The 141,622-nt window shown below is 42.1% G+C and overlaps 7 protein-coding genes and 1 non-coding gene across 8 annotated transcripts in view; 4 read left to right on the top strand and 4 right to left on the bottom strand.

Annotated features, from left to right (window-relative positions):
• The window catches only part of LOC134499914 (histone-lysine N-methyltransferase MECOM-like), a 241,852-nt gene extending 236,332 nt beyond the window's left edge, over nucleotides 1-5,520 (bottom strand). Inside the window, exon 1 of the mRNA XM_063306807.1 lies at nucleotides 5,281-5,520. Coding sequence (XP_063162877.1) covers nucleotides 5,281-5,317 — 37 coding nt within the window. The 5' untranslated portion in view covers nucleotides 5,318-5,520. The remainder of the gene's footprint in view (nucleotides 1-5,280) is intronic.
• Nucleotides 5,521-44,091: 38,571 nt separating this feature from the next.
• ACTRT3 (actin related protein T3) lies at nucleotides 44,092-46,081 on the bottom strand. The gene is made up of 2 exons (XM_063306463.1): nucleotides 45,879-46,081; nucleotides 44,092-45,010 (listed from the first exon to the last, which is right to left on the bottom strand). The coding sequence occupies exons 1-2, from the start codon at nucleotides 46,079-46,081 to the stop codon at nucleotides 44,092-44,094; spliced, it is 1,122 nt and encodes a 373-aa protein (XP_063162533.1).
• A 4,084-nt stretch (nucleotides 46,082-50,165) lies between these two features.
• Nucleotides 50,166-50,238, top strand: TRNAV-AAC (transfer RNA valine (anticodon AAC)). The gene has a single exon. It is a non-coding gene; the product is annotated as a tRNA-Val (tRNA).
• Nucleotides 50,239-50,851: 613 nt separating this feature from the next.
• Nucleotides 50,852-68,883, top strand: MYNN (myoneurin). Its single transcript, XM_063306462.1, has 8 exons — nucleotides 50,852-50,973; nucleotides 52,260-52,559; nucleotides 54,002-54,804; nucleotides 57,516-57,675; nucleotides 57,769-57,947; nucleotides 59,095-59,178; nucleotides 59,345-59,431; nucleotides 67,364-68,883. The coding sequence occupies exons 2-8, from the start codon at nucleotides 52,294-52,296 to the stop codon at nucleotides 67,624-67,626; spliced, it is 1,842 nt and encodes a 613-aa protein (XP_063162532.1). The 5' UTR covers nucleotides 50,852-50,973; nucleotides 52,260-52,293; the 3' UTR covers nucleotides 67,627-68,883.
• A 3,750-nt stretch (nucleotides 68,884-72,633) lies between these two features.
• Nucleotides 72,634-88,467, bottom strand: LRRC34 (leucine rich repeat containing 34). The gene is made up of 13 exons (XM_063306800.1): nucleotides 88,415-88,467; nucleotides 86,091-86,104; nucleotides 85,611-85,639; nucleotides 84,162-84,283; nucleotides 82,676-82,797; nucleotides 82,260-82,324; nucleotides 81,463-81,546; nucleotides 80,004-80,132; nucleotides 79,726-79,821; nucleotides 79,271-79,425; nucleotides 77,300-77,455; nucleotides 75,746-75,872; nucleotides 72,634-73,329 (listed from the first exon to the last, which is right to left on the bottom strand). The coding sequence occupies exons 1-13, from the start codon at nucleotides 88,465-88,467 to the stop codon at nucleotides 73,126-73,128; spliced, it is 1,356 nt and encodes a 451-aa protein (XP_063162870.1). The 3' UTR covers nucleotides 72,634-73,125.
• LRRIQ4 (leucine rich repeats and IQ motif containing 4) lies at nucleotides 88,466-95,917 on the top strand. The gene is made up of 6 exons (XM_063306799.1): nucleotides 88,466-88,490; nucleotides 90,454-91,520; nucleotides 92,577-92,750; nucleotides 93,807-93,945; nucleotides 94,043-94,239; nucleotides 95,762-95,917. The coding sequence occupies exons 1-6, from the start codon at nucleotides 88,466-88,468 to the stop codon at nucleotides 95,915-95,917; spliced, it is 1,758 nt and encodes a 585-aa protein (XP_063162869.1).
• LRRC31 (leucine rich repeat containing 31) lies at nucleotides 95,624-120,904 on the bottom strand. The gene is made up of 10 exons (XM_063306798.1): nucleotides 120,813-120,904; nucleotides 113,433-113,536; nucleotides 110,163-110,282; nucleotides 108,644-108,811; nucleotides 106,076-106,243; nucleotides 104,635-104,802; nucleotides 103,487-103,654; nucleotides 102,406-102,573; nucleotides 99,450-99,617; nucleotides 95,624-96,569 (listed from the first exon to the last, which is right to left on the bottom strand). The coding sequence occupies exons 1-10, from the start codon at nucleotides 120,902-120,904 to the stop codon at nucleotides 96,271-96,273; spliced, it is 1,623 nt and encodes a 540-aa protein (XP_063162868.1). The 3' UTR covers nucleotides 95,624-96,270.
• A 4,962-nt stretch (nucleotides 120,905-125,866) lies between these two features.
• SAMD7 (sterile alpha motif domain containing 7) lies at nucleotides 125,867-137,550 on the top strand. Its single transcript, XM_063306797.1, has 10 exons — nucleotides 125,867-125,969; nucleotides 127,399-127,519; nucleotides 128,799-128,935; nucleotides 131,417-131,495; nucleotides 132,434-133,128; nucleotides 134,027-134,148; nucleotides 135,056-135,166; nucleotides 136,166-136,354; nucleotides 136,837-136,983; nucleotides 137,530-137,550. Exons 1-10 carry the CDS (start codon nucleotides 125,867-125,869, stop codon nucleotides 137,548-137,550), a joined length of 1,725 nt encoding a protein of 574 aa, XP_063162867.1.
• Nucleotides 137,551-141,622: the final 4,072 nt, after the last annotated feature.

Below are 141,622 nucleotides of genomic sequence, written 5' to 3'. Positions count from 1 at the left end.
AGGGGTGTTTGCAGGGTGTGGTCAAAAACGTCAAGATGGGAACCACAACGGTGCTACCAAAGCTCTGTGAGACACATCAAAAATGGGTAGGATTGGATTGCATCAGTGTGGCTGCCCTCTTGACTCTTTGATTGCACCCTGTGGATACCCCTGCTCTCCTTTAACCTCTTTTCATTAAAAATAAAAGAAAAAGGGTGTCTAACATAAGAAAGACAGTATCAAATGATCTGAAATATGCTCCCCACTGCACTGATTCCCCCCTGAAATTTGTGTGATATGCCCTCCTATCTCTCTTCTGTTCTTTCCTTAAGTATTAGAAATCATTCAGGATAAGAGTCATTATGAAAGGTAGACCGGCATTAAGCAAAAAAAAAAATTTGAAATACAAGACTCTGCCCCAAACATCTTTCAGTGACAGAGGAAAGAAATGAAGACTTCAGCCAAGCTGAAGGTGGGAAGGGCCCTGTTAAGCATCGTTTGGGACTAAATTCGTCTATGGAGTAAACTGAGAAGGCTGCCTGGGGAAGATGGGTCTGAGAGCAGAAAAAGGCAGCCAAGATCTCCCCTGGAAGGAACTGCAGGTGTTCTGGGCAGCAAGGGAGAAAAGGCAACGCCAGTCGGAATGGCCTCGCCAGCCACCGCCTTCCCCCTTAAGCCCGGGTGAAAGGAGGTAGACAGTCTTCCAAGAACAGGAATTAAGGCGTCGGGAGTAAATCAGTATTTGCTGTTCTGGGGACTTCCAGAAATGTTGGATGTCAATTCCCATAATCCCCAGCCAGCATGACTAGGGATTTAGGAGAGTCCACGTCCAACACTTCTGGAAGGCACCAGATTCGGGGTCCCGCTGCTGCGTTTAAAATCTGGGTTTCCCAGCAGTTTAAACTGTGCAGAAAGCGAAGAAGTGAGTGTCAAGTCCGGAAGTCGCTACTTAGTACGCCAGCTAACAAGACAACATTTCCTCCGCGCTGCTAAGCCAGGGCCCGAAGTCCTGTGAGAGGCTTGTTCTCTCCCCCCACCCCCACCCCGCAACACACACACAGACACACACCTTTCACCCATGGGTTTTGCCCGTCTTCCTTCCAAACCCTGTTTCCAAAGAGAGGTTTTCTTAAGCTTCATTTTAATGTTGGTTTGCTGCTGAGCCCCTTCTCTGAAAGGCATCTCTTTGCTCTCTGAAGGCGATAAAAGAAATGCTGTTTGTCCTCCTTGGACATCTGGTCTCATTCTGGGATTCAGACGAGCAAATAAAAGACCCAATTTGGGGCAAGATTGGGGGTTAGGGTTAGGGAGCAAAAACTCCCCGATCGTTCGCTAACAAGCGGGTGAACCAGCGTCCGGCTCCGCTCTCCTCGGACTTCCAGTGAAACGGATTTCTTTCTCTCGCTCACCCCACAAAGGGGAGGGGAGACAGCTCACCCGCAGAAGCATATCAGAGGCGTAGGACAAGCCTGTTGAAACTTGGGGAAGTGTTAGTTTACTTGTCAAATATTTGGAGAGGCTGGATCCATCGCGGCTTAGGCCAAGCTCCTGTTTTTAGAGGTCTTTATGGGTTTTCAGAACTGGGGGGGAGGGGGGCGGGCAGGGAGTAATACTGATAAAGTGTAAAAATAACTCATCACTCCTTATTCTTGGATGTTTCTATCAGCTACCAGCGCTGTTCTCTCTATCCTGGCTAGAACCCTAAGAAGTGTCACCTTCCCTGAGAAAAGCCTAAGGCCCAGGATATCCAACCTAGAGGGAACTAGCCGACACGAAATCCCCATCAAGTCCTACTGATTTCCATGGGACAGATTTGCGCGCGCTTAATTAACTCTCTCGTCGAAATCCCCAGGACCTTCCTCCCCTCTCCCACTTTGTGCAGCGGCTTTGTTCTTTAGGAAGAGTGCGCGAGGATGCACCTTGCAGTTGGCAGAAATTAAGCCTATTTGCTTGAGAGTAAACCCCCCTGCACCCGGAGAAAGCTCTTTCTCCCGGGGGCGTGTGTCCTTAAAACGCGCTGATATTCCCTTGGATCGCGACCAGAAAAACTATAAACCTCACAGCCAAACTTGCGTCAGGAGGGCTTCAGGATTTGTCTTCCATTAACGCGCCTGTGTCTGCCTGCTGCCCTCTGAGCGAACCCAAAGTTTTGCTTCTTTGCGTTTACTTGTTTTGCAAAGCAAAACAAAACCAGGTCCGAGCGCGTGCCTCCCGCGAGCAGCATGGCTGCTGTTCAATTCAGATCGGCTCCGCTTGGACTCCCCTTCTTCCCTCCAAAAAACCGGCCCGCGCCGCACCGGGTTCTCTTCCTTTAGCCGCGGGGCAAAACCGGCCCACTTAGGCCACTAAATGTTCAATTCGGGAAGAAGTGGTCAAAAGTGCCAGCCTAAAAGTCACCTTTGGGGACGAAATAAATCAAGTTTCATCCCATTATATTTATTCCTCAAATTAGACTATATAGATAAAAAACCGATTAGCAAATTTCATGGGCGAGGGAGAACCACCAAATTTAAAAGGTGAACATTGAAATATTGTCATTTTTATTTTCTTGTTTAACCTTCAGCGATTTAATACTAGCACTGTCACGGAGCGAGCGAGACCTGGCAATCGATGTGAAAGTAAAAGGCGTTTGCAATATGTGCGACGTATAAATAGAGCACTTCGGGGCTTCCATTCCCACGTTTTCGCCCGGGACAGAGGCCGGGCGACTTCCTAAAGCGTCTTTTTCACTGCTTGCCCCGCTTAAGATGGGCCAGGGAGTTGTGAAAATGTTACCTCCGCCCAGCACAGCAGCGGGCAGGAGGCGGCCGGTCAGCACAAAGAATCAAAGCACGGCGATTTTGCTACCGAACTTCACCTCTGGATTTTCGATCAGGAACCTGAAAGCCTGCAAGCGACGCATCTGTCACTCGCTTTTTCTTTTCCTTTCGTTTTCTTAATGAATAACGGACCTGTTTTCAAATTGTATCGACTGGGTACATCTGCTTTAGGGGAAAGCAAAGGAAAAAAAACAGCTAATCAAACGCAGGCGAGGAGGAAGAAGAGGGTGGTCTGTTTCACAGAAAATTAGACAGTAATCCAATGAGGTCGTGCGCTTTCCTCTTCTCTCCCTCCTTCCTCCCCCCCATTTTTCGCCCAAACAAGCAAATAATCGTGCATTTAAAAAACATGTCACGCAAGTTATGCCACATTTTCTCCGCAGCCTCCCCCCCCCCCACTTTCTCTTTTTTCTTTTTTTTTAATTCCAGCAATTGAAAAAGTCAGGATCTCTGAAGGGATCCAAACTAATATAAGGATTTAGTTGGGTGATCAACCGGATAACAAGTCCGTCCTTTGGAAAAGGGGACATGAAAACCTGCTCCTTTTGTAGCCTTCATACCCAATGTTAAACAGCCATTTATCCGAGAATAGAAAGAGAGGAACCTGAAATAAATGTAGGGCTTGCTAGAAAGTCAGTCCCGCCACATTCAGCGGGACCAGAAGCTCCGGAGAAAGTACGTTTTGCGCGCAAGGTTTCACGGCGAGTCAAGGAAATCACGTTCGAAGAATCGGTGTAGGCTCTGGAAAATCCGCGCGCGCGCAGACACACACACACAGCATTAGGATCTGAGCGCTATGACAGGCAGACCTCTGACGAGCGGGGGCCCGTCAGAACTCGCAAGCAGCACGCGTGAAACTGACACGACCAAAGTGCGAGTCCGCCTTGGCGGAGCCTTAAGCAGCCGTGCCCCGATTCGAGGCACGCGTCCCAGCGCCGCGGCTTTTCCAGCAGACCCCGTTCGCCTGAAGGAGCTAACGGGGAAGTTGACCAGGGCCAGCTGCCGGCCGTCAGGAGCCTCGCGCTCTTTTATTTTAATGGTGTCAAACAAACAAAACAAGGCGCTGTTTCTAGAGGAGAAGCTCGCTGAGTTCACAGCCAGGCCAAATGACAGCCATTTGGCCACGGTCGAGCTGTACCTATCGAGGTGAAGACGCCGAAAGCAACAAGCGAAGGAAACTTTGCCATTTTCTCTCCAGGTTCAATAGGGAAACCGTGTTTGGGGGCCTTTTTTAAGTGTACCATGGGGTGGGGGGGAAGAGAGAATGACTTCTAAGGGATTCGGAATGGCTGTTGTTTCCATCCCCCCCCCCCCCAGCATTTCCACGGCGGCTGCCGCTTTCTACAAGAAAACAGATTAGGGAGGAGAAGTTTACCGAACTGGGCGAGGGGGGACCTGCGGCACTGTTGCAAACACGGCAAGGGGACCGGCGACAGGCTTAGGGCGCGCCGAGGTTTGTTCTGCACGCGCCACCGTAAACGGCAGACAAGCGTGCCCGGGTCGGAAGGCACGGGGAGGGGTGGGGAAAACGGGCGCCCACGTTTTTCAGGCTCCTCGGAGGGGAAGGAGGGAGCGATCAGCTTGTTGCGTCTCGGCGCTTCGAACAAAGAAGGCCCCTCAAATGCGTGGAGCCCCAGACCGGCTGGCTCTCGCTTTGCAGGGCGCGCCCGCCTTAAACTGACCAGCCCTAAGGAGACAACTGCGACGGAGGTGGCCTCCCGTTTCTCTGCGGTTTCCCGCCGCCGGGGTTAACTGCATGCAAACCGACTTTCCTCCTGGTCCTCCTGCTCCCCCGCCCCTCCGCCGGTCGTCTCTTCCCTGCCCAACCTGCCCTAGCAAATCACGGGGTCCGCTCGCTCCTGCAGGTCGTCTCCGCCGCGGCTCTCTCCCCCGGCAACCTCGCGCTTTTTCCCCCCGCCCGCGCGCTGTTTTTAAAGGGCCGACAGCGCCCACTTCGGCCGCGCCGCGTCTCTGCGCCTCTCCTCCCGCTCCTCCCTCCAGCCCGGGCGAAACTAGCGGCGCTCTCCGGCACTGAACTTTTGCTCAACTCTTTCGCCGCCTCGGCTGAAGTTCACCAGCAAGCCTCTCCCCACCCCCTCCCCGCCGCCGCCGCTGCCGCCGCCGTCACCCCGGCAGACAAACAAACAAACAAACATCGCAGGGCACAGCCAAAGCCCAGCCAAGCCGGGAACTTCCCTCCGCTGCAAACCGGCGCTGGAAAAAATCCGACGAGTTGCTCCGCGGCTCTCCCCCGCCAGCGCCCTCTCGACTTCGCGGCCGCGAGTGGATGGGCAGCACCGGCCCGGCTCCGGCAGAGACCCGCCTCGAGGCGAGGGCAGGACGGGGTTCGGGGGCTCCCCTCCGGCCCGAGCGGGGAGACTCCCCCTCCCGACGCCTCCCCCCCAGACCCGGACGCTTCCGCCGCCTGAAAGCCTCGTGGCAGAGAAGGGAGAGCAGCAAGCGAAAGAGCGCGGACACCTACTTGTGGCCAGCTTTCTGGCTCTGCCTTTGGATCGCATGGGTGCCAAGTCCTGCGGACGCTGCTTTGATGGTGTTGGGGGGAGAGAGATCTGGGAGGGGGGAACCAGTGGACGGGCTTTTTTTCCCTCGTTTCCCTCCTTTTATTTGTGTTTCCTCCCCCCTCTTGTCTTTCTCTCTCTCTCCCTCTTTCTCACCCAGACTCTTTCTCTCAACCCAAAGCTCGCTATCTCTCCAGCATTGTCAGTTTGGACACCTTCGCACATGCGCACGGGCGGCTTCTCTCCCCCCCTTCTCCCTCTCCTCTCCCCCCCCTTCAACATCTCCCGGTCGCCGCTGCCAAAAAGAAAAAAGTTTGGAGCGATCTTTCACTTTGGGATGTGGGGATCTGATCAGCAGAGCGCAGAAGAGCCCCTTTTCGCCTCGCCTCGCCTGCGGGGCGACCCTTTAAAAAGGGGAGAGGAAGCAAACGGGCCAGGACTGGACGGCATGTGCGGATTTACCCCGGGATTAGATGCCCCGCATTAAACGCCTTATTATTGACGGATGCTTGGCGCTTCCTCCCCCCTCCCGTCACCCCCCGGTATCCTTCCACGCCCCGCCCTTCCCAATAGCAGGGAATTCCGCCGCGCTCCTCTCCTGGCACGTTTACTCGGAAGCAAGCCTCGCTGGCTTTCTGGGAGCCGCTCAGCTCTCGCTCCCCTGCCCGCCTTTAGCTAAGCTCCGCAGCCCTGCCTGCGGAGATGGACGGCGCCCCGCGTCTCCTCCAGGGGCAGCGGATGCGGAGACTCCCCCGCCTCGCAGACGGAGAAGGGCGGGGAGGGGGGGGTTGAAGAAGGGGATCGCCAGAAGGAGGGCGCCCAGCTTTCGAGGACAGCAGAGTCGCCTCCTTTCCCACCTCGAGGTGGGGAGGGCGGGGAGGACATAAATCTCATGCCTCGTCCCTGCTCGTCCCTCGGGGCCTCCCCATGGCGGGCAACGCGCTTTTGTCGTTCCTCAGATGTTGGCCCGCTCGCTTTAGCATAAGCAGTTGCGGATAAAGAAAGGAAACCAGAGATTGACTCCAGAGAAAGCCAGCCGATTTCTTTTTCTCTCTCTCCCCCCCGCCAAAAAAAATCGAGGAGGCAGAACCCGTTCAGGTCCTCAGATTTCTGCAGCCTATTTGGGGGGTAGGATCCCGCAGCCTCTCTTTACTCGAGAGGAGCCGCTGTTGCCCTTGCTCGCGGCGGCGAAGTCTCTGGCCCTGCGCTTAGAGGCGGAAGGCCCTCGCTGCCAATTCAGAGCTCAGCACCCGGACGCCCCGATCCTAAACTCGTTTACTCGAAAGTAAGCTGCGTGGCTTTCTACTGCGGTTACAGGGAAGGCGGCCTCTGTTGCCCAAGGAACTAGGGGGTGACCCCCAGCTTCTTGCAGCCCTCTGCACGTCTATTCAGGAAATCAGGGGTGTAGGATTTGCTCCCGAGTAAGTTAGCCCTGAACAGCAGCCTAGACAACCCTGCTTAGGGTCCTACAGATTTATTTATTTAAAGATGTATTTGTTTGTGTATTTAATCTTCGGACCCATCCCGAAAGAAAGGGAGCTGTTACTAACAATCTGGTAGAAACCTTCAAACCAACGCTTCAGTGTCAAGCCTGGTTAAGAAGTAAATCTTTTTTCAGTAGGACTTACTCCTTAGTAAACATATTTAGGATCTGCCTGCATATCTGTAATCCGATATGCCCTTACACGAGAGTAAGTCCCTCTGAATTCCTAGAGAAAGGCTTCCAAACAGCCTGAATAAGACCGGGCTGGAATGTAATAACAACGCCACCCAATCAATTTGCAACTCCAAGAAATAACCATTCATTCAAGTCAACTGGATTTGCTTCGAGGTCATATATCTAGGATTTGAGACAATTAGGCAAGCCTTCGAAAGATCCTTTCCCTTCGGGTCTCCTCACTTCTCTCCTCTTCCTTTTGATGTAACGAAATTATGAGGACCTTAATTAATCCTAATTACTTCATTCGCTTGAATAGCAGGCGATAGCTGAGCATTTCCTCGAAGCCAGGATCTCGCTTTTAAGAATTGGGCCCCTGTTGGAGGTATGAATCAATTCGAGCTGCAATAATGGGTTCTTTCTTTTTATTTTTAATTTTCTTCCGGAACAATCTCTTTGTACTAAATAGCTTTGTTCAATACCTCTTCGGCACTATTTATGTGCCCATTAATATCTGTTGCAAAATTCTGCTAGACACCTAAAATAAAATTATGTTCTTTCAGACCGGAGACTGAGCTAGTTCGCCGCTTGCTTTGGCGTTTCAAATTTTCTCCATCTTTCTCCTTCATCACCTATTCAGGGCCGTTGCCTGGATCTAAGAAGCAGATGCGCCAGATCCTACACACAATTATGGTGGTCACAATCCAGCTCAGATTTAGGCGTGCATAAACTGCAGTAATTTCCACTGTATTCCGAGATACCTGTGGAAATTCTATCGCAATGCATCCCCAAAATCCGGGAGCAAATGTTTTGGGGCTGTAGAGTAACAGCAGCTATTCCAGACGCGGCCCCATTGGGATTAATAGAATTTGTTTCCGAGCAAAACCTGCTCCGAATCGGGCAATAAAAACAGCAGAGACCAGGAGTGGGGAGGCACTTTCTCTTAATAACACCCTGTTTTTTATAAAGAGGCACACAAAAACAGAAGTCGAATTTTACTAAAATAAAGGGTAGCCTATTTCAATCCTGATGTGACATTGGCTATGCAACAGGCGGGAATCTGCTTCCGCTCTCGAAAAGTGAACGTGTGTACGGTATTAAACATAAAATAAAACCGTTCTTTCTTCCGTTTTCAAACTGAGCACACGCCAGCTTCCCGGGGAGACTAGGGAGTTTCTCAAACGTTTCCCCTTCCAGGGAACGCATGTATTGATTCCCAGTATGTGTTCGGAAAAAAATCTGGCGAGAGAAAAAAGATCGTCTTTACGTGAAGTGAAGCAAGTTTAGTGTGCCAGAGGTCAATTAAGGGCTGTTAGTTCTGCGCGCTGAATGAAACCCACATGTACAGAAGCAGTATATCTGCAAACACAAAGCAACAGAAGGGCAGTTCTCCACGCGTTTCTCAAGGAGAGCCCTTGATCCTGCATTAGTACCAGGGGAATCCGCTCTCTTATGGATCGGGACAGAAGAGCCAGAAATCCTATTTGCAAAGGAAGCTGCTCCCAGGAGCAGCTGCTCTGGGTGTCCGAGAGGCTCGGGGAACCTCAGCCCCGAGAGTATTTAGGAAGAAAGGCCATTCCTGGGGTTGGGGGAGATCGGATGCGTCAATGCTCACCTGGTGATGCTACCCGTCCCGAGTCCCAGAGCAGGCCAAGTATTAAACAAGAAATGAAATCCAGCCCAGAGGCGTCTGGGCAGAAGGGCGGGGGGTTAACAAGGAAGAGCTGCAGCTGAAATGGCCCTCCCGGTGGTTGGGGGCGGGGGGAGAAGGGGATCCGCGGACCCCAGGGCGGAGGAGAGCGTCCCTTCCCGGGTATCCCAATGCACTATTGCTGTCGCCTGGGTTCTCGTCCACCGTTGGAGAGGCCTTCTTTTACAAGCCCCGAGCGAGACTCCCGTGCCCTTAAGAGCCCTGGGGAAGGTGGAGAAGTCCAACAGGTGAAGAATGGCTCTCTCTCTCTTCACCCCAGATGGAGGGAAGGCTCGAGCGGGGGGATGCGCTACTCTTAAAGGCACAGCAGGAAGGAAGCGTGCTAGGGCGAATGGTCTTGGTTCTTTCGCTCCGGCCGCACCTGTTGGCCTCTCCGTTTTCTAGCTGGCAGGGTCAGATGCCTCGGATTTTCGCCCCTTTGGCTCGCCAGACATACTCCTCTCCCGGTGATCCTTGGGCCTTGCGGACGAGCCGCGAACAAGCTCACACGACAAAGGAGGCCCGGTGGAGAGCTGGAGATGTCCCACCTGGGAGAAAACGCTAAGTGAGATTTAATGGGAGTTCACGCGTGGCGCTAAGCCATCGTGTGCTTGCTCGTCTGGGTTAGGCGGTGTGCAAACCTCGGCGCTGAGGTTTGTAAACCAGAACTTAGGGTTAGCCTGTTGTATGAATCCAGTTGGGGCTCATACAACAAGCCATAGTTAAAGACACCACAGCTTGATGCCCCGTGTGAACTCATCTCAATAGCGTGTAGCGATTAGAGGACCAGGGTGGGAACCAGGAGACCCGCCCTCAAATCCTCATTTGAATCAACCGCTGTAGAGTTCAACGACTTGTCTATCTCACAGGGGAAAAAGGAAAGTGAAGAAACCCCCCCAGGCTGCTTTTGGCTTGGAGGAAAAGCGGAAGATAAATGTAATAATTGCACCGACTCCCCCCAACCTCTCCATGAGCAGTCTCAGCCTAAAGGGTTTACAGGGTTCCGTTTCGGTGGTGAAATAAAAACTGAAACCCCAACTTCGGAAAGGCTTCCGCCCAAGCAGAACTATAGAATTACAACGCTGTGCAAATATCCGACCCGACGTATTTTGCAAGGGAGGAAGACCGACTGAAAGCAACGAAGACCTACGCCTGAGTAAACGTGCGTGGGGGGTGAGCCCGGTTTGTACCCGTTGCGTTCATCGGGCTTTATGAATGAATCTTAATTCTGCTAAGGCTTCCTTGCGTCTTTAGCGTCCCCCTGACTACTAACATGAGTATAAATACATATGAATGGTCAGTAAGACTTTAAGGAACTCTCGCTCGCCTTTGGTGTCTTCTTCTAAATGCTCTTCCTGGAGGCAAGTCTGGCCACAAATGTTGTCTTTTCGTAAGACTACGTCTGTGTCCCGGGTGAGGGCTGGCCAGCTTTACCGCCTTCCCGTTCAGACAGTTATGCAGCCCCATCTTCTACGCTCTCCTTAGAAAGTCCGCTACTCAGAAGCAAAGAGGACAGCAGGTTTACAGCGCGATCGTTACCAGGTTTATTCAGAAAGGAGTTCTACTTAAAGCAATGGAAGTTAAGGCGTCAAAAACTAAGCCACGGTCTGCTTTAACCATGGTTTGTTAATCAAGACACAGCTGAGTTTATCAGGAAAAAAGAAACCAAGAAAGGCTCGTTAGGACCTATCCGGGTGTGTAAACTCGGTTCCCCACACCTGCTACCTCGGGGCTGGGGTGGGGGGACAGAGACAGTACAGAATCCTTCTCTGTTAATATGCTGGGCAGACTTTTAAAAAAAAACAGAATTCATCCTGAAACTTCTTTCGTTGATAAATCACTGATTACACATGTGTCCAGGTTGTGGTTCAGTTGTTTGCTGATTTCAACGATCTCCCATTTAAATCTTTGCTCACACTCTTTCCCCCAAATGTGTTGGTAGGATTGTTAGCCTCAACGTTTTGTCCACCGGCCTGTACCCATTAAGCTTCTCAACCCTCCTGGATAGGTCAGTAAGGCTTAGATTGACATTCCCATTTTACAGATGGGAAAACTGAGGCTGACAGCTAGTGGCTGTATTCACACAACAGAGCCATGGTTTCCTTAAGAATAGCTCATGAAACAAACCACATTAGCCACACTCATGCCAAATGTTAAATCATCAATCCTGGTTTACAGACTCACCATGGTTGCTTTCATATAACATTTCATGCCCAAACAAACCACTTAGTGCCTTAGCCTGTTTTGTTTCTCTAGCCAACCAGTGACATGCTAGAGGCTTTCAGTGAGTTCATGGTAGGCCTTGCAGAAGGTGGAAATAATCATAATAATCATAATAATAATAATAATAATAATAATAATAATAATAATAATAATAATAATAATAATATAAATCAAAGATTGGTAAAATAGAATAGTCATCCAGTTAAGTTCAACTTCGGGTGAAGGCATCAATGTAGTTTTCTTAGCAACAAGCAGAAGTGATGTGTCTTTTTCAAGTCTCCAGCACCCTGGGATTTTCTCGTGGTCTCCCATCCACAGATAACTGGGTCCTCCTTTGACCTTGCTTAGCTTTTCAGCTCACCCAAGGTCGGCCGGATGCTGCCCAGAAGCCAATGAGAGCTTAAACCCTAACTCTGGGCTGCCACCTGGTCGTCCTCCGGATTTCTGCAGCCCCCATCTGGAGACCTAACGAAGCCTCGACCTCCCCCGTCTCCGAGAAGCAAAAGCCGGTCTGCCTCAATTTTCGTCTCCTGGAGAGCCCTGGGCTGCGAAGTAGGAAGGGAAAGGAAAGGAAGCGGTTTTCCAGGTGGGGGCGCCAGGTGTTCAGGTTAGCGCCGGCACTTCCACGCCGAGACCCGGTCAACTTCGGGTGCCAGATCTCTCTCTCTCCCTCCCTCCTTCCCTCCCTCTCTCTCTTCCCCGCTCCCCCCCTCACGCAGTGCCAGCGTCGGTCAGCCAGCTCCCGGCCCACTATCCCGGGCGAAAGAAGAGGAGAGGGAACAAACCCGGCTTTCCTCGCCAAGTTTCCTGTTGCGCTGGCCAAGCTGCGTGTTTAGAAGCCCGGTTCTGACGTTCCCTCGGTGTCCTCGACGACTAGGGAGACCCGCGGCGCTCTTTCCCCTGCAGGCCCTTTGTAAAAACAAAAAGGCTCCTTTTCTGTCTGAGGGTTCCACCCTCTTTCCGACCTCTTCTCGTGCCATCCCTCCCCGCTATGCCGGTATAAACGAAATGAAGACAGCCTTTATAGCGCCACAGCCCAAGAGTACGTGGGGAGAAGGGCGCCTTACGAGCTGTCTTGTAACGGCACGGATCTTGGCCATATATTTGGGCACCCAGGGGCGAAGAAGATAATCCAGAAAGCCCCATATTTCGATACCCCTCCCCCTCCCCACTTTTCCCACCGCCCAGCCTTTGAACAGGGGCCGCAGCTCGTTTGGAAAGAAAGTTAGAGATAGATGTCCCCCCTCCCATAACACCCCGGCCTCGCTTTCTCCTCCTTGATCTCGGCATTTGTTGCGCATTGTCTTTGTGCAGTGAACTCTGGTGGGTGTTAGTCAGCCTCGGCCCTTATATGGATTCTCTTGGCTACCAACGCAGGAAGATTAGTTCAATCATTGTGGTGCAATTATTGTTTACCGAGAGGCAGCGCGTGATGTCAGGTTTCGCTATCAAGAAATTAAAACTCTCACTGGCTGAACAAAGCTGCTATGAATCCTTGCTTAGTCCGAGTGAAAACTATTATTATATTATTATTATTATCGATGATGGTGATGGTGGTGATGACGACGATCAGGATTCTCAGAACTCAACGGTGGGGCTAATTAGTCTAAATCAACCCCTTTCTGGTGAGAGCTCTTCAGATCGCTTTCCAAAGACACCCTTTTATTTTGACCCGCTGACCTCGGGGTCGTGAAGTGGCGTAGCTCGGAAAAGCGGGGAGAGGCAGCTGGGATGGGAAGGAACGCTCCCCCAAGCCCCCTTGGGCTATAATTATTAGAAATTAATTGGGTTCAGGACCCTGGGTAGGACTGGGTAAATTAATAGCGTGTCTGGTTGCTTACAGTTGAACGTTTAGACCACAGGAGAGAAGAAGCCCAGAGAGAAACGCTCCATTCAGACAACACTTAGCCCCTCTTCTCCTTCCCAAGAGTTGGATGTGAAATTTTATTTTTAAACAAGCAAACTTTTTAAAAAATCCCTTTTTGTTTTTCTCCCAAGAGGCCAGCTTTTTTTCTGATTACAAGACCCACCTCCATTGTTTAATCTTGGCGGGATATCTCTCCGTCCTGGGCCGCTGCTGCTTTTGAGTTCTTCGGATTTATTCGCCCCGCGCTACGGTTCTTCTACCCAGCCTTCCTCTGCCATTCCTCTCCTCCGACTCCCCTCCTCTTCCTCCTCCGGGGGCTACTTAGGGGTTAAAATCAAAGCGAAGCCCCCTCCCCCCCGCCGCCCGTACACTTGGAACTGTCGCGCTCAGAGTCAAAGTGGGAAAGGAAGCCTCGGGCAAAAGGAAATTACTGCGAGCTTTCGTGACCTTTCCGAGAGGTAATCAATCAAGTGATCAACAGGGATATTTATCATTTCTCGATGGGGGCTACTTTACAAATGCACGAAGAAGGGGTAGGAGAAAGCGAGGGAAGGGGAGGAGACACGCGCGCGCCCGTAAGTTCGACTAAATCCCCGAAGCCTGAAGAATGTAGCATTCCCCAACGAGGCGCCCTTCAGAAGGGCTGGTCTACCCATTCTCATCACCTCGGCACCCATGGGAGCTACACTCCAACCCGTCCCAGGGCGTCAGGTTGGCAAGGAGAACGGTACCTTCCTCCGAGCCGCACTTACTCACCAAGCCTCGGGTTCCTAGAAAGAGTACATCTTAATAAAATATACAGTACTCGACTATATTATCTGGAGCAGCTTCCGTAGGTTGAAGCCGAGTCTATGGGAAGTCCTGCTCTTTCTCCCTCCCGCTCCCAAACGGGCCTCGTTAAACGGTCGCCGCGGGCGGGCGCTTTCAGGTTCGGCTCTTAAGAACCGAGGGACGGGGAAAGGTACCATCAACCGAGCTGAGCTACAAGGTGAACGGGGGGAGGGTCGGCCTGAAGCCCGTGGCTTTTCTCCAGCGCCCATCCAAGCCGCGGAGCTTGACGGAGCGCAACCTAGGCACACTTCCGCAGGAAAGCCCCTCCGCTGGGGGAGCGGGGAGCACTTATTCCCGAGCGCACGGACCCGGGACTGCGCTAGCCCAGAAGGAGGTCTAACGTTGGCCCAGATGAGGTGGAGCGGAGGCTAGTTTGGCTGCAGGAGGCGCGAGGAACGCACCCCCCTGGCGGGGAAATGGGGGTTCCGGGTTGCTAGAACCCTGCCGTTGCTTTCCTCCGACCCTGCTTCGAGGAGGAGCTCCTTTCTCAGAAAAGCAGCTCTCTCGAGCCAGGCAGTTAGGGCCGCCCCATCCCCACCGGTCTTTGCGTAATGAGCGCTTCCATTCCTCCCTCCCTCTTCATCAGAGAGTCTCCTAACCTCGCGGCGCAGGTAGGGAAAGCTGCGCGCGCAGAAAGGCGAGCAGTTCGCGAAAAAAGAGTCCTTTTCTTCCCCTCAGCTGTCAGCCAGCTGATGAGTTGGATTACAACGCCCATCCCACTCCAGGCAGCTTGCTGTCAGATGATGCTTCCTTAGTCCGGCGGCTCTAGGGGGGAAGTCTAGAGTTTCTCTTGAATTAATTTCCAGGATCACATATCTTTTACTTCTTCTTTTAGCCCAGCTTATCCTTAGAGAAGTGTTTTTCAAACTTTTCAAAGACCATACACCTGGCTTCCAGGAAGCATCTGCCAGCGTAATGCCTGACAATGCCTGCTTGTCCAAACTTCTGGAGGCTCCGTTTAAACACAGGTTTAGCTCTCTTTTGAAACTGCGCTAGACCTGTCTTTACCAAACAAGCTCAGCACTGTCCCGAGGTCTATTTAAACCTGGAAATAGAGCCAGGTTCTGGCAGCTGTGTGTGGCTGGCTCTGTCACCTTGGGCGTATTAGGGCTTATTACCAGTTTTCTGCTATGTCCAGGGCTTTGGCATGGCTGTACTTTCTAGAGTTTGTATGACTTGGGGGGGGGGGGGAGAACGACCGTGGGGTCCTTCTGGGTACTGCCGGCCACCAGGACAGAGCTGGACTCAGTGCCAGCCCTGTCGCTATCTTGCAGCACTGGTCGAGCACTGAGCTTATTCATGATTAATGGCTTCCTCCCCGCCCCACTTCCATACCTGTGAGCATCCTGACAGGTGGCAAAAAACCCACTTCCCCTTGCCCAAGCTCCCCCCCCCCCCCCCAGTAGGCAAAGGCGGTGGTTTTCCTGCTGGCAGGTGACGCTTGGGGGGAGGAAGAGCAATGCTGGCGCCTCCACCAATCAGCGCTTTCCTTGACTGGCCCCGCAGTAAGGACAGCACCACTTGTCGGCCTCACTGCTGTGACCAAATAGGGCCTCCCGATCGGGGCAGCAAAGGTGACGCGGCCAGCACCCTTTTACTACGGCTCCGGGGCGGAGAGCATTCCACGCAACCGCCCGGCTGCGCTCCCGGCCTCCCAAGCCATTTCCACGGCTTTTCCCCGCTGCTGAGTTAGCGCCCCCCACCAGCCCTTGAACTGACAAAAACCCAAAGCGGTGTGAGATTTGCAGTCCTGGGCGCCATCCTGCCTCTCTCATCTCCGCGGGCAGACATTGCAGGGAATGGGTGGCAAAGCCTAGCCGGTTTGGCACACCTGGAGGCTGCTTTCGGATGGTGTCAGAATAAAGGGGGGAAATGCTACTCCACTCACACACACACAAACACGAGGATTGGAACCTGTCTCACTCCTCAGCCAAGGATGAAATGAAAACAATGTCACGGAGACCCAGCAAGAAAAGGATGTCCGAAGGGCATGTTTATAGCATGTTTACTGCAACACCCCCTACACACACAGACACAGCCATCTTTGCAGCGATCCAAAGCCCGTCTTCATTACTGATATCCCGGTACAAAAATGGTTGGATGTCGCTGTAAGAAGCTATAATAAATCACTGGTGAGGAACGGCCGTGGCTAACCACTCACCTCTTCAGAGCTGGCTTTTTAAAAATAAATACCTGAATGATGCCCGAGAACCTAAGCCTAGCTCAGAAGCGAGTCTCAGATAAGGTTCCGAGAAAAGCGAGAAGAGAGAGGGGAGCCGGAGAGGGCGGCTGCGTGGATGCGGCGCAAGTCGAGGGGCTTCAATCAATCCCTCTGTCTTGCTGCGCTTACATTTATTTTTAAAACCGTTAATTGGATTTTTCTGAAGAGCCTCGCTCCCCACCCTTTATCTTGGGGGCCAGCAGTTTTATAGTAAATCTCTTCATCGAGCAAAAGATCCCACCCCCCAGTTATTCTGGGGAAGCTGCGCGGGGCTCTCTGGCTCCAGAATTCCAGTCCCGGCCCTCCATTCAGAACCCCTCAGATTTTGCTGCCGAGCGCGAGATCCTTTTCAGACGTTCTTTAGAACAAGCTTAGATCTTCTCCCCCAAACCTTGGCATGCGCGGAAGCCAAGGTTTTAGGAAGGAAGACGTGTGCGCGAGCCAAGACAAGAAGAGGAGACCGCGGCGTGATCCAGAAGCCAGTCCGGATCTGGTGCCCACCGCGCGGGCATAAAAGGAGTTTGCGGGGGTGGGGGGGATCTGGTGCGCAGATGCGAAGAAACTCGCGGCTCGCTAAGGCATCCCGCACCTGAGCTGCCAGAAGCTGGGCGAGCAGCGCGGGCAATTAAAACTCTCTTCTGCCCTCTAGTGGTCGAGCGGATTTTGGCAGCCCAGAGACAACAGCCTTAGCCAAGCGTACCTCAATAAAATAATATTTGCAACAGTTTTACTCATCATAATCGGCCTTGCATTTCCAGGGAGCTAGAGAAGATCCTCCCTAAGACTGTGGGAATGAAGCCGCATTGTCAAAACCTGCAACGGGTCACAGAGGCGTCCGCGTCGCCTCCTCCCCCCCCCCTCCCCTTTCCCTTTTCCGCAGCACCCTGAACAGCCTCGGCTTCCCACGCTGCCCATAAGCGCCAACCGATTGTCCTGCGCTGCCCCCTCGCGGCCGCAACCGAGAATGTCGGGGCGAAGAGGGGCGCCACTTCTGGAGGGCGGTTTTAGAAAGGGGTGCTTTCTCTCTCCTGCTCTAGCGGTTTTGCCTGCCAATTAATTTCTAAATCGGAGCCTGAATGGATTAGAAGACAAGCAAAGCTCACAGAATCCCCTAGATGGCAGGAGCCATCTTCAGTCCAGTCCTCTCTGTGTAGTGCAGGACTCCAGGTTGTCATCCTGATGGATGGCTGTCCAGCCTCTACTCCATGGACAAATTCTTACTGTTAGGAAGTATTCCTTAACATTTAACTGGAATCGGCTCTCCTTTAAATTCAGTCTGTTATATTGTGGCTGCACCATCAGTCAATCCAAGCTCCTGGAAAAAGGCTGAGTGTACCTCTATCTCATCATCACCATCATCACCATCATCATCATCATCATCATCCTAGGTCCCATTTCGTAAGACATAAATATTGTGCATTGCCTGATGCTTTCATATTCCTGCACTTCCATTTAGTGCAGGGGGAAAAACTGCTTCTGACAGCCACACTCCCAAAAGTAGGAACCAGGAGAGAGACTAAATGTCATTTCATGCATACCCGCTTTTCATTTAATAGGATTGCTAGGCCTGGAGAGACCTTAATGCCATCGAAGCCACCCAATGGGACCTCAAGTCGTTTTGCATTGCTCCACCTCCCTCCACTACAGTGTTTCTCAACCTTGGCAACTTTAACTTGGCTGGGGAATTCTGGGAGTTGAAGTCCACATATCTTAAAGTTGCCAAGGTTGAGAAACACTAGTCTATTGAGTTAGTCCAGTAGCCAGAAGACGCTCCTCCATACTGGAGGAAGCAGTTGGGAAGCCCCACTGGGTCATACGGCTTTGCAAAGAAGCTTGGAAGGAGTGCTTGGCTCAGAGCGTTGTCAGAGCAAAGCATCCCTTTGAAACTTCGTTCGCAGTGGCCTTACCCTCCAGCAGTTACTGGCTAAGGATTTCCCTCCTTCCACTTTCACAATTCCACTTAGCAAAAACTTTGAGGAAATCCTGGGGCTGCACTCACACATACTAGGGACCTTGCATGGTGCAAGGGGATATCCGTTTCAGGGTAGATTTACTAAAGCGGTACAAAGCTTTGATTCAGCGGCCCAGTCGGAAGGCAGTTCAGCTGAATTGCCCTTTGATGGTCAAATCAATTCAGTGGGTCAAACTGAACTGACTTTTCGAAAAGATTTGACAATCCTGTGATCAGCCCAGCTCAGGTTTTCAAACTGAGTTGCAAAAGCAATTCTTTTTCCCTTGAATCAAATTGTGGAACGGGGACAAGTTTGACTGGATATTTTGCATCTCAAATCTGAACAAAACATTTTATCCCTTTATTTATTTATTTTATCCAGAGCTACAAGCTGCTTCGGTGGTGAAACACAACCTTGATTTGTTTCCACGACTTGAAGAAAATCACAGGTCTGGACTGGAACGAGGATGATTTGCCCAAATGCAGTTTTATGTCTGTCCCAGTGCAAAAGGTATAGAGCTATATTCACAAGATAACATTCTGAAGTGTTTCCTCAGTTCCTCTCCCTCATATGCACATACGCACACACACTCTGTGCACTGAAGTCCACTGGCATTTACAGTATAGGCTGCTTTTCAAGGCTTCATGTCAGAAGCCTTTAGAGGACAATAAATCGCATCTCTCTTCTGATGAAAGCACACACAAGCAATTGGAGAACCAGCCGGCCCCCTGCCTTGTCTTCTGCACATAATGGGGCATAAGGCATTCCTGTCAACCAATCTGCAATACTATTTTCTCTCCACCCAGCCCACATAATAGATCATGATGGAGTTTCCTCTTATGGCACGTTTTTAAATCCATGCTGTCAGTCATACTCTCTTCGCAGGTTTCCCCAGCTTCAGCTCTCTGAAATGCTTGTTTCCTTCTTTTGTTCAGGTGCCTTGGGTCTCTAAAATGTTTTTTTCAGTGCTTGGCAAGGGCTCAGGGCAGCCAACCGATACACCCTTTTTATCTATCTCAGAAAAATCTGTTGCATATGTCCAATAGCCTATGTGGGCCACCATCTTGTTTTCCATGTTGGCCAATCACTTGCCCCCACAAAGTCCTGGAGGAGCAGATGAACTGAATGACGCATCTCTGTTATACAGTATATTTCCAGCATCTATGTCAGTCACATACTGCCTCTGAAAAATGGAGGCTCCATAGGGCTGATCACAGGATTGTCAAATCTTTTCGAAAAGTCATTGATTCCTGTAGCCAACACTATATCTTGCCCCATGGAATCCCTATGTGATGGATGCTTTGCCTACAAAATATTTACCCTTTTGGGGTTAAACAATGGACCTTATGCCTGCAATCTTCTACTAAGCTATATTCTTTCCCCATTAGAGATCCAAAGTAGGCTTCAAAAGGTTCTTGTTCTGGACCTCAAAACAGGTTTGCAGGACCATCAGACATCTTGCAAGGTGTGGAGGTTGCACTGTTGTTGATGACGAACCATTCAGGCTTAATACAGCTTCACCCTTGCCTGCATGCCCAAGGTTGCCCACAAACAGAATTTCACTACAATTTTAGTGTGGATCACCCAGGTAATGGCTGAGCTGCACCCCAGGAAAAGAATAAATTGTAGGGTTCTCTCAGGTTCCAATTCAAATAATTTCAGTTGAATTATCCCTTTGAACCCTTTGACTGGATGCCATCTAATCAGTTCTACATTAGAGTTTCTTGTCTGGGCATCAAATCAATTCAGATCATATCAATGGTTCAAATCAAATTGATTCATCTCTTGAAATCAAACTGACAATTCAGTCCAAATCAATATTTCAAATTGGATCTTGGAAGATTTGCATCTCTGTAATAGGTTACACTCTCAAATCAGGGAGGCATAAATCTTTGGGGGCCAAAAGTTACTCTTGACCACTCATGACATGTTGGGGACCAAGCTCCAGAAAGTGGAGAGGGCCTGGCAAAAACTACATTTCATTACCCCCTTCTATTTAAATTCAATTAAAGCGAAATGAAATTAATGAAGAGTGAATGGGATTCATTGCAATTTAATTCAATAACTTGCCATTAAATCATTTCTCATTGCTTGGGCTACAGTTTCTGCCCCTTATTTTGTTCTTTAATACACAATATATAATCGATAGTACTGCATAAATGATATGGTATTCATAAGCAAGGTGCATTAACCAATATATAGTTTAATTCTTACTATTCAGCTGTGTAGAAACAAATCAAGTGTCTTCATTGACCACTATCCCTTTGTTTTTCAGTAATGGTTGAGATCACTCAGCACCTCCTAAGAAAACATCAGCACCTAACAGATCAGGAAGATGCAATTTACCCTGGATGGTGGTGGGAACATGCTGTTTTATTTTCCCTTCCTTTTTTCATAAAAGTAGACTCAACCCCATTTTGGGAGAGGTCAAATTCACATATGTGACCTTGGGTGACCTTTGGCACTTTATGATGACAACATCTACAAGAAATAGCTTGAACTCTTGGTCCCTTGACAGTCCACAAGACATCTATCGGGTGCAGGAAAACCTTGCAATTAATACAAATGCATGTACTTCATGAGATGGATGACGATGGTGATTAAAAGAGTCTTTCCACTGGTGGCACCATTAGCCCAGCAACAGCAAAGAGTGATTGGTAGACTACATATTACAGATTGTCAAGTCTATTTCTTGTGACACTAACACATTCTGGAAATTTATACCAAACAAGGGTAAATACTTAGGAACACATTCCAGATGGGATAGATTGTGGCTTCTCTTTTGTAATATTTAATTATTGAGGTACTCTTTGTTTTCCTCTAAATTTTCACTTTTGCAGAAATTTGGTACTCAACTCCTCCTATTCAGAGATGTAATTTTACTTCCCAAACTAGGCTGAGAGGCATACAGTGGCTAAAGGATATTGATTGGTAAGACTCAAATTCAAAACTGGGGGCCACCATGCTAATTGACCCTAGGCAAGTCATTTTGCCTCATCAACCTCCCAGGATCACTGGGATGCTCTAATGTTTACTTCCAGCAATGAGGATGCACCAGAAGCCAGGTAAAAATATCAGGGACCACACAAAGTAGCTCCAGGATCACATGGGCCCTCCTCAAGTCTTGACCTATTGGTTAATGCATCTTGCTTATCAATACAATATCAATTGTGTAGTACTATCAGTTATACATTGTGGTCTCCAGAATTCTTCCAAAGCTTGTTGTACAATTGTCATTTATAAAGTAGCAGTGGGGAGTAATCATTCAGTTTCAGCAGATGGTTGCACTTAGCTGACCTTAGCTGATCTCAGAAACTAAGCAGGGTCCCCCTGGTTAGTACTTGAAGTAGAAACTGCTTGGGAATCCCTGAATAGTTGGCCAGATTGAGAAGTTAAAATCAAAATACAGATTGAGCACGAGAAGGTGGCAATGTCAAACCACTTCCATAACCAGAAGGTGTCAGGAAGACTGCACGGATGCTATCCCAAGGAATCAAACTCAACTCAAGAATTTGTTTTTTAAATCAGTTTGACACTAATTACTATAAATGAAAAGAATTTAGACTTTCATTCACATTTTTTTTAATGTTCTAACTTTTCTTTCTTTCTTCCTTTTGTACTTTTTGGAATGTGGCCTGGGACACATCCATCAAAGGCCAAGTCCAAGTCATCTACCTAAAAAATGTTGCAAAACCCATATATTAAAAAAAAAAACTTAAGCTGTGCAAGGTGTTTAATCTTATTAATCTAAGCACAAACACAAGACCAAGATGAATCCTGTGCTTTGTAGTCCTGACCCACACCCAAGAAACTAAAATTAACCAAGCTGTTTGCTTCAGTCATCAGAGATCCATGCTCCAGCTGCTATTCTGTAGACCTTGAAAACAATAGCACTTTGTTTTAGATCACTTTCTGTAAACTCAAGATGCTTTTTTTCATCTTCATTTTCTGCTTCAAAGATTACATTTCAGTCTTGCATAATGTTCATTACCGGAAAAACACACATGCACTAAATAGTTGCTTTATGCTTGAAATTGTGTGTCCATGGTTGATTTAACAAGGAGGCTATTTTTCAGATGAAATAAGTGGTTGTAATTAATTGGATATCCTTTAGTGCCTTGGTGTTACTTATACCCCTAAATCCATTGAGGCTAATTTGAAGCCATACATTTCCCTGTCACTTTGGAAAGTATGTGTATGGGGGGGGGGATGTTGCCATGTTTTATTAAATACAGATTTGTATCTATAGGCTATGCATTTTATTATCACTTACAGTTGATTTGACATTTGTATCCCAAAGACAGTTATCATACTTGGAAGTAGATCCTATTGATTTAGTGGAATTTATTTAAGCAACTTTAGGTGAGTCACCTTATCTTACCATGTCTTACCTAAACCAAAGATGGAATAGTATTGTCCTGCAATGGAAGCTTCTGGAAAAATGCAAACAGCAGCAGCCTTGTTTACTAAATGTAAAGCAGGGTCCTAGACAAATAGCTATTCCCCTTTCTTTGCTTACAAAGAAAGCAAGTAAGGGTATAATCAACCCACCAGAGATTAAACTAAATGCTAAGCATACCCAGTCTTGAATAGTTCTAAATTAAGTCCATCTAGGAGGCTACAGTGTGCAATTACCAAAATGCAGCTCATTGTCCTGTTTTGCTTATCTAGTCCTCCAGGAAAAAGAGCTAGAGAGCATCAGCAGGTGCTACAGTAAGCCCATCCATTATAGAACCTTCAGGCATCTTCCCATCTCTGATGGAATGCAACAGTCAAGCCATACCTCCTGATGCCTGGCTGGCCAATGGGGAAAAAGCTAATGTCATTCAGCCTTGCCAGTACTATCTGAGGATTCACAGGGTACCACTCATTTCTTGGAGAAAAGGGGGAAGGTGTGGGGGAAATCTTTATTTCTACAATGGCAGCTTTTGATTCAGGTAGCGTGACTGTACTGACACCAATACAGTCACAACACCTGGATAAAGTCCCCACCTGGGACTTCAGCTAAAACAATTTCAGCATCATTGTTTTAATGGGACTTAGTTATGACTTAAGTAAACTGGACTAGAATTTACATAATATGCCATAATGCAAGTTGTTTTGATTTGGACTTAGCATATTGCATGAATTTTGTGAATCATAGCATAGGACTTCAAATTGCAGGGAGCCATGCAAATAAGCTTGGAGAAGGCAGCCATAACCTGTTAGAAGAGCACAGATGCAAAAGAAGCATGCATGAAGGTGGGGTGGAGGGAGTATGAGAAAGAGACTCAGCTTGACTCCCCCCTGACTTATGGGGTGTAAGAGGGTGGGAAGGGAAACCACAGGGAGACTTGCAAAATTCTGTTACTATAGCCCATTTCAATAGAGTTGAGTTCAAATATTCCTGTGGTCTCCTAATCCAGTGTACCTTGTAGGGCTGGCACATATATTGTATGTATGGACCCAACCACTCATGGCTTATTCTGTAAATCCTGGTTAAATAGGACTACCAAATCTTGGCTGCAAAAATCCAGACGACTAATAGATGGCATCTAAGTGATGCAGAAAACTCTAATTCTTTTTTGCCATCTAGTGAACACAGGCATTTTCACAGCTCAGATCTAATAGCCCTAGATTAAGGAAACCATGACTTAGCGTGACATGTGAATCCAGCTGGAGATAGTCTGGTATTTCAGGCAAGAAGGATCAGTTAATCACTTGAACAGTATTTATAAATAACTGACCAAAAAGACTAAACCCTGTTCTGCCTATCTCAACTGCTCTGCAATCAAAGTATTTATGGAATATGTCTATATTTCAGAATAGTTGGAAGAAGCTAGAAGCAGAAACACTTTGCTTTTAGACATAAGGTGTCATGCTGATGGGTGTTTCCAAATGCTTTTCCTTGATGTCTTTATCAGATGCAGCTTTATTACTTAGATTCTTTTGATAAAGTTCTATTTTAATACTACATACAAGCTGGTTTGCAAGCTGACATGTAATCTGTAATTACGCTAGTAGTTTCAGAGTTGGTTGACACCTTATGGTCAATGGAAAGCTATATGATGTAGCAGTTGGTGTACAAGAACATCCTTAGGTTGATATGAGTGTTCTATGAAATTTTGCCCTTGAAACGTGCCTTAAGGAACACATGAATCCTTTCCTATCAATCATTACAAATCTGTGAACAGATTTAAGAGCTATACCTTGATAATGATGGTGGAACATGTCCAAGACAAATTTTTAATTAACAGCAGGAGGTAACACCTGATTGACCTTGGTTATGCTCAGAAGCTAAAAGACTGTTCAGTATTCAGATGGAAACCTCCAAGGAATACCAGGGCTATTATCTCTACAGCAGTGTTTCTCAACCTTGGCCACTTTTAAGATGTGTGGACTTCAACTCCCAGAATTGCTGGCTGGGGAATTCTGGGAGTTGAAGTCCACACATCTTAAAGTGGCCAAGGTTGAGAAACACTGCTCTACAGTGGCAGAATACAAGAGTAAATAAAAAAGGGGGAACACAAGAAATTGACCAAAAAAAATCATGATTGCTTTTGCTGATCTGTATGAATGACTTTGGCTTATTTAACAAACCATGGTTAAACAATGGTTTAGGGGAGTCGTGAATAGTGAGCCACATTTTTGCAGCCCCTGAAGTGTGCCTGGAGCACAATGTCAACATTTGCTTGCATTTTTTTTGCGTATTTATCCTATTTTCAGGTGCAAAATAGGTATAAAGCTTTTAAACCTACCTGTTTTGTATCTTAACTCCTACCCTTAATTGCCACACTCTGCTGCCCTGGAGGTCAAATAAAGAAAAAGTGCAGCTTTTAACCACAATAAAGCTGACCCCCTCTGGCTTTGGGTAAACAGAAGTACTTTGGTAAGAACTCAGACACAGGTTAATAATTGACAAATCCCACATTCTCATTTTAAAAGTTAATCAAGTTAAATATTTAAATGTTTAACAAATTTAATCACTCTATGCATAGGAAATCACCATCTTTTGATTTCTGACTCTTCATGAATCACCATATTTCTAGCTACAGACCAGAACCATCGTAAGTCTCTCTCCTACAAGGTATAACTTGAAGCATTGATGGTATCTGAGAAGCACTGGATGACATCATTTCTTGCCAAGTTAAAAAAAAAGAAGTTTAAAACCATTTCTAAAGGTACAAGTACCAGGAATCAAACCTTGGTACATTCAAAGCATTTGACCACAGCATACAAGCAGCTGCAACAGAACAAAGTGCCAAACCCAAGCAGGAAAGTTGTGTTCTTAGGATTATATGCTGAATGAATCCTGTCTTGCTTTGTAGGCCTTAGGATGAGAGACTCTTTCAAAATATTCAGTGTCATCAGTTGTCTCCATATGGAATTAAAGCACCGCTAGGGGCCTTTTAGGCCACCAAGTCCAAACCATTGGTCAGTGCAGGAATCCAAACTGAGGCATAGCTTTACGTGGCTATCCAACCTTTGCATAACACGTCCAGCGAAGGGAGCCCACTGTCTCCCTGGATAATTGTTTCCACTGTGGAATTGCTCTTACCACTGGATCGGTTTTTTCCCTAACATTCAGTTGGAATCTGCTTTCCTGTAACTTAAATCCATTATTCCAGGTCCTGCACTCTGGAATGAGCCTGAAGCGACATGATGTATGATTTATATCAGCCCCAAACTGTACCTTTAATATTAGAGCTGCCCAATTTGAGTTGCAAAAATCCAGATGACCACTAGATAAGCAGCAAACTATCAGAGTCCTTTTTATCTCTCTGCTGCTGTCTAGTGGTGGTCATCTGGATTTCTGCAGCCCAGATCCAGTGCCAACTCTCACATACAAGGAAGAATTGACTCCCCTGTCTGATGAAGCAGCATTAAAGACTCTTACTTTTCTACACACACCTTACACAACTTGTCACAGAATGGAAGTTTCAGGAAGACACCTGTGTTTAAACTGCTTGTAAGCTAAGAGTTCATTAGAACAGCAGTCAGTCTCAAACCTTCTATTTTGAGCCCAGATTTGATGCAATGCCAAGACATTACACCTGTAAGGAAAGGGTAGCAAATGTTTACACAATGCTCTGTTTAACCTCTAGCTAATAGTTATTTGCCTCGAAAGCAACAAGCTTCTATCCTTGAAGGAGCCATTTGATGGTATTTGCTGAAAAATGTATCTGGTTCTGCTTCTCAGTTGCATTGCATTATTTTCTTCAGGAGCTACAACAGCTCCAAGAAAAGACCCATAAAAATAATGACATGGAGTTGCCAGTTAACAGTATCAAGATCAGACATGCCCAAGACAGAAATATTGCTTTTTTATTTCCAAGAGAAGTATACCAAAATCGAAGTAACTGCAGGAGTGAGAAACTTCTGCTCAACACTCAGCACCAGAGTTGTATCCAGTTATCTGTTAAAATTTCAGCTATGATCCCTTTCATTTACTGCAACAGGATCAAAAGGCTACCCTGAAAGAGCCCAGGAAAATAATGTATTTCAGAGTAGTGGAAATATCGGGATTAAGCAATTTTCTGGTAGGTTGTTTCAAAGTAGCACATTAAAAAATATTCAACAGTTTTATTACTTGAACATTGTCTTTTAAAAATGTAGATAAATATCTAGGGGATTTAGGAAACAAAAAAGATAGAAATCAAATTTTGCAGATTTTATTCCTCTTATTCCTATGTTCTGCTTCTTTAAATATACTCACAAAAGCATAACAGAACAGCAGTCAGCTTGTAATCCAGTGCAGAACTGTGAATAATCTAGAAACATATGAAGCTAGAAAAGGCCAGTATATTTAGCTTATACATTGTGACTCAAACTGTTTCCTGCAGTGAAAATATGCATCTTTTAGCTATATTGTAAGAAAATATGGTGAATCCCAATACAGTGGTTGGGGGAAAACATGAATAAAGCAACATCATTCATGATTAGATTGGGGCACAGTATGCTGTCTTTCACATAGTTCATACATATCCCAGTGTAACACATATTCCACCATTCCTCAAGATGACATATGGGTTATTTGACAACCGATGAAAATCAAGGCCTAGGTTATCAACTCAACATAGTTTACGTGATCAAATTAGGCTCACTGTATTTTCCAGTTTGATCTGTGATGCTGCTGAGCAGTGGTCACCAGTGTCACTGAATAGTTAATATCCACCATTCATGAAAAAAAATTTACTAGCACAATCATAGCTAAATTACTACCCTGACCCTGCCAATTAAGCACCTCAACTCTGTAATAAATTGCTTTATAAATAAAAAAATTAACTTAATTTCCATTTAAATTTAATTGAAGCAAAATATAGTTAATATGATTTTCCTGTCAAATAATAATTTTCCTCATTTGTCACCTTGAAAAATTACAATTCAGAATAAATCTCTGGGGGCAGCACCCATGGCTTTGAAAGATACATGCAGTTCCAAGGCCTCATGTGGGGCACCTCTACTATAGAGCAATAGTTGCTAGTTTGTTAAAAGTATAGGAAATATTGACATGTAAATGTTCTGCTCTCTATGTATTTAAGATACAAAGTGCAATATCCTGTTGTTGTAATGTTGGGGGGCAGGGGAGTTTGATGTGTCCATACAATCGGAGCTCAGCTACTCTTCTTGCACAGCATTTCACTCTGGTAATTACCAGAAATTCCCAGCAATGGCCATGCTGGCTGGGGAATTCTGGGTGATGGTTCATACAACAGGAAGGCACCCATATTGGGAAGCGCTGTTCTAGCAGTATTAAGAATAGTTACATTTGCACCAGTACAGCTGCCAATCATAGGGTTAACAGTCCTCCATGCCATTGTTCTTGCATCATTAAATCCATAGACCAGTAGAATCATAAGTGGATCGTACAGACTTGACGTTGTCAAGATCGTTAGAGGTTCTAATGCAACCCTTACTCAAGAAACAAGCAGAACTGGAAAGCTGGTTTACAGAAGGGACTTTTGAGACCAGCAGGCCAGAAATTCCCCATTTCTGATATAGATCATGAAAAGCTCTCCTGTAACCCAAGTGTGTAATGTATCACAGACTACACTCTAACTGTAAAACAGAAGCAATTTAAATAATGCTTGCTTCCACAAAGATAGCAGTCATTCGCATACTTATAGCAAGGTTATCCTGCTTCCTTGCCATATTTTTATACATCACCTGAACTTTAGTTTTGCATCCCCAAATTAGACAAAGCATTACCATGCAAATCCAATTATTTCTTTACCTTTCCCCAGCTTTGGCTGGTATGCCAATTGCAGCTCTATCGGGGGCAAGAGGATCTTGCTATAGTAACTTGCTACCTAGAGTACTGTTCTATATGGGGCTCTGCCTTTGAAGACATTATTGTGGGTCACCCAGTCACATACTTGAGATGGACAGCCATACAAATCAAACAAAACAAATAGTATCACTCAGAAGCTGCAGTTGAGTGAGCACAGTAATCTATATGCTGACATTCACTGGAGCCCATTGTATCTGCAGTGGTTGCCAAAAGGCTTCCAGGTGCAATTTAAAGTGCTGATACTAACCTGAAAGGCCCTTCATGGCTTGAGGCCCAGTTACCTGCAGAACTCTATTCTCTTGTTGGAATTGACCCAGCCAGCCTCATTTTTCCAACCAGAAACCATTAGTAGTGCCCCACTTTGGGAGGGTGGCAGGAGACAAGGCTTGATAGTACCGCTTTTCAATGGCCACACTGGTCCCTTGAAACAACCTCCCAGTGGATATGCAATCCGGAAACCATTTGGGCCCTGATTCCATCAGTTTTATTCTACATTTTTATTACTTTATGGACCTTTTATGTGTATACTTTTATCGTGTATTGTTTCTTGTAAACTTCTGGGAGCCCTTAGGATATGGCATTCTGTAAATGCAAATAATAAGCAGCTACAATCTTCATACAACTGAAAATGGGGGTTGGAGGAGTAAGTAATACCCACCTTAATCCTATTGCATTCAATGAGTTTAGGAACATAGTACTTGGAGCATCTTCTAATCTAGTATGTCTGCATCCTGAAATTCAGCAAGAATGTATGCTTTGAAATATTTGTCCACTTCACAGGTCAGAAGTAGAGCTGCACAGCAATGTACAGTATTTCTGTAATTTAACTTTTCTAAACAGACATAATAATTTTAGATACTGTAAAGAAAAAAAAATTCTGAGCTCTCCGTAGGTTGTAGTTACAAATACCTAAAGGATTAAACGTCAAATTAATAACAAAACTGGGTTTAAGAATTAAATCTACTTCAGTCCTATACATGTTTCTATTTTCAATCTTACAAGCAAATTCTGTGATGTCATTTTTTGCTGATATGAATATGTTGCCATCTACTGTTAGGAAACTGATATATCATTTTCACCATAACTTTTAACCCATTCAAAATACATTGTTTCAAATGTGTGGTCCATATTATCCTGTGATAGTGCTTTATACTGGATCAAGTCCATCCAACTTAGCATTCTTAAGTTTTGTAGCGATGGATGGCACTTGGATTCAAGGAGAAATTTTAGATATAGGTTAGCCCAGGATTTCTCAATGAGGTTCTCCGTGGAACCCTAGGGTTCCACGAGAGGTCACTGGGGGCTCCCAGGGAGATCACAATTTATTTAAAAAATTATTTCAAATTCAGGCAACTTCACAGTAAAGAGGTAAGTTTCATTCTTTTAGTTTAAGAACACTGTTAATGCATATATACAGGCCTACACATTAAATGAATATAATAATTGTGCAACTTCTGGCCTATATTTGAGCCTGAATGGGCAGGGGTTCCCCAAGGCCTGAAAAATATTTCAAGGCTTCCTCCAGGGTCAAAAGCTTAAGAAAGGCTAGGTTAGCCAGTAAATGACGGTCTGAAATTTCTTTACCCAGTATTTTGAAGAAAAAAACTGAGACATGAAGACACTGAACTAAGAGCTATGTAAACATGGGTTCTGCATGTGTGTGCATCCAGTGTCCATTATAGTGGACTGCACAAGATATTCTTAGACTGCTGAGTAATTTTTCAACCCACAGCAGTATAGCAATGTTACTTATCAGGGGCTAACTTTGCTGGATAACTGCTAACATGCATGGTGTAACAGTCACTAAAGCTTTACCACATATTCTAGTACCTTTCTATAAAACCCACCTGCAACTATAGACCTTACCTTCCACCAGGCTTAGTTCTGGTCCCCAACATGAAATTCTATGGCTAGTTGGCACCGTTGAGAGAAAAAGCATCCCTCCAATCTAGCTATCAACACAGCTTTGACTATGAGGTTTTCTTATATAGTTCTATTATCAAATCAATTTCATGTTAGTTAACTTAGATAAAATTTAATTACAAAATTTAAGAGAAGCTTAAATCACTCAAAAGTTCTACCATAAATAACTGAAAAGGGCATTGTCAATCGCACTTGCTGCTTTCCCTCACTACAGTTTTGTCAAGGTGACAGATTTCAGTTCCATTATTTGCTGCTGCATCTTATTCAGTTGTATATAGCACACAAGTCTACTAATCCATGCTTTTGTAAAAATAGAAAGGACTATTTTGGAAAACTGTTTTTAAAAAAGCAAAGTCAATTTTAGGTAAGAAATATTAGATAGCGGAAAGAACTTCTCACTTGTCTTCCTTTACACCCAGATCTAAATGATAATGAAATAATGAGTGGTGGCTAATAGCAGAATATGCTTGCTGACAATTAGAAAACATCAGTTTGCTAGGTTTCTCAACTCTGAAATACCACTAGATGGCAATAATTATCAAACTGAAGACTACATTTTGTTTGCCATAAACTGTACCTGCACATCATAAAGGACCTATATTATAAATTCAGATGCACTAAATTTATATTCATTTAGAAATATTGCATCTTTAAGGAACTATCATGACAATGTACAAAACAAAGTGACAAAAGTTACATGAAAATGCATCTTGATGCCCTGTCTCAAAGGCAGAGGGAATTAATCTGAACTTGAAAGCATATATAGAATTTTCTGGTAACCTGTAGCCTTTTCTTACTCTGTTTAAGTTTGCAATTCAAACTTAACCATGTTTGAATAAACCACCAGTGACCCTTGTATTTTTTTGTCACAAGACACATTTACAGTCAAGTGAAAAAGTACACCCCATGCAAAGTTTTTTCTGACTGTATAAACCAGACAGATTGGATACACACATCACACTAGGCCAAAACCAAACTATCACATCATAGTGTCACACTTTATGTGGACCCAGTTTCCGCAAACAAGGCACACAACGTAGACACCAATCCTATTTAACAGTAGTATCACTAAGATAGCTATGATTATCTCCTGATTTTCTTAATTAGTTGCCTGTCAGCATAATTTTGTTTTATTGTACTAAGACAAATAACAAACCAAACCTAACCAAAAATAACCTTTTCCCCAGAGGAAAAGACTGAAGCTCAGTTCTAAAAATCCCTTCCCTCTTCAGTAAAAAAACAAATAAACACCTCAATCCTGGAAATACTAGCCTGGGTAATTTCATTTTGTAGTGGTGATATTGGTAAAGCCAGAGCAGTCCTGTATTAACTCTGAAACTGCCCTTTGAATGTGTTTGTATCAAAAACCAGGGCAACTACTTCCAGAAAAGAAAATACTGGATTACAGTTAGTTTCTTTTCTGATATAATCCATAACCAGCTATACAGTTTTTCAAAAAATCACAAATGTAGAATAAGTTGCATCAGAAATTTTTCAACATTAGAAAATAATCAAAAGCCCTAGAGAATGATCTGTCAGCATATTTATACTTTGATCATTAACACAGATAATTTTTGAAAAGTTTATCACAATACACAAGCATTTGATTTGAAATATTCCAGAAAAAAATTAAAAGCAGCTCCGCTCTTTAAATAATGTCACTGTAAACCTTTCCAGAAAAGCACATAAAATTAAAAACTACTGATATATGTTTTCATCTAATATAGATGCCTTACCCAAGGATTATTTATGCATTTATTCACATGCCCCCATTCATACACATGGATTATGACCCTTTAGATAAAATGGAAGTGAGCCTTGTGTGGCGCAGAGTGGTAGGTGGCAGTATTGCAACTGAAACTCTCCCCATGACCCGAGTTCCATCCCAGAGGAAGCTGGATTCTCTCTCAGGTAGCTGGCTCAGGTCGACTCAGCCTTCCATCCTCCTGAGATCAGTAAAATGAGCACCCAGCTTGCTGGGGAAGGTGACTGGGGAAGGCAATGGCAAACCATCCCAATAGAGTCTGCCAAGAAATGTCACAGAAGCAGCGTCCCCCCAAAGGGTCAGACAATGTTGGTTGGTGGGGACCAGGAGATGTGCCTTTTCTGCTATGATGCCTGCCCTCTGGAACATCCTTCCTCCCGAGATTAGGATGGCCCCAACCCTTTTGACTTTCCGGAAGGCTTTGAAGACCTGGCTTTGTGCCCAGGCCTGGGGCCCCAAGTGTGCAAAGGGCCCGATTTCATGATTGTACTAACACCAAGTTTTTAAGATCTCAGCTGTATTTATATTTATATTTAATTTTTGTATCATTTTTGTCTGTTTTTATTATTGTAAGCCACCCAGAGTCACTGTCTGAGATGGGTGGCTATATAAATTGAATTATTTAATTATTACTGAGCACAAGGCATAAGGCATGGTTTACAAATCGCACTGTGGAGTTTAAAAGATAAAATTCTTTAAAAGTTTTTCTTAGTTAAGACTTGGATTTTATGCTCAAATCATGGCTCCTATGCCAGTACAAAATTCCACAGAACTAAGACTGGTTGGGATTCATGATGCCATTTGATATTGCAACTTAAAGTGATCCTGAAGAACAGAACAGAAGGCAGATAACAATGCACAAACTTAAATTTTGGGAGAAGTATGGAAAAAGGTCACCCTATCATAAAATAGAAAGGAACGTATATCAGGATTGATGAATTAGGGCACCAGCCTCAAGGCTAAGTCTAGTTGACTACCTTACTCCTGATAGAGATGGGCGCTTTTCCTATGTAATATATTCATGACTGTTGATGCACCTTTTCTATCTCCTATACAATCCTTTGCCAATCTGTTGTCTGGGCCCTGGGTCAGTTTGGCTGGAAGCCCAGTGATCAGTTACACATTACAGTATTTTAATAAACTTAATTTCCATTGCTTTGGTTCATGTTACAGAAGATCACTTATTTTTTATCATGGTAATACTAACATGCTATATGCCAGCAAATTTGGAAAACACAAGAATGGCCATCAGACTGGAAAAAATCAACTTATATCCCCATACCAAACAAGGGAAACACTAAAGAATGTTCAAACTATCTAACAGTGGTACTCATTTCACATGCCAGTAAGGCAATGCTCAAGATCCTGCAAGGTAGACTTCAACAATTCATGGAGCGAGAATTGCCAGATGTACAAGCTGGGTTTAGAAAAGAGAGAGGAACTAGGGACCAAATTGCCAATATCCCATGGATAATGGAAAAAGCCAGGGAGTTTCAGAAAAACATCTATTTCTGTTTGATTGACTATTCTAAAGCATTTGACTGTGTGGACCATAACAAATTATGGCAAGTTCTTAGTGGTATGGGGATACCAAGTCATCTTGTCTGCCTCCTGAAGAATCTGTATAACGACCAAGTAGCAACAGTAAGAACAGACCACGGAACAACGGACTGGTTTAAGATTGGGAAAGGAGTACGGCAGGGCTGTATACTCCCACCCTACCTATTCAACTTGTACGCAGAACACATCATGCAACATGCTGGGCTTGAGGAATCCAAGGCTGGAGTTAAAATCGCTGGAGGAAACATTAACTATCTCAGATATGCAGATGATACCACTTAGATGGCTGAAAGCGAAGAGGAACTGAGGAGCCTTATGATGAAGGTGAAAGAAGAAACTGCAAAAGCTGGCTTGCAGCTAAACCTCAAAAAAACCAAGATTATGGCAACCAGCTTGATTGATAACTGGCAAATAGAGGGAGAAAATGTAGAAGCAGTGAAAGACTTTGTATTCCTAGGTGCAAAGATTACTGCAGATGCTGACTGCACTTAGGAAATCAGAAGACGCTTAATCCTTGGGAGAAGAGCAATGACAAATCTCAATAAAATAGTTAAGAGCAGAGACATCACACTGACAACAAAGGTCCGCATAGTTAAAGCAATGGTGTTCCCCGTAGTAACATATGGCTGCGAGAACTGGACCATAAGGAAGGCTGAGAGAAGGAAGATCGATGCTTTTGAACTGTGGTGTTGGAGGAAAATTCTGAGAGTGCCCTGGACTGCAAGATCAAACCAGTCCATCCTCCAGGAAATAAAGCCAGACTGCTCACTTGAGGGAATGATATTAAAGGCAAAACTGAAATACTTTGGCCACATAATGAGAAGACAGGACACCCTGGAGAAGATGCTGATGCTAGGGAGAGTGGAAGGCAAAAGGAAGAGGGGCCGACCAAGGGCAAGGTGGATGGATGATATTCTAGAGGTGACGGACTCGTCCCTGGAGGAGCTGGGGGTGTTGTCGACCGACAGGAAGCTCTGGCATGGGCTGGTCCATGAAGTCACGAAGAGTCAGAAGCAACTAAACGAATAAACAATACTAACAGGGTTCCCAGAACATGATAATGGTGCTATCCATTCAATGTCTGATTCTCGGCAATTCTATGGACCAGCTCAATCCACATTTTCCAATCTCCCAGAACATACTCAACCATAAACAAGCCACTTTTTGGCATAATGTATTGTACGAGCCTAACCAATATAGAACGCAGCAAGTTAATTCAGGAGAAAGTTGATGGGTGTTTTAGTGTTCCATCATTGCAAAAGAACACCAAACACAAATTTAAGATAATGCAAAGGAAGTTTTAGGTAATCATTTTTGTTTTGTATCCTTTAATACTTAAGAAAAAAATCTAGGCTAGAAGCCTCAGAGCATATATTTATTGAGTGTATGACTTACGGCTCTGCAGCACTTTGGATATAAAGGGGAAAAAGTGATTCAGAGCATACAGGGGGACTCACATTGCACCTGTAGGCAACTCCTTAAAGATATATTTAAGGAAACACTGACAGGTGAGATACTGCACCCCAAATCACCTTTACCTTTGAGTCCAGATCACTGCACAGTCCTTTATGGACTTACATCAATCAAAGTCAGTGCAAGTAACCATGTATTTTACCAGGACTGAAGCTACTCCTGCAGTATTTACCACAAGTACACCATTCAAATACATCTCCAGAGCTAGCATTTGATCTAAGTAGATTTGTAAAGCATTAGAAACTGGACACTATACTTCAGTTAAAGATCCTTTTGGGAAGAGAGCCTTTCAAAATATTCGGGGCACTAAACATGTATTCCATTTTTAACTGGAAAAAGTGGGGAGAAAAGTTGAGAATGAGGGAAAAGGCAAATAGGCCAGTTCCCCCGCCTCCCTGCCATTGGTCTCTCCCACCTATCATGGAACCAGTCTCAGAATTCCCTGTGCTTTTGCCAGAAAAGCAGCCAAGAATCCACCCCTTTTTTTTACTAGCCTGTTGCAGAATATTGCTACTTCTACATCTCCTTACCCCCCAAAACATATCTAGAAATATCACAACGATACAGAAAAGTCCAAGATGAGCCTTGAGTGCACCTGCAGAGATCATCCATTCATCTAGAAAGGAAGCAGGGGGCAGAGATGAGCAAATAATAATATTCTATCACCTAGACAGGAAGCAGGGGGAAGAGATAAGCAGACAATAATTTACTAAATTTGCCACTCTATTCTCAAACTCTGGGAGGCTCCCAACAATAAAAAAAACTACAATAAAACATTAAAAAACAAAGATGGGGGGGGGGGGGTTCCACAATGTTTCTCCAGTCCTGATAAAGTTGTCCCAGGTGAGATAAAGAACGCTATGGAGGGAGAAATTAAAAAACCAACCAGCTATTAACATCACATCAAGGACACATGTACTGAACATCCCCCGGGATGTGGGGCACTACCAAGGACAACTTTTGCCCCCCCTCGGGCTACCCTCAAGGAGGCCACATTCCCCACCTAATGAACGACCGCGGAGGGCGGGGCGGATACAGAAGCAGCTGCCGTTTTTGCCAAGCAATGGCGGAGCCGGGCAAAGCTGTCCTCGCCACGCTGGAAAGCCAGAATTGCTCAGCCCGGAAGGGAAAGGGCATTCCCCACAGTTCATACTCGTCAGAAACGCAGAGCCCCCCCGTATCCCCGCTCCGAGGAGCCCGAATTTTGCGTGTCCGGTCGACGCCCGCCGCGCGCCCCACCACTCGATGGCGCGCGGGAGTGGAGGCGCCGCCCGCGTTTGCTCTCGCGCCCGGACCTGCGGGCAGCTCCCCCTTCCCCCGCCCTTCAGCGGGCCCCGCCGTCCCCGAGGCAGACAGGGCCGAACCCTTCGCGGCAGCAGCGGCTCGGGCCAGGCTGACCGCGGCCTTGAAGGGGACGGCGGCGGCGGCGCCTCAGACTCCGAGCACGCGCAAAGGGGGCCGGCGCGCGGCCGGGCAGCGGAGGAGGTTTCCCCAAAGCGGTGACGTTTTTTGGACGTTTCAGTTCGCTGAAAGTCAACGAGTAAAACAGCGAACGTGGCCAACCGCCAACAGTGGCGACTTTAGGGTTAGACAATGAGGAAAACCTCCCAACCGCCGCCCAGGGACTCCCGCCTCCCGGAGTTTAAATAGCCTCCCTCCGCGGCGTTCCATTGGGCAACGAGCGAGGCCGCGCTAATTCTCATTGGTGCGATGTGGATGACGACATCGGGGGGTCTCTCCCATGTGCCTTCTTTGTAATGAAACGTGTCTTGCTGGGTGGTCCGAGCCTCCTCAATAGCCTCGTACTTTAAATCGCAGGAGAGGCGTGTTAGTCTGTGATAACAACAAATCACCTTTTCTGACTAACACATTTTATTAAACGGCATAAGCTTTGTGCCTTTTTGTTTGTTTCAAATGCCTTTTTTCTAATTAGATTGTGGGGGGGGGGGGTTGTTTCCATCCAGAGTTCCTTCTGATAGATTCCATCCAGAGTTCCTTCTGATAGATGGGTGGCTCTATATGTTTGTTAAATAGATATATAAATACTGTGGCTAGCATCTGATGAAGTGAGTTGAAGATCAGGAAAGATGATGCCTTTTAATAAAATGTGTTAGTCAGAAAAAGTGCTACTGGACTCCTGTTTCATTTTTTGTGGATTGGTTTTGCTTTTCCTTGGTGTCTGGGTGTAATGGAACTAACTTCCTGAATTCCCAGTCTCTCTGGTTGGGTATTCTGGAAGTTGGAAATCCAACAGATTTCTAGAGTGCTAAAATAGGGAAATGAGAGCCAGTTTGGTGTAGTGGTTAAAGCATCAGGCTAAAACCTGGAAGTTCTAGTCCTGCCTTAGGCACAAAGCTAGCTGGGTGACCTTGGGCCAGCCACTCTCTCAGCCCAAGGAAGGACGCAATGGCAAACCACTTCTGAAAAACCTTGCTAAGAAAACTGCAGGGACTTATTTGGGCAGTCTCCAAGAATTGGACACAATTAAAGAGATTTTTTTAAAAAATAGGAAAGGCTAATCTATGGTAATTGCAATAATCCAGGCTCCTATGTAGATATGCTGGATTACAATTTTCATAATTCCCTCCTGTCTTTTGGAGGGAAATGAGAGCCAGGTTGGTCTAGTGGTTAAGGTGCTGGGCTAGAAACCAGGAGGCTATGAGTTCTAGTCCCTCCTGAGGCCTGAAAGCTGGCTGGTTACCTTGGGCCAGTCACTCTCTCAGCCCAACTCACCTCACAGGGTTGTTGTTGTGGGGAAAATAGGAGGAAGGAGTAATAGGTATGTTCCCCACCTTGAGTTATTTCTAAAAATAATAAAGGCAGGATAAAAAATAAAATAAATAATAACAAGTCCATATTCAGGTGAGTTCAGCTATTGACCCAGGCAGATGTTAAAGCATGCAGTTTGTTAAAAAAGCAGCGTGCTTGCAGCACAGGGCACAGAACTGGCACAGTGAAGGGTATAACTTCAGAAGATGTATTTCTCAAACATGCCAACTTTCAGATGTATAGATTTCAACTCCCAAAATTCTCAGCAATGGCTGTGCTGGCTGAGGAATTCTGAGTACTAAAAGCCAGACATCAGGAATTTGCCAAGGCTGGGAAACACTGGTGGGGGTATGGAGTTGTCATCTCTCTCTTGTGAAACATGTGGCAAGAACAGGAAGTTCAGGCAAAGGTTATCTGAGTTTGGGAATACAGGATGAAAAGCTATTGAGTTTCCTGCAATCATACAGCAGTTGCAGGCCCAGGAACACTCAGATAATGGTTTTACAATCTCAACTTCCTTTTGCAATCCTGTTGTGTAAGGATGGGACCACCTGTAGCTCCAGACTATATAAGCTCCTTAAGTCACCTTTTATGGCCCTCCCAAGCCCATTCTGATCAGTAATGGATGAAAACTAAAGGCAATTTCTTGTCATTTTGAGTTTAAGGCCTAAAATCAACATCACAGTTTATAAAACAGACACAACCTAGAACTTACTTTCAAGCCTAGTCCTACCCTGATGTGTGATGTGTCTCTCTCCCCACCTTGCAGTCCTCAGCCCCCCTCCCCCCCAAAATTTGGTCAGGCCCTTAGTCAAAGATTGCCTATTCCTGCTTAAATCAATCCTGAGAGTGGTTACAGCCCTGAAGGGGCTCTCATGAATTAAATGAATTTAAATTAAGAACTTTAAATATCTCCTCCTTGGATTTTATATTTTATTTAATTATTTAATTATTTTTCAAATTTCTATCACTGCCCATCTCTCCTGAAAAGTAGACTCTGGATGGTTATATTTATATTTTATTTTAAAAATACTGTTTTTATTGTATTTTAATCTGTATTTATCTTAGTTTTACTGTAAAGCTCCCAAAGTCACTCTTGGAGTGAGATGGGCAATGATGAAATTTGAAATACAAATAAAATAAAATAAAATAAATGCTTTTCCAACACTTCCATCTTCTTACTTACAAAGAAATCTCAGCCAGCAGATAACTCCTAGATGGCTTACTTCCCTCTAACAACTTTTTCCCACAGTTAACTTCTAACACTATCCACCCATTCTTGAGTGAGTAGAAAACTAGATTGGCATGAAATTTGTTGCCCCCATCATGCCTCTATTGAGTCTGTTTTGATTCACTGCCAAATGGTAGTGTCCTGATTCTATGTGTGCAGAATATGGTAGCTAAAGTGATTGCTTGAATCCTTAAGCTTTGTTGTTCTCCATCAGCAGGTCACCTGCAGGTGGAAACAGGCCCCCAACTAGGGTCTGTGTCACCTGGGGCAAACATGGATTCCGCGCCCATTTTGCTCCCCCCCCCAGTGCTTATTTTGGTGCCCCCCAGCGCTGTGCCCGGGGCATATGCCCCACTTGCCCCCCCCCAGTTGGGGCCCTGGGTGGAAAAATATTTGTCAGTCATGGGACTCCTGCAGGAACAGAGCCTCTAAGCACCTTCCTGTGTCTCACCAGCACCAGTCCAATCTGTTGTGAATAATTTGAATAAAGTTAAAACAAAACAGATTGAAACATGGAGAGAGCTGTGCCACAAACAGGGTTTGTTATCCTTTCCTTTTTTTATGTAGACAACAAATGCTAACTTCTACATTCCTCTGTGCCTTGTTTGGGAGGCAGTGGGGGCAGGATTGGTCCCACCATTTCAGCTTTTTACACTAATTCTCTGTTACATCATTTCAGCCTTGGGCTAAACTAGCAAGGGCAATAGAGTTTCAGCACTTTAGAGTATTGCTTCAGAGTATTGCTACCTGTGAATAACTATTGTGTTATTCTGACTGGCCCAGGGCCGTTCTGCCCATCTCTTTGGGGAGACAACAGTAGGATTGTGGCAGATGAAGCTAATGGAGACTGGAGGGAAAGAAGTGTGCCCTCATCACCCTGAAAAGACCAGTAAATTATTCTCTAATCCCACCTACCAGTACACCTCCAACATAATGAAAGATAACAGATTTTATGTTCCTTTATGTTGTTGGATGCTGTAAGCTTAAAGGAGGAAAACTACTTTAACATGGATATAGCTAAGGATAATTCATAGGTTCATAGCCATAATAAAATTCATAGCCATAATAAAAGTGCAAATGTTGTAATATATGAATACTAAATATAAAATATATTTGTACGTAAGTTCTATCTATGTAAAATCTTCTATCAATGTCATCACGCAAATGGCTTTCCCAACTTCCAAATTTACATCAGATATCAGGACAGAAGTGGCAGCATTTGTATATGCTGCCATGTGTATGTCATTTTGGCATCATCACAGTTTGCTGTAAATGCCACTGAGCAATTGGATTTACAATGGGGACAGCGAAATCTGTCAGTTTCATTTTCTTCTGGGTTACTAAGGGGAGGAAAGCACTTGAATTAAACTTCAAGGAAAAGCTCTCTGCTTCAAAAAAAAAAGTCTTAAAATTCTCCTTCGGCTCTGATGTTCCAAAGAAAAACCAGTAATAGCAAGCAGGCTGTTTTTCAGAAAAGCTTGTACCTGATCCTCTAACTGAGGAACCTCATCAGCTTCCAAGAAAGTTACAATTCCTGGACAGTTTGAAAAGTCTTCCATAAAGGAATGAGGGCTTAAGAAAATCAGGACCTCCTCTTGCCCAAGTTTTTTTGTGTTGTATTGCTTTTACAGTAGTATTTTAATATGTCCTTAATACAAATGGGAAACTGTGTTTGGTTCTTGGAAAGACTGTGGTAATATGTATAACTTGAAGAGGAGGAGATGGATAGAGGAGGCCACCCAGGCCCAGCTGAGAAGTCATTTCCCCTTTGGATGTCCAGATAGCCTATAAACATTTCTCAAAGTCTTCAGATGCTGAGAAATTCCAGAGAAATTTCTCACTTGGTTGCCCTTGGAAGGAGATCAGGGAAGGAGAACCAAGAAAGGGGAATCAAGTGGCCTGACGAGCTAAGAGGCTGCAGCTGGAGATTTCCTGTGGCAAGCAACTGTGGAACTGCTAAAAATCCTCTGACTCCAGAGAAGACCCATCAGATCCATGCTCTGGACCCACAAAGATCCCAAGCATGTGCCTGTCTCTCTGCTGCTAAAGGATAGCAGTTTTGCTGGGATGGAACAGGAAAAAACAAGGGGAAGAAGCGGAGACCTCCAGTGACAGGAGAAAATCCATCAGCTGCCTACCTAGGGCTCAGAAAATCAGGCTAGTGGAAGAAGGGAGAGCTGAAGAGATTCTGGCCAGCAGAGATGTGGAGGCTGCAGAGGTGCAGAGTTTCCAGCTGGCAGAGGCGGCAGAGGCCACAGAGATCATGGTAGTGACCTCAGAAGCCTGGAAGATCATGGTGGTGGCATTGGGGCTTGTGGTGGCCTTGGGGCTTGTAAAGACTGTAGTAGCCTGGGATGCACCACATGGAAGCTCAAAGCAGCAGAGCTTTCACTCCTCCAGACATTCAACTTGTGGAGGTGTGGCTGACCTGGGCCCCCTGGATATTGTTGGGTGGGGTGGCGGTCCATGGGTGCTGACCCTGTTTTTAACTTAGGGGGTGATTTGCCCCACTACTAGGGTGGGGGAGGTAAGCAGAACTAGGGTGTTTTCTCCTTTCGTTTCTTCTTCCCCGCAGGGGCTTGTTCCCACTAAGGCTGCTGAGTGCTTGGGCAGTTGAGTTCCCTGAGTGTTGGGTGGGATGGGCTGCCAGGGCTTTGGGTTTAATTTTGGGTGCTATGGTTAGCTGAGACTGGTTATATGTCCTTGGGCCTGGGAGGAGGATGCAAGAGTCAGAAAGGACTGGGGGTTGCTAAGGGGTCGGGCTGGACCATCAGTGATGGGCAGAGGAAGATATGGTAGGAATCTGAGGACAGTCCGCACTTGGGGACACCAGGTCTGCTGTTTGAAAGTGGTCCTGCTGTCCAGCTCTTGGCTTCTACCCTCTGTGCCAGGCAACTGGATCCTTGGTGGCCCTGGACTTCGGCTGCTGCTTTTGAATGCCAGGCCAGTATGTAACAAGGCTGCCCATATCCATGATCTTATCTTGAAGAAGGGTGCTGACCTGGCATGTTTTACAGAGACCTGGTTGGGCCTGGGGGTGGGGGGTTCTCTCTTGGAAATGTGTCCACCTGGGTTTTGGGTTTTGCACCAGTCGAGAGCCCAGGGGAGGGGAAGAGGAGTGACTGTTGTCATCCAGGAGTCATTACAAGCTTTCAGGGCTCTGCTCTGCAGATAACCGGATATGAGATGCTCTGGCTGAAGTTGGGCTCAAGGGAACAGTTGGGATTGCTGCTGGTGTACTGCCTTCCCTGCTGCCCAGCGGCTTCCTGCCTAAGCTGCTGGATTCTGTTGCTGGACTGGCAATAGAGTCCCTACAGCTGTTGGTTCTTGGAGATTTCAATTCACCACCCAGTTATATTGACTCCAGGGCAGCTCAGGAGTCTGTGGCCTCCATGGCAACCATGGACCTGTCCCAAGTCATCAATGGCCCAACGCATACCAGAGGCCAAACGTTAGATCTGGTTTTTGTCTCAGGATGGTTGAAATGTGATCTGGCAGTGGAGGACATTAATATTAGTTCAGTGCCATGCACAGATGTCTCCCTTGTTGTCTTTCGGCTCACTGGTGTTACCCTCCTGGTAGGGAGACAGGGCTGGGCCCATTTGATCGGCCCACCCCAGGCGATTGGTAGACCCAGTGAAATTCCAGGGAGAGCCTGGGTTTTCCCTGAGGATCTGGTGAGCAGTTCAGCTGAGGCTCTAGTTGCCGTCTGGAATGTGCAGGTGGCTGGGACATTGGATCTCATCACTCCTATGCAGCCTCTCCCTGCATGCCTGTCCCAGGATGCACCTTGGTTTACCAGGCTGGGGTATCTATTCTCTCTCCTGTCCTTTTCAACATCTACATGAAACTGCTGGGTGAGGTCATCCGCCAGTTTGGAGTTTGTTTTCATCAATACGTTGATGATAACCAATTATATCTTTTGACTCCAGGCAAGCCAAGTGAGTCTGTCGAGGTTCTGGCCCAGTGCCTGGAGGGTGGGCAGATTTGGATGGGGAGGAATTGTCTTTGACTCAATCCTACTAAGTCCAAGTGGCTGTGTGTGTTTAGACCACCCAGATCTGGGGATATTCCAACTTTAACCTTGGATGGGGTTACACTTCCCCATTCAAGGATGATGCACAATTTGGGGGACTTCCTGGACTCATAGTTCTTGCTCATTGAGCAGATGGCAGCTGTGGCCAGGAAGGCTTTTGCCCAGCTTCATCTGATTTGCCAATTGTGTCCTTTCCTAGATCAGGGGGCCCTTCAGACTAGGGGCTCACTCATTCCGTGGTCACCTCACAGCTTGACTACTACAACATGCTCTACATGGGGCTGCCCTTGAAGACCACCCAGAAGCTTCAGCTGGTCCAGAATACAGCAGCGCAGGCAGTAATGGGCATGCCTCAATATGCCCACCTAACACTTCTGCTTCATGAGCTGCACTGGTTGCTGGTTTGGCTCCAGGTACAGTTCAAGATGCTGGTCACTACCATAAAGCCCTACATGGCACAGGGCCTGGTTACCTGAGGGACTGCCTTTATCCCATAGTATCTGCCTGACCGGTTCAATCTGGCAGGGTTGGCATATTGCAGGTTCCATCAATTAAACAGAACCACCTATCAGGACCCCGGGAGTGCGCCTTCTCTGTAGCAGCACCTGTCCTCTGGAGTGAGGTTCCCCCTAGAATTCGAATGACTCCCACCCTACTGGGATTTCAAAGGGCCTTAAAAACCTGGCTGTTTGCCCAGGCCTTTGGAGAGTACAATTGATACCGCTTTCTGTTCTCCTCTGCCATTGTTGTCTCTTTGTCTTGTGTTGTTTTTACATTTTCCGTATTGTTCTTTGTTTTGTAAATGTTTTAACTATTGTAAACTGCCCAGAGTCGCTGGGAATCGGCCAGCATATAAATTTACTATATTATTATTGTTGTTGTTATTATTTGTGTTGAATTGTGGAACACATTTACTGGACTACAAGCGTGTTTTGCCAGGGTTCACACAGTATGCTAGACTAAGCTTAAAGGGATTGGTTAATTTGTAGTTCAGTGTGTTGTGCAAACATGTGGCGTAAACAAGGCCATCATGTTAAGCCATAATATGGTTTATTTGTAGGAGCACAACGTATTTGTTAACCTGAGTTTAGTGTGTTGTATGAACCCAGCCTATATATACATGGGAAATACATTTGAAGCAGTCCTTGTGTTACAGGATATTTGTAGAACTATAGCCTAAGGAAGCATGTATGGAATTGTTACCTTTATTCATCTTTCAGAAAGGTGAGGCAATAAACCTCACCAAGTGTTTCACGAGGTTCTTCCCACAGCTTTTTAAATAGAAACCTTTCAATACAACAGGAATCTAGAAACACTTCCTGTGTACTATATTAGGCCCAACTTCAGCATATTCTTCCTTGGAAATCCACATCTCCTGAAAGGCTGAGAGGGAAGCAAGAATGGATCCTCCCATCCACACAGAGATCTTCCTGTCAGGAGGTGCTTGGACCAGGACTTCGGTGTCTTTGGGAGCCATGCGAATCAACTCCTTCGTCAGGCGTTCTGAAATCCCAGGAAAGAGACTGGAACCACCAGAAAGAAGGACATTGGCGTACAAAGTGGTCCTTAAGTCAATGTCACATTTCATGATGGTATTGAATAGGAGTTTATCGATTCCCGGTGCTTCCATGCCAATGTTAGATGGGCGAAAGAGGGTCTCTGGGCAGCGGAACAATTGATTGTGGATTTTAATAATCTGTCCATCAGGCAATTTCCATGTTTTCTCTATCGCAGTAGGTTTTTTAGCCATTTCTTCTTCAGGGTTCAAGCACACATAACACAAGGCCTCTTTGATGATTCTCACAATTTCCCTTTCAGCTGTGCTCACTAAGGCAATGCCACTTTCTCTTAGGATTCTCATTAAATAATCTGTAAGATCCCGGCCCGCCAGGTCAAGTCGGAGAACAGCATGAGGCAAGCAGTAGCCCTCAAAGATTGGGACAGTATGAGTGACACCATCCCCAGAATCCATCACACAACCTGTAGTGAGACCTGCAGCATAGAGGGCCAACACAGCCTGAATGGCCACATAAAGGGCGGGTACTTCAAATTTTTCAAAGAGCAGCCTTGTCATTTGTTCACGATTGGATAATGGGTTGAGTGGTGCCTCGGTTATCAGTGCGGGTCTTGTGCTGGAGTTTAATTTCAGTTCATTCTCATAAGTATGCTTCCATATTTTCTCCATGTCTGGCCAGGAAGTGACAATGCCATGTTCTACTGGATATCTGTTGGATATAAATGAGAATAAAAGAAGCTGAAGACATTATCTTACCATATATTATAATATGTAAAGCCTTTAAAAGGGGCAATCTAATTCAACTTTTATTCTTAATGAAAGCATCTATGGAACTTTTTGGATTGTTTTATTATCAGCATAGCTTGCGCTATCTACATACAAACATGCACACACACATTTAAAAACATCATGAACTGGAGGTGGAGTCAGAGTTCTAAAAATTCACGAAAGACATGTTTCCATGTCAACTCTTTTCAGTTTCAAATATCTTTTGTTTTCATGGGTCCCAGCTTATAAACTTAGAATTCTTCTTCTGCGGGAGACTTGATAGTTGTTTAACGTTATTCAACTTTGTGAGATGTTGGGCTAAGAGATACTGATTTTCTTTTATGCATTGCAACAGAGGTGAATAGTTCTGTGTGAAATCAAGTGCTCTAGATCAGAAATGGGCAATATGTGCCCATCTAGTTATTACTGAATTTTGATACCCAGCATGGCCAATGATGAAGAAAGGTGGGAGATTCAGCCCAGCAATATTTGGAGGACCTATTGCACCTAAATTTTGCAGGCAAAATCATCTATTTGGGTTTTTTTCCCCTTGACTATGGACATTTTGGCTTTAGCTTTGAATCTTCTGCAAACTGGGCCATTTAAAGAAATGAATTGATTTAGGAATTATTCATACCATATATTTTTGAGGATTATATTTTCTAATTAGTAGAGTTAAACCATGGTTATGCTTAATTATGCACACAGCAAATATACCCCCACCCCTAAGTAAACATTTTAACATGATTTTTAGACCAGCTTTTTTACTTATCCCTTATGGTTTACATTCCCCAGTGTCTGCTAAGCACCTGAGGGAGAGGATCCCTCTCTTGGCTTGTGCTTCATCTCCAATGTAGTAGTCCTTCTGGCCAGCACCGAGCATTACAGACTTGGCCTTAGCACGGCCTATCAAGTTCGTAAATATGACGCGTGGTTCCTTATCCCCAGCAACACCAGCCTTGAGCAGGCCTGAGCCATTGTCTAACACTATAGCTGGTGGCAGCTCACCCATCCCTTGTTGATGGTTCCTGTTCCTGCACAGAGCATGTGACCCTCAGTGGGCCTGTCTTATATTGGGGAAAGAGTAAGGCTAACAATCTCCCCAGACAGGTACTGCTTGGGCTATTGTGACCTCCATGTTGCTATGATACCTTCTGAGCAAAGCTTTGTAAGGTCTTGAACATATGTGTGGATAAGATATGATGAAGGTATACAGTAATTCTGTTTTCTCTTCATTCTGCAATGCAGTCTATTTCATGTTTCAAGAACTGTCCAATTGTGGTTGGTCTTTTCTCTTGGGGGAAAAGTAATTTAATGGGAAAAGTGTTTGAATTTGACCAAAGGCACAGACACATAACACAAGCTGACACTTCCCATTCTAGGACCTCCAACGTTGCACTAGGGTGACTTGAATGTGAACTACCAGGGCAGGTAATTTTTTAATGGGGAGATGCCCTCCCTTTACCCAGAATGTGGTTGGGGCAGAACAGGATATCCCTCTTCCCCAGGACTAAGGTTTTTGATAAATAGCTCCAGTTTCCCCTTTGAAACAAGGTTACCAAGTCCAAGAGACTGTGGAGTGTGTGGGGCTGATGCAAACCTAATATTGGAGTAACAAAGAATAAAGGATTTTTACCTTAATAATTGAAACAAGACAAGTGCGTGGGGAAGAACAAATCTAGGAAGTTTATATCTACATACAGAAATTAGCCAACATTAATCTGTAAACAGATCAACCAACCAACCAAGATAATGGGACAGAAAAAGGAAATTTACTTAAATGAGCCAACCTGCATTGAGAAGAAATAAAATGTGTAGATACTGCTACCTTCACTGGGAGTGTCATTAGGTTGTGGTAAAAAAAGCTAAGATGGCCGCAATGGTGCTATGGATGTTCTGCCTGCTTTTAAAGTACATTGCATATAAAAACAGACATAGCTTTAATCATACGGTCACAGCCACCATCTTGACTTTTTTGGACATATCTGGCCTTCCTCTGACTGGTTCCAATTCTCCTAGGCTTTTGGCAGAGGATCTGGATCCTAAGCCCAGTTGGGAAACTGCCCTCACAGAATTGCTACTTTCAGGATCTGCAGCCCAAGCATGCTAAGGAAAAAGAAAAGTTGAGCACCTTCTTTGAGCCTAGATCCCACCCACCACTTGCTTCTCATTGGAAGAGGATTCTGTATTTAATAAAATACTTGGTTGACAACTGGGCTGCAGGCCCCTAGGTCTGTGGTACCTTCTTTAGAACCTTTTTGTTTTTCTGGGAAGAAGGTATTTTACAGTATCCCAATAACCATCTCCCCAATAGTTTGGGAAGAAATAAATCTGCTTCTCCTAGCCTGGAATACTTCAGTTTTGCATTGGGATGACTATTCCCAGCCAGTATGGCCAACTACCAGTTGTTATGGGTTCCAGGGTTTGGTCAAAAAGACTTCAAAGTACAGCTTTCTCGATCTACAATCTTGATTCAAAGATTTCTGTGCCTTGAAACAAACACCTCTTAAGACCTGATAAAGAGGGAATTATCCAATTTGACTGCATTTCAACGGTCAAAGAAGGGAGCTGATATAATGCATCAACAAAACAATTCAGGCGGGGTGTTCACTTGGCTTTGGGGGAAGACATTGGCCAGGGAGTGACAGGGGTGGATGTGTTTAAGAAGCATATAGTTTGAGCAGGGATTGGGGAGGTGCAAAAGGTACCTTTTCTTCCTGGAAAAAGGACTGTGATGATCTGGTCTATCCCCAGAGGCTTAGAGCAGCAATATGTTAATGCAGTGGATTCCTCATCCTATAATTAGTCTATAGGCCCATATAAACACATTACAGAAGTGTCATCGCTCAAGCAATCTTCTTCTCATTTGAAAGACAAAGAATTGTAAGCAAGCACTAAAATGCCTGAAACATTTCACCAGGTAAAAGTGGGGTAATAAATATGTAAACAATACTCTGTTTTCCCACTTGGGACCCATCAGTCCCTTAGCAATGACTGAATGGTCTTCACTGCAATCCTTTATATTACATTAGGAAACGGGAATCTGTAACTTTCCAAATTTGTGGAACTATACCTGTGTCTATCTCAGCCAATATAGTCAATAGTGAGGGATGCTGGAAGTTCTGCAATTTCTAGAACTCATCAGCTCCCTGTCCTGAATTTAATCAGAAGCAAACCCCGCTGAGGCCAGCGGGATTTACTCCCAAGTAAGTGACTACAGATTTGCAGTTGTAGCCATATGTCCTTGTAGCTAGTTTATAGTTCAGTATGCCATGTGCACCAAGAAAACTGAATTAATTGCAAACTTGACAAAATAAATTGACAACAGATAAGCATGTCATGTGAATAATCGCAATTAATATTGTGTAAGTATCATCTTTACGTCTCAGTTCAGCTGGGAATTGTAACATCTTTCAAGTCGGCACAACAATTTTTTTTTTTCTTCCTAATGCTGATCTAGGAGACAATCCATGAATTTTAATGGCAGATTGCGGCTATGCTTTCTGCCAAATGTGGCACGAGGTTTCCATTCTCACAAGTTTGAAGACAGGGAGGAACGCCTGCCACAAAGTTGTGTTGTGTGAATGGTGCTATTTCCTCTGATGGAATAGGTACTTTGTGTTAGTTATGAATAATTGAAGTATTCTATTTATTAGGAAATAAGGAGAAATGGCTGAAAGCAAAGAGGAACTGAGGAGCCTTATGATGAAGGTGAAAGAAGAAAGTGCAAAAGCTGGCTTGAAACTAAACCTCAAAAAAACCAAGATTATGGCAACCAGCTTGATCGATAACTGGCAAATAGAGGGAGAAAATGTAGAAGCAGTGAAAGACTTTGTATTCCTAGGTGCAAAGATTACTGCAGATGCTGACTGCAGTCAGGAAATCAGAAGACGCTTAATCCTTGGGAGAAGAGCAATGACAAATCTCGATACAATAGTTAAGAGCAGAGACATCACACTGACAATAAACGTCCGCATAGTTAAAGCAATGGTGTTCCCCGTAGTAACATATGGCTGCGAGAGCTGGACCATAAGGAAGGCTGAGAGAAGGAAGATCGATGCTTTTGAACTGTGGTGTTGGAGGAAAATTCTGAGAGTGCCTTGGACTGCCAGAAGATCAAACCAGTCCATCCTCCAGGAAATAAAGCCAGACTGCTCACTTGAGGGAATGATATTAAAGGCAAAACTGAAATACTTTGGCCACACAATGAGAAGACAGGACATCCTGGAGAAGATGCTGATGCTAGGAAGAGTGGAGGGCAAAAGGAAGAGGGGCCGACCAAGGGCAAGGTGGATGGATGATATTCTAGAGGTGACGGACTCGTCCCTGGGGGAGCTGGGGGTGTTGACGACCGACAGGAAGCTCTGGCGTGGGCTGGTCCATGAAGTCACGAAGAGTCGGAAGCGACTGAATGAATAAACAACAACAAAGGAGAAATTAAACTAGCTGCACTTAGGAGAGGGAAAATCTGTGCAAGTTTTTATGGTGTAGATGTTATCTCAACACATAAAAGATCTCAGCTGGAAATCCAGTGGAAATAAGGATGAGACAGTAATTTTATTCCTTCCTTGAAATAAAGGATAGCATGGAAGAAACTTATATTTATTCATCCATCCAATCCAGTCTTTGTAACTTCCTCACCCCTGAAATCCCAACTGTGTTCAACTTGGTATTCACTCCCACCTAGTTGTGTTTGTAAGGAAGACTTGACCGTCCTCTTCTGAAATTAATTTATATTCTCTAAAACCCTACCAACTTTAGTTTATTTTTATATTGTTTTAATTCTCAACAATTGCCTCAATGAGTGAAAGAAAAGCAGTTAACCCCTTCTTTTTATCAAGTCATGGGTTTTTAAGAAAAAATAATGATAATCCAATGATTATTTTTGTAATTATCAACATTGTTTGTTTTACAGATCTGTAGCAGCAAGAACTTATAGAGGAAGTCTTCATTTGGTGGTGCAGTATCTATATTTTAGTTAGGATATATTGGGAATAAACATTTGGTCTTAATCACAGTTTTTTTCTGCTGTATTCAAATTCTGCTTGAGGATACACAGGTATAAGGGAAATCATTTTATACTATCGCATATGGTAGTTTCCGTAGTGTAGTGGTTATCACGTTCGCCTAACACGCGAAAGGTCCCCGGTTCGAAACCGGGCGGAAACATATTTTGGATCTCCAAAGCTCCCTGGTCTAGATTACAAATCTGAGTTTTGTTTAAATTAATTTACTTATTCAAAGTTCTTTTAAATGTACTTTATTGCCTAAAGACAGGCTGTTTCCCGCAAATAAATAACACGTTGCAATAAATTTACTTTCAGTATTTACTACATACACATAACGGTTAGGAAGGATAACTTTTTTAAAAAGAGTAACTTTAAAAAAGTATTTCGTGCACCTCAACGTTTTAATATTGCCACTGCGCAGCTTTGAAATAATTTTTTGTTACATTTCTTTCCGACTTGGCGACGCAAACGTAATAGTAATGGTTTTATGTAGCTGTGGCTAATGAGCGTCCCCCTTTCTAGGGTGTACAATAGATATTTCAAGGAATCCGAATATATTGCACTTAATTTCCACCTTGTCCACAAATACACTTCCGATCGTCTTTTTCTAGAAACAAAGTCATCCACACCACCTAAAGCTATAATAGTTTGTGGCGCTATATATCATGGGAAATGTAGTTTATGCAGGTAGGAACGCCCCTTCCCACGAGTACGTAATTAAGCTCCACCCCGATTTCAACCGCAGCCATCGCCACTCTTTCGTGGTCGGAATTGTTCTGGGAGCGGAAGTGAGCCTTCAGCCGCCACCAAGCGAGGAAGTGGCGTGGGTCGCGTCATCACAAAATGGCGCCCTAAGTCGAAGAGGCTTCCGTTCTCGTTTTGCCACCCCTACCAGGTGTGTTTGCCCAGTAATTCTGAAGGGAGGAGGAAGGAAGCGGGGTAGGACGGAACCATTTGGGACTGATGGTGGGGGAAGAAGGAAGGAGAAGAGATGCCCGGGCTTGCTGGAGAGGATTCCGAAGGGCTGAGGAGAGGAAGTGGGTGGGAGCCAGCCCAGCCGGCGGGCGTGTGTGACAGCGAGCCGGCAGTTGTGGAGGTCAGATCGGCGACCAGAGGAGCTCCTCTCCCTCAGCCAAATCCTCAGCCAAAGGCAAAGGATTAAAAGATGCTGGTGCCAGTGTGTGTTCTGCTCTTGCAGAGTAGCTTTCCCCAAGCAGATGCCTTCCGCAGCGTGGCCCTAAAACTCCCGTCACCCCCAGTGTATTTGTTCGTTATTGGGAGAGGCATCCCACCTCGCCGCCGGGAGCTCCAGGCAGTTTGCACAGGGGGTATCCCCTTAACAGCCCTATGGGGAAGGTTGGGCTGAGGGAGGGCAAGCGGCCCCAAATCACTCAGTAAGTTCCTGTAATGATGGGCTGGGAGGGCTTGAGTCTGGGTCTCTCCAGTCCTGGTCCAACCCTCCACACCACACAGGCTCCCTTCGTGCATCCCTGTTAGGAACACCGAAAACTAAAGGTGTCTTGGGAGATTGCAGATGGTCCCTGTGCTTGCTGGCCCTCCAAATCACATCTTGCTCTTTGAATCCAGATCTCTATTCTATAAGAGCACAAAATGTAAAGGCAGTTGGTAGTAGGATATAATACACTTTGCATAAACTCCTGGGAAGACCCTCAGCTGGGTCTGCAACTGAAATATATCCTTAAATTTGGCTTCTTGAATTTATTCTGCCAAATCTGCATGCATGAGGTTGTAGGGAAAACCTGCTCTGATGATATGGAAATCTGATAGGGCCCTAATCCAATTTCAGGCTCTGGTTGGCAACCAAAGGAGAGTCCAGTTTTTAAACTCTCTCCTTATGTTCTTCATAATGTTTAACCTACTTCCTTTTTGGGGTGATTTAAATTCACTAGTTTTGGAAAAGGAATATTTATACTTTCTAGAACATCTTTCCCCAGCATATGTTTTTGTGAGATGTAGTAACTGTGGGGATGTTGTATTTCACGGGTAAAATAAAGTTTTTGTCTGAGCACTATGCTTTTCTTCACAGTAATTAAATTCTGTTGTCTAAATAATTATGGAAAATAGTAGATAGAACCAAATCTTTGAGTGAGGTTTGTGTTATTTCCCTTATTCTGTTGGAACTAGGGATCCTGATGCCTATATATTTGTTTTTCTTCTCAGGCCGAAGGGAAGAAACTGTACATCATTACACAAAATGCAGTGTTCCCATCACTGTGAGCACCTACTGGAAAGTCTGAACAGGCAGCGTGAAGTGGGCTTCCTTTGTGACTGCACCATCATTATTGGTGAATTCCAATTCAAAGCTCATCGAAATGTTCTGGCATCCTTTAGCGAGTACTTTTGGGCTTTTTACAGGGATACCTCAGAGAGTAACATATTTCTGGATCAGAATCAAGTGAAGGCTGATGGATTTCAGAAACTTTTGGAATTCATATACACAGGAGATTTAAACCTTGATAGGTATGGCTGGAGATTTATTTAATATTTAAAAGAAATACTAGACAGAGAACTAAAGAGAATGCCCTTGCTTACAGTGTAAATTGCAGCATAAATTAAGATGTCACAAAATAAAGCAGGCAGAAACAGAAGAGGAAACTAGGATGTGCAAAGTAATGTGCAGTGTCACATGGCTATTAGTTTAATCCAATTTGCAGGCTCCTTGTTTCATGGTACAAAATTTTTGACCCTCTGTTATATGAGTGGTGTACTTAAAAAATCACTATAAAGCAAGGAAATTGGGGGAAAATGTCTTTTGAGTTCAAGTGTTATAACTAGCAGCAGCATAACAGATTGTATGGCAACAGCTTGTTACAAGGAATTAGACCTGACACCTCTCATTATTTATTTATATATTAGACATACAGCCTGCCTTTCTACAGGAGCTTGAGAAGCCATAGTGCTTGCTCCTCCTATTTGTCCCCAGAAGGACCACCATTGCGGCTGCCCTAAGTCACCTAGTGACCTTCCATGATTGAGAGTAGACTAGAACCTGGATCTCCCCACTCCTAGTCCAAATATCTTAACCACTACACCACCCTGCTTCTCACTGAGGTGACAGAATAATCTGAAGAATAATTCAACTAGCATCACTTGGTGATGTATTACTATTGTAGGTTATTTTCTATTTACCACATTCTTGTAATGTAGACTAAATTGTTTTCAGTGTTTTCAGGCTTAGAACTCACGCTGTGGTCCAATTAAGCATTTGGATGCCATGTCTTAATATGTACCATATTTTTGTGTGATAGTACTTCTGTTGTCACACTATATGTGGAACACTCTTCCCCTGGAGGCAGGCCCCCTCTCTCCTGGACCTGGCTCTGCCACCTCGCTTGGGGTGAGGGGAGGAGTAGTCATTCCTGGGGATGGCTAGTGCCTTAAGGTGGTCTCATACATGCACGAACTGAATTAGAGCCTTGAACTGCCATCTTGATCCCATTTTATATTTATTATTTATATTGTATAGGCTTATATATTTATGTATTATGCTGTTTTAGGGTATTTTGACTTTATTGTAAGCTGCCCAGAGTGCCTCTTTTGGGGGAGATGGGCGGCGATGAAATTTGAGAAATAAATAAATAAATAAATCAGCTAAGGCCCAGTATCAGATTTGGTCCATCATCTGAATAACAGTAAGTCAGACTGCATAGTTTAGATGAGTTTACTGGTAGGATGGGATTATGTAGCAATGATTTAATCTTATGGATGATGCTAATTTTTGTGACTTAACAGAATTTAGCAATAGCCATTTCAGAAGAGGAAAAGGAAGCACATGATCACAAGCCTCATTTCTAATCTAATTTTTTAAAATCTTGTTTAAAAATTGTATTCATTTGCTAAATTTAATATTTATGCATTTTTAAGACCACCAGTTTTGTTCATGTGGTACATTTTTCTTGCAGTTGGAATGTTAAAGAAATACACCAGGCTGCCGACTACCTTAAAGTGGAGGAAGTAGTCACTAAATGTAAAATAAAGATGGAAGACTTTGCTTTTATTGCTAATCCTTCTTCTACAGAAACTTCTAGTATCACTGGGAATATTGCATTGAACCAACAGACTTGCCTACTAACTCTTCGTGACTACAATAACCAGGAGAAATCAGATGCCCCTTCAGTGGATATAGTTCAATCTCCAGTCTTAACGGCAGCCCTGGAAAAAAAATCGGTTCAGACCAAAAAACGAAAGAAGGCCTTCAGTTCCCCCAGGCACCCACCAAGCAAGCCAGTGCAATATCCAAGCGATGTTGCAGAAAACTCTGCCATGGAGATGTTTTTAGATGCAAATAAATTGGCCACGGAGATAACAGAACAGGCTGCCCAAGGTGGCGATAATTCTGAACTGCAGCTTACCCCTGTGGTGGAGAGTGAAACTTTTGCTGCTCAAGAGATCCTCGTGCAGACTATGGCTATGAAGCCAAAACAGGGCAAAGCGCATCAAAATTGTGCTTTGAAAGAGCACTGCTTATCTAACATCACCAGTGATAAGCACTCATATCAGTTGGAGAGCTCGGGAGAAGACCTGGATCAGAAATACTCCAAGGCCAAGCCGGTGTGTAATACATGTGGGAAAGTATTTTCTGAATCTAGTAGTCTGAGACGGCACATGCGGATACACAAAGGAGTCAAGCCGTACGTGTGCCAGCTCTGCGGCAAGGCCTTTACACAATGCAACCAGCTGAAAACGCATGTAAGAACTCACACAGGTAGGCCCTCTGCTTGGGTTTGGGAATTGCTTCTTGTCACAGTGAGCGGGAAAGTCCACCCATCTTTCAGATAAATTCCCTTCTGCCAACTTGTGGTCAGTTACAATAGCATAAGTGGAATTCAGGAAGGTTCCTCATCTTCAGATTATTTTTTTTTCCAGGGCAGCAAGTGAGGCAAGTATTCCCTACCAAATCAAACTACGTACATCAGTATTTCTTGTTTCTATAAACTGCAAGGAGATGTGGTTAGTTTTACAAAATATATTTTGTGGGCAAAAAGCTGAGTTCTGGGCATTTTCAGATAAGTTTGGAGAAGATGTATTACGTCTCCAGGTACAAGTCTACTGATACAGGTCTACTGATTTGTGAGCCATAGCCATATTTTATCCTTTGCTTAGGGTTTGTAGCCCTTGGTTCTTGCTGGAGCTACTCAAACAGAGACAGTGTAAAAGTGCTTTCAAGTGAATAAAGGAAAAGCAAAGCAAAAAATGCCCACATTGCTGGTGGCATTACAGAAAGAGCAGTTAGAGCTTCTGCCAGATCCTACTAAATGAAATGGTTTCTGGTTGATGGTGCACAAGTTCCGGTCGAAGGTGCAGACCTGCTTTGATATAAGCAGGAGGCTTGTATTTGCCATAATTATAAAAACATTAGGAAATGTCATGGTTTATATGACAAGACAGTTGAGTGAAAGCATCTGTGCTGCCCTGCAGAGTCACCCTTTACTTGTCTTGTACATAAACATTTACCTGGGCAGGTCATGTGTGAGGCAGAAAGGCTTTAAAAAGACTAATTCCAGGGGAGTTGGAGTGGCAAAGCGATGGTGTGTGTTATTGGCATATTGTGACAAGTGTTGGCATGGAGGTGGCTGAAGATTTGGTGTAGAAGAGAGCAGATAGAAGAATGCTGAAGAATACTGAGGAAGAGGTGTGGGGCTGGAAGAAAACTGGAGACTCAGATGAAGATAGGAGTGTGTACATTTTATGTTGCAGGGCTCCAGAAGGAGGAAGCAACCAGAGGCCCAAGAGAGAGGCCTGGCAGCTCAGCTTTGAAGCAGCAGCTGAGATTTACAGGGGTTGTGGTGATACGAGGAAGATGGAACCCAGAGAAGCAGGGGTCAGACTTCCAAGGAGGTTGACTGGTATGAGTGACCAGTCCTGTGCAGTCAAGGAGAGAGCCTCTTGTTCTGCTTGGTATTGGCAGCCGGGAAGCCTGCCAAGGGGGAAGGACAGTGACTAAGTGCCAGCTTCTGTTCTGGTCCAAGCAGCAGCCACAAAACCAGCCCAGCCATCAGCCAAAGCCACAGCAGCTAGCAGTAAAAGAGAGTGGTGAAAAGGGGAAAGAGAGAGCCCTTATATTGGTCCTGACAAGCATGCTCCCAAACAGTTGCCTCCCAGTAGTGATAATAACCTGCAAGGGCTGGACGAGGGAAGGGGGAGGCTAAGTGCTACAGCAGGGCGTCCCTAACAAGGGGGATAAGCCGGGAAGCGTATTCATAGGAGGGAAGAAAAAAGTCAGGAAAGGAATACAGTAGTGTCCTTCTTAGCTCTCTGGGAACTGAAAGAGAGGGAAAGAAGGGGTCATTTTTCACAGACAGTATTTTGGGAAGATATCCAAAGTCATGTTACTTGGCTGGAAAGACTTGCCAGGTGCTAAGCTGAACAGATGCCCAGAATCTAAAACTGAAAGCTGAAGACAGCTAGGAGGAAGGAGAGGTGAGGAAAGTAATTTTTCTTTGGTATCACACTGGCTGTAAACCAATAAGCTCCCAGTTCACCAGAAAAAGACTCTTGCGTAATCCTTCAGACTGATCACTGTAAAAGAAATCCCACAACAGTCCCCCTCCCCACCAACTTTTCTGGCAGGCTTTTAAAAGTGTTTGCTATGGAAGCTGTAGTATGTGGCTCCTATGTACAGTATTTAAAATCATCATAAGTAAGAATGTTGGCTTGTCACAGTTCCTTTCATTGATTTTTTGGGGAGGAATGGGTGACACTTAAGCCATATATTTCTAAACAGTTTTTTTCCCCCATGAAATCTTCCAAAACTAACGAATAACTGTTTGTGGTGGTCTGAATTGTCTTTGCAGTATACAGGGTACAGCTTGGAATGTCAAATATGGCCTGGTAAACAGTGGCTGAAATCATGAAAGGAACACACACACACACACACACACCTTGCTACTAAATGGGTATTCATTCCTTGGTCCAGTGGAGTAAACAGTGTCTGAAAGTGTGCAAGCCTTAATTAGGTAGAAAGACAGTACCTAGAACTCCTGAACATTTGCCAAGGAGTTAATTTGTGGCAAAAAGTTTCCCAGCATTATACGGGCAATTATAGCTACATTATTTTGGATAATTGGAAAAAAAAACCCTCACCATTCATCTGTTACTGGCAGTAGATATGTTTTATCAAATTGCTGTTAAGCTAGAATGTGGAGCTTTATCAGCCAAAGTGATGGATTACCTTTCTGGACATCTCTTAGGGCAGTGTTGGGGAATTCTGGGAGTTGAAGCCCACACATCATAAACTTGTAGAGGTTGAGAAACATTATCCTAGGGTCTGGATGATGTCACCAGATGGGGTTCTGTCCACTGTTTGAAACCCTGCCATATCTCCCTGTCTCTGTCCACAGTTCCTTTTTCTATGTCCAGAATTTTTTTAAAAAAATCCTTCAGAAGGCACTGCTAAAGTAACAATTCCCTTTGCAGGTGAAAAGCCATACAAATGTGAACTCTGTGACAAAGGTTTCGTCCAGAAGTGCCAGCTTGTTTTCCATAGCCGTATGCATCACGGGGAGGAGAAACCATACAAGTGCGACGCCTGTAATCTGCAATTTGCAACTTCAAGTAATCTCAAAATTCACGCCAGGTGAGTGGAAGAGCATCCCCTGAAATTTGGTTGAGAAGGTTGTTTGCTGTAGAGCAATTAGTGCACTGATGTTTTGTTTTGTTTTGCACTTAGGAAACACAGTGGAGAGAAGCCATATGTCTGTGACCGATGTGGGCAGCGATTTGCACAAGCAAGTACGCTGACATATCATGTGCGGCGACACACAGGAGAAAAGCCTTACGTCTGTGATACCTGCGGGAAAACTTTTGCAGTCTCAAGTTCACTCATCACTCACTCAAGAAAGCATACAGGTAATTCTGAAATTACTAATTTCAGTCCAGGTAATTCAGGTACAGGTAATACAGTAATACAATAATTCAGTACAGGTAATTCAGAAATTACTAATTCTGAATTAGGGAGACCTTACTGGGCTGTTGTAGCTATGAAAATGGAAGTTGAAAGAACTATCTTGAAAGGCAAAACGTGGATTCATGTGGCTTTTGCACTCAATAGGAAAATATAACAGGCTAGAAAGATTTTACTTTTCCCCCCAGTAGATAAGCTGTGTTGTTTTCTGACCAGAAAGAACCATGATCATTCATCTTACTGTTTTCAGCCATGCCAACCTGAATTCACTAGTGTCTTCATAAAATTGAAAAGATTGGACCATGATACCTTAACTGTAAATATCTGTCAGGATTTTAAGTGAAAAAGAGTTTAAAGCCTATAGCAGAACTCAATGAGGATATGTACTATTTCCATGTATAAAGTTCTAGGCCAGGGGTCCCCAAGCTCTTCAGCTCATTGACCCCTTCATGAAGTTTCAGATTGTTCATTGACCCCCAAACATTTATTATATGAAAATAATTCAATAAATACTACTTTAACTAATAGTACTACAGATAACAATAAGTTTATAAAAATAGGTAATATTTAAAATATGAAAAATAAAAGATTTAACGTACTTTTTTTACTGAAACTGTTGATATCCACCTCACCTTCAGGACTAGGGACTGGCATGGAGCTCTACAGAGACTCCAAAAGGTTAATTGACCCAAATCAACCTGCCATTATTTATTGACCACCTATTGACCCCCAGCCATTTACTGACCCCCTTTTTGACCCTCAGCCTTTTATTGAGCCCTTGGATAGTCCCATCAACCTTTGGAGGTTGATATTGACCACTTTGGGGAACCTTGTTCTAGGCAGTTCCAGTTGATAGATCATAGAACAATCAAAGCTCAGGTGCAGCTAAATAAAAAAACAAGGGAAGTTTGGGGACTGAGTCTGATTAAGACAGTTCTATGTATCATAAATAGACTATATTGTCTACATTAGAATGTAGGTGGAAGACACCATTTTCTGATAACTTATCATGTATCCATGCATTGGTGAGTTTATTTCTTTATGTACATTGTCAATCAATAGATTATGAGCTAATTGCTGTTTTCTCCACAGGGGAAAAACCTTATATATGTGGTATTTGTGGCAAAAGCTTCATTTCTTCAGGAGAACTCAACAAACACTTCCGGTCTCATACAGGTAAAATTTCAGGCATGAGACTCCAGCAAAATCCATTACATGCACAGGAAATGTTGCTTAATGCTTTAGTACTGCTCATTAGTTAATTGAAGGGGGATTTCAACCCCCTTCCTATTGAAATACCTGTTTGGAATTTGGTGAGTCTGACTAGAAATGTTGTTTTAAGGTGAAAGGCCATTTATCTGTGAGCTGTGTGGAAACTCCTATACAGATATCAAGAACCTAAAGAAACACAAATTGAAAGTTCATTCAGGTAAGCGGTTACTTTAAACAAATACGCAGTGCTTGTATAAGCCTAGCTCAAAGGCATTTATTTAGTCTCTGTTCAACGCAGAGAAATCTATACATCAGTCCTTGAAGCTAATAGGCTAAAATGATGGATCTTGTAGCAGAATCCCAGCATTCTCTATTGCTAATCTACCCCTGCATAAAATGTCTTAAGGGTGGGAGAGGTCCAGGAGCATCTCCAGTGGAATCCAGTGATGAAAAGGTGAAATATAAATTTTAAAAGTGTACTTTATTGCATTTGTACTTTGCTTTTCTTATGACAAACTCAAGGTGGTATGTCAGGTCCTCCCTTTACTCCGTTATCTTTACAAAATTGTTCTGAGATAGGTTATATGAAGAGAATAGCAACTCGCCTCAGCTCTGTCAGTGAGCTTCACAGCGCATAAGACATTTTTGGTCTGACATTACATCTCTATACTATACTTGCTCTCTTCTTTTTGTTTTTAGATTTCTTTTATCCTGCCTTTATTATTTTTATAAATAACTCAAGGCAGGAAACGTACCTAATACTCCTTCCTCCTCCTATTTTCCCCACAATAACCGTGTGATATTCATGAAAACATTGAATTAAGATAAGTTGTTCTAAAATATCTTGATAAATATAAATATTGTCTCATTGGCTTCAGACTCATCATCTTTGCCCCAAACCCATGGGAGAAGTGGAACCAGTAAGATAAATGGGCAGGGAAAGTATAGGGGAATTGCATCAGGGTGTGTTGTTGTTGTTTTTTCAGTGCTGCTTTTCCTTAGCTGAAAAGATGGATTTTTTTTCCTCTGTCCCTCTGTGTTGTTTGTTTGTTCAGGTTAATGATTGCTAGCATTTTTATGCAGGGCTCAATCTCATGTAACTTGTAGAAACCTTGTGTCTTTCCTTTATTGCTCTTACAAGAATCCATTAATCCATTTTACAAGAATCCAAGAGTCCCCCGACGGGAGGAGATGGGCGGGGATAAATTAGATAGATAGATAGATAGATAGATAGATAGATAGATAGATTTTTGTTGTTTATTCGTTTAGTCGCTTCCGACTCTTCGTGACTTCATGGACCAGCCCACGCCAGAGCTTCCTGTCGGTCGTCAACACCCCCAGCTCCCCCAGAGACAAGTCCGTCACCTCTAGAATATCATCCATCCATCTTGCCTTTGGTCGGCCCCTCTTCCGATAGATAGATAGATAGATAGATAGATAGATAGATAGATAGATAGATAGATAGTTCCAGTGCTGGGTTTTGTACTACCGTCACGTACTCCAGATAATGGATAATGCTGGTTAAAAAAGAAAACTTGGAGCCATTTTTTTTTTCAGGAAGATTTTCCTATTTTGCCCATCCAGATTTGGGGGGTGGGGGGGAGCATTTCCCCCTCAAGAACAGGTGGTGGCAGCAGCAGCAGCATAGCTGCCTGCCTTGGTGGGACTCTTTCCCCACACCCAGATCCCCAAAACTTGTTGGAGTCTGGAATGTGAGTAACAGAAGTCCATGCAGCATTTTTAACAACTGTAGCAGAGTAGAAGCATCCCAGAGAAAAGACTTGCACAGGAAAGGCTTGACTAGCCTTCAGAAAAATAAAACAGTCTTCACACATTGGTAAGTGTAAAAACCAAGTAAAGATTGCTTACATTTATTCTGTAGATCTTGGTTACAGGTAGGTTAACATCAAAGGAAGAAAGAGAACTCCGGTGCGTGCGTGCGAGGTACTTTTGGACCAGAGCCACATCGCCATGTGGCCCTGCTGCATGCACATGTGCTCAGGAGAAAGAAAAAATGGAGAACTGGCCACGAGGGACTCAGAGAGGAGGAGGAAACAGGAAGTCAGGCGACAGGCATTCCCCAGGAACACAGCAGAGATACTCTTCATGATAAAAGTCACTTTTCAAAAGAAGAGTCCCTCCCCCTTATCTCCGTGAGACCATGCAAGGTTGAATCCTGATTTTCCCAACACCCCTTCTTCAACTTTAGCATGTCTCAATGACCCACAAGGTTCAATCTCTCTCGCACTTCTTGGTAGCTGCTTCTCCGCAACAGCTTCGTGAAAATGTCCGCTGTCATTTTTCCTGTGGGACAATAGTCTAATCGAACTATCCCTTTCTCTTGCATTTCTCTCACTACATGGTGCCTAACATCAATGCGTTTGGTTCTCCCATTGATTTTCTCTGATAGAGTTTAATGCAACTCTGATTGTCCTCAAAGATCTGTATAGGGATTGGTTCTTCTATACCCATGTCTGCAAGCAATAACTTGAGCCACAGTCTCGTTGCATGTTTCTGTTGCTGCCACATATTCTGCCTCTGTGGATGACTGTGCTACTGTGCTTTGCTTATGACTTCCCCAGCTTACAGCTCCACCCCCACAGAAAAATACATATCCACTAGTGGATTTTCGGTCAGCAATATTTTCTGCCCAGTCCGCGTCTGTGTACCCCACTAGTCTGGGAGTGGCTGGTAACTTTAGTTTTAGGTATGTGGTCCCCTTCAGGTACTTTCCCACCCGCTTGACACCAGTCCAGTCTCTGTGTGGGCGCGCTGGTTTTTCTACATAGAATACCTACTGCAGCTGCTATGTCTGGCCTAGTGGTGGTGGCTAGATACAGTAGCTTACCTATGGCACTTCTATAGTCATTGTTCCCTGGCAAGAGTTCAGTAGATTCTTCTTTGTGGAAACCTGTTTCCATGGGCGTTGGCATAGGGTTAGCATGTTGCAGCCCTAGGCTCTCCAACAGTTCTAATATCTTTTGCTTCTGGCTTAGAAGAAAGCTTCCATCTTCTTCCTTCTCGATCTGTATCCCTAAATAGTAGCTGACATTGCCCAGATGCTTGACTTCTACTTCTCTGTTTAGTTGGGATACAATTTCATCAAAGTCCCCTGCCATTTCTATGTCTTGTGTATAGACGTGGGTCAGCCTTTCCTTGAACAAAGCCCTGTTCAAGAAGTATTTGGTTTAGCTGCTTGTTTCACGCTCTGGCTGCTTGCTTCAGGCCATCAATCCCCTTCTGAAGTTTGCAATAAAGATGCTTCGTATTGGGGTTGGTGAAGCCTGGAGGTTGTTACATGTACAGTTCCTCCTCTATTTCTCCATGCAAAAATGCAGTCTTGACCTCTAAGTGTTCAACATTCACGTTCCTGGAAGCTGCTAGGCTCAGGAGCATTCTAATTGTAGTGTGTTTCACAACAGGAGCAAAACATTCATCGTAGTCTAGGCCATACTTTTGTGAGTAGCCTTTTGCAACTAGTCTGGCTTTGTACCTTTGTACTTTGCCATTCTCATCTTGTTTTGCTTTGAAAACCCACTTGCAACCTATGGCTTTCTTGCCTTTCGGTAGTTTAGTCAAAGTCCAAGTTTGGTTCTTATGTAGAGCTTCTAGCGCCTCCTGTGCTGCTTTCTTCCACTTGCCAGCTTCGTCTGGTGGCATCTGCAGCACTTCGTTCCACGATGCAGGTTCATTTTGTAGCGATGACCTTGCGAGGTAGGTGAGCCTCTCAGCTGGAACTCCTTTGTCGGGCTGTGATGAGTGTCTTAGAGTAGGTTCAGGAGCGGCATTTGGTAGTTCACCCCCTTCTGCATCCACGACCTCATCCTCAGACTCTGGCAGAGTTTCTCCCTGGACTTCTATCTCCCTCTGGGTCAGTGTGGTGGTTATGTCTTCGGGCATTGGGCTGAACATCCCAGGCTGGTAACTGCTACTGCTGGTTTCTGCGCAGTCATCATCAGCAGGACTCTGGCAGCCTCTCTCCCTCTCATCAAAGTACACCACTCTGCATGTGTTCACTGTTCCCGTCTTTGGGTTCAGGATTCTATACCCCTTGCTTCCTGGAGCATATCCAATCATGATGCCTTCTTCAGCTCTGGGGTCCAGTTTGGATCTTCTTTCTTTTGGAATGTGGGCATAAGCCTTGGATCCAAACACCCTCAGATGCTTTATACTTGGTGTTACCTTGTTGGCTTTGGTTGGCAGTCTATTTTGTAAGTATATAGCTGTCATGACAGCATCTGCCCAGTATTTTTCAGGCAGATCTGCTTCTAACAGCATACACCTTACCATGTCCATCAAACACCTGTTTTTCCTCTCTGCAACTCCATTTTGTTCTGGTGTGTATGGAGTGGTCAATCTATGTTTTATGCCTAGCTGTGTTGAGTATGTTTGCATGGTCTGTGATATGTACTCACCACCTCAATCGCTCTGAAGGGCTTGAGGGGTCCTGTTGAATTTATTGGTCACCATGGCCACATACGCCTTCAGCATATCCACTGTTTGGGATTTCTCCTTCATCAGGTATGTTACGCAGTACCTGGAAATATCTATACAGCATACAATATATTTATTTCCACCTGCTGATGCTTTAAGAGGTCCACATAAGTCAGTGTGAATAAGTTCGAGTAGTTTTGTTGCCGGCTTTTCCCTTTGTTTGGGTATGGCTGGTCTTGTTGTTTTACCTTTAATGCAAACTTTGATTGACATCTCTCATGGTTACTTAGTTCAAGGTCTCTTACCATGTCTTCTGTCCTAACAGTCAGGAATCACACTGAGACGAGGAGTAGGTCTCTAGTGTTTATTACTGCTACATAAGACAGAAAATCCTAACAAACTGAAGAAGCCTGGGAAAACCCAGACAGATAAACCCCAAAAGTTAAGGCGGATCTGATCTGTGTCTCTTTGAATGGCTGCTTAATTCCTCAGTACTACGCATGCGTTTTCCCCCCTGGATAGAGGCCCCCTCCTGCTCGCCATCAGTACTCATGACACCTTCATTGTCCTAACAGCCAGGAAACACGCTGAGACAAAGAACTGGTCTCTAATGTTTATTGCTAGTACATAACAGGAATCCTAACAAACTGAAGAAGCGTGGGAAAACCCAGACATATAAACCCCAAAGGTTAAGGCGGTCCCGATCTGTGTCTCTTTGAATGGCTGACCAATTCCTCAGTGCTACGCATGCGCTTGACAGTCTGGATGGGAGCCCCCTGCTCGCCATCCTTACTCGTGACATTCATTCTTCATTCTCAAAATTGCATCAAAGTCACTGTGAGCAAAACGCCTGTGCCAGGTGGTGGCACTGTTGTCCTCCTTTTGCTGGTGACAGGCAAGGCTGACATCTGGTGGCGGCCGCTCACAGTTCACCTGGTAGACGCCATCTTTCTGGAAAGCTGTAACATAAGTCTCGCCCTCACTGGTGACTTCACACATTCCATTGGCGCTAAAGATCACATTGAAACCCTTGCTGTTCAGTGTTGGGACACTTAGCAGGTTTGCAGCCAATGCAACACATAATAAACGCCTGTTGCGATGAGATCTTTGTATCCACCTTTATCGAAAGATCTCAAAGGTATGTTCCCTCTGCCTTGGATCGAGATCGTTTTTCCATTGGCTAGAGTTATGCTTCCCTCTGACTTTTCATGTAGCTCAGAAAAATCATTCTTGTTTCCACAAAAATGTTTGCTGGCTCCTGAATCGATCACCCATCACTTGGAGAATTCATTGGTATCAGCTCCAAAAACAGTTTCAGCCTTAAAAACTGTGCGTAGAGCTGTTTTGCCTTTTGAGGTTGTCTCTTTTGAAAAATCCTTCTTGTCTCTGTTCCTGCAAATTTTGGCAAAATGCCCTGGCTTGTTGCAGGCATGACACACAAATGCCCTTTTGTCTTGATGAGCAGTTAATGGTTTTTGCTCATGTTTGCCCTTCACTGCCATGTAAACCATGTCCTTGCTAGGCTTCTTGTTGAATTGCAGATTCTTTTGTCTGCGATTCTCTGATCTGATCCCGCCCAGCAACTGTGAAAAGGTTTTCCCTTCCAGATTTTGAGTGGCAACAAAATAATGGAATCTTTCTGGTAGTGTGCTCAGCAGAAAGGACATTTATAATTTTTCACTCATAAAATTTGGAACTGTGCTGAGTTGGTCAAAAATACCTTGCAATTTTAATAGACGCTGATTAATATCTCCATTATTTTCCAAGTGGCACATATGCAGTTCCCAGAAATTACTTTTTGATCATTTTCTGAATAAAGTGTGCTCAGATTCTCAATCATTCCTTTAGGAGTAGGAATATTTTTAATCTCTGCTAACCTATGGCCTGGAAATGACCTGGCAATGAGAATCTTGGCTCGTTTGTCCTTTTTGGCCCATTCTCTACTGGCTTCCTCATTATCCTGTGGATTTGGCTGAGGTGACTCCAAAACATGTAAGCATTCTTCAAAGTCCAGTTGCATTTTTAGTCTAAACAGCCACGCTGAATAATTATCTTCAGTCAGCCTGGGAATGGGGGGAACCCCTTCCCCTTTCTCCTTTATTGTTAGAGAGAGAAGAAAAAAAACTTTCTGAACTTTCCCTTTTTAATGTGCAAGAGGCTTTTCCTTTTTGGCTGTGAGGCCAAAGCCGTTTCAGAATCAGTCCTTGCTCAGTATACTGGACTCTGCTGGGTTGCACTGGGCCCATAACCCTATGTTGGAGTCTGGAATGTGAGTAACAGAAGTCCACGCAGCATTTTTAACAATTGTAGCAGAGTAGAAGCATCCCAGAGAAAAGACTTGCACAGGAAAGGCTTGACTAGCATTCAGAAAAATAAAACAGTCTTCACACATTGGTAAGTGTAAAAACCAAGTAAAGATTGCTTACATTTATTCTGTAGATCTTGGTTACAGGTAGATTAACATCAAAGGAAGAAAGAGAACTCCGGTGCGTGCGTGCGAGGTACTTTTGGACCAGAGCCACATCGCCATGTGGCCCTGCTGCATGCACATGTGCTCAGGAGAAAGAAAAAATGGAGAACTGGCCACGAGGGACTCAGAGAGGAGGAGGAAACAGGAAGTCAGGCGACAGGCATTCCCCAGGAACACAGCAGAGATACTCTTCATGATAAAAGTCACTTTTCAAAAGAAGAGTCCCTCCCCCTTATCTCCGTGAGACCATGCAAGGTTGAATCCTGATTTTCCCAACAAAACTCAGGTAGAGACAATGAGGGTGGGCATCCCAAGATGGATTTGGAAGGTTTGTGGTGATGTTTGTGTCAGACGTGCTCCTACTCCCCGCCCCCCCAGCTACAGTATGGGTGCTTGGGTATCTTTCTGGGTGTTGTGTAAAGCTGCAGAAGGCAACACAACTACGTACATTTGTGGCGTTTAGATGCAGAGATTTGAAGGCCCAATTTCTCTGTGAAGCTGTGATTACTGTTCAGATACACTGCTTTAAAATTCTTCACCTTCCTCCACCCCTTTGTAATTATTTCTTGAAACTGAGGAGGTCAGTCATCCAGTGGATAGGCTTTTATGACGTGTTGTTGGAATCCTTGAAAACAAAATGTGAATTTCAAACCCCGGTTTTATTTCAAATTAACAGTGCATTGCCCTGAATACATAAAAGCCTATAAGGGTGGGAAGTATCAATTTATTCATAGGGAAAACTTTGCTACTCTAATAGATTGTCTTTCTGATGAAGGTCTAGAAGAGCCTTTCCTAAGTAATGCCTTCTTAAAATGAGAGCCAGTGTGGAGCATTGGTTAAGGTCTTGGACTGGCACCAGAGAGCGCCAAGTTCTAGTCTGTCCTAAGCCACAGAAGCTGGGCCAGTCACTCTCTCAACCCAACCTCTCCCATGGGAATGTGGCTGTGGGGAAAAACAGAAGAAGGAGCCCTAGGGAATGCTGCCTTGAGCTCCTGAAAGGAGGATAGGATATATTTCTAACAAATAAATAATAAATACGTTGCAGTCTAATTCTCATTACTGCCAGTGGCTATGTTAGCCAAGTATTATGGGGGTTGATTGGGAAAGAAAGGGAAACAACTTTTTGAAATATTCGTATAAATCTAGAAGCTAATTGCTGGGCTCCTCAGGCCCATGTTACATGGTATATATTAAATAGGCCTTTATTTTCAAGAGTAATTCTTTAAGTTTCATTTGACTTTCCAGATTCTGAGAACCCATTGGATTCCATTGCACTTTACCCTTCCTTCAGTGAGCAAGATTCAGTTCCAAGTGAGAAAAGCCTTCTGCTGGAGTCTGTTGATGTGAAGCCTTCAGACATAGCATTACCTCTGCCTCTGGGAACAGAGGACCACCAGGTATTGCTGCCTGTCACGGATAGTCAGTCTCCCCCTTCCGACACCCTTCTCAGATCTACCATCACTGGATATTCAGAACCTCAGTTTATTTTCCTCCAACAATTGTACTGACAACTGTGTATGCTGAAAATTCTAGAAATGAAAGCATATGAGATAAAAAGGAGCTGTGGGTGAGCTAGATTTCATCTCAGTTTCTACTGGGAACTTCGGGTGATGCATCTTTGCTGTGGAATTCAGCTTTTCTCTAATATTTTGTTACTCTAGAACAAAGATTGTGTATTTTCACCTGCAAGAATGAAGATTGCATTTTCTAGGAGATAAAAAAAAATCTTTTGTTTTTCTTCAACATCTGCCTTAAGAATTCTAAATCATTTAACACTGGAAAGCTTCAGTGTTCATGCAAAAACTGATTATCTGTAGCAAGGTGTTCAGAATGAAAACATTGAACTGACATAAGAGAAGAGTCTCTTTTAACTGTAAATAACTTAGTTTTTCAAGTAAACAGATCCAACAATAATTGAAAACAACTCTGAAAATAGCCAATACAGATGCAGCAGCTGTCTGGTACGTTCCATGGTGTTACTGGTACAACCGGATACTGCTGGACAGAAGATGTGGGAGCTGTCCTATTTCCAAAATGTCAACTTTTCTGTCATGGAAAATGAGGATTTTGGGACAGAGGATGCTATCTGAGGAAAATGTCATGTCTTCAGGAGGCAGAGACATGTCCTAGTGAGTGATTAAGTCACTGGACATAGAAAGCTGCAATTATGATTGCTGTGTAGGCCACATGATGAATTTCTTGGCTAAAATGAAATTTGCAAAGTTGCCTGTATCAGCTGAATAGACTGACAGATAGTATCAGTGATTGTGCTGCACGTTGGCACCACTGATAATGGAATAATATAATTATGATGTCCTGGAAGCCAGATTTCAGGTATTAGGGATAAAATTCAAAGCTAGGATCACCCAAAGTAATTTTCTTTGACATGCTACCTGTTCTATACAGATTCAACTAGTCCAATTACCTGGTTCCATGATTTTTGTTTCCAGTTTCAGATATCCCTGGCTTGAAAAATCTGGAATGGCTTTCTTACAGATTTAAGAAAAGCTCTTCTGGTTTTATCAGTAATCTCACAAAAGTTACTAGCTTTCCAAGAATATTGTTAGTTTGTACTGTCATGTTAGTTGTAGAAAAAAGATTTTATTTCTTCCACAGCTAACAGAAAAACCAAGGGGGTGGGAGAAGAAAGACAGATAATCTATCTTTTCTCTGTCAAACAGTTTGATCACTGCTATGGATATGTGTGTGGTCACCTAGTTTAAACTTCTGAATGGTTCACACATACCAAACCACTTGTCCAAAAGCCTATAACCAGTATTTCTCAACCTTGGCAACTTGAAGATGCGTGGACTTTGACTCCCAGAATTCCCCAGCTGGCTGGGGAATTCTGGGAGTCGAAGTCCACGCATCTTCAAGTTGCCAAGGTTGAGAAACACTTGCCTGTGCATTATCCACACTGACCATTTCTATGCCACTGAGGACATATTGGGTTTTTTTTTTCCTTAAAAAGCAATTCTCTTCCAGTTGAAATTCTTAGCAAAAATTCAGTGCAAGCTGTAGAGGTGGTGGTTTTCTGTTTCCACAAAAGAGTGGAAGATGACAAATCTTTTTTAGTTCTTGAAGTCCTCATGGCAGTTACTTTTTCATTTAGTAATACCAAGTATTTCTGTGATGATGAGCCAAAGCGGCTTACTTTTTTTTTTTAATCACTCTTTGCCAAAAAATAAATGCTTTAAGGATCTCTGCATTTTAGAAGAATTAACCTGCTAGTTTCAGCCAAAGATTCAGCTTATCTAGAATTCTGTCTTTGTGTTTGACTTGGAAGATGCCCTCAAGGAATTGCTGATAAGTTCATGTTAAAAAAAATGCTGATAAGTTTGACCTTAAACACCGTTCTAAGAAACAAACAAAAAAAACTTCTTACTATTAGCAGTGCTATTTCACGAAATACAAGCCAGGAATATTGAAAGAGATGGAGAAATGTTTGAGTAGAATTCCATTCTTTTACAAATTTATGCCATGCAACAAATGCAAATTCAAACTGTATAACAGTTTTAGCACTAAAACAACTTGTACCATCTCTCTGAGGACTATAGCAAGTTCAGATTCTGATTTGGGCAAAATTAGTAGTGCCTACTCAGATAGGCTTACATAGCTGCATGGTATTGTGTGGAAAATTAAATATAATTCAGTAACTAGGAATCCAGATTCAGACAGAATGAAATAGGAATATTCCTCACTTTGCATAATTTAAAAGGAGCCAGCGTATTGTGCATTCTTCCCTGCAATTCCTGTATGCAAGAGATCTTTACAAGGTGTGCTGTCTGGTAACAGAGCTACATCCCAGTTATTGAACCTGGGAGTTTTTAGTATGCAAAGTATAAAAATTGCTATTGGATGTGAATACCATTGGGTAGATGTACGAGTAGGACCAAGAGAAAAAAAGAGTTTAAAAGGCATCTCCACACATTTTTCAGAACCAGGAGAGCTAGAGACTCAATAATTCTGATTCTAGGAGGCCATGTTCCTAGCCTGATATGCTTGCTTGGTATATCCAGCTGAATAAAATAATAATCTACTCCTGAATCTTCAAAACATAAAGTAAAAGAAAGACTTTGCCCATATTAACAGCAGTCAAACTGCTGTCCTAAAGAACTTCAGTCCAAAGCCAAATGTAATAGTGGCTTCACTACCTATTTCCCTGCGCCTGATGCGCCTGAGCACATAATTAGCATCGTTAGCCTGCACTTAGAGGTTACCTTTAGGTCCTAGTTTGGAAGAGGGAAAGGGGGGTTACCTCTGTGAAATTTGGTAACCACTTCTCACATTTGTAAGGATGGAGAAAACTTTTCTGGTCATTTCCCCAGGACAGTGTTTCCCAACCTTGGGAACTTTAAGGTGCGTGGACGTCAACTCCCAGAATTTCTCAACCAGCATGCTGGCTGGGGAATTCTGGGAGTTGAAGTCCATGCACTTTAAAGTTCCCAAGGTTGGGAAATGCTGTCCCAGTTGCTGGTTATGTTTTCTTCTGATAGGTATTTCCCTGATACATTCTAAGCAGAATTATGTGATATAATTTTGCTGAGCGCTGGTGATACTAAGCTTCTGTTAGCACAAAAAAAAATTATGTGACAAAAACATGTATGAAGATAAGTTTTGGACATATTTCTTTATAATATCATTGCAAACTACCTTCTGGGAAAACCGGTTTAATATAGATATTTCAGATAAAGATGATTTGGATCACTCTTGGACATTGTTTCAGAATTCCAAAAACCTTGATCTTGGGTTTTTATTGAACTGTATTTGACTATTTAATATTTATAAATACTTTTTCCTTTCTACAATTCATTTGTTTTTGTACATGAAGCAATTTTTTAAAAGACCATTTTTCTTACACACTACTCAGGCTCTGGGAGAGCTGAAAACTCTTGCAGCAATAAGTGAATATACAGTCCTTCTTCCCAGTCTGAAGATTTTACTGTGATGCTTGGAAATCTTGGGCTGTTGAGCTATAATGTGTATTTTTCACAAATCATGGTTTCTGCTGGTATTAAAATACAAGGATTTGTTGGATTCTGTAGGGATTGTGTCACAAAGAGGAGTATGCTACATTCTCTGTATAAAGCTTCCCCCTCAAGCTTGGGGGGGGGGTGAGCTGGAAGGAGTACCTAACTGCATTTCTGACTTAAATGACCTATCGGTTGATGACCAGTTATTTGCTGTGATTCACCAGCCATTAAACAGAGATTTTGATGCTGATGTGGAATGCTGCCTTCATGAAGAAAGGGGATGTTTAGACCTTTCCTTCATCTGTGTGTTGAGCTCTTGCTTAGAATGCTATTATTTTTGCCACATAAGAGTTGCACGATTGTTGGCATTCTGAAGAGCTTTGTGACTTAGCCTCTCCGGTTTAAATTATTTCTGAAATATTTTCTCATGTATCTACAACCCTTTTCTGTTCATGGGTATATATGTATGTGTAGCTGACTTCCTGTTTTCGTACATCCCTCTGAGGGTATATGTGCATAGGTTGCAATATTTTAATGTTAGGTTTGAATAAACTTTTTTTGTAACACTTCTGTGCTCTGCCCTTCTATTGCTGTTTGGGATACAAAGGAACACAGAAGAGGAAGAAGAGAGATTTGAAAAGGCCTCATTCCAGAATGATCAGTGACCTGAACACGAAACAGACCTTGCAAGGATTGAGTGGTTTGGGCTGTTAACAGGCTTCTTTTAACTCCATCTATAGCGTTGCCAAGAGTGGTAAATCAAATAAATACCTAATATGCTTTGAAATACTGCTCTTGTACTTTGAAGCCAAGCTATTGAGGGATATTGCCTTACTGAAAGCTTACAATTAAGGAATTGCAGCATAACTGTGTACAGGATACAGTTGGAAATTGCTCATGGGCAACTTAGTTCACCTGTAACTCCTCAAGGGATTGATCGATGGGTACAATGGCTACTCTGTTTGTGGGGTATCCATGTGCACTTGGAGTAACTGGTGGCAGCCATCTTTTGTACCTTCACTGCTAAATGGCCAGTGTCTGTCAATAGTGCTGCAGATTCAGCAGTACTGTTAGTTACATCCACGTGAAGAACAAAATCAAGCTACCATCTACAAAGGAGGAATTACAGGAACAAGGAAAATCGCAGAGCAGTTGCTCTTTTTAGTCTTAAAACCTCAACCCAATGAAGCCTTCCCCTCTCAAGCTCCTATTGTGACATTAAGACACCCAATCTGATGAATGCTTAGAGTGTACAAAAATAGTAATTTTTGAGAAAGAATTATTAGGAACACAATGCATGTATGCTCTACGCCTCACTGTTTCATATTTCAGTCAAGCTGTTATAACTCAGAAAACTGCCTTGGAATATATTTGTCAGTTCAGTGGAACAGGCCACCTTTTTCAAATTAATGTAGACTTTTTCATATATAGCTCATACTGAAACGACTGGTGGTCTTATTCAGAATACCTGAGATGTATTATTGTCAAGTAATTTTATTTTTTAGAAGTTGTGATCCAAAAAACACCCTAGTACATGAAGAAAAATTACATCCCATGTTGCTTCTCCTCTCACTTTTAATAAAATGCCTTAACTTAAAAATATGTTAAATTAATGTAATTTACATAAACAGTCCTAAAGATTTTTACATTGGATCCATATTACATATAAGCTATCAGATTGACTCAGTGGGGTTTACATCCAAGGAAACATGGCCAAAAATATTTTCAAAGTAGTTAGTGTTATGTTCGCTTGTAGATTTCAAATCATATGAAACAATATCTTTATGATAATTACAATACAGACACACACAAGCTATGGAATTAAATGGAAGAAACTCACTTCATTTTCAATGCTTTCAATGAGATTAAAGTTATAAATAGCTATTGCTGGATTGGGATCCAACTACTGGAATAAAGCAGCTTCCCAGTATGGTTTGTTGTAGTGATTATGGTACAAACAACTAAAAGAGTGCTCAAGTGCATTAAGCACAAGGCACATAAATGAAAATACTCCCAAAGGGTAGAGAATGATATTCATAAAGTTTCTGTAACAGGACTTATTGCTAAAGATGCGTTGGCATCTTTGTTATCTGGTTTTCCGTAACTTGGCGTCCAGTAGTAATGACCCTTAAGGCCATGGGAGACTTCAGCAAGGTATGTATGCCCATCCACTACATACAGCTCAACGTCCGTTCCAGTTGGCTTCAAGCGGCCACTCTGAAGTAATTCTGCAAATGCCTGAAAAACACAGAATATGAAGTTGACCATTTCCGCAATACACAGGCCCAGGAATGCTTTCAATAAGAAATGAAAATGAAGAATGCAGCATATATGGTCACAATACATGTGGCTGTAGTGGGAAGAAAGAATGACCTTGAGGGACACGAGGAAGACCTGCTACCAAGACAATAGTCAGATAAAAGAAACATGAGCCCAGGGCAGAACTGTAACTTGAAAAAACATCTCAGACTTGACCCTGCCTAGTTCTCATGAAGATAAAGGGAGGGAGGGGAGAAGCACATTCAGACTTGCAAAATTCTTTTACTATAATCTTAAAAGTACTATTGGCCTGCATGACTTTGGTTTCCTACTCTGGACTACCCTGAAGGGCATACAGACTTCCACACTTTGCCTGCCTTGTTATCTCAAATCAAGCGCATCACCCTATCCTAGGTGCTTTTCCACTCCAGGACAAGTGGACGTTGCAGGAGGCGGAGAGAATCAGTGGGAAAATGGTGCATGATGAAAAGATTATGCTCTCTTCTCTACACTGAAGCCAGATCTGCACCAAACCACCCCCACCCCCCACCATCCTGGCTGCACCTTTCCTTTAAAAAAAAATCTTATTTGCTGATTGACTAATACTGTCACATGCTGGAAATGGAATAATGGAATAAAATACACAAAGAAGAAGATAGTAGTCCCTGTTGTGGGCAGTATACAGTCCAGATTTTGACAGACTAGAGGAGGAAAAGAGGGAGCATGGGCATGAAAGGAAGATGGATGTCAGAATAATGGAGAAAATATGTCTAATTTTCATGTGCTGGGCTACTTTTTACTGTGAGAGCTCAAGAATTTGTCAAGAAAAGCTTTCATCAAGTGACCTTGGCTGATCACAGATAAGTAAATAAACAAGCACAGTTGGATCTGGTTACTACTTGGATGGAAGACTATCAGGGGAATCCAGGGGTTGCAAAGTGGAATAGGAAGCTGACAATCATTCCAGAAGAAAGAAATGAAAAAGTATTTCCCTCCATTTGTAGTACTAAGAATAGAGCTCAACCCAATCACAGGAGCCTTTAACTTTTATAAAAGGCTTCATAATTTAAAGTTCTAAAGGGGAGAAAAATAGTGCAGCGGCTATTACAAAATAGAAGACGTAGCTCTACCCTCTCTGCGCAGGATTATATAAACGGGGATAGAGTGGTAGGGTACACCCATTAAGTGATAGTTTATTATAATCCTGTTATTTAAAAATATTTGTTTTTATTATATGCAATGAGAAAAAAAGGAAAAAAAAGTCCACCATATATCTACTAAGAGAGCCAGTCTATATTTCACCATTCAGTTATTTAAATGGCATTTACTGGCTTAGCTGTTTTATTTCCCATTTTTTCATATTATTAAATAAATTGACTTAAATGGTAATGTGAGTTTATTTAATAATATGAAAAAATGGGAAATTAAACAGCTAAGCCAGCAAATGTCATTTAAAAGTTCTGAACAGTCCTTCCCAGGGAGCTGCTGGCAGTAAAATGCACACTGAGAAAGTCTCAATGGCTGGGTTCAGACAGCTCCTTCACCAAACCTAAGGAAGCACATCCTGGCTTTGTGCAGTGTGTAAACCCACTTAGCCTCCTGCCCAAACATCAGTTGCCACCAGAGAGGAAGACAAGTGTTTAGCCCTAAGGTAGGCTGACCATACGTCCTGTTTTGAACAGGACAGTCCTATTTTTTTTAACATTTCCAGACCAGACCGTTGTTTTAATATGAATGTCCATTTTGTCCCGTTTTCTTAAAAACCTTATTTAAAAATTTGAAAGTTCCCGCAAACCTGTCAGAATGCAGTCTGACTTTGAGTGGAAGGAGGGGGAGCTTAGCAGAAACGGCAGGAAAAAAGCCGCAGAGCTCAACCCGGCAGGAAACCTAAAAAGAAAAAAACAGGATCAGCTGCTAGGTGGTGATCAAAGGGCGAGCCGACTGGCTCCTGCCTTGAAATGGCGGGAAGAAAAGAACGTAGAAGCACAGCCAGAGGAGGAACGGCTTGTCGAGGACAACCGTTCTGTAGACTCTCCAGCCCAGCCTTGCCTCTTGCAAATGAAGGAATCCGAAGATTCCCAGCCCGAGAAAACTGGAGAAGTTCCTGCCTGCTGATCCAGCCCGTCACCCAGCCCTGCCCCGTTTTGCCATCCCAATGTCCCATTTTTAAACCTGTCCCATTTTGCCATCCCAATGTCCCATTTTTGTCTCAAGGAAATATGGTCAGCCTACCCTAAGGTGAATGGTAACAGGTGACGTCACCATCCTTTCTCTGCAAGGAGCTCGTAGATGGATTGTTTTACAATGGTGATGATGATGATGATGATGATGATTACTATTACAAGGGACAACTAGTTCACTACATCTGAAAGTCTCTCTGAGCAGAATGACCTACCACGCAAGCAGCTTCATCAAATTTGTTTCCCCAGATGTAGATGTATGAAAGGACAGGGTTTGTTTTCATGGCATCTGAAAGTGCCACCAATCCTACTCCACTTATATTGTTGCGCGTCACTGCTAGCCTAAGAGAAAGGATATAAAACAGAAAGCAAGGTCTTGGACCAAAGTTGGCCAGCCCTAGTCTTTTTCAAACTGCAGGGGAAAATACCTGTATACTAGTTGCAACCTATACTTTATTCTCCACCTTTAACCACATCTGCTACCATTACCCAGAGCCACAGAGCCAATCTTGCTCTCTACCCCTTTTACACCGTAACTGGATGACACAGTGTTTATATGTCCCTGGCCTACCTCCTGGTGCTAATTTCTCCTTTGCTACCAAAGGTGATGAGTAGAAACTACCTGGAAAATGTCACTTTCTATTTTGCTTAGGGCTTCTTACTTATGCTCTTGTAGCTTAGTGTTATGAATGAACCAGACCACTATGGCTTTCAGCAAACCATGGCTGTACAAATCATGGCTTAGCACGATGTGCAAACCTAGTCACTCTAAACAGACATATGAAAAGCTACATCACAGACCCAGGTAGCAGCACACTGAGGAGTGTCTACAGGCAAATGAAGTAAGCTTAGAAAGATTTTGGCACCAGGACAGATGTGCTTAAGCTGTTCTACCAGCAGTGGTCACACAGATTCAGATGGGTTCAATTTTGTTTGAAGTTAAGCTCCCAAGCATCTCATGTGATGCTCTTATGGACCCCCTTTTCATAGCCCAACAGTGGACCAATGGAGTATGTCTGATTCCAAAACTAGCCAAGTAAATACATGGAATGGTACCATGTTTAGGAGAGTTACTGAAGCAATGGATCATCTGTAGGCCAGGATCCCTTACAGCATCTCAGAAATTACTAGGGCTAAGCTCTTTAATTGCACATGACCTTTCCAGCTCAGAAAATCTCTTCTTAGGCTGCTGTGGGACTTGCCACTGTAACATTCTGATCTCCGGTATATGCTTAATTTCTTTTCTATAAAGTGTACAAAATGTTCTCATTTTAAGGTATTCCAAGTGTGGAACAACTCTGGGTGCAGAACAAACATCTTGGAGTTTTGTCTCAAGCTCAGGACAAGATAGTATTTCTTTCTATGTTCAAGCATTCTGCCACTGAGAAAAACAGAAACTTGAAACCACCCGTTTACTCTCTCACTCTAGGATCACAAAAGTAGGTGGATATGATGTCATGCAAAGTACTCACTTAAACCCAACCTTCATAAAATTGGTCATAGGCATGATTTTTAGAACATTTTAAAAAAATCCATAGCAAACAATGAAAGCAATAGTTAAATATGCTTAAACATTTTTTGATGTTCCATTTAAAACATTCCAACAGAGCATTCCAAGTGCGGCTGATGTGTTTCAAGTAACAGCCTGAACAATTTTTCCAAAGGCTCAGAATTTCTGTTTCACACATGCCTGCAGTTTTCAATACTCTGGGTTATCACATCCAAATGTCTGCTCGATATTGTAGGAATAAAAGTTTTTCTATACTAACGCTTGAAGGGTCCGATTATGCGTAGAGAGTGCATCACTCAGGTAGAGAGCACCATCGTCTTCTATCCTGTTAAAATTAAGATCCAGAATCTCGAGTGTACTGTTTAGCTTTAATAGCTGTCCTAAAAACTTGACACCATCTCGGCTAATTTTGTTACTGAAAAGAGAAAAGCATAAATATTCATTTTTGAAAGAATGTATTGCCTTTCAGAGGAGGAATTGTACTATAGTCCACAAAAGTTAATACCATAATGTACTTTTACACAGTAAGTGTGAGCAGACATTACAGAAAAATAAGCACGGTCATTTCCTAAATAAGACATGCTGGCAACTAATTCTCTTATGCCATGTTATATTGTAGAATTGCCCTTCCTTACTGTAAATTGTCCAGAATGGTTGGGAAAGCTGTCAAGTGTATGTATATTTATATACTGTATGACCATGCTAAGTTATATGATTTAAGTTCCATTGATTTCTTTGGGCCCTCTCTATGTAGGTGGGACCACACCTCAAATACTGTGCCAATTCTGGGCACCATCATTTGGGAAGAACATTGAGATACTGGAGCGTGTCCAGAGAACAACCAAGATGACAAGAGGCCTGGAACAAAGGTTTTATGAGAAGTGGTTGAAGGCACTGGGTATGTAGCCCAGAAAACAGAAGCCTACCAGGAGACATGATAACTGTTTTCAAGCATCTGATGGACTGTCATGAAGGAGATGAGGTACAATTGTTCACCACTGTTCCAGAAGCCAGCATAAGAAACAATGGGTTTAAATTACAAAGTAGAGTTCTGTTGGATATTAGGAAGAATCTCTTAAAGGTCAGAGCTGTTCAACAATGGAACTTCAGGAATTGGTGGTCCCTCCTTCATTGGAGGTGTTCAAACAGAAACTAGATGGCCATCTGCAATAGTGGTGGAGTTCTGCATTAGGAAGGCAGTTGTAACAGATCATCTAGATCTTTCCAGCCATTTCATTTTATATTTCTACTCAAAAGTGGGTCCCACTGTCATTCATTGGCTTTATTACTAGGAAATTGGATACAAGATTGCAACCTTAATCTGGATCTAAATCTGGATGTAAAGCTTGAAATGCACAATATAACTGTAAAACATTATCCAATATTAAATACAGCCTTGTGTGGCGCAGAGTGGTAGGCTGCAGTATTGCAACCGAAACTCTCCCCACGACCTGGGTTCGATCCCAGCAGAAGCTGGATTCTCAGGTAGCCAGCTCAGGTCGACTCAGCCTTCCATCCTTCCGAGGTCGGTAAAATGAGCACCCAGCTTGCTGGGGAAGGTGAGACTGCAGAAGGCAATGGCAAACCACCCCACTATAGTCTGCCAAGAAAACGTCGCGAAAGCGGTATCCCCACAAAGGGTCAGACATGTGCTTGCACAGGGACCTTTCACCTTCATTATCCAATATTATCTGCATGATTTTCTTTTTCTGGCACAATTGTTCAAAATTAACATTGTTTAAAAACAGAAACAAAGTCTTAACTGCATCCATTTCAATAGAATTTGCCATCATATCACAAACATCATACTTTTCCAAATTAATGCACCCACATGCTACTGTATATTGGAGATAGTGGAAATCCCAACATATCTGAAACCTGTTAAGTTAGGAAAGCCGGGTTTAATGCAAGAGCAATCCAGTTGTTGATCTCCACCTCCATAAAAAGGTGAGAAATCAGCAGGCTTGTGACAGGAGGATGAGGAATAAAGCAAAAGTCTTCATAATTACCACACAGTTTTAGAAAAGAAGCCCTGTTGCCAAAATACAGCCCAGTGTTAACTGACTAGGAGAAAGGAATTAGGAAAAAATGGAAAATAAGCAAGAAAACAGAATGGAATATATGGAAACCTACAGAGAAGCATTCCACACCTACAGCAAGTTGTTATGGGCCCTGGTGTTTTTATTCTAATAATAAACAAAGCAATCCATATCCTTCAAGGCTCTCTTACCAGCTGAGATCAAGATATCGGAGGGAGGTGTTTTCATACAAGGCATCACACAGACGTTCAACCCCAAAATTCTTCATTTCATGTTTACATAAGTGCAGTTCAACCAAGGTGCTGTTGACTTTCAGCATGGCAGCTATGTGGATGGTGGTTTCTTCCTGAAGTTCCATATTATTAAATTACACTTTGAACATATTGCAGGTAACAGCAGTCTTTCCCAACCTGCTGCCTTCCAAGTGTGAGGAGGGGAGATATGTTAAGATAGGTTTCAGCTGGACTTGGCTAGTGTAGACTGAAAAGGCAAGGAAACTTGACATTGCCTAGGATTTTTGTCCACATTTATAATTGTTACCATCTATTCTTCCCTGGGGATGGGGGGTGGGGGTGGAATAAACTTAAATTCAGGGGTGTCTTCATGGCCATGTCTCACTGCTACTGAAACTACCCAGCATACTCACTGCTTCACTGTACAGAATTGGCCGGTTGAGATTTAAGGCTTTCACTGATTCATTCTGATTCAAAACAGTTGCTAATGCTATCACGCTCTGTGTGCCCTGAAAATAAAAACAAATCCAGAAAAAACCAGTTAAGATCCACTGTCAACACTTAAATTAGTTTTATATTCTGTTCAAAACCATAATCCTAAATCTTTCTTGGCTGTGTACTATAAACATGGTTGAATTATGTTTTCCTTTTTGACAAGCCTCTCAAATAATTCTGCTTTAGCTTTACTTACCAGGTCACAGTCTCCAAAATCTAACTTCTGTATTGTGTTGTTCACCTGAATCATTGCTGCAAAATACATCGCTCCTTTATTCTCAATCTTGTTGCCAGTCATTCTTAAGTACCACAAAGTTTCATTCCTCTAGAAAGGAAAAGTCAGTTACTTCTTTGAAACAGTTTAATTTAGTCTTTCCCCATCCCGCACCTTCCAGAAACCCTAGCCAGCATGGCTCTTTCCCAACCCAATGGTCCCCAGATGTGCTATAACTTTAATGTTCACAATTCCCATGGGAATTCTAAACATTTTAGCCCCACCTCCTGGATGACATCAGGCTGGGTGGGACTGGTGTAATCCCTGATATTCTATATCACAGTTTCTCAACCTTGGCAACTTTAAGATGGGTGGACTTCAACTCCCAGAATTCCCCAGCCAGCATGAATCCACCCATCTTAAAGTTGCCAAGGTTGAGAAACACTGTTCTATATACAGGGAATCCTCGCTTAACAACCACAATTGGGACTGCAATTTCAATTGTTAAGTGAAGTGGTCATTAAGTGAATCCAACCTGATTTTACAACCTTTTTTGCAGCGGTCAATTAACACCATGGGTGTTAATTGAACCACATAGTCGTTAAGCGAATCGCGGAGTTCCCCATTGATTTTGCTTGCCAGAAGCAAGCCAGGAAGGTTGAAAATGGCGATCACATGACCACATGACTCTGCCACGGTCATAAATGCAAAATGGTTGCCAAGAGCCCAAATCATAATCATGTGACTGTGGGAACATTGCAATGGTTGTAAGTTTGAGGAGCGGTTGTAAGCTGGTTTTATCAGCACCGTCATAAGTCTGAACCATCACTAAACGAATGGTTGCTAAGCAAGGACGACCTGTATTTGCAAAGGCTTTTTCCTAGAAGCCATCTAACTGCTATTAAGTGGGGGGTGGGAGGCTTGCTGCAAATGTAATCCCATAGCATCCATATTTTATCATTCATCTGCTGTCCTCTTCTCACATGGGAGAGCCCATTTCATAAAGCACGTCTTCAAAGTAAGCAACAGGGTTGTGCAGTCACAAAGCATGCTTGCATGATTGAAGCAGCCTTCCTCAAAGCACTGAAACAGAAACCCCTTGGCAGGTCACGGTCCTAAGGGCATCTTGTTAACATTGTACCTGTCTGTGTCCTTACTGATAATTTTTCATTTGGATTCAGTGCTGGGTTTTTACCCTCTAGCAAAGAATTAAACAGAGTAAGAGCACTGCTCCCATCACATGCCCAGCATCTGCCATTTGAGATGATAGTCTCAGCTTGCCTAAGGGCTGGTCCTGCACAGAGGCCATAACAAGGCTGAATACAGCCCCCTCTTCTCTGATTGCCTAGTTTGAATCCATTGAGACAAAGACTTTATATCCCAATGTGTTTTGCTCCAATGTGGCTTTCTGTGCTTTTCTCCCAGGCGGATCCACACTTACATGCATTGCTTTAGCTATGAATTCTGCTCCAAGGGTACCAATGTCATTAAACATCAGATTGAGGTAGCGCAGGGTCCGATTATCCTAGAACACAAGGACATCCAGTGTGTTGCTAATGTTGTCTTCCATGGGTCCCTCTGACCCCCCTCCAAAGATTGGCTTCCTTATGATGAACGCACATTCCAGTTCAGTGGGGGGAACAACACTCTCACATGGCTGAGAGTTAGGGGCCAACAGATACAGGGATCCACACTATCTCCCACCTCAGGTGCAGATTTGTGGAGGATTTCTGCAACCTCATGAGGTCAGTTCACCCCAGATTGACTGGTGCTAAGAACAACTCTTCTCCAAACAGGAGATGGCAAGAGAAGGAGGTGTACAATTTAAGTGGGGGGAAGCAAGGACACTACGAAGAGCTCTCTGTAGGCCACTCTCCTGATTGCTCCATTTAAATCAAGCTCCATCCCACACCTCTAAATGGCATACTGTAGAAACAGGCAGCGATCGAAACAGCTCAGGGACTCGCATAAGCTGCCTAAGGCCTGCAGGCCATTTCCTGGGATTCTCCTTGAACCCAAAAGTAGTAGTATTAGATTGGTCCTATCCCATCTACAGCTCCCTGCAGCTTCAGCATAATCAAGCTCAGCCTTCCCTCCAGCTATGCTGGGCCTATAAATTCCAGGATTTCCACCCAGCAAGGAAAGACTGGGAGTTGAAATCAAAACGCACATGGGGCAAATGCAAGTCAAGCCCAAGGATTTTAAGGAACAGTGATCTCTAGTCTGCTTGATTTATACCTGAAGGAAGGCAGCAATGTGGACTGCACCAGCATCAGTTAAGAGATTGTATCTCAGGTCCAGCCCTGAAAGAACCAAGGGATGAGAAATGAACAGACCACATTTGTAATCACTTCTGTAACAATACATTAGCACTACCCATCATGTTCCCTACACCACTTGCAGCCTCTAACTGCAAAATTCATTCATGAAGCTGAGTCTTGCTTCATTCCGGTACCTAATCTGAATATCACACAGGGTGGAGAATAGGATTTAACTCAACGGCTGGGTCCCATTCCTACTCTCTGCTTGTGGACTGAGTGACATAAAGGGGAAGTCCAAACTCAATTCTTCCTTCAATTATACCATCTGGTTTTAGAGGAGCCACTTCAAAGAATCAGGCTTTGTGTTTCAGAGGATATAGGAAGGAAACATACCTGTAACAGATACATTGTTCATTAAGACAGAAGCAAGGATTTGAAAATCGGAATCTGTCACCCTCTGCACAGGTACCAAGCGGTTGTTCCCAGCTATTTTAATTGTCATCCTTTCGGTCAACCTGTGATAACATAAACAGAAGCTCTTTTTGCTGCTGCCCTCCAATTTTTCTTCACTCCAATTAAAATGGAAATGTAAACATTATTCATGGATTTGCAGATGGTCCTCTTTCGTGCAGATGGATTTTAGAAACTATCTGCAATTCTCACTTGAGTTGCTTCAAGGTAAATGATGTCATGATGCAATCTCCGCTTGTCCTTAATATCAGCAGTGCAGTGAATACTATTTAGCATTTACAGAGCATGTCCCAGGATTTCATACATATTATCTCAGTAATTTTATTGCTTTGGTTAGAGGCAGAAAAGCTGTCCTACTGAGTCACAGGATTAGTTTATCTAGCCTAGGATTATCAGCTGTTTGGCAAGATGCTCTTTGGGTTTCAAGCAGATTCCCCCCCACACCCACCCTTACACAGAAAGGGCAGAGATTGAACCAGGTATTCTCCACAGGAAAACCATGTGTTCTGCCACCGAATAATAACTTGTTCAGCATTATCCCCTGCTGGGCAGCAGAGATTTCAAACTAAAGGTGCTCCTGGCCTTCTTTTCATATGAAGAATGCACTGTTCAGCTGAGCAACTCATACAGCCTCAAAGGCCCAACACTATAATTTCAAGCCAACTACGTGCTTTGAAAGGGATGCGGTGGCGCTGCGGGTTAAACCGCTGAGCTGCTGAGCTTGCTGATCGGAAGGTCAGCGGTTTGAATCCACATGATGGGGTGAGCTCCTGTTGCTAGTCCCAGCTCCTGCCAACCTAGCAGTTCAAAAACATGCAAATGTGAGTAGATTAATAGGTACTGCTTCGGCAGGCAGGTAACGGCATTCCGTTTAGTCATGCCGGCCACATGACCACGGAGGAAGTGTCTATGGACAAACATCGGCTCTTCGGCTTTGAAACGAAGATAAGCACTGCCCCCTAGAGTCGGACACGACTGGACTTAATGTCAAGGGAAACCTTTACTATGTGCTTTGAAGCATACAGGCAATTCTGTACTGAACTACAGCATTTTGTTATTGGACAAATAATTCTACATGTCTGCTTCAGTTTTCAAAATCCCACCATTTTCTTACTGTTATGACTTTAAAAATAAATTCTGGGAGCAATACCTAATAAAGATCTCAAAAATCTCACCAGCAGGATTTGTGAAAATCTAAGAAATCTCAGTTGGGGGCGGGAGGGCAAAGTTTCTTAACCTTCCTCACCACACAACCTAAAAACATAGGAGCAAATCTGCATATCCTGTATGTGTTCTGCAGCTTGCAGAATCCAGATCTTCCTGCCGCAAAATCATAGCATTCACAAAACATTTTGTATCCAAGGAATATTTAATGAGTTACTGGCTTAGCTTTACTATGTCGCCTTACACATCGCCACGCAGGCTCGCTTCTTGGAGAACATGCTTTATGAATGGGTTCACAGGTTGTTTCACTTCTTTGCAGGCTTCAGAATATTGTTGTTGCAGGCTCATGTGTGCTATCAAGCTTACCTAACATGGATGGGAAGATGAGAAAAAAGTAACTGACTCGATAGAGTAAATGAAAAATTAGTATCATCATGTGCAGATGCTCACAAGCAATCTCTCAGGTCATTTTGTATATGTATTTGTGAATCCTCCCACGAATTGGAAGGAACTGGCAGAGGCGGTGGTGCAGATACACTTGGCCTCTGGAGACCAGTCCATAGCCCACAATCCCAGAAGGCTTTAAATCAGTGTTTCTCAAACTTGGCAACTTTAAGACATGCGGACTTCAACTCCCAGAATTCCCCAGCCAGCGTGCTGGCTGGGGAATTCTGGGAGTTGAAGTCCGCATGTCTTAAAGTTGCCAAGTTTGAGAAACACTGCACTAAATGATCACCTCAAGAGAAGGAAATGGGAACACTGGCACAAGCCCAATGTGAGCCTTTGGGACACCATGGCTGCTGATGCTCACCTGAATATCTTTTCTTCTAATTTTTAAAGACCCATATATGTGGGCGTTCTCCTGGTTACAGACACTCATTTGATAACTTTTACTGTAAAAGATACAACCTGTGTCACCAGAAAAAGGGGCTTATTCACAAATCAGTGCCCTCAGCATCAAAATGCCAGAGGCAAACACAAAATTGTTGCTTTAACAGTGAATTTAAAATGTGAACTTGTATATGTAGCTGTCTGGCCAAGCCACACTGATGTCATGCACATCACAATGTTATAATGAAAATGAGATATTACACCGTTCCCATCCTTTGCATGATGATGTCATGATATGCATGGTGTTACTTGCCTTCCCTTGCTTCTTCCCACAGATACCCATGATGGTCCAGTTTTAAAATATTTAATTTTTACTCGAGTTAGTAAACACGTTGCATTTTCTGCTCAAAGGTAAGAGTCCCCAGTCCTTGTCTACATGGTGTCATCACTAGAAACAGGCTTCAAAAGAAAATCTGCTTTTTCTAGCAAACATATTTCATTCTGTTGCTGAGGAAAATACATGGATGTGTCCCTGAGGTCACCAGGAGCTACGCGTGATTCAAGGGCATCATGCTGTTTTTCTTAACTGAGTAAAAACAGTCTAGGGTAGAATGCCTTTTTCAGGGGCACTTTTAATTTAAAAGTATGATAAACCGGTTAATTTTGCACTTAATTAAGTACACAAACCCCAACTTTTTCTCCTTAATTCCCAGCATGGTCTTGATTTTTCTAGCCATCTGTAAGAAAGCTATTTAATCAGCATAGTTCTAAGCCTATGCCTCAAATATAACGAACATTACAGACTTTCTATATCAATGCCCTTCAAGGATTAATCGCAGACTCCCATCCCTCGCACACTTACAGGGAGAAGCGTCACCGAAAACCGCGAGGCTTATTTCAAGTATACAAGGCGCAGAAGTGCGCTAATCCTGTGCAAAAGAAGGAACTCGCTACGGGAGGAGAGCACTGAAAAAGAGAGGGAGACCTTTGCCATGTAATTCCAGCATCCTGGAACAGAGACAATCGCCTGCCTTTACTTACGCTGCCTTCTTCCCTCCGCGGCTGCGACGCAATCTTTGCAAAGAGCTGGCTCGAGGGCAACACACGCTGCCCGGACCGCGGTTACTACGGCGACGGCACACGCGTTTCGAAATGAGCATGCGCCCCCCTTCCCTTTGTAGCCCTTCAGAGATCGGGCGGGGAAATAGTTTTGATGCCCTTCCTTAGGAATCGGTCAAGGCTGCGGGTGGGCACGCTGCAAATTCTGAGTGGTCTGCCAAGATGCCCTTCCTTGCCAATGCTTTGTTGGGAAAAACTAGGAGGAGGAAGGAACACTACATACGCTGTTTTGAGCCCCTGTATGAAAAAGGCGAGATATCAATCAATCAGTCAGTCAGTCAGTCAATCATTCATTCAATCAGTCGTTTTGTCCTGCCCTCTAACTCTGGCGATGGCCAAAGAAGAGGCTTGGTATTTTGATGGCCCATTCCCTTCCACTGAAGCTCAGCCTTAGCTGCGTGGTAAAGCGCCAAACATCTTCCCTCGACTAGTTAAATACATCTAAACTGAATGACTTCCATATCTTAGCACCATATGGAAACGTGCATAGTTTTTTGCATACTTTTTGATGTCTCAGACGAGATCAATCCCCGCACGGCCCACTGTATTCTGGAGGAGAAAAATAAAGTGTCCTTTGAGTTGAGGTTGACTCCAAATGACTTCTTAGGCGTCCATGTGGTTTTCTGGGCAATGAGATGGTATTTGCCTTCTGGGACAGGTTTCAACTTCCCACTCTGGGCTACAGCTCTGCAATGACCTGTTTGCCCCCCAAGCAAGCCTGACTCTGTTTAGCTTTTTTGAGATCAGCTGAGGTTGACCAGCTAAACCATGGCTTAATGGAGAAAAGCCAAAGGTTGAGAGTCCTCAATAGAGGGCTGTCTAACCTCCTTTTTAAGATTTCCAGAAAGGAGAATATTTTCCCTCTCTAGATACTAATTCCTTTAATGTAGTCTGAGGGCATCACACTGAAAACAAAGGTCTGCATAGTTAAAGCAATGGTGTTCCCCGTAGTAACATACAGCTGCGAGAGCTAGCTGTTACTAGATCAGCCCTTACCAAACCAAGGACCATAAGGAAGGCTGAAAGAAGGAAGATAGATGCTTTTGAACTGTGGTGTTGGAGGAACATTCTGAGAGTGCCCTGGACTGCAAGAAGATCAAACCAGTCCATACTCCAGGAAATAAAGCCAGACTGCTCACTTGAGGGAATATTAAAGGCAAAACTGAAATATTTTGGCCACATAATGAGAAGACAGGACACCCTGGAGAAGATGCTGATGCTAGGGAGAGTGGAAGGCAAAAGGAAGAGGGGCCAACCAAGGGCAAGGTGGATGCATGATATTCTAGAGGTGACGGACTCATCCCTGGGGGAGCTGGGGGTGTTGACGACCGACAGGAAGCTCTGGCGTGGGCTGATCCATGAAGTCATGAAGAGTCGGAAGCGACTAAATGAATAAACAACAACAACAAGTCTGAGGGCCCTTCCACACAGGGTATGCTCCTGCTCCCTGCTCAGTGCTTTCATCAAAATTGATAAATTTATTTATATTTATATATAATATAAATATAAATAAATATATTTATTTCTAGGTCAGTTACAGCTCAATGCAAATCACATCCATTTTGCAGGATACAATTCTGGATATCCACCGTGCTTTGAGATGAGCTATTTTCTCATTGGCAGCAAGTTCCACCAATCTCTACATTCCAGCTTCTTGTCTCTTTCCATTCCCCAGTTTGCTAACCCCCCATAGCATCATAGTGGAGTCACACTGGACATTGGTAGAGTCTGGAGACAGACTGCAATTAATTGCCTCCTTCCTTCCTTCCTTCCTTCCTTCCTTCCTTCCTTCCTTCCTTCCTTCCTTCCTTTCCTTCCTTCCTTCCTTCCTTCCCTGCAAGGGATGGGAATGGGGTGTCAGGGGATCCTTGTTTTTGTGCTCTTCTTCTGATAGTTGTGAAGGAATATTTATTTGCCTGTTTGTCAAGAAGTCTGCATCTGCAGTGTAGAGAATTTGTGTGAACGTTTTCACTCTCAAAAGTGAGCTAGCTGTTACTAGATCAGCCCTTACCAAACCAAGGAACAGATGGGTACTGTAACTTCTGTTGAAAAGAGGATCACTTTTAGACTTTTATTAAGAGTGGATGGGAAAAGAAGTGCAAGAACTGAACATGATCATAGTGTAAATAGAGTGGCCATTTGATACATAGCAGCCATTGGAATTCTTTTGTAATGGTTTCACAGTTTTGCTACAATGTGCTTAACTGTGTCTTTGGATCCTGGCAAATATATTCTTGCAGTATTTTGTCTTGCAAGCTGAGAAAACCTGATAGTTGCCAACATAATTTTGAACTTTGAAGTTTTTACTCCATAGAAAACCTATCGGAAAATCAGCAAGCACTCATCCTGCTCTACTTTCCTTGCCTGTTACATCCATTCATGGAATTAATGGGATGTATATATTCCCCATTTCTTGGATAAACTGCTGTGACAGCTGCTAAAATCCCATTAATGTATGTAATGTTGTCTTTTTGTTATGTAATAATTAGAGGAGACACAAAAGTGATGCACAGGAGGCTCAGTAACAGCAGTAAGCCAAGCATGTACCTGCTTTTTGTTGGCTCTACTTCAACAGAGAAATAACGAGAACTTATGACCATGGCCAGCAGTTCTTCAGAGGGACGTAACTCTCTGAGTAAAAATAGATCTTTGGAACTGACGAACTCGAGAATAACAACTTCCAGGAAAACTCTATCAGCACAGTAAGCCTGTCCATCCAGCTAAGTCACTGGTGGGGATCCTCCTTCTGAATTGCAATCTCAGCACACCTGAAGGTCACCTAGTCGCAGGAATCTAAAGTGAACTGAACTGGAGTAAAATTAATGAACAAAAACCAGATTTCAAAAGTTTGTCTCCTGTGAGGAGAATTGAATTCCTATGAGTTTTCTAATGCTATATGTCAGTTTCTCAGGACAATTATATTGTTATAAGCTAGGGGAACAGTTTTGCTCTAAAAGTTTGGTTTCTGTATATCAGATCAAGAAAGCTTTTTCAGATCAAGAAAGCTTTATCAGATCAAGAAAGCTGATGTTTAAATAATTGAGTGTATCCAGAGCTTCTCCCGATCTACTGGCTTTATCTCCCCCATTTCTCTATATTAATACCTTGAAAGCTGAGAGTGACTCTGAAAGGGAACTGTCCGTGGTGGAATTTCGATTTGAGGTTGAGGCACACATTTTTTTCTCCTCCTTTTCTGTCTTCTTCATATCAGTTTCCGCCTATCTAGTCTTTAGTATGAATGTCAACCGTTCTGCGCTAGTTTTATGACATCAGTGGTACATCAGCGAATCATCTTCCGTCCTCATTTGAAAAAGGCAAGAGTCCTAGAATTTGACAGTTGTATCAGGAACCAAGTGGAAACTTCCAGGGATTAAAAAAGCAATTACAGATCCTATTTCCAGAAAAAAAAAAAAGGCTTTTCCTCTTTTATGTCATCTCACCATGCTATCTGCTCAATTCAGCCCAGTTGTGTATGGTCCCACATGTGTAATGGCATTCCCAAACAAAGCTCTAAACTATTGTTTCTAATTCTTTGTCTGAAAATTTGAAACAATACCTTACAAGGAACCTAAATGAGGATCTGTAGTTTATTTCTATTCCTTTGTGGAATGTCAGTGTTGGCTAGGATGATAGAACTACTGAGGAAGGCTGTTGTATGTTATTTTTTTTTCTTTTTTTCCTAGCATTTTCCCTGCAGGTGCAGGGTCCTCCTCCTCCTCCTCCTCCTCCTGGATCAACTGAATGTTGATCTGTTGGTTGTGACAGGAATTAACCGACTGGCTTGTTGCCCAAGCCTGATATCATTGGCTGAGAGAGAGGGACTGGCCCAAGGTCTCCCAGCCGGCTTTCATGCCTAAGGCAGGACTGGAACTCACAGTCTCCTGGTTTCGAGCCTGGAGCCTTAACCACTAGACCAAACTGGCTCTCTACTGTTCTACTTTAATATTTGTAGAAAAACAAAAACCTGTTAATTGTAAGAAAACATTGTAAGTTTCCTATATCCCTTCCTCCATAGAAAACCCAGAAAACATTACCATTTTAACTTTGGAAAAGTAGAAGCATATAACAATATTCAACATTCTTGTTTTTGCTGTCAGATTACAACTGAAAGTGAAGCAAACATCCATTGCAGAAGATTTTAAGCCTAACCTGCTCCAAATCTTTGAACGAAGCTACCTTTAGGCTATTTTTGTTTCTACACAGGAGGCAGTAGTTTCTTCAGTTGTGAATAGCTGAATGCAAATTCAAATGCAGAATGTCTTCCTGATTAAGCAATATGTGTCAAAAATTGTTGTACATCTCAATCTTTATATGATAGAATATAAAAAATTTGGTTCAAATATCTTTTTATAAAAACCTTTTAATTGGTTGCTGGATTCATTAGTTTCAGATCAGACCTTTTCTGTAGAATGGTCTGATCTGAAATATTTTGGGTATTGCAAAAAATGGCTGCTAACTTATTTCTTCTCCTTCTCCTTCTCCTTCTCCTGTGGAGTAAAGCAGATACATACCAACAGGTATCTCGAAGAGCTCTTATATTGCAAAAGTATCTGCTCTCCGCTCTGAAATTTTCCCCACCATTCCAGAATGTGAGACCTTGGTAGCAACAGAGGAAGATGATTTGGATGAAATTGAAAAGATAATGCATGAAGTCATGGGAAACAAGGAGTCAATGGAGGAAGTTCTGGTCCCAATGCAGATCACAGACCGGATTTTTTTCATTGATTTAGCCAACAGGAAATTGAAAACTATCCCATGGCAAGTGTTTGATCTGGAAGACCTAGAGGAGCTGCATCTGGAAAGAAATGAAATTTGTAGCATCCCAAGAATGATAGGTCATCTGAAGAATATACGAGTGCTTTACCTGAATAAGAATAGGATAAAAGGCTTGTGCTGGGAACTGGGAGAACTGAAACGTCTTCAAAGCCTGGATTTGAGCAGTAATCCACTTTCTTACAATTCACTTACAGTCATCAGTAAAATAAGGTCCCTTTGTAATCTCAGGTTCTATAATTTAAATCTGGATAAATTTCCCCTGGAAATCTGCAAATGCCTCCATCACCTGAAGCTGCTGGGACTCTCTAATAATAATCTAAACTGCCTTCCCAAGGAAATAGTTAATTTCACCAAACTTGAAGAGATCTATCTAAAGGAGAACAGGTTTGAACATTTTCCCTTGGAACTTTGTCAACTGTATAATCTAGAAATTATAGATCTCGAGAGAAATAATCTGAGCGTCATTCCAGATGACATTTCCTCCTTGCAGAATTTATCTCAGCTTTTTCTTGCCCGCAACAAGCTGGCAACTTTACCTGAGTCACTGAGCAACTGTTGGAAATTGTCCGTGCTTGATTTGTCAACAAACCAATTGCACAGACTTCCTCGAAGTTTGAAGGAATTGACAGAAATGAAGGAATTTGGGTTATCGGGGAATGCCCTGGTTAGTTTTCCACGCCAGATACGATGCTGGAAATGCCTTGCTGTGGTTTATATGAAGAACTGTGCCCTGAAAACGGTACACCCTTCCATTGGAAGACTAACCAATATACTGATTTTAGATCTAAGTGAAAATCTTCTGGAGGAATTCCCAAGGCAGATTTGTGCAATGGAAAATCTGGAGGTATTGTCCCTGGATGACAATCAGATAAGTGAGGTATCTATCCATCATATTTCTATCCCACTTCTCCCAGTCAGATCAGCTTGCAGGGTAAATTAAAATTCAGTTAAGACATCCCTAAATACTTTTAAAAAGGACCAATAGTTACAGAATGTTGCCAGATTCATACCTTTTCAAACCATTGATATATTTTTGGTGGTGTGCCCGAAAGTATAAAAGACATATACAGGTAGAAGTGCAGAATCTTACTTACTAGGGGCATTTCTCAAATTTTAAATTGTTAAACACAAAATAAACATTTGGGAAATGTAGGGACCGCTCAGCTAAACCAACAATGCCCCCCTCCCACACACAGACATTCTCATCTTTAAGAACATGGAAGCTTATGCTTTTTGGACCATACCCTGCAGATCCCTCAGCCCGTGGCAGACCACCCAGGTGGACCTCCATGAAATGTGTTTTTAGAATCCCTGTCCTAGATCTTTCTCTCCATCCTGATGCCTTCCAGACGTAATATGGCAACAAATCTCATGATTGCCAGTCAGTTGAAAATTGTGGGAGTTGAGATCGCAATATATCTTCATGGCTTCCAGTTGGTGCCTTGATTCACATTTGCTGCACAGCAAAATATCCTTGGGTCTTCTAAAAGGACATCATTTGTTATTATTATATTTCAGCTGGAGTTATGATCTTTTTTGCTAAGGTGCCAGAAGATTCACCAGGCATTAAGTACTTTGGGGGAAGGGGGAAGAGAAATTTAAAAAGGGAGAACAGAATAAAGTTTTAGGATCTTGAAGAATTCCACCCTGTGTTACACTTTATAGCAGTCTCGAGGGGCATCTGCAAGCAGGGGTTTTGAAAAAATCAAGAGGGGGATCATGATCATGTGGTCACAGTTGCCATCTTGGCTTTTTTCACTCCCCCTGAAGATGCTTTGGCAGTCTCCTTGTTTTAAAAGATATTGGTACAGTATATGAAAGGGTACTTGGTGATCAATGGCACCACTTCATGTAGAGAACTTTTAGTACCCAGTTAAGATTTACAAACTCAATAATATGTATCTTCCCAAATTTGTATTTTGAAAACATCAAGATACCTCCAGGCGTATATAAGCTTTACCAGCTAAAAAGCCTTGGTCTAACCAGCAACAGGTTCATCTCATTCCCCAAGGAAATATTCCATATTGTATCTCTAGAGAAACTGTACATGGGACAAGATAATGGGACCAAATTAACAGCTTTACCAGAGAACATCAGCAACTTGCAGGTAAGAAAAAGTACAAACCATACAAATTGAAGTGAAGACATGTGCAATGTAAATAGTAGATCTAGAAAAATTTTCATTTAGAGCAGCGGTTCTCAATCTCAGCAACTTTAAGATGTGTGAACTTCAGCTCCCAGAATTCTCCAGCCAGCATGAAATACTGATTTAGAGTTTATTGCTTCTTGGCCTTTTGGCCTGCTTTAATAAGAACAAAAAAAAAGATGCATATGCATACTTACTTACTATTCATCCTTTGCAAAGAGAGAAAATATACTGGTGATGTCACTGAAGCTAAGGGGTCAGCAGTTTTCACTATTCAAAGTGAACCATATCCTTTTCTTTTGTTTTTGTGCAAAGCCTACCCTGATAAAGTTACAGGACCCTTTGGCTGCAAGTGCTGTGCAGAGCTGAGACTGGCATCATAAAGGGGACACAGGGAGTTCTGTAGGTCCTCACAAAATGCTGCCATAGATAAAATGCTGCCAAGATGCTTCTGCAGTGTTTACTCTGGAGATGTGTGGTAAAAATACCGATTGATGAGATTCTGGTGTCATCCAAAGTCCTGGAATTTCCCACCTTCTTTTAGAAGGTGCTATGATAGCTTGGTGCTGTTCCCCCATCCTCCCTGAGTGAGCTGAGGGTTGGTTTGTACTCCCCACAAGTTGATCTTTGTGCTTCATCTCCTCACTGCAAAACCAAAACAGCAGGGCGACAACCTGGTAGGGATCAAAGTGCCAGCTGGTGGTGCTACTTTCCTACTCTACCATTGGCTCTCTAGGAAGAGGGGAGGGTTGCTGGCTAACTTGAGAGGCTGCTTGGCAGGTTGACTCTAAGGATACTTTGGGGCAAGAGAATGGAGATTACAAGGATTCAGGAGACAAACATCCTGAGTGGCTGGTTCTGTGAAAGTGCCTGAATATTCAATCTCACCTTTTTTTCTTTTCTTTTAAAATTATATGTGGCTTCACATTAATTTTTTCTGAAGATTACTTGAGTTTCTGGATAGGTCAATAGCCACGTCTGGCCAAATGGACATGTGCGTTTCCCCCCCCAACCCAGAATTTAAAAGAACTATACATTGAGAACAACTTCTTGGAGTATCTTCCATCAAGCATAGGTTTATTGAATAACCTGGAAATACTTGACATTCATAACAACTTCCTTATAGAACTGCCTGACTCCATATGCCAACTACAAGGTAAAAAGAAAAAGACATATACAAAGACAGAATTCTTTGCCTTCTTAGCCAACTTAGCTCACCAAGCCATTTCATTTTTTTCTGATTTTGTCTTTAGGTTTGAAAAAGTTATTCGTCCATAACAACCAGTTATTTCAAATCCCACAGAACTTGGACAGCATAGAAAAATTGCAAGTTCTATCGCTGGAAGGGAACCCTATGATGGCTCCACCAGTTGAGGTGTTCAGACAAGGGTTGCCAGCCATATGGGAATATTTACGGCAAGAAAGACAAAAGAAGGACAAGACCATAAAGGTATGAAGTTGGGAAAAGGAGGACAGTCAGAAGCATACCGGAGAACAGATTAAACATCTGATCATCCCTGGTATCTTAAACTGTTGCAGCAACATGGCCTGATTTGGATCAATGGTGTCTTTCCTGGAAAAAAACACCATGATCCTTAGTTCTTATGATCAAACTACATTTTACATTCTTAATAATTTAAAAGCATGATTATATTTAAATAATTATATGTAATGATATGTGGGAATGACCTTGGGAGACAGAAGGAAGAGCCGCAGAGTAGGCAATGGTCAGATAAGAGGTAGCTGAGCCTGCAGCAGGAATGGGAATGTAGTAAATGTCTCAGAAGAGACCCTCCCTAGTTTCTTGGACTGTAAAGGCCAGGGGGGAGGAATGTACTTTCAGACTTGCAAGATTCTGTTAATGTAACCTTAAAATAAAGACAGAGCTATGGATGTACTTCTTGTCTGGACTACCTCACAAGGATGACATCATGCTGCTATCATTATTTGTACAAAAAAGCATTCATAGAACCTTCTGATACACTCTAGGGCAGGGTTTCTCAACCAGGGTTCCACAGAACCCTCGGGTTCCATGAGAGGTCACTAGGGGTTCCCTGGGAGATCATGATTTATTAAAAAAATTATTTCAAATTCGGGCAACTTCACATTAAAGAGGTAACTTTCATGCTTTATTTTTAGTTTAAGAACACTGTTAATGCATAGATCCAGGCCTACACATGAAACAAATGTAATAATTTTGTAACTTGTGGCCTATATTTGAACCTGAATGTGAAGGGGTTCCCTGAGGCCTAAAAAATATTTCAAGGGTTCCTCCGGGGTCAAAAGGTTGAGAAAGGCTGCTCTAGGGCTTGGGGTTGGCAATTTTCTACTGGAAAAACTTTATGGCTGAAATTTCTTGCTATTTGTAAGAAAAGACACTTTTAAGATGTTTGGTAATAAGTGATACCTTCAAGCTATTTCTTTAAAGCAAGAATCCAGGAAGCAAATACACTTGTTGAAAAGTATGATTAAACCAACACAACATCCTTCAAAAGTATGATTAACATAAAAAGTATAATCTGACTAGTGTGGGAATAGGGGCAATAATTGTCTGGTGAAAAAAAGGCATATTGTACATGTTTAAAAGAACCTTTGTTATCATAAAATATTTAATAAAGGAAACATGACTACAGATATAAGGGAGGGATACTGGAGTGATGTGGGGAAAAAAATAGAAGAATTGCATTTTCTGTAATAGTTCTATGTCTAAATCAGAGTTTCTCAACCTTGGCAACTTTAAGGTATGTGGACTTCAACTCCCAGAATTCCCCAGCCAGCATTGCTGGCTGGGGAATTCTGGGAGTTGAAGTCCACACACCTTAAAGTTGCCAAGGTTGAGAAACACTGGCCTAAATCAATGAACAAACCCATTTTTAGCAGAAGTTGCTCAGAATATATTGCTCCTCCAGCATGTGTAGGTGGAAAACAGCAGCTGTTAACTACATTTGGGATTTTCCCCCCCACTCCCACAGGTCCAGGCTTGGTGGCGTGGCCTAATGGTACGCAAAGGGTTTGGAGCCTATTCAGAGATCCTGAAAATGATAAAGAAGGTCAAGAAAGACAAAAAAGAGAAGAAGGGCAAGGAGAAAGAAAAAGACAAGGGCAAGGGCAAGGGCAAAAAGAAATAATGATTCCATTTCTTGGGACTGCATGGGGCCTTTGGAAAGCCTGCAAGGAAAAGAACAAGAGGAATAAACACAAATAAACGAGTATTATTTTTTAAAAATCCCTTATCTTTAGAATTAGTAAACATTTTTTACTGCTCAAAGAACATTTTATGTGGTCAGGATGAAAGGCCAAAGGAGAGGTTGAACTGGGTATCCACCGATAGATAGGTGGGGACTTGATATTAGATATAGTTCTCTGCCTCCCCTTGCCAACCTTTTGCTGTAGCATGTGAGGTAAATTTGGAGAAATCAAGCGTCAAGCCACCAACCAACCCTTAGAATGCTACTCCATATCAAAGTATGAAAGGGATGTTTCATTTCTTATTCCACCTGAAATCTTCAAGGAGCTTTTGCTGAGCTACAGAAAGAAGCCAACCATTTAGTTCCAGGTCCGTGAACAGAGGCAGCCGTGACAGGGCATCCAACAGCTTCCCAAGCCATTCCCCGCAGTCGCACCGTGACGAAGGCCGACGGCTAGTATCTAATTCAGAAAGCTGCCCCAGAGCAGCTACACTTCCGCAGAAGGTCTCCCATCCTTGGTCTGAGACACTGTTATTGTAGCTGAGGTCCAGGTTCTTTAGTTGAGCCAGATGCCCAGCCTGGATGATCAAAGCTGAAAGAAGCAACCAGAAAAGATGTAGGTAATGGGTTTTAAAACTTTTTTAAAAATTTAAAAGATGTGCTCTCAGGTCGTGAATGTTTTGTATCAGGAAGGAACAGGGATTGTGCTTTGGAGAAAGGAATTCCACAATGGAAAGCAGAGAGATTGGTGGCTCAACCTGTTTCCAACTGACATGAGTTTTACCTAAATTAGGAACCATGGGGTTCTAAAACAGTTCATCATGTTAGCCCTTCAAAATGAAAAGTATCAAAGCTTATAAATGCAGTTGTTTCAGAAAATACCTTCCATATAAAAATTCCCTTTGACCTAGATGGCATTTCTTGATAATAAAAGGTTAGAAAATTTGGTCCTGACTGCTTTACTCAAAGAAGACATGGGAAGTATCTGGAATATGGATGTTGAACATGAATACTTAATAGAGAATATTTTTCCTATTTAGCCCCCACCTTTTTAACTATTCCTGATACAGAACATAGTTAGTTAAAAACAATTCTAAAACCTTTACTAATAAGAGCTATCAACTGCAGCCTAAACTTAATGGCTACATCTCTACTCAGAACTAGGTTGATGTAATATAATCTTGTGCTCAGAGTTGGTAGATCTAAGTAGGTATGTGTACCTATAACATTCTGGGAGAAAATTTCATCCATAGACTATAGTCATGACATCAAGTTCTATTAAAAAGGAATTAATAGAAGTGGTATTCTTCATTAGGTTCTGGAGTCCCAGTATCTTCAATACAATTAGATTTAAGCTGTAAATTCAGTATTTTCCTACTCTGCCCAGACAAGCTGGTTAGGGCTGCAACTGGGCGGGCGGGCAAACAGGGCATGTGCCCCAGGCGCCGCGCTGGGGGGTGCCAAAATGAGCACTGGTGGGGACACCAAAATGGGTGTGGAATCCATGTTTGCCCCGGGTGACAAAGACTGTAGTTGCAGGCCTGAAGCTGGTTATCTAACAAAGCCCAGTGCACAATCCTGCCCTTGTATATGCATGCAAAAATCTGATTCCTGCCAGACACAGTCTAGACCTTTGGTGCTGCTCTGCCTGGGTAAGCCAGCTTTTCCAGGAAGAGCAGGAAAAATATGACTTTTTGATTTAATTATTTGTGCAACAGTTAGAGGAACAGTTCTCCTAAGCTGGCCCAATCTGGCTATGTAATACTCCTGAATCTACATTATGATAGCCATAGTAATAGTAAACTGTGCATAGTTTAGGCTCAGCGTCTGTAATGAGCTGTGAGAATAACCTTGAGGAACAGGAGGAAGAGTTGCAACCAAGACAACAGTCAGATAAAAGAAATTTGAGCCCAATGCAGAAATGCAATATGAGTAAATACCTCAGACTTGACCCTCCCTAGTTCTTTTTAGGATACAGCCAGGGAGCGGGGAGACGCATTCAGACTTGCAACATTGATGTCAGCCCTTTGGGGTAGACTAGATCAGGAAACCAAAGTTATGAGTGCAAATACTACTTTTATTATAGGGTTACAGTAACAGAATCTTGCAAATCTGAATGTGCCTCCCCCTTCCCTGCCTTTATCCTAAAGAGAGCTAGGGAGGATCAAGTCTGAGACGTTTTCTCAAAACATTTCTGCCTTGGACTCAAATTTCTTTTATCTGACCATTGTCGTGGTTGTGTCTCTTCTTCCTGTTCTTCAAGCTTATTCTTACAGCCCATTACAATAAGAGGTTCCTCTGGGGAGCAACATTTCCAACTTATTTTCTGGTCAGTCAGCATTTTGTAACTGGACATGCACACTATGGAACATGGCAACTCATTTTGTGAGTTTATCAGTGATCTTCTTTCCACTTTCCATATGTGCCTACCAGTCTAAAACTTTTGAGGATTCCTGGTTTAACTCACCTGGACTTGTGTTTTCTTAAATCATTATTCCTTTGAGAAAGTAAACAGGGACAGGCAGAGTCCTGCTGCATTAGTGTAGTGGGTAGGATGTTGGACTGGAAAGATCTAGGTTAAATCCCTAGTCAACCATAATCCTTCTGAGATGATTTTGCAGATGACTATTTATTAAGCTAATCTATTTCACAGCATTTTTGTGAGGATAAAGTTGAGTGGGGAGAACCACCTACGAGCTCCCTGTTTATAAGAATAAAACAAATAAATAAGGGTCAATGTCTTCTAACTTTCTGTTGTCAGGGAACTTTTTCCAGTCCATGGTGTCACTGCTGAAGAACCTTAAGCATCTGTCATAGAACTCCTGTGTACCTCAAAGCTTTTGGATACAGAAGCTAAACATAATGAGGCTAGGTCTATTAAGTTTTCCATTGCTCCCAGTCAAATGAAAGTCAAATAAACACATTCAACCTGCCTGTAAAGGCTGCAATTGCTGGCAACATTTTGGAAAGGGTTTCTTTCCTATCAGGAAGAATGACTTGCTCTCTTGCTGTCAGTGGCTGGCATTTTTAGTTGACATTAGGTCCCTCTGATGACTAAAACTATTGACAGTTGGCTCAAAACATCAATCTCTGATGCCAGACCTGTCCACCATAATTTCTTTTTTAACTGAAGAACTTTTGCTAGGCTTCTAAGTAATTCCCACCTTCCTAAAATAAATCTAACCACAGAGAGATTTTCATGTTGCTTATTCTAATTGTACCCTTTTATTTTAATTTGACTCTTTAGCTGGCTACTGGGATTCTGGGAACCAGAGCAGAACACACTAGGTTGGGAAAGATTGTTGCTATGGGTTAGTCCACCATAAAAATGGAGCCATTTGACACTATACTCCTGGCCAAATTTCCCCTGATATCTAGGAGATATGTTATACCCAGTGAAAAAACCAACAGTGAAATGCAATTTTAAAAGAATTGGTATGGAGGGGTGGGGAGGATAAAATTCTGTACCTACCCAAATCAACCAGATCTCTATCCACCAAACTGCAGCTGCTCAATCTTAACACTTGGATCTTGGAATCAAGGTTTAATGCTTTCAGAATCAGCTTTAAGTTCCCACCAACACATTTATTCCAAGAAAGGTCTAGTAGCTTCAGTTCAGGAAGATGAGAGACAGCCTCAGCTGAAAAGATTAGCAACAACCCTTTGTACATCCTGAAAGAAAGGTGGCCCTATGCATACACATTAGACCTCTTCTAAATATATCAAAGTGATTTCCCAACATTTTGTTCCTCCTGAACATTCTCTCAATCTTCGTTGCTACCAAGGAACAAAACCCCATATTGGGTTAAGGAAATTGGAGATTTGATTCTCAGTAGCATGAGATTGTTAGGGAAAGGAACCTGTATTGTTTCTATTATTTTTTCAACCATTCAATTATTGTGCGACACTCAGGCTATAATATCTTGCCCACTCCTATTGACGCAGGTCATCCTGAAAAGAATCATACAGCATAGAGACAGAGGTTGAACAGCTGCATCGTCCAAGTTCATGATCCGTGGGATTTTTTTCTGAGCCACAGCAAGCATAAAAGAAAAATGCTTTGCCAGGGAGAAAAATATCCCAATTTGTGCATACACAACGATGCCATTTTCAGTGGCCTCCACATGGTGGTTGCTTTAAGAAACAACTTAAAGGTTTTGTGCACATGAGGTAATTACATCATAGATTCACCTTACAATTGTGCATAAACCCCTTTTTATTTACTTACTTTACTTATATTTCAAATCTGCTCAAACAGAAAAGAACCATTGTGGTTAAGATAATATGGGTTTATTTTTGGCAGAATGCAGATCTGGAAGGCTTTCAAATAAAACTATGAATGCAGCCTGCTTTGTTAAGAGACTATTATATGGAACCAAGAGAGAGAGAAAATTCGAGAGCATCTTTTCACAAGGCAGCGTACTTTTATTTAGAAATGTTCTGCAATTAAATAAAGAATTCATATTTGTTTTATAGAGCTAAACAGGTGTTTCTTTTTTTTAAAAAAAAAGAGACTGCAATGTACAGTAAAAAAGAAAAAAGAAATTAAACCCTGATCTTTTAAAGCAAATAGACCACATTTTGACAAAACAAATTGAGACAATCATGGGGCAATCATTGGGTAATTCAAATGATCCTCACTAGGGTACCAATTCAGACTGGACAGATGGAAAGGTAGAAGAAGATAGAAAGATGACTTCTGGGGAAGAAGTGGCGGACTGAAGACAGCTTTGCGAAAACCGAAGCTGATGATTGCAGCAGAATGAAGAGCCAGTGAGTAGACCAGCTCTTCAATACTTACTCTCCAGACAAGAAGAGGACTTGAGATTGCCCACAAGTGCTCCAGACAGTTGCTCCTCATGAGGAGAGCACAAGATAGCAGTCTCCAGCAGTTTAGAACTCTGGGACATGAGGGAGTAGCCATTTTGCTCAAACCGCTGCCAGCGCCTTTGAAAGGATACTAAGTTTGCATACTTCCTTTTCTAATCACTTTCAGAAATTGCTTGTTAACTGCTTTCCAGCTATTAGGAACCCTTGGACTGACATGTTTTACAGCACTGGGTGAGTTTCCTTCAATCCTTAGCAAAAGAAGTTTTAACTACCAGTTTAAGAACTTGAAAAAATATTTTTTTTTACAGCGCAAGGGTGATTAAAACATTGATTTTAGAAAGTTACAAATGGTTTAATGGTCCAGATAAATTTGAAATAAGATTTTGGAGTTAATTATAAATTATTATAATTTAATTTAATTTAATTATTTATTTATTTAATATAATTTAATTAGACATTATAAATTATAAAGATTTTGGAGTTAATTATAAATTATAAATATATATATTAATTATAATATATAATTATAATTATAAAGAATTATAAAGAATCACTTGCTGAGATGGGCGGCTATAGAAATTGAATAAATAAATAAATGAATCGTTCCCATGGGAAAATGCTTTTGTTTTGAATTTTAAAAAAAGACAAGACTTTAAAAATTGGACACTAGCAGGGACTAGAAGGAACTAAAGATTACAATTAAAGTAGAAGAAACTTAAACTTGACCTACAAATACAGAATGAAGCAAAATATTTTAACAATGGACATACTGAAGGATATTTTTGAACAATGGACTCAGAAGTTAATTTTGAGAGTGTCTGCCTCTATAGATAGATTGTGTCTAAAAGATGTTATGGAAGCGGAACAAGTTCTACCTGACAAGACTGAGACTGATCTGAAAGTGGATTTCAGATCAAGAATGACCTGAAAAAATATGTCACACTGGACATACAAAAGAAACCAGCTGATGTCTTAATAATTAAAGGATATACAAACAACAAATCAAGAGAGTGACCTGGATAATTTGCCTATACTGGATTTACAGAAGAGGCTTGTTAAAGTTTTCAAGTATTGTGTGAAATGGGATAAAGAAAAAATGAAAAGAAACCAAGTTCTATGACATTATTTGAAGGGACTAAAGATCAAGATCGTTAGAAGTAAAAGGAAGGAATATAAAGTAGATTTATTTGATCAACGTTAAAATAGATATGTAGTTATCTCTGGTAACCGTTAACGGACTTCTGCTGACATGATGATGCATTATGAAGTTTTGTGGATTTGTTTATAGATAAGAGATGGGATAGATCTTTTGTTGTATTTTAAGAGAAGATGATAAGTTACTAAAATTGTTTACACTTGTTGTGAGGAAGGGGGAAGTCACTTCTTTATATATTTCTTTTCTTTTCCTTTCCTATATTTTTTCTTTCATTTCTATTATTTCTATTTCTATTATTTCTATTATTTTCTTTTTTCTTTTAGTTTTTCAGTTTGTATTAGTTTGTATTGTAGTAATTATAATTCTTAATAAAATTACTATTAAACAAAAGAAGAAGAGAGAAACATGAGTAGTCAAAGACAGGATTTTAGTGCATTCTTACCTAGAGATACAAATGAATCATGTTGCAAGGCACAATTGTTGAGGAGCACAGATGTCAGTTTTGGTAAAAATCGGAGTCTGCTAAGAAGATGATAGGTAGATATCCCTACACTTGTATTTGAGGATAAATTCAGCTCCTGAAGATTTGACAAAAGAGGTATTATCTGGGCTGGAAAAAAAAAGATAACACAGAGACATTAAAATCGAAATGGATTGATTTTGAATCCATTAATAAAAAAGCAGCTCTGTATATGGGTCTATGGGTCTTTCTTCCACTCTTTGCTTCCCTCACTGCCTAAATACAACATTTTTAAATTATTTGAAAATAGAATTATAGAAACAGCATAAAAGATTGTAAGAAATGGAACCATATCAATCTTCTCAATTTTAGAAGATAATGCAACTTGGTCACCATAGCCAATACTTTAAGAAAGCTGAAGAAGAGTGTCTTGTTGGCAGATTGCTAGGAAAGCCTTTAACCCAGGAGAGATCAGAAAAGTCACACACCAGGCATTTCTATAAAAATAATTTTATTTACAGAAAGCAAAACATATTTAAAAGCTTCTGCATTGTTTCAGGCTCTCAGTGAGAGCAGCTCTACTCTCTACATGCCTGCACAGAAGGGAAACAGAAACTAAAACAAGACCAGGCAAGTTGTTCCCCCCAGGTGCAAAAATTAACATTCGAAAAGGGGACAGTTGAATTCAACCTCTTCACCAGGCCAAAATGATTAGTTACCATAGTAACCTTAATCTGTAGTAGAAAACATTAACATGTCTTATATTGAAGTAATGATCGCATTGTGTTAAAACACCTTTGACAACAGATTAAAGATGATTTAATCTACTAGGCTGGGATATGTATCTCATTTAGCTGAACAGACAAATCTATTTCTCTGCTGTAATTTTCAATAATGACACTGCTCTCTGCTTCTTGTGTACTGAGATATAAATTGCTTGAGTTGATTTGTAAAAAACTTGGGGGAATTGATGATTCAGGTTTTGAATGGGCAGTCAAGCACCGCTTCTCCCAGCTAAATGATTTTTACAATTCATTATAAGGCATTTCCACATATTTCTTACATAAAACCACCATGTCCTCTTCTGTAATACAGCACTGGTGAAGATTCAGGATTTCAAGGTTACTTAAACTGGCCAAATGACCAGCCAAACACTGGAAAACTCCTCCAATCCGTTTATTGCATGATACATCTAAAGTTCTCAATTCCGATAAATATTGGAAAGAGGAATCTGAAATAGGTAAGCTTCTATTAATTATATAATTTCTAACCATTTTATGCCAAAGAGGTATTTGTTTGTGCAATAGATAAACCATATTGCATCCATATGGGTGGAATTCAAGGATATCACAATATTACAAAAAGATTAATAGTATATAATAACAGTAAATTTACAAAGCCAGAAGGATAAAAGCATTTTAACTGATAAACTATTGTTAGTCCTCTTCAGTATCTTCTCACATTATTTTTCCTTTGTCAGAAATGTTGGCTGAAACAAAACCTAACACATTTTGATTAATTCAGAATTAAGATTTGAATTTATGAATTCCTTAAGTTATTAGATTTTAGTTTCAATATTTTTTCTACAAAAGTTCTGACTAGTGGAGGTTAAGCAATTTTATTTATTTATTTATTCATCCAATTTGTCCCCACCCATCTCCTCCCATCGGGGGACTCCCAGAATTTTAAAATATTCTTAAGCAAAAACATCTAAGTTAATTTTGATGTTTATAATTTGCATTTATTTCAAGATTCCTTATTCTGGATGTTAACAAAGTTTAAATAACTTCAAACAACCTGGTTTAAAAATGCTGAATTTATCAAGGTGATGCTAAATGGTGATCAGTATCTTAGATAGACAACATCATTTAAAAAAAATATTAAAAGTGAAATTTGAAAATGTCTAAAATGCAAAATTAAATTGAATTTCTGAACAATTCAGCTTTAATTATAATGTTAATGGAGCAATCTTATATTCTAGCATGATGGGCTAGATCCTACCTTTGTTGGTCCTCCTTCAAATGGAGTGAGAATATGTGGGCTTAAGACAAAATGTGATTTTAATTTTGAGCCTAGGCTTTTTGTGCTTTGACCACACCTACCTTCATCACCTCCCCCAACATGTAGTTTTCAATCCCCCACCCACAAAAAGATCTGACACAAATTTACTCATGAAAAAAACCTCAGCTCCCAATCAACGCCTGTATTTACCTAAGGACTGGAAGCCATCTTGTTCTAATCCACACATGTTCAGATTTAATACTTGCAGGCCTGAGACAAACTGCAATTCTTGAGCAATATTTTTGAGGCTATATCCCAACTTTCTGTTGATTGACAAGTCCAGAATTTTGAGGCTGTAGATCCTACTTAGAAGCTGAGCTGAAAACAAGACAGATCCAGAGTAGTTAAGAACACTGGAGGACAGAATAGCAGAGAGTTGTAAAGTATTTTTAAAAAATAGTTGAATGCTTAGGAAATCAGCCAAAATATTTTTGCACTATGATAACTAAAGGAATATCACACAGACATTTTAAAATCAAGTTTCTGAAGAGCCTTGTAACGGGTTCCAAGTGTCTGAGATAGCTACAACTACAAGATTGGAAAAAGATTGCTCTCTTGACCATTTGTGACCAAATCTTGAGATTTGGGCTAGACAATCATTAGGTTGTGCAGTGCCCAACTTCCAATCTCTTTTGAGTACATCCTCAAAATTCAGCAACAAAACACCATATATCAGTAACACAATTTCTCACGCATTTATATCAACAAATGAAGGAAACAAAATGTCTTAAGCCTTTAACAGGCTTAGTTATGGTTATTCCAACCTTAACCCCTTTTTGTAGAATAACCAATGGCCGCTCCTTTTAGGAAATGATAATTTACCCACAGTATTATCTCCAGTGGCTTGGGAAAGTTCTGTGCCATATAGATATATAGATATGGATATGGATATTGTAAATCATAGTCTGTTCATGTTTCTCTCCCTGATCTTGCCTGCTTGTGCTTTACTTTTGCCAATTAACTGTTTTTTTTAAGTCTGCTGAAGTTTAATAAATAAATATTAAGCTAGCCAAGCGAAGTGCTTTGTATGCCTGCTCTGATTTGGTTATAGAGATATAGTGGGATGTCCTGGACGTCTCCTGTGTGCAGTCTAAACTCTTTTGACTCCAGGATAAAAAAGGACATAAGCCTGGTCTATTCCTTGTCTTCCCATCCCTGCCTAACTCTGACTGCATGCACAGCAATGCAGGCAAGAGAAGCAGGGATGATATTCTCTATACTGTAAGGAAACTGTGATAGGCTGTGAAAAGAACCTTGGGAGACAGGAGGAAGAGCTGCAACCTAGACAGTGGTCTGATAAGAGAAATCTGAGTCCAAAGGAGGAGTGGGGGTGGAGTAAGCATCTCAGAAGGGTCCCTCCCTAGTTCTTTGGCAGGGAAGGAGGAAGCGCTTTCAGACTTGCAAGATTCTCTTACTGTAACCCTACAAGAAAGGTAGTCTTAGTACTCATGGTTTTGGCTCCTTGTCTGGACTGCCTCGAAGGGCTGGAAAATCATGGGTCCATTCAATCAGACCTTTAGTTTGAAGACTAAGCTAAATAATACAGTGAACACTGCAAAGATGCTAACATCACTCTGCCACAATATCTTACCCAGTGATTTTCCATCTTCAGGAGTAAGACCACAATCGGTTACTTTTAATATCTGGAGCTTAGAGCCTTTGAGGACTTTTGAGGTTAGAAGAGAAAGGCTTCCACCAATGCCAGGATTCCATGACACATCCAGTATTTCAAGGTGAGGAATTCCTTCAAGTGCTTCTCCTGCAAAAAAAGCATTTGGAATTAATGGTACTGTTTCAGATATTGATTTGAATATGTGAGAAGTATCACATGTGGGCAAAACTATTCAAGATTTCAGTCATTGCTAGGGATGCGTGAATTTGTAGATTCGGTTTCCCTCAATCGTTTTGTCCTTTATTTCCATAGTAGCTTGAGAATTTATTTGAACTAATTTGTACTAATATGTGTATTTTTTGCGTATTTCTTCAAATATGCACACTGCAAACTGTTTTACTTAATAAAATGCAAATTTTAATCCTATTTTCCTGAATATAAGCATTTCTGTGCATCATATTCTGTCAAGGTAATGCATGCTATACGCCAGCAAATTTGATGCTGTCAAGGTAATGCATGCTATATGCCAGCAAATTTGGAAAACACAAGAATGGCCATCAGACTGGAAAAAATCAACTTATATCCCCATACCAAAAAAGGGAAACACTAAAGAATGTTCAAACTATCGAACAGTGGCACTCATTTCACATGCCAGTAAGGTAATGCTCAAGATCCTGCAAGGTAGACTTCAGCAGTTCATGGAGCGAGAATTGCCAGACGTACAAGCTGGGTTTAGAAAAGGCAGAGGAACTAGAGACCAAATTGCCAATATCCGCTGGATAATGGAAAAAGCCAGGGAGTTTCAGAAAAACATCTATTTCTGTTTTATTGACTATTCTAAAGCCTTTGACTGTGTGGACCATAACAAATTGTGGCAAGTTCTTAGCGGTATGGGGATACCAAGTCATCTTGTATGCCTCCTGAAGAATCTGTATAACGACCAAGTAGCAACAGTAAGAACAGACCACGGAACAACAGACTGGTTTAAGATTGGGAAAGGAGTACGGCAGGGCTGTATACTCTCACCCTACCTATTCAACTTGTATGCAGAACACATCATGCGACAAGCTGGCCTTGAGGAATCCAAGGCTGGAGTTAAAATCTCTGGAAGAAACATTAACAATCTCAGATATGCAGATGATACCACTTTGATGGCTGAAAGTGAAGAGGAACTGAGGAGCCTTATGATGAAGGTGAAAGAAGAAAGTGCAAAAGCTGGTTTGCAGCTAAACCTCAACAAAACCAAGATTATGGCAACCAGCTTGATTGATAACTGGCAAATAGAGGGAGAAAATGTAGAAGCAGTGAAAGACTTTGTATTCCTAGGTGCAAAGATTACTGCAGATGCTGACTGCAGTCAGGAAATCAGAAGACGCTTAATCCTTGGAAGAAGAGCAATGACAAATCTCGATAAAATAGTTAAGAGCAGAGACATCACACTGACAACAAAGGCCCGCATAGTTAAAGCAATGGTGTTCCCTGTAGTAACATATGGCTGCGAGAGCTGGACCATAAGGAAGGCTGAGCGAAGGAAGATCGATGCTTTTGAACTGTGGTGTTGGAGGAAAATTCTGAGAGTGCCTTGGACTGCAAGAAGATCCAACCAGTCCATCCTCCAGGAAATAAAGCCAGACTGCTCACTTGAGGGAATGATATTAAAGGCAAAACTGAAATACTTTGGCCACATAATGAGAAGACAGGACACCCTGGAGAAGATGCTGATGCTAGGGAGAGTGGAAGGCAAAAGGAAGAGGGGCCGACCAAGGGCAAGATGGATGGATGATATTCTAGAGGTGACGGACTCGTCCCTGGGGGAGCTGGGGGTGTTGACGACCGACAGGAAGCTCTGGCGTGGGCTGGTCCATGAAGTCACGAAGAGTCGGAAGCGACTAAACGAATAAACAACAAAACGTGCATCATATTCAGGAACATATGCATTTTTGTCTTTTTTTTTTACATAGGTTCCATTGTAAAATGTAGTACTTTATATTATACTGTAGTGGTGATATAGTGGGAAAGTGCATTTCAATATTGAGACAACAATCTTAATTTTGAAGAATACTTGAGTTTCTTTTTTTGCATATTGTCTCAAAAATGCAAAACTAGGTAAGATTGCAAAACTAGGTAAGATCAAACATGGACAAAGTAAATTTATCTGCCATTGGTAATCACAGCTGCAACTTTTAGTGGTTGTTTTCTACTATGCAGGGAAAACAGACCCTATCTGGGGAAAACAGATGATGTAAGTGATGGAACTTCTGCCTAGAAGGCAAGCCTTGCCCTTCCCCACAGGGCCTGACCATCCCAATAGTATCTGGCTCATGGAGATACAGGAGAAGCTGAATTTAGTCTTCAGATCAGATTCAGTTTCTTCCCCTGCTTTAGCACCAGGAAGGGGCCAAGTATATGCCAGAGACAATTCAAGGAATCAGCAGGGCTAGATTTCCCAATTTCAGTTAGAGGTATGTCTTTGGTAGAATCCATCAGCCTCTTTCATAACATAGTCAACTGGGATGACTTTTTGGATGAAGTTCTACCAGGTAGTACCTAAACATGCAACATCCTTGGTTGTGAGTCCGCAGCTGTTCAGCTGGAGGACTTTCAGCTCTTGCAGATGTTTGAACTGAAGGGCCAGAGGTTCTAGGGCTCCTCCTATGAAATCATTCCAGGAAAGATCAATCTCCTCCAAGTCTGGCAGCAGTGATACCACAGCAGCTAAAAGAAAAGCCAAGCAACAGAGAAAGATTGCTGACATGGCAAGACTAGAACATGAATGCATGTTTTCTGTTAACTCCTACATCCAAGTTGTATTATTTTAAGGCTAACACTAAGCTGCACCAGTGCAATCTATGTTTCTTGTACTGTATATACTTGGCAGGCAGCAGTAGAAATGGAGGCATGAAGATAAAAGTGTGGCCGTGAAATAATGGCTGTGTTCACACTAAACTCAACCAACCACATCTTTGTGTATTCTGCAAACCCAGATCATGTAGTTAACTTATGATTAAGCTTGTAGTGCAGATCCAGAAAATTGGGTTGAGAGAGCTGTGTCACAGTTAACCAGGGTGAAGCAAGTTGTGTGAACAGCCCTTGGCTATACTTTCACACAATGTTAAGCCATGGTGTAGCACTAAGAAAACAAATCTGTTGAAGTCTTGGGCAGATATGCTTTCTTGCCTTTTTCTCCTCTCATACAGCCCCAAGGAGATGGAAAGCTTTACAGTGCATTTCTATTTAATAGCTGTTTAGTGCTACAAACTGCAGATAGCCTTAACTATAGCTTGCTCATACAAGCCTGCTTTGTAAATGGTAGATTAAAGATTTATTTTAATAAATTATTAAAAAGTAAATAATAGTTACAAATTACTTATTATTAGACAATAATAATAAATAATAAGTAGATCATCTTGCTTCTGATTTACTCCTCTCAACAGCATTAAAAAAGAAGCAGAGAGGGAGAAGTGTGCAAACCTAGGCTTATATAACTTCATTCCCATAATGGTAAACTACTGTTTATTGTTCTGTGGAAATGCAGCAGTTGAATGAACGGCAATTCCATAACAAGTCTGTTGCAGCAAAACAAATATGGTCTTGCAACACCTTGAACACAAGCAGATATTTTGTGGAATAAATTTATGTGAATGAAATTGATTAAATGCATTCCCAGTTTGTGGAAGTGAGGGAATGAAAAATGCAGAACAAAAGTCCATACAATGCAGGAGATACAGCCAGCTCACTGAAGAATTCTGGGAGTTGAAGTCCACACATCTTAAAGTTGCTGAGGTTGAGAAACATTGCTCTAAATTATATTAAACAAAAGATTTTTTAGGAAAGGGCTTGAAATAAGAAGGGGAATTGACTGGAGGGCTGAAGAGAATTCCACAATAAGAACAGCAGAATGAGATAAAGTGTGGGTGGGTGTCCCAAATTTTACAAATGCAAATATTTATTTACAAAGTTGATTCTTGAAGGGCCGCTTATAAGAAAAATTAGAAAACTATAATTGATGTGTGTGTATAGGGGGAAGAAGTACACTGAATTTCAATATCACAGAAAGTATACTCACTCAGCTCCATTATATCCACTGCATTCAGTGCACAATTGTTTAAGTCCAAATTCTTGTCAGAGGGCCATCTGCCCATTTTTTTCCAGAACTGCTGAACTCTCCAATGACATGACATTGTATCTGCTTGAGAAGCAGAAGATAGCAAGTTATCTGGCGAACAAAAAAACTGGGAATGTACCATTTCAGCATCTACCAACAAAGCCAAGCCAGGCAGTATGAACCAACTGACCCTCTTTGTGAGGCCTCTAATTGACCTAGTTTTGGAAATACAAAGATATTCTTGGTGAAAATGATCTGACTTTGCCAACTATGAATATTGAAGGCATCGGGCTAGGTACTGGGAGATCATGAGTTCTAGTCCTGCTTTGGGCACAGAGGCCAGGTGGGTGACTCTGAGCCACCCACTCTCTCTAGGTAGCCCTAGGTAGAAGAAGGCAATGGGAAACCACTTCTGAAAATATTGCCAAGTACACTGCAGGAACTTGTCCAGGGAGTCGCCAGGAATCAAGACTGATGTAAAGGCATAAAATTAGTTACCTTCGGTAACATACAATTAGACAAATTTGTTGAGTGTAAATGTTGACACAGTTCTGCCTTAACCTGTTATGACTCTTTTTTTATGCCTTTGGAAAGATGTGTTTTTGCCTCATCAAAGTATATTTGGTCAGGTTACTTTTGCATGCAATATGTGAATTATTACAAAACCCATATTTTACTCCTTGAAACAGAAGCTTAAATGTTGGGTTGTGGGAGTTTTCTGAGCTTGTTTTCTATTTGCAGATTGTTCATTATCCAGGACTCAGTGCTATGAACTTGGAGTATTTATGTTTCTTTTGTTAGTTATGGAATATACAGTTGCTTGTCTTACAGTTGACTGGACTAAGCTATTGGGTATTATTTGGTCCTTGTCTGCTTATGTGACACCATCTCTTGCTTATCTGGGTGTTGGTTAATAGTTGTGTGATAAAGAGGGAATCTGTTGTGATCTGCTTTGTTCTCATCTTTGTTTGGCCTCTGGCTATTTCTTGTCAATGGTCCATAGCTCTCCCAGATAAGCAAGAGATGGCACCACATGAGCATAACAAGAACCAGATAGCAACACTCACAGTACATCATGGCCATCGATCATTAGGTTGACTTCTCTGAATATCATGCTCTTTTCTAAAATGCAATTTGCACATATATCGTTTGAGATCTAAATGGTTTCTGGTAAGATTATCATCAGTTTGAAGTTGTTCTTCTCAGTCTACTAAAACTGAACTAAATGCTCTTTTGGTGCACTAAGAAAGATTTTCTAGTATATTCAGTGGGACTTAATTCCAACTCCAAGGAATTGTACACTTCAGTTGAGTGATAGTATGACTAAAGGCTGTATGTGTGAACTTTGTAGTAGCTGGCAATTTGAATTTATAGTTCTTACATCCAAGCATAGTAATATATCTGAGTTACAGCTGAGTTCATTTGAGCTGGAACAATTAGATATGTTCATTCTTACTGATGCAAATGTCTTTTCAGTCAACTAATCTTCAGAGCAGACAAACCAAGGAGCTTAGCCCAATAGCAATCACCAGAGAATTCTTTTCAGAATCAACACAAACATTTTTAGGTGAAAGTTATAGAGATATACTGTACCTCTCATTTCATAAAATAGATCTTCTGTTCTTACAAGACAAACTCTCATATGCTGCTATTATAGGGTTCCAGTAAAAGCTGGAAGTAACTGGCCAGTGTCTATAACCTACATTCATAAAAGTTTGTATCAGCAATATTTTTTTTAAAATGAGGCTAAAGATGATTGTACAAACATGCATATATGAGACAATTCATCTGCAGTAGGGGAAGAGGAAAATATTCAGTTTCCTGGTATGTATGTGAGGAAGATGCATTCAAATTCTAGAATGGACTGATGGGTGAAGTATTTACTGTGAGCATCCTTTTAAATTATATTTCTTGTTACCTTCAAAAAACTATTTCTGGAAGCATATACTTCTGGTAGATGATACAATCCCTTTGCTGAAATGATACAAATTTGGGTCTGGATTGGAAACCCCATGGAAATTCCTTCTGTGGTACCTTTGAATTCCATGATGGTAGAAGACCAGAATTTAACAGTGTCAAAGTACCTACTATAGGAACAGTTTGGGGGCATACTTTGAATCTTTGCACACTTTGTTCTCATTTTAGCTCCATTTTTTTTTCTGCTTTATCACTGGTTTGGCAAGTCAAGTGGGGATGTCTGAAAGATGCCATCTTCATCATTTTCTGTGACTGACTATTTTGGTTGGTTCCAAAAAGAGAGGCAGTTTTTGAAGAATTGAGGAGTGTAAAAGATGGCAGTAGACAAGTGCCAAGAGTGGTGATATATATGCTATATACAGTAATGTCTGGCTTAAAATATGGATCCTTAAGTTACTGCCACAGCTAAAACTCTTAAGTACTGTTCTAAGCTTTGGGCTTGAGCAAAATGTCCCTACAGGAACCCATTGGAATTCTTGACTCTTGATTATTTTTGTGAACTCTCTACCCTAACCCTAAAACACACCTCTTAAGACTTAAGAAATGCAGTTGGGTGCCAGGCCCATACTCGTGATGTCTTTAGTGGGAACTAGAATAAAGACATAACTGAGGGGTCAAGATGGCTCATCTCTTACTTGCCACCATGCAAACATGGGTATCTATGGGGCAGAAGAAGTATACACAGTGATGCATCCTGCAAATGCTGCATCTTATGGTATAGTTGTATGAAGATGTCATTGCACACATCATCATTTGGCATCATCACAGTTTGCTCTGGATGCCCCTGAATGCAAACTACCAAGTGAGATCTATATATGTGACATGGTTAGTCTATGCTTGAACAGAATTTGAAAAGGAGGCAGCAAATAAATTTTGTTCTGTGTAGTAAGTTGAATGGCCGGAAGAGTTCCAGTGGAAATCTGAGCAGAATAAGAATCTGTTAAACATTAATGAGAACATTTTATGCTCAGCCTGTGTGTGTGTGTCTGTGTGTGTGTACTTTATTGGACAAAACAAAGCTATCATAGAGCTCTTCTAACTCTAACTCTAGATATGATAGCTCTAGCCCAGAAACACTAATGGCTTTCTGTGATCTCTTAGAGTGAACATGGTGCAGTCACTGGAACTTGCAATCATCTCTCATCAGAAACAAGGTTCATATACATAAAAATACATTAAAAACAAGCAATATTTTAAAAGTTTTTTAAAAGGTTGAACAACTTTACATAATACATTCTAAATCAAGCAACTTACCTTTGTCATCCACTGTAAAATTGTTTTCTGGCTTGTGAAACAAATCAGCCCTGGCAATGAGATTTTCAACATGTGCTCTTGATCCTTCTAACTGCTTCAATCTGCTTCAGTTCTTCTTGGACAATTTCTGCTGTGGACATAACTTTTCCATGAAAAATGGGAAAATTTGGGAGAATGATGCCAAACTACTGCTATTCTAAAGATCTGGCATTGTTTAAAAACTCAGAGAAATGCTGCTTGCTGCTCCAAGGAGACTTTTTCTTGATTGGTTTTGTTTTGTTCACCCAACTTTTGCCAAAGGTTTAGTAAACAGTTTTGCTTGGATATTTCATTAAATATTCTACTGTCCCTCCCTCCCTCCCTCCCTCCCTCCCTCCCTCCCTCCCTCCCTCCCTTCCTTCCCACAGTTCCAAAATTAAAAAGGAAGTAATTTTGTAGACTTTGATACCACAGCCTCCTACATGTGGCAGTTTGCTGGCGTTACATTTGTTTTCCAAAGGTTGAGTCAATTTATAGCTCAAATTACACTACTTCAAGAACAAGTTCAGTGTGTTCTCTAATCTTTCACTCCTTCTAGTTTTAAGGATAACTGATACACTCTGCGGAAATTGTGGAACCCAATAGCTAAAGAAATGTATTAACATCATGAGTAAAAAGAAGGGATCTCAGAAATAATTCCTGCTATTTATGTGGCACGTTTAATTTTTAAAGATCTTTGCAGTCTTCATTCTGCCTGCATTTACAACTATTCTATTAAGGAGATCACTGTTATTCCCATTTTAGGGATTTGAAAACAAAGCTAAGAAATTAGTGGCTTGTCCAAAAGTAAAGATAACCATGGCTAAATGGATTGATTGGTTATTTTATTTATTTTATTCAGTTTGGATGCCACCTGGTTCTAGCCAATTTATTCAATCCTAAACTGCAGCTTTGATTTTGTAAGCAAGAAGAAAATAATCCTAAAGTATTACTGGGCAGAGACTGAATATCAGATGAATAATTTAGGTCCACAGTATAATATTATTCAGCCATAAGACAGAACAGGAGCCAAAGAGCCACATACCAAATTACTGGAAAGTTTAATTCCAGAAAAATCAATCTGTTATGGTAGTAAGAAAAAGTTTATGCCATAATAAGTGTTAATATTTTCTGAAGAGTTTTTGTTGTTGTTGCCTCAGACATGGCTAACTCTGAAATATGTGAGTGTAGGAGTTAGCATTTTACAGCCTGCCAGAAAGACAGGGGATGTTGGGTAAATATTGCATTCTGCAAATATATCAAGGGTGTGAGTGCTAAATGCAAGAAAAGCATATCTCTAGAATTGTGTATTTGTATATTGACAGGTTGGATAAACACTGGTAAATGCTTTATTTGGTTCACAAATACCCAATATGGATTCAATCACTTGCCATCCATCAGAATCCCTGAGAGAACACTTTAGGGAATACAGGCATTAAAATATCAAGCATTCATATAGTTCACAAAATGCCCTGGCCTGGGCCTGCTGGAAGAGCCACGTTTTTAAAACTTTCCTAAATGCCAATAAGTTCAGGCCCAAATGGACCTTGTGGGGAGAAGTAGGTAGCAACAGAGAAGGCATCTCTCTGTGGTCCCATAAGATGGCACTATTTTGCTGATGAGACCTGGAGCATGACATCCCTGCCTGATCTTATAGGACAGGCAAAAACAACTGGGGACAGGTGGTCCCATAAATATCAGGCCCCAAGCCAGGAAGGGCCTTATAGGTGAAAACTGCCACCTTTAACTGCACCCAGAAACCAATTGATAACCAGTACAACTCATAAAGTAGAGGTGTCACATACATGTAACAACTTACACCTCTACATTCTGGACCAGCTAGTTTTTGACTGGTCTGTAAGGGCAGCCCCATGTTCAGCAAATTGCAGTGGTCCCAAGAGAAGGTGACTAAGACACAGAATGACTATGAGAAGTATCTGCTAATCCATAAAAAATAGCAATTGTGTACATACCAGCCATATTAAATATATTAGTCTCCATAGTATGCCAGAAAGAAGGGATTAAGTTAATAGAAGAGAGACCAACCTTTTTCGAGGACAATCTCTTTAGCTCCTTCCCACACATCTACAATTCAAAGATTAAAGTGGATGTTTGTACTTTGCCTCATCATGACTCTATAATCCTAAAGGAAAATATTCTAAGGAAATACCATTAGAGGATTAATGCCACAAGTTGATTTGACAAATTGAAATCCTATATTGCCTGCATTTAATCACGAAAATTATTCTGAGGATTTTATTTCCAATTTATTAATATTCTAGTCCATCCCAAGTGGTACATAATGATTCAGTTCTGGTATCTGTTTTATGCTACTCTGATTCTTCACTGTCATAAATTACAACTGAAAGCCAAATAACTTTATATATGATGTGATATGTATGCATCAAGGATATAGACTTGATTCACACACACCACAGTTACCATAGTGTTGTTTGCTTATGATTCAGTGTGACGTATAAAGAAGCCAATTAGCCAACTGTGAGTTAGGTAAGCATGATCAACAAAATCAAGGCTGGTTCAGCAGTTGAATCAGCCATAGTGTTCTATCAAGAAAGTGTCTTCTCTTCAAAGCAGACACTTTGGTCAGTCATATCATACAGAGTAAGTCGTTAGAAATCAATGGATTTAGAAATGATGACAATCATTCTGTGATTTAATTGAGTTCAGGTTAAAGTAAATGTTGACCTAATCCAACATCTCTATATTGTGTTGAACTCACATATAGAATTATTATCATCAATGCAAAACAAACAACAGAATGAAAAAGATTTTGTTGGCACACTTTGAGTTCTACTCTTCACTAAGAATACAAGTCCAGGATAAGTGGATGTAAGTAAGCTCTATGGAAAACCTATCAACAAGGACCATACATCACATCTAAGCCAAAGTAAGTATGGCTTAGTATGTTGGTCAAGGTGTTGAGCTAGGACTGGAGATATCCAGGTTCAAGTCCACCCTCAGCCAAGGAAATTCACTGGGAGGCTTTGGGCCAACCATTCTCTCTGCCAAACTACCATTCAGGGTTGTAGTTGTGAGAAAAAAATAGGAGGAAAGAATGTGATGTAGCCCCTTGATTTCCTGGAGGTAAAGGCAAGACATAAATCTACCCAACACATGACTACAATGGCTATTTTATTAGGTTTAAAGAATAAATGTCAATATTGTGGGTTTATACATAATGATAAGCTATAAGCTATGCTAGCATTGCTAATAACAAGGCAGCAGGAGACGATGGCATCCCAGCTGAACTGTTCAAAATCTTGCAAGATGATGCTGTCAAGGTAATGCATGCTATATGCCAGCAAATTTGGAAAACACAGGAATGGCCATCAGATTGGAAAAAATCAACTTATATCCCCATACCAAAAAAGGGAAACACTAAAGAATGTTCAAACTATTGAACAGTGACACTCATTTCACATGCCAGTAAGGTAATGCTCAAGATCCTGCAAGGTAGACTTCAGCAGTTCATGGAGCGAGAATTGCCAGACGTACAAGCTGGGTTTAGAAAAGGGAGAGGAGCTAGGGACCAAATTGCCAATATCCGCTGGATAGTGGGAAAAGCCAGGGAATTTCAGAAAAACATCTATTTCTGTTTTATTGACCATTCTAAAGCCTTTGACTGTGTGGACCATAACAAATTGTGGCAAGTTCTTAGCGGTATGGGGATACCAAGTCATTTTGTATGCCTCCTGAAGAATCTGTATAATGACCAAGTAGCAACAGTAAGAACAGACCACGGAACAACGGACTGGTTTAAGATTGGGAAAGGAGTACAGCAGGGCTGTATACTCTCACCCTACCTATTCAACTTGTATGCAGAACACATCATGCGACATGCTCGGCTTGAGGAATCCAAGGCTGGAGTTAAAATCGCTGGAGGAAACATTAACAATCTCAGATATGCAGATGATACCACTTTGATGGCTGAAAGCGAAGAGGAACTGAGGAGCCTTATGATGAGGGTGAAAGAAGAAAGTGCAAAAGCTGGTTTGCAGCTAAACCTCAAAAAAACCAAGATTATGGCAACCAGCTTAATTGATAACTGGCAAATAGAGGGAGAAAATGTAGAAGCAGTGAAAGGCTTTGTATTTCTAGGTGCGAAGATTACTGCAGATGCTGACTGCAGTCAGGAAATCAGAAGATGCTTAATCCTTGGGAGAAGAGCAATGACAAATCTCGATAAAATAGTTAAGAGCAGAGACATCACACTGACAACAAAGGCCCGCATAGTTAAAGCAATGATGTTCCCCATAGTAACATATGGCTGCGAGAGCTGGACCATAAGGAAGGCTGAGAGAAGGAAGATCGATGCTTTTGAACTGTGGTGTTGGAGGAAAATTCTGAGAGTGCCTTGGACTGCAAGAAGATCAAACCAGTCCATCCTCCAGGAAATAAAGCCAGACTGCTCACTTGAGGGAATATTAAAGGCAAAACTGAAATACTTTGGCCACATAATGAGAAGACAGGACACCCTGGAGAAGATGCTGATGCTAGGGAGAGTGGAGGGCAAAAGGAAGAGGGGCCGACCAAGGGCAAGATGGATGGATGATATTCTAGAGGTGACGGACTCATCCCTGGGGGAGCTGGGGGTGTTGACGACCGACAGGAAGCTCTGGCGTGGGCTGGTCCATGAAGTCACGAAGAGTCGGAAGCGACTAAACGAATAAACAACAACAAACTCAAAACTAAACTGCAATACAGCCATTATTTCAGCACTCTTTGTACAACTTGTTTTGCTTTGCTTTACTCAACAAATCCATTCAGCCTCTACCTTTGCTGGAGAGAAAAAACCTGACATATTTCCTGCAATGATGTCTTATTTTGTGCTTGTAGAGTTCTTCCTGAAGTGGAATGAAAAGAAGGGAACGTGACTGCAGCCACCATTAGTTTGGTTTGTGGCATTGCTAAAGCCCAACTACCAGCTGAAGGTCCAGGCTTCCACAACACACAAGAGCTGTTACATGTGGCCATACCTCTTCAAGCCAATGTTATTTCTTCCTTTCTACTGTTCCCCAGAACTAGCACATGAGGAAGTGGGGAAGAGAAAGCAAAAGCATGCTGGGAGACAGGTCCCAATAAAGTATATTTAGAGCTGCCATGAAGGCTATAAGCTGTCTAGTGCCAAGGTTGATGCCCATTGCTCTTCTGAGTGAATCCACCAGTGCTATTTACATTCTGCATTCATGTGGGGAAGCCTATTTAACCCTAAGGCAAGTGACAGAGCAGATGAACCAAGCAAAGCACGATTGTTCCACCCAGTTGGAATTTCTGCAACAATTAGTATTTTCTGTAAATGCATCAAGGGCCTTAAAGGCTATTAACAGCTTAACAGGTTAAATACCAAAATAGGTTTATCAGATCCATGGGATGTTTGACGTGTAATTACATTGTTTTGTTTGTGCTGGCTGAGGAGATGTTGTGAGAAAAGAGCTTCTGATGTCAGAATCAAGAGGACTTAAAGGTAGGGATAGCGAATAATCCAAATAAGCTGAGTTTGGGTTTATATCAAAGTCATTGTTCAGATGTTTTGACTTTGCCATGCTTTTTCAGTACTGCCAACCAGAGTGAATGCACAGACGCAGTCTATTCTATATACACTTGCCTTGTTTCAAAACAAAGGTACTGACAACTGCGGTAAGTATTTGCAATCAACCATAATTTATATGTGGGACAGCCATCTAATAACAATGTCAGTAATTTTAATATGGTCTCAGGAAGAAGTCTGTTTCACATCTGGGACCTTATAACAGAAAGGCATTTTAACCACACGAACCTCTGTTTGATATTTACTATCTTTGATATTATCTATCTATCTATCTATCTATCTATCTATCTATCTATCTATCTATCTATCTATCTATCTATCTATCTATCTATCTATCTGATATAGCTGTGCATCTCCTAGAAGGAACTCTGGTAGATGATGAACAGAATGACTATACTTTCAGGTATAGTTGTATTTGGTATTTTTCATGACGTAAACCAGCTTGATCAAATGTGAAAAGATGGGGAACGAAAATTTAACACAGGCAAAACACGTGTATAAATACTATATTTATGCTTGTAATTCAGCTATCCTAATTGTTTAATCTTTAACTTAATAACAAATGAAAGATTCTACACAATATATTTGGAAACAGGCTTTTTTAGAACTGAAAGTAAAATATTTACAGCCACTGTTGTCTGTTTTATACAAATTCATTTCTTCTAAACCTCTATCCCTTTTAGTAAGGTTTTGAATTCACCGCGAAGAAGGATAAACTTGTTTCACTGCTGTTGTTTTTCTGCTGATTTGAAAATATATATTTTATTCAGGTTTTAGTCAAGATGCTTAAGCCATCTTGCTGATAAGGGAAATTTTAATAATTAAAAATGCAAGTTTATTTTTATTTTATTTTATTGAAAACTGATTTGAGTACTACTGCTAATGGAAAGATAGGGTATAAATTAAATAAATGTCTACATGGTGATTTGTTCATTGTAGCAGGTGACCATTTTCCACCAGGCATTAAATCTTAATGTGTCTAATTTTCCTGGATTTTGTTCTAGCTGTAGTGGTTTGGAGTCACTTTTAAACACAGTAACTTCAGCATGTAATCAGAAGGCCAAGCAAATGCAGTTTGCAGATTTGTCTAAGATTTATAAAAAGTAGTTCATAAGATCAATATTTAGCTGAATAGTTCTAAATTAGAAGGTTATTAAAAATTAGGATATAGGATGGTTGTTTACTTAAATTTGCATCATGTATGGAACATCGGTAAAACTCATGGTGGTTTATCAAGAACAATTCTATGTAAATAACTGGCATTAAAAAGTTACATTTATAGAGTATATTACCTTTGAATTTTCAGAGATGCCTTTTCTTGCAGCACTCAAGGAACTTGAATTGCTAAGGGAATATTTATCAGTCTTTTGGCCTATTAAGGAGCAATATTCTTAAAATGTATGACTAACAGCCATCTTTCAAAATATTTTGACATCAGTTTTAACTGTGACTGATGTATGCCCTACTGCAGTGAATTTTCAGTTTTCTTTTGAGGATGGTAACTATAAATCTAAGGTACTCTGAACAAGCACAGAGATTCTGGCTGGAATCTTTTCTGCTTGCCCCATCTATAAAAAATTATTACAGGGTTGCAAAGATACAGGAAGTCATCCAAACACAAGGGCTTCAAATTCCTTTCAATTAAAAAAGTGAAATAAAAAGAGGATAAACGATGAGCTTTGCTTATTGTAGGAAAAGCATTGAGATAAGTGCCAGATGGGTCTATCTAGAGAAATAATTCTATAGAGAAGTTCCTGCAATACTGTAAAATTGTTCTTTCCTTGCCCACCAACTTAATCCTGATAAGATAATCTGTATCCTCCTGTTCTATGTTTAATGTAAGTGCATTTGCTCCAGCAATCTCACTTCCTAAATACAAGCCCATGGTCTGCCCTATTTCTAGTCCTGTACAACCTTTAGAAACCTCTTTTATGGAGAAAAACTATCAATCAATCCAGACTTTCAGCTTTGTCTGAGTGAGCAGCAATAGCTCTCTCATCTTCTCTTTGCCCCATCTAAAGAAAACATAGCCATCTCACTGAGTTCTTCTCTTTAGTTTCATTAGGAATCTGCAAAGTCCATTGTCCAACAATATGAGTCATTCTACAGGTAGTCCTCGCTTAACAACCACAATTGAGACAGGAATTTCAGTTGTTAAGCAAAGCGGTCATTAAGCGAATCTGGCCCAATTTTACCTTTTGTGCAGTAGACATTAAGCAAACCACATGGTCGTTAAGCAAATCACATGGTTTCCCATTGATTTTACTTGCCAGAAACCAGCTAGGAAGGTTGAAAATGGCAATCATGTGACCACGGGATGCTGTGACAGCCATAAATGTGAACTGGTTGCCAAGCACCCAAATCGTGATCACTTGACTGCAGAGATGCTGTGGCAGTCATAAGTGTGAGCACTGGTTGTAACTCGGTTTTTTCAGCACTGTCGTAAGTCTGAACCATCACTAAATGAATGGTCATTAAGTGATGACTACCTGTAGTTTTCCAACTCTTATTTCTATCGGTTTTGGAAATTCACAGGTCCCAGACTTTTGGTTTTTAGTTTCTTAAAACTTCATAATTTAGAAACCTACATACCTATAGTCTCCACATGAAACCTATCCCCTTATTTTGCACTGATTTCATTTTAGTTCCAGATAATTAAGCACTAAATTGTGAGAGAAAGAGTGGGCAATTCTAGCCTTTGAATTCATTTAATGTGCCTTGAGGCTCATTTCAAACCGTTATGCTAGTGGTTAATTCAGATTTCTTGTAAGAGCTACTTATCCAGTCCTAGCAGCTTAAGGGAGAGTACAAGAGAAGATGGCATCAGAGAGGACATTGGTGTTTAGTTCTGACCCTACTCATGGCTTGCTTCAGGCCTTTCACATAACCTCAATGCATAATTCCTGAGACAATGCAGCCCTGAGCAGAAGAAAGGTTACAAAGAAGAACCTGCAACAGAACATACCCACTGCCCAATTCATCCAGACATGGCTGTTCCACAATGCTCCATTCCATCTCTCTCATTTCCCACCATTCCCCATTCACTTTGCTTCTGTAATGGTATGTGGGAAAGACCTTGGGAGACAGGGCAGAAAGATGCTGCCAAGGGAACAGTCAGATAAGAGACAGCAAAGCCCACAGCTGGATAGTGGGCAGGGCAAGAGGCTCAGAAAAGACTTAACTTAGAATTAACTTACCTGGTCGTGTTTCCTGACTGGTCTACCTGGTTTGGCTGACAGCTTCTGGCTATTAAAAAAACATGCTTAGTCTTAGTCTTCTTTTGGATCACTTGTGGGGGTGAGCAACATCTTACTGCTTAGAGACTATAGTTGCCTTTGCTGACTTATCCAGTAAGCCGCCCCTTCTTCTTCTCCAGTGATTCTATGTAATGGACTGTGAGAATAACCTGGAGGAACGGGGGAAGAGCCGCAACCAAGATAATGGTCAAAGAAGAGAAATCTGAGTCCAAAGCAGAAATGTAATTTGAGAAAGCACCTCAGACTTGACCCTGCTTGGATTTCTCTTATCTGACCATTGTCTTGGTTATGTCTCTTCCTCCTATTCTTCCTCCAATTATTCTCACAGGTCATTACATTCTGTGATATTACCAGAAAGGGCAAGTCTAAAAATGTTTGGTTCACTTTGGATGAATTTGGGGGTTGGGGGTAGTTTAACATAGGAATGGAAGCATTTCACATCACAGAAGCCTTGCAGTATGATTCCCACCTTGATGTTGTCTGAAAAGTCTTCCAGGTATAATTTGGCAGCACACGTTTTGGCTTGTTTTCTAGACATTTGGAGAGGTTCTCAGCAGGATCTCACCTCTACACCACTTTCCTGCCACAAATTTCTAAATTGTACAATTCTCATCATATAGCTTGTGTGATGCATCTATGGAAAACCAAAATGAAACCATTCTAAATAAACCATATATGTGTCTGTGTATGTGCATACATACACATCACACATGCGTGCACATAACTTGGTTAACTAATTAACTTATTTTCCGAGTTTGTACAATAGAGTGAACTAGAAACTAAACAAACAGACTGGATTCCCACAGTAAGCTAAGTCACAAAAATAATTAAGCCAAGCTCACTATATTGTAAGAATGAATGTGCTAAGTCACTGTCTGACCGGATTAAACATACAGTACATCAATACAGCCACTGCTTATGCCTTGTGCACCTGTGTGCATGTGTAGACCAACTGTACTTAATTAACGTAGTTAGCCATAATTTAATTTTGTCCTGGCCCCACCCACTTTTTGAAAGGTATCCCTCAGAACAGTATTCAAAGTCCAATCTAACCTTCCCGTAGATCTTTGCAGTCGCTTTCTAAATTCTAATTCTAATTATTATTCTTTCCAAAGGATACTTCTGAATCCACCTTGAAAGAGGATCTTGTAAAGCAAACTATTAGCTTATGGTTTTGCCCCAAAGTTTCTAGTTGTAATGCTAAGGCAGTGTTGGCCACAAAGTGTGGTAAAGTATATAAGCCCAAAGCTCAATCCAATAAGACTCTGGACACGAGAAAAGTTTTCTCCATTTTATTTGATACCAAGTGAAATGGGATTCCTCTCCCAAAAGAGGAACCCTGAACTTCTCAAAAACCAAGCAATTTATACTTTTTCAAGAAGGAGTGGTTACAAGCAAAAAGCAATAATTGGATAATTTTTGCTACAGTGGTCTCAGGTATCTTTCAGGTATGCATGCATTTGTGCTTTTTCCTAATATAGTCATATTTTCTATTTCCTAAGAATCATCTCCACCTTAAGGCGGGAAATTACCTAATGGAAGGCATAATTTTTACCATGTTAATGATCTGTCCGGTTACTTTCGGACAAGATATTTCTTATATGCACATGCTTGCACTCTTCCCCCAAAATTACTGGCTTTGTTTCCATTTCAACCTCATTATCTTCTCTCAGTACCATGCTCTACACAGCATTATCTTGAACTGTCAAACATAAATCAGCATTCCTGTACCACTGTACCATCTTCTTTAGCAGACATCAAACAGGCCTCACAACTGCAACACTGGCTTTTCCAGTCACCGCCTTCAGCAGTGATTAGGCAGTGGATGTGGGTACTGATTTTCAGAAAGAGTTGGTTATTACCAAGACCCCAGAAATATGCCCGGTCCAGCAGAATAGAGAGGTAATTTCTCTGTCTCTAATCAGGGAAAGACATTTGGTAGTGACCACTTGAAAACAGAGGGCAGTGTCCTAACTTTGATTTTAATATTTAGGAAACTTGCCATTGCTTCGAACAATACATTTATCACAGCTAAGCCTTCATTGCAACTGCTGAAATGTCTTCCTGTAGCCACTGGCTGTGTTTGGACCACACACTTGGTTTACTAAATAAATCTAATTTTGTAGGTTCAAACAACACACATAAAATAACTTCATGGGCTGAGTTCACAGAACATGCTAGTTAAAAGGTAGCTGGCTACTTTGTGGGTTCAGTAATGTGAGTTTGTTTTAAAATTTTACTTGCCTTTACTATCGGCAGGGTTAACCCCACAGTATACCTGCCTACATCTAGTACTCCCTAACCAGAGAGGCAGAAGATAGGGATACCCAGCTTGATTACTTGATATTTTTAGGTAGACCAAGAGAATTAGGCCAGTAGACCAAGAACTGCCCTATCACTTTATAAATGGAGCTTTAATCTTCTAAGTAACTTCTCCTGACCCAGCATGCTGTTGGCTAAAGATTATGGTGGCTGAAGTCCACCACCGCTGGAAATTACCAGGTTGGGAATGTTAGCTCTAAAGATTCGTAGAAGAGAGATTTCAGTTCAGAATAATAAGGCTAGGTATGAACTGAATGACATTTTTCAACAGCTGAGCGTGCTGTTTTCACTGGAGGACAAGCTTTTCAAAAATGTAAGCTCTGACTTCTGACCTCTACTTGCATGCAACAGATAACTGCATGTGCGCCAGCCTACTCCGCATTCTCTTGGGCTCACAGAGGATGATTAAGCGTACACAAGTAGTTTTAGTCTGTGAAGATGCCATACTTCCATTCCTTGCCAAATCAACTGTGACAGAATTATCACTGGATGAATGGCTTTGCCTGCTGCCAAGAAGGGTTTGCTCAGGGTAAAACTCTAAAGTAGCGATTAACTTGATTTCATCCCTATAATGTGCTGCACTGCTAGGATTTGCAGAATAGGATTACTAAAGGCTCCTATATGAAGTCAGGCCTGGACAGCTGGTGCCTATGTTCTTTCATACTCTACTTCAATATTTATCAACCTCAGCAGCTTTAAGAGGTATAGACTTCAACTCCCAGAATTCCTCAACCAGCATGCTGGGTGGGGAATTCTGGAAGTTGAAGTCCACACATCTTAAAGATGCTGAGGTTGAAAAATGCTGCTTTACTTCAAAATTCTTAGCTATTTCATAACCCATACAGAGAAGAGCCAAGAAACATTGAAGAGTTCTGTGTTCAGTTACCTGTCAACTTTACTGTAAAAGATGTTACAGTGCAGGACTGGAAATGATCTTGAGGCTCTTAAAACTATCTAGGCAGTCAAAACTAAGTTATATGGCTTAATAGAAGACAGATCTATTTTTATGGCATGCTTTTGCAACCTGCAGATTAAAATGCCACAGGGTTGCATGTATAAGGCACAAACAAGGAACTTAGCCTTTTTCAGACACTCTTGGTAACTCTAGACATGCCCCATCAATCACAGAGTTGTGGAACAAGGAAATAAGTAAGGCCTGTGCTATTTTATATTCCTCTGATGTTTTATGTTATTAGTGTATTTGATTTCTCTCAGCACATTCCAGTTTCACTGATCATTGGTGATGACCAATTGCATTCTTCCACAGCATGACTCCTCAAGATCACATGAGAAAAATAATAATCCTTGGGAAGCAGAGAAGTTTGGAAGATGGGACCTTTTGCCAAATAGGAAGTGGCATTACACCAGCTGGTAAGATGGAATAAACATGCATTGCAATAAGAGTTTAGATGTTGGCATATAATACTGGGGCACCACATTCTTCTAGATTAACAGTTGTGTTCCTTTAATTATAAATAGGCTTTGTTTTTAAATTATGCAATATATGCAATTATATGTGTGATTGTGGTTTGTTTTACTGGATTTATATTTGTCGGGGTTTTATTTTTTATTTATTTTTGGTTTTTATTCATATACAGTATGTTGCCCGGAGTCACACATTATGAGTTGGGTAGCCTAGCCTCTAATCTAGCAAGTCAGTTCCAGGATTGAGATCCAGCATTTCTCCCACCCTTATGTGCTAACAGACTATTTTATTACTTGTTTCTTAGCCTTGAATGTGGAAGGATTTGGGGTCAAAGTTGTTTTAGCTTTCAGTGCCATAAAAAAGCTCCATCCTGTCTTCCCACCAGCCTGATTTCTTTCAAAGATGCTGTATACAACAGATCTAATCAAAGATTATAAGATAAAGGCAGGTTTATGCAGGAAGAAGTAATTTTTCAGATATCCAGGCCCTAAACCATTAAAGTAATATGAACCAGCACCATGAATGAGACCCAGAAGCAAAGTACAGGTAGTCCTCAACTTAAGACCATTCATTTAACAACTGTTTGAAGTTATGACGGTGTTGAAAAGGTGACTTACAACTGCCCTTGCACTTATGACTGTTGCAGCATCCCCTAGGTCACATGATCAAAATTTGGGTGCTTGGCAACTGGCATGTGTTTACGATGGTTGCTGCGTCCCAGGGTCATGTGGTCGCCATTTGCAACCTTCCCAGCTGACTCCTGACAAGCAAAATCAATGGGGAAACCACGTGATTCACTTAATGACCATGGCAAAAAGTCATAAAATTGGGCACGATTCACTTAACAGCTGCATTGCTTAACAATGGAAGTTCCAGTCCCAATTGTGGTCTAAGTAGAGAACTACCTGTAAAAGCGATGCAGAAGTAGAATTGTTCCAGGACTATTGTCATATAGTAGTCTATACTGCACAAATCAGAGTCAGATTTAACCTCAGCCTTTTCCATGAGCCATAATTTTTTAATTCATTTAAACGGAGATACAGACTTTTAAGATTCTGATATTGTATCTTATTATAATAAAGAGCATTCCTGGAATCCCTGACATGCCTCTTTCTTGATCTAGCCTACCTCAAAAGGCTGACATCAATCTTGAAAATGTTTTTCTCTTTCTCCTTTTATACTAAACAAAATCAGGGCAGGGTTATTCTGAGGTTTTTTCTCATGCTTCCCTCTTTCTCAAGGCTGTGTAATCTTTTCTGCAAGCATCCCCCTTAACAGCTCATTCCTTCTTTCCCTATGCCCAAGGTCAACTCTACAGTCCTGTATGAAATGCACACCATTGTTAGCACAACAATATTATATGATTTGTTTTAGAACTGAGGCAGCAGCAAGAGATCCTAGTGAGGAACCAGATCATGGCAGGAAATCCACCACTAATGGGCCAGCAGGGAATCCAGGCAATTCCTTCACAGTTGGACTCTCGGTTTGTGGAAAGGTATTCCTAGTTAACGGATGAAAGAAGAAGTGTTGTCTGTATATTATAGAGCAATCTCCTACAGATGCCATGCTGTTTAAAGAGCTTTAAGATAAAACTGCAAGGAGAGCTTTCCTTGAATTGTGTCCTTCAATGTATTGCGTAACAGAGCCAATGATTCACCAGCCAACACGGTCAGCATAAATCCCCACTTTAAAATCCTGATCTAGTACTTCCTTCACTTTAGACCAGTGTTTCTCAACCTTGACAACTTTACATTGTGTGGACTTCAACTCCCAGAATTCCCCAGCAAGCAAGTCCACACATCTTAAAGTTGCCAAGGCTGAGAAACACTGCTATAGATGCTATCCTTCCAGAAAAGGATACCTGTTGGCTTAAGTGCTTCTCTCCTTGTGTGAACAGTAGCCATGGATGCTGAATCCTGCCATACGTAACTGTGACGTTAATTTGGAGTGTGGTTCCTCATCAGAGGCAACCCCAGAGGGGACCATGGAGGGGGAGGACAAATAACAAAAGCAATGGACACACTGCCACAAGGCAAGCTCCATGCCTTTTGGACATGTGTGGTGGTGTTGCTCACATGTACCAAAGGGGCAAACTAACAGCCCATGAGGTGCTTTCATCATTTTGATACACACACCTGATCCTGCAGATGCCTCTGCTTCATTTGGCTGCCTGTTACTTTTAAAAAAGAACATTAAACCACCAATATAGATGTTTTGTTCAATGCTTAAAAATAGTTAATTAGACATTTGTTCCTTAATATGTACAATAAATCTCAAATATACAGTATCACCAGTTTTTAAATACAGGGTCACAGTTACTTAGCAAGTATCTCATGTTAACTGGCATCAGCAGACCAAGATTTCTTTAAAAGAAATTCAGCAAGGTAATTGCTTATAACATCTAGGCACAGATACATACAAAGTTGATTTTCTGCTATAAAAAAGCTAAAAACTAACCTGTAACTCTTAGTTACTGTCTTCTTCTTTTTCCACTGAAAGCAGGAACATTGCCACTTTTTGCTCAACTGATGGCTTTCAGTCATTTCACCAATGCTTCCATGCTTCTACAAGTAATGAAAATGGCCTGATGGATCTCTTTACCTTCAGCTTTATGTTTCAGGATTCTGAATACTGAGCATTATAGGCCATCGGGCCTCTTTTGCTCATTCATACATAAGAAATTTCCTTTCTAGAATTTTTTATTACACAGACATTCAGCGTTTGCACATAAGACAAGTCCACGCTTCAACTAGCTGTCTTGTCTGCTTTCCTAGAGGTTTGTTACCTTCATCTGAGATCTTGGCACCAGCTGATCTCAGGCAGATTCATGTGCCTTCCTCTCCTGGACCTCCTGTCTCACAACATGCCAACATCCCAAACTTATTATCCAGTTGTGTTTCCCAAGGACCAGGTAAGGAAGAGCGAGATCATAAGTAACTTAGTAAATAAATAGACAGTAGCAGTGGAAAAATTATTGGTGTTAAATCACCTGATTTAATTTTAATTGCCTGATTCGAATTTCTGATTTGATCTGAATCATCGTTTTGAAGAGCTGAGTTGACCAAACTAAACAGCCTGTGTGCGCCTGGGCAAACTTCCACTGAGTCTCTGAACTGATTAAAGGCCCCTGATTTAATTCTGTGCATTAGATTTGGTAATGTTAGCTCTGCGAGGTAGTCCAGACAAGAAGCACAACCATGAGTAATAACTCTTATCTTTATTGTAAGATTACACTAATGGAATCTTGCAAGACTGAAAGTATTTATCCCCTCCTTTCCTTTTACTCTCCAGAAAACTAGGGAGGGTCCCTTCCGAAATGTTTCCCACACTCTCCGTCCTCCTTTTACACACCAGGTGTCCAGTCTGCGGCTCTCCCTCCTTTCTCCCAAGGTCATTCCCACATACCATTACAGGCAATTCGCTTATTCAAAGAAGTGGCTAGAGTGAATCACTCTTCAGCTGAAGCTTTGGATGGACCCAATATTTGCTACTACTTTTTTTTCCCCTAATAAAGCTAACTGAATGTACTCCATATATTTAAATATATTCCAAGGTGTACAGCAGTTTGCAATTCATAAAGATAGGGATAGAGAACCTATGTGCTACCAAATGATGCTGAACTACATTTCTCAGCATGCTTCTGTAGCACAGGCAGCACCAGCTGCCTATAGGAAGAAAGTAGCAACTAATTCCAGACTGAAAAAAAAAATCCTGACCCCTTAAAACAGCTGTGTCTTTTTTCAGGCTCATGAAGAAACCTAAAAAAGACCATCTGTTCTAATGCATAGCACCAAGATGCGGGCCAAAGCATTTCTTCCAAATTATTTTCAAAGTGTGCACAGTCTTGTACATGGCAATTCTGCCTCCACTTTTTTTCCTCACAACCATAACCCTATGAGGTAGGTTGGGCTAAGTGAGGATGATTGGCCCAAAGCTACCCACTGAGCTTTAATGGGAAAGGTGAACCCCTAACCAATATAACACACTATAGTGCCATTGAACAGGACATATTTGGGTAGCTGAGAAAGTAAACAATCATTTTAAGCTCCAACATTTTGTTTCAGCTCCCTGTTGTAGATAAAATTAGCAGACTGTAGTAGAAACTCTAGGCTGAGCCTAAAGGGTAGCAGTATAAAGGTCTCAAACCTCCTCTCCCAGAAGCCCCCTGGGTCTTCACATGCTGACCCTTTCTGCTTCTTTGGTGTAGTAGTAGTAGTAGTTCCTAGAGCTACCACCTATCTGATGGAGTCTTTAAAGGTTAATAAAAGAACTCCAAGCAGCTAACAGCAATCTTGCAGAGTAGAAGCATGAACCAAAAAAGAGAACTTGCACATTAAGCTTGATTATGTTCAGAAATAAATTCAGTCTTCACATAGTAGTTAGATGAAGAGAAATAGAGATAGCTTACTTTTATTCAGTAGATCTGGATAGGTAGGTTCATAGTAGAAAGCACTTAATCATCACTGGATGATGAAAAAGGGGAGAGCTGTATTCTGCAGCTCTTCCTGCTTGCATGTCTGCCCATGAGGGGTAATGGAGATTGTTAATCCCCAAGCCCAGGAAGGAGGAGGAATTGGAAATCAGGTGACCCACAGGACTTCCCACAAGCACAATAGAGATACGTCTACTATAGAGAAAAACCCCTTACTATGCTTGTGAGACAATGCTGAGTTGACCCCTGATAATTCCAACACTATCTTCATGGGGCAACTTACCTGGAAGAAGGCCCCTGTTCATGTATAAGAGAAATAGAGCTGTCATACCATATGTTGGCCTTGTGGGGTAAACCAGATAGGAATCACAACCAGATGAGCTAATTCTACTTTATTGTACTGCTACATTGACAGAATCTTGCAAGTCTGGAAGCACAATTCCCCTTTCCATCTTCTTTACTGCCTGTGAAACTAGGGAGGGTCTCTTCTGAGCTTGTTGCCCCACCCACTATCCAGCTGTGGGCTATGCTGTCTCTTATCTGACTGTTCCCTTGGCAGTGTCTCTTTGCCCAGTCTCCCAAGGTCTTTCCTACATACCATTACAGAATCCTTCATCACCCACTGCTGCATTTGCAGCTGTTTTATATCTGATTAATATTTTTCATGCTAGTAGCTCTTCAGTGTACTGAAAACCAGTATCAGAGCAGGTGAAAGGAAGAACAAAAAAACTATGTTGAACCAGCCCCAATAATAATACCTGTCTTAGATTCATAGCCATAGGCATTTGTCTGGCATGACCCCATGGATTTGAATTGGATTTAACTCTGAGTCACCATTTATGAAATTGCATTGTGGACTTGTCTATGTTTGGTTTATGCATATTAATCCAGATATAAAAGAGAGAATGATGGTAAAAATAATCTTCAATCATATTCATTCATTCATTCATTCATTACTAGGATATAGTTTTCTTCAATCCGAATCAATGGAAGCTGTAACCAAAAGACAAGAATTGGTTCAGAAACAAAATATTGCCAGGTAAAATGATCTAAATCACAATTATCAAAATTCATACAACACGCTAAGTCGTAATTTATGGCTTATGATTTAGTTTGTTGTTTGTATGAATGTTTACACCTGTGGTTTACTCAATTAACTATGATTAAATAAATCATAGCATATCAGAAGGCTCACCTAGTTACTGTCATCCAAACTGTGGTTATATGGACTGTATTTCTATTTAAATTATAGCCATTCTTTCTAATTTTCATCTTTGTCCATTAGCTACCATGTACAAATCAGCCATATGCTGCATTATATAGACTTTGCTATACAGTAAGATTATTGTGGTATGTATTTCAAGAGATGGCAGCACCTAGCACTTTGTCTGGACTCATAAACTAGCCTTGATTACTATTTGGATGGGAGACCACCAGGAATCTCTAGGACCAGAGGCTAAACTGAGAAGACTAAAAAACTTCCTGCAATCTGCTTCCCTATTGTTGCTGGAAAACTTCATGGATGCATCCATATAGTCATCAAGAGCTGAACTCTGTTCAAGGGTGCATTTTAGTACTAACCACAGGATGGATGGATGGATGGATGGATGGATGGATTTATGAATGATGAAGTGTGTATGACCTTGGTCTTGCCCACTTTTATCAAGTGCTCCTCTGAACGTTACTGGTGGGGGAATGCAGTCCTTTGGATGAAAAAGATCCAACACGTTTAGTCTCCACAAACTGTAGCTCTCCAGGGGCTCAGATGGAGTCTTTTTTAAAACTCTCTCTGGAAATACAAGACGCCAAGAAATATTGGGGGCATTTTTCCTGTAAATCATGTAGCCTAGGATTGCTCTACAGTGCCTAATGTTTCAAGCCTCACTTATTGTAATCTACTTCTAGTAGGAAGATAAATAATTGGCAGGTAAAGATTTCCTCTCTAGTTATGGTGCAATGCTTATGACCCTTACTTAGGATGGAAATGAATGCCATTTTTCAACAAAAAGAACTCGAAAAAGCTCACAGAAAAAGGCTTCTAAAACTCAGAGGCTTTTTCCCTTATCCCGATGTCCCAGCTGGCTCTGTTGGTTTTCAAGAAAGACCCTACATTCCTGAAGGCCACCTCTCCAATGGCCTGTACGTTCATCAGACTACCCTCAATGAACTTCAGAGGAATGCCGTGCTAATGGCCACTAGCTCCTATCCACCTCTCACCACGCTGCAACAACCACCGGAATGGGGCCGTCGACCAAGCAGAAGAGCTGGGGTCCGCAAAGCTGCTCATTGCCATGTCAGTCATGGGAAGGGCCAGCTGGAGGACAGGGGCTTGGATCCTGCCTCAGGGACTGTCGGTGAAGAAAAAGAGGATAGAAAGGAAAGCGAGGTAGAGATGCCAAGCAAGCCTGCTGCAGCAGATGCAGAACATGAAGTCCATGTGGAGCCATCGGCTGCTGTCACCAAAAATGGGAAGGAACGTGAGCATGGCTTGAGAAAGAACTCCTGTAACCACAAAATGCCCAGCGAAGCAAGTGGCAGCCACAATGGAGATGAGAAAGACCCCCACAATGCTTGCCTAGCCTTTAACAAAAAGCATGCAAATCCATCAAAACCCACATTCTCTGCTCTAACAAGCAGCTTCTCCATACTCAATAATCCTCCGTTATCTTTGGGTAAGTTTAAGGGTTACTTAAAGGTAAGTGAGAAAGTAACTTATTTATGTGTGACACAGAACATACCAAACCCGTTTACCATTTAAAATGAAAATCAGGCCAGTTTTGTTTGCAAGTTTAACACCACTGTTTGGAAGTCCATATCCCCCCCTTTCATTATCTACATGGTAACGTATCTGAAGAAGCTAGTGGGTCTCTGTTTCCCCCTCCCCAGTGTTAGATAATAGAAATCTGGATTAGGGAGTTGCAAGGAGGTTGCACTGTGACTGAAGGTACGTACCAATGTGTGTTGCAGATGAAGAATGCAGACATTTTCAGTCACTGCCTATAATACTTATGAGGACTAGGAACTTGCTTTTTTACGAAGTAACCTAAAGTTCTTAGGAAATGTGCCAACTATAGATACTTAGGGAAATGAAGTAATAGGGCATGCAGAGGGATGCCATGGCCCTCCAGATATTGCTAAACGATGATCCAAGCAGTCCCAGCATGGTGAAAGGATGCTAGGAATTATGGAAAGCATCACCTGGAGGACCACAGATTCTCCACATCTGCAATTCAGCCTGGCATGAGTGCCAAACTACACATTTCATGGAAATTATGTGCAGCGTTCATAATCGAACACGTTCTACTGGCAAAGAATCCTCAGGACTGTAGCACAGACAAAGGCATTGGAGAGGACAAGTTTTAAACCCCCTTTTCCAGTGCAAAGCAACTTTTCACTGCAGCCTCATGAAGAAGAGCAGCAGCATTAGGATTTTACTGGACTCAGATTCAGTATGCTATCTAATTCTGCCTTCCCTATCCACTGTAGATTCAGTCATTAGTTTAGATTTTTTTTTTCTGACTTCTTTGCTAGTCACTAAAAACAAAAACCGATTTTTTTTCATCCTCCTAGCCACTTCCAAAGTAATTCTCAATGGGGAAGAAATTTCATCTGCTGAAGATATTCGCAAATGGACTGTTGAAGATGTATATAGTTTTATCAACAGTCTCCCAGGGTGTTCTGACTATGCTCAGGTAATCATAAATATGAGATATCTGCAAAATGCTCAGGAAAAGAGTTCCTTATATTTAACCCATTTCCAATTTAAATAATACTCTAATTCCATTTCACTATTCTTTATTCCATATATTTTGGGTACATTGCTGCTGTTACTCATATACCAGTATATTGTAATGCCAGCACCTAATGCCAGTATATCACAACATTGTTGTTATCATCTCATGCCATGTTGTAGTTGTCTATTCTTAATGCTATCTAGTTTTGTACTAAGCACCGCATGAAGGTATCAATGGACATTTATGAAGTACAGTGTACATGAGAAAGCTGGCCATGGAGACAGAAAGACTTAAGCTTACTGAGCGCATAGACGAAAACCAGAATGAAGATGTTCTAGGGAGAGACAACAAAAGATGGTTCTCCAACACAAAGCATTTCTCAAAATAAGAGACTGTTCCTATGTGAAGTGCCAGGAGATGTGAGAAGAGTCCTAAGGTGGGAATAGCCAAGCCTGTTGGAAGTTATCGAAGTGGGGGGGGGGATTATACTTTGGAGGAATCACATAGAATGGAGCACTGCATGTGGTGGCCATCTCACCTTGATTCTTCTGGAATCCAACCTAGTCAGCCTGGTCTGGGTAGATATGCAGGAGAGTATGGACATGTTTGTGAGTGAACCTTTTAGTTCAGAAAATGAACAATAGACATTGTAAACCTGCATTTGGACATACATGTCCTGAGTCTCTGGAGAAATAAGAACAAGTAGCACTGACGGTGGACTCTGCATGAAGCAGAGTGGAACTAGTCAACCTGTAGGATCAGTTTCAACTTTGTGGTGCCGTGACTCTAAGACCCTCTTTAGCATCCTCTGTATGACGCTGTGTTTATTGTTTTAATAACAATATTTACTTGTTTGTTTTTAAAGGTATTTAAAGATCACGTCATTGATGGAGAAACCTTACCACTGCTTACAGAAGAACATCTTTTAGACATGATGGGGTTAAAACTTGGGCCTGCTTTAAAGATTCAGTCACAGGTACAGTATAGTGTGTAGACCTTCTGAAATTCCAAACCCTGAACAAATGAAAACCTTAGTACTTTCAAGTGTATACTTAATTTTCACTAACTTTTTACATGGGTTTTATTAAAATCTAGCTTTAGCTTTCTTTTACTATCTGGTACTTATCAATAAATAGCATTTTATTTTTGTTGCAGTTAAATTCACAACCAATAGGAATGCCATCAGGTTAAAATAGCGATGCTACCATATGCAGTGGCATATTGCCAATATGACAGGAACATCTCTTAAAGATAGGAAATAAAGATGATAAACCATTATAGCAATGGCCCAAACCATTGCTCTCAAAGGACAATTCCTTCACACGATCTTGCCTTAGCTGATTTCATGGGCTCCACTTATTAAACATTGCATAGAACCATTTCTTTCACTTTTACTACAGAATACAGGGTGGAATAATGATACTGTGATGAAGACTCAGTAAGGGGCACTGAATAGTGGGAAGCACCTACCATATTCAGTATTTTCTTATTTTGAATCTGTAAACAACTGCACATAAATAGTAACTATGCAGTCTTTCTCCTGGTTTTGCCATTTGGATCAACATCCTCTATCTTGCTTTTACATAGTACTTCTTCATTTTAACTGCTGAGCAGTTTTCTGTCTTCTCTTTATCCCTCCTTCCTCTCATTGTTATCTAATCATATCCATCAGTTATAGTAAGAATAATTAACTGCAGCTCATGGGGATATAATGAATGAGTAACAAAATGCAACTTTTCCTTACTTCCTATAAAAGGTGTCAGACTGTTTCTGGAGAAGTCACAGCTAGATATAGTGTTGGGGAAAAGGGGAAATAATAAGATGAAATCCCAGTTAATTTGCTGTTCAGGTTGCAATGGGCCCCCACAAGAGCAATCGGACAAGAAAGCTTAGATGTCATATATAGATGCTATAATATTTATAGGTAAGTTTCAGATAGCAACATTATTTTAAAAAGTACTTAATTTCCCCAAAGGTGTCCCAGTGCCTGAGAAATGTGTTCTACATGATGAATATTCCACTGACCACGTCCATCCCATCCACAACTGGCATGTCTTCTGATCCTTTCCATGATGCCGCATCCCGCCTTCCTTGTAATGGTACTCATGCCATTCTGGCCAGCCCTTGCGCTCAGGATCCTGAAACTTTAAAAACAGTTGAGCGAGTAATTTCAGAAAACAGAGATCATAATCTGATCTAGCTGGATCAGAAGAGCTGCTGTCAAAAACCTGAAACTGGTCATTCAGTGGATCTGCCAGCAAAGGATGTACCAGGTCATGTAAAATAAACCATTCACAATGGTTTTATTTTTAAAATTACTGTTAAAGAAACTGAAATATGGCACCTGTACAGTTAACCGGTCTTATTTATTGAATAACTGTGAATTCACAATATACATTATGAGATAATGAAACTATTACTCTGCACTGGATTTTGATTTTCTTTTTTTAATGGTGCTTGCTTTGTTGTTGTTCTTGATCTAACTATAAAATACAAGATTACAGAGGCCTGATTTATATGAAAAGATGACCCTGTGTAGCAACCCCATGCTCTTCACCCATTCACCTTCTTTTGGAGCTTGCTGAGGAGAGGGCAACCCTCCCCACCATAAGGAAGCTCTTAATGTTTCCCATGTCACATGTGCAGGTTTTGAGAGCCCATCAAAGCAAAACAAAGTTGAAAGTGGGCATGCTTAGAAAGGACACTGGGTATATCCAGAGATATGGGAATACTCCTTCTATGGACACAGATTGCAGTGAGAAGCGCAGGAAGATGCCAAGAGAAGGAGAATTGGTAAAACCTAGATCCTTTCCTTTTGCGATCAGTTGCTTCTGCTAAGTAATAACCCTTTCCGTGACTAGAACTTCTGCTTCAAAAAGGCTGCATTTACCAAGTACTTGTTCAATTTTTCTCTAGTTTGCAATTATTTTGATCTACTATTGTTTGATCTATTATTATCACTATTATCAGATTTATATCCTACTTTTCCATCTGACCAGAATCATGATGGCTTACAGCTATTCATGCCATGCCATATAATAAAATCCAGCAAAACAGTTTAATTATTAGGCTGAGAAAGGGTCATACGCATTTGTCATGGAAATCAACCTCTTCTAGTTCCCAGCTTGATGATGGTGATGATGATGATTACTTTTTGGCTGAGTTAGTGGCAAAGAAAGACACTAAGGCTTTACTTGTGAAAGGACGACAAACTGTCTGAAAAAAAATCTCATAAAAACCGTAAGGGTTTAATACAGTCTTTCTTGAATAATAAAAGTAACTGATAAAAGAGAATGTGCATGTATTCCATTCTATAACATTTTCTATCTTCTTCTACAGCCATTAAAAGTAGTCACTTGAAGGTATTCTTATGTCTACTCCACAATTTCGTCTTTGAGGGATCAATGCAGCACTAAGATTCTGCATCACCAACCTGGTGACCTCCAGATGTGGTTTAGCTGCAACTGCCAGAACTGCCAGCTGGCATGGTCAACAGCTGGCATCTATAGTCCAACACTGGAGGACAGCCAGTGGGAGAAAGCTGTGAATCCAGAGTTTTGAATTTAAAGGAATGCCAAGCTACATCATCCATCAGTCATAATGTTGGTGCCACACAAAGAGGAGAGGCTGTAACAGATAGCAAGCTCATTGTTCCTACCTTACAAAATTCCATAGTTGGTACTGTTTATTTATTTATTAAACAGATAGCCAACCACAGTGTAATGGCTTTCAGCAGCTTACAAAGTATGCAATATGGCAACAGTTAAAACACCCACAGTACAATTAAAACAAATAATGACATCATAAAAGCCCCAATGATGACAGAAAAACAACCATTTTTTTAGAAAGCTGGACAAACCTCTTTAATTTAAAGAGAATGCTGCCCCTCCCATTAATTCCATTTTCAGTAGTTCCTATAAGCCAACAAGGAGGGGGCCTAGTCTGTTGGGAGGCTATTCCTTATCATCAGCACTGCCACAGAAAAGCAAGGCCTTTTCGCTTTGAGGCCCCTCACCTACCTGAACTGTGGGAGAAGATCCAGGGGTTACAGCTGACTCTGGTTGGAGCAAGAAGTCTTACACGTACCCAAATGCCAAGCCATACAGTAAAAGGCTTCATAGGTCAACACAAGAACCTTAAACTGTACCTGGAAATCAACTGGCAACCAGCGCAGGGACTGCAAAAATCAGTGGTATGTGCTACCAAGGCAGGGAGTTGGGAAGTACAGGGGCTGTAACATTCAGGACCAGTTGCAGTTTCCAAGCAGTGCTTGAGGACACCTCCATGTAAAGTGCCCTGAAGTAATCCAGCTGGGTGGAAATGAGGGCATGAGTTACCATGGTAAGTCTTCCTGTACCAGGTAGGGTTGCAATTGGTGCAGTAGCCAAGGCTGGGCAAAGGCCTCTTTAGCCATGGCCTCCACCTGCTCTTTTCAATAGGCATCCTGAGTCCAGAAGGACTTCCAAATTGCAAACCTGCTCCAAAACTGCCTACCCACCCATAAACAGCACAGTCATTGACAGAGAACCCAGATGTAGAAACAGTAACTCCATCTTAACTAGAAGCACCTATCCACTTCCTTGGAGGCCACAGCCAAAAGAAGTTCCAGATAACATTGCAAGATGATGCCCTAATCACCACTAAGGACTCTGCCCGTGTGGAGTCAAGATTTTGGTGAATCTAAGTGACTTTATCAGTTGCTGTGCAAATTGGTCACAATGGTAGGAGATCACCATGCTGATTCTTCCCCAAAAGGTAATTTATCACTTTAAGTAAGGGCACTGGATAACAGCCCAGTGACACAGTAATGGAGAAGATTGTCACAGTGTGGGCCTGAATTTACCAGTGCTTAGATTTGCTTGTCGTTTTCCTTCACCAGCATTGCAAGCATTGTTTCTGGCACTTCATTTTCTAGAGGGGCTCTGAAAACTAAGCTGCCAGCTAGGATCAGCCACCATACAACCATTAAGGACATGCACACCCTAGACTTACCAGAGCTGGCCCCCTGGTCAGGTAGTCTGAAGTATCCCAACACCTAAAAGTGAGGGTTCTCCATCACCAGCCCAGAGACCAGTTCCAGTAGCTCAGGAAGAGACCATGACAGGCTGCACAGTGGTTGGTAAACAAGCAGGATCCCAAGCTTGTCTCTACATCTCAATCTACCACATAGGCGCTCACATCCTGCTATTTCAAGACACCATCTCTGACCACTGATAAAGTGTTGTTAATTACCAAGGCTACCCCCACCCCCCCCAACCTAGCATTAAGGTTGCTGAAGGACCCAAGCCTTGGCATGGCAGATCTCTGACATTGTTGCCCTTGCCCATTCAAATTTTGGTAATACATGCCAGGTATGCCTTATCCAACACCACGTCATGGAGGAAGGTGATCTACTGTAAACAGCAGGTGTTCACCATCAATACCTTGAAGCCAAGGACACCAGTATTCTAGCCACATGGTCCTCATCATGAGGCCACTGGGTTGGAAGTCAAGATCACCACAAGCTTGGAGATTCCCCTTCCTCTGGAATGGCCTACCCAATGCTCCCTGCCATATCGCCCTCAGCCCATCTCCATTGGGATACAACTACTACCACCTCTTAGAGTGACCCACCCACCCCTCACTGCAAAACACTCATGCATTGACCAACCCAAATCCAAAGACGAAAGGGATGGACTTATTTTGCCTTTGTGCAAGCCTCAGCAGCTTCCCCACCTGTCTGAAAGCCTAGTGAAGAATATGCAAAATTTATACTTTTTTTTATTACAAAGCATACAGTGAGATAGTAGAGAAGACATCATGGATGACCCTGTTATGTAAAACTTTCCCAAAATTATCTTCATGCTACATGTAAAACTATTATGAATGAGATCAGAACATGTTTATTGGCAAGTTAAACAAGCAAGCAAAATGCAACAAGCAATACTTTATACAGATAACTGTACACAGAATGTGCTTAAACTACACAAAATCTGTGTAATTCACAAGTTGAATCTGTGATAAATCAGGCTGACTTGGAAAACAATGTTTTCCTGAGACCAAACTTCAGCGTTTTGGACAATTGACATGGCTTTCTTTTAGACTGAAATCATCATAATGTGACTTTTCAAACCATTCAGACTTAAACTTCTCTGGCATACACCAATATGGTAATTTACCACGTCTTAGCATGTTCTTCTTTTCAATTGTTTTTAGTCCAGAGTAACTACACTGAAGTCAGATCATGACAGTACACGCAAAGCATCTTGTTCACTATACTACAAACCAGCATGAACGTTTTCTTAAATTGCACGGAAGGGTATGCAGTGAACTCCTTCTTGAAATTATCTCTGATTGTCAGGACTCCATTAACATAAGCCTAAAAAACCTTGCACTTTTTAGATTTCACATGTCATACAATTATTGCATTTGTGGAGGCATAGCAAGTATGGCTTCTAAGCAGCCCACTTGTAAGAACAGCACAACCCTTTCCTTACCCCATCTTCTTCATCCACCATTTTAATGCCAATTTTATCCTTATCTTCACACAACCTGGCATTTGCTCCAAGGCAAATTGCCCAGACTGTTGTTTCTGTGTGGTTAATCTGAACAACTGCAAGGTTATCACCACCCACCCAAGATCAGCCAAAGCAAACCCCCCACCACTCTAAAACTGGAGGCTATGGCTACACAGAGGAATAAGCTGGCCCAGGAAACCACTAATATAGCGGTCTATGTCTATCTGTGGAGCAGCTTCCTTTCTGCTTCCTGCTTACATAAATAGAGACAAAGGTTATAAACTGTCTATTATGTACATGATAACTGCTAAGGATGATATAGCTATGGTTTCATTATTTTTCTAAAGAACATTTTCTGGTTTCTTCAACGTAGATAAACTTCAGAATTACTCTTCTCTGGGACATGACCAAGGATTTAAGTTTTGCAGCATAATGTAAATTATTTATCAAAGTCAGTTGGGTTATCGTTAGTTAAGAAAGTGCTTGAAACCACTTCTCCAAAATGTGGTTTCAGTTAGACTGCAATTCTTACTAGTCTCTAATCAGCCTATTATCAATATACTTCAAGCATATGAATATGACTACAAAAGAACTACAGGGATTAGGCACAATATTTTGAAAATGTTCTATATATTGTACTTTAGAATGAAAAATCTTGTTTTCAAAATCCAATTGTGGTCTGAACTCAAAAAGTGGAACTACCCTATATTCACATAAAACATTTAAGGCAGAACTTTTTCTTACTAAATAATAGGACTAAGGAGGGCAGACAATAATGTTTTTGTGTTTGTGTTCTATAGTAATAGCCACAGCTTGTAGTACTTAAGATGAGGAACACCCTCACCTCCGTTCAATGGATACATACACATCATAATATGCAATTTGGTGACCTTCTATTTACTTTTCCTCAAAATGAAAAACTTATTTCTATTGCC

This window comes from Candoia aspera, chromosome 6 (assembly GCF_035149785.1).
Source record: "Candoia aspera isolate rCanAsp1 chromosome 6, rCanAsp1.hap2, whole genome shotgun sequence".
In the NCBI taxonomy this organism is placed as follows: domain Eukaryota; kingdom Metazoa; phylum Chordata; class Lepidosauria; order Squamata; family Boidae; genus Candoia; species Candoia aspera.
Note: the sequence above shows the minus strand (reverse complement) of the source record. Positions and strands in the feature narration are given on the sequence as shown.

What these genes read in the sequence shown, in the direction of transcription:
- ACTRT3 (XM_063306463.1), bottom strand. Translation starts at nt 46,081, where the DNA reads ATGGGTGAGCTGCCACCAGCTATAGTGTTAGACAATGGCTCAGGCCTG. An exon ending in AGAGGGATCCTCTCCCTCAG is followed by an intron (nt 45,011 to 45,878) that starts GTGCTTAGCAGA and finishes TATATCCAACAG; the next exon opens with ATATCCAGTAGAACATGGCA.
- MYNN (XM_063306462.1), top strand. Translation starts at nt 52,294, where the DNA reads ATGCAGTGTTCCCATCACTGTGAGCACCTACTGGAAAGTCTGAACAGG. An exon ending in TCACTCAAGAAAGCATACAG is followed by an intron (nt 57,948 to 59,094) that starts GTAATTCTGAAA and finishes TTTTCTCCACAG; the next exon opens with GGGAAAAACCTTATATATGT. An exon ending in CAAATTGAAAGTTCATTCAG is followed by an intron (nt 59,432 to 67,363) that starts GTAAGCGGTTAC and finishes TTGACTTTCCAG; the next exon opens with ATTCTGAGAACCCATTGGAT.
- LRRIQ4 (XM_063306799.1), top strand. Translation starts at nt 88,466, where the DNA reads ATGGCCAGCAGTTCTTCAGAGGGAC. An exon ending in ATGACAATCAGATAAGTGAG is followed by an intron (nt 91,521 to 92,576) that starts GTATCTATCCAT and finishes GAAAACATCAAG; the next exon opens with ATACCTCCAGGCGTATATAA. An exon ending in AGAAGGACAAGACCATAAAG is followed by an intron (nt 94,240 to 95,761) that starts GTATGAAGTTGG and finishes CCACTCCCACAG; the next exon opens with GTCCAGGCTTGGTGGCGTGG.
- LRRC34 (XM_063306800.1), bottom strand. Translation starts at nt 88,467, where the DNA reads ATGGTCATAAGTTCTCGTTATTTCTCTGTTGAAGTAGAGCCAACAAAA. An exon ending in ACATTGCTGCCTTCCTTCAG is followed by an intron (nt 81,547 to 82,259) that starts GTATAAATCAAG and finishes CTTGTGTTCTAG; the next exon opens with GATAATCGGACCCTGCGCTA. An exon ending in CATAATCGGACCCTTCAAGC is followed by an intron (nt 75,873 to 77,299) that starts GTTAGTATAGAA and finishes CCTTTCTCTTAG; the next exon opens with GCTAGCAGTGACGCGCAACA.
- LRRC31 (XM_063306798.1), bottom strand. Translation starts at nt 120,904, where the DNA reads ATGGGCTTGTATTTAGGAAGTGAGATTGCTGGAGCAAATGCACTTACA. An exon ending in TGAAGATGGAAAATCACTGG is followed by an intron (nt 104,803 to 106,075) that starts GTAAGATATTGT and finishes TCTTGTTTTCAG; the next exon opens with CTCAGCTTCTAAGTAGGATC. An exon ending in TAGAGATCTGGTTGATTTGG is followed by an intron (nt 96,570 to 99,449) that starts GTAGGTACAGAA and finishes TGCTTCTTTCAG; the next exon opens with CTTTGATCATCCAGGCTGGG.
- SAMD7 (XM_063306797.1), top strand. Translation starts at nt 125,867, where the DNA reads ATGACTCCTCAAGATCACATGAGAAAAATAATAATCCTTGGGAAGCAG. An exon ending in GACTCTCGGTTTGTGGAAAG is followed by an intron (nt 127,520 to 128,798) that starts GTATTCCTAGTT and finishes CTGCTTTCCTAG; the next exon opens with AGGTTTGTTACCTTCATCTG. An exon ending in CAGAAACAAAATATTGCCAG is followed by an intron (nt 131,496 to 132,433) that starts GTAAAATGATCT and finishes ACCCTTACTTAG; the next exon opens with GATGGAAATGAATGCCATTT.